This window comes from Heterodontus francisci, chromosome 36 (genome assembly GCF_036365525.1).
Source record: "Heterodontus francisci isolate sHetFra1 chromosome 36, sHetFra1.hap1, whole genome shotgun sequence".
In the NCBI taxonomy this organism is placed as follows: Eukaryota; Metazoa; Chordata; class Chondrichthyes; order Heterodontiformes; family Heterodontidae; genus Heterodontus; species Heterodontus francisci.
Genome location: NC_090406.1, coordinates 44,177,733 through 44,321,911, shown reverse-complemented (window position 1 = coordinate 44,321,911; position 144,179 = coordinate 44,177,733). Strand labels below are relative to the sequence as shown.

The 144,179-nt window shown below is 45.5% G+C and overlaps 2 protein-coding genes across 2 annotated transcripts; both read right to left on the bottom strand.

Moving 5' to 3' along the window:
• Positions 1 to 13,419: 13,419 nt before the first annotated feature.
• On the bottom strand, positions 13,420 to 30,355 carry LOC137351411 (interleukin-27 subunit beta-like). The gene is made up of 6 exons (XM_068015859.1): positions 30,268 to 30,355; positions 26,276 to 26,512; positions 22,464 to 22,581; positions 20,653 to 20,822; positions 18,887 to 19,050; positions 13,420 to 13,569 (listed from the first exon to the last, which is right to left on the bottom strand). The coding sequence occupies exons 1-6, from the start codon at positions 30,353 to 30,355 to the stop codon at positions 13,420 to 13,422; spliced, it is 927 nt and encodes a 308-aa protein (XP_067871960.1).
• A 26,629-nt stretch (positions 30,356 to 56,984) lies between these two features.
• On the bottom strand, positions 56,985 to 137,713 carry ankrd24 (ankyrin repeat domain 24). The gene is made up of 22 exons (XM_068015909.1): positions 137,640 to 137,713; positions 137,318 to 137,495; positions 137,026 to 137,166; positions 134,208 to 134,338; positions 132,110 to 132,198; positions 124,976 to 125,040; positions 122,111 to 122,168; positions 110,564 to 110,634; positions 108,643 to 108,749; positions 106,275 to 106,462; positions 103,452 to 103,480; positions 100,595 to 100,669; positions 96,153 to 96,236; positions 94,871 to 94,978; positions 88,196 to 88,243; positions 87,039 to 87,137; positions 84,041 to 84,095; positions 78,129 to 78,250; positions 65,194 to 66,702; positions 62,320 to 62,487; positions 59,740 to 59,805; positions 56,985 to 57,062 (listed from the first exon to the last, which is right to left on the bottom strand). The coding sequence occupies exons 1-22, from the start codon at positions 137,711 to 137,713 to the stop codon at positions 56,985 to 56,987; spliced, it is 3,543 nt and encodes a 1,180-aa protein (XP_067872010.1).
• Between the last annotated feature and the right edge of the window lie 6,466 nt (positions 137,714 to 144,179).

The following is a 144,179-nucleotide window of genomic DNA, read 5'->3' as shown; positions in this document are numbered from 1 at the left end:
AAGCGTTGCGACCAGATCACAGCTCTCACATCAGGACGACAACGGGATAAGTAGAGATTGAAGGTGATTTCAATGCACTCCCAGTTTTGCCCCGAACCGGCAAAACATAAATCAACAGTAGTTTCGGCTGCAAAGATCAGTGCAGCATCGTCTTTTGGTGCAGGTTGCTTCCCGCCATTGCCGTACCTGCATGCTAATAGCTGACCCCGATGCCAGGGGTCATTCCCTCTTACAAGCTCACAACTCCGCACTGCGGCAACACAGCTCAGGGTGTGGCTCCTGCTCAGCTCTGCAGGCATCGCAGCTTGCCGCAATTTTTAAAGCAAGATTTTATCCTCAAGGGGAGAAAAGAGTAAAAGGCTTAGACAATGACAGCCAGATTTCCAGAGATGTTCTGGAAAGCACCTGATGTCCCAGGCAAATTCAAACTTTTTAAACAGAGGATTGAACTATGCTTCCCAGACCACAAGATTGTGGATGCGGAGAAGCTGATGATAAAAACAAGGATCGTCATAGGAAACGAAGGTCTGTACAGAATCAATACCTCTTGTTTATCTGATGCTTACCAAAAGGATCCATCAATAGTATGGGCAACATTGAAAAATCAGTTTAAGATCAATTTCAGAGTACACCAATGGAATTCTTGTGGTATAGACAGAAAGTAAACAACAGCTTGGATGACTTTGTTCACCGACGCATAGAGAAAGCATAAGAATGCGACTTCTCTGATGCTGAATTCTCGGAACAAATTATGGAGTTGGTTATCACCTCGAGTCCTATTGAGACATTCCAAAAAGACCTCCTGGAAAGGAGATGGCGTGGAGAGTATGTTACAGGGTGGACGCAGAGACGAGGCAATTATTGTAGGGAGACAGTGTTTGTGAGCCTCAGGATCAGAAATGCCTGTCGGTACAATATCCAAGGCACCCAAGCAGAACAAGGTGTGCAGTAACTGCGGGCTCTCCCACCAACCATGTAGATGCCCGGCATACACAGACACATGCAAGGCTTGCAGGCTTAGAGGGCACTGGGCCAAACTTTTCAGAAGGTCCAGCAGTAGGAATGCAGGGAGAAGCCAGAGTGGGCAGCACTCAAACCGCAGAAGGGAAGCAATACACTTCCAGGCATCAGCAAAGGCATTGACCAATCCACAAAATGGGGAAACCCCCAACCAAAATGGATGAGGTGGATCAAGATGAAGACCCTATAGGTGAACAGCTATGTCACATATGATCACCTTAGCAGAACAGATCCATTCCGTTAACAAAACAGAAGCTTTTGCAACACTGTAGATCATCTACCCTAATAAGGCTAGACAGCATTGACTGAGGGTAAAGATTGGTATAGGTGTCAACACTCTACCTTTCTGCATTCTCAGGGACAGGTACCACAAGGCATGGAAGTCTGTGGTCCAACCCACAAGCGTGAAGCTTATGGCATACAATGGCTCGACAATAAAGTGCCTAGGTTTCCTAGACTTGGAATGTAGGTACAAAGAGTCTATTCAGATATTCTACATAGTTGATGTGTCGGGACCAGCAGTAGCACGGCTGCCGATGTGCAACGAACTTAACATGAGCTGACCCAGTCAGAAGACCACAGCAGACAAAACAGGTGCACACCCATTTGTTTGGTACAGACCTTGTGATGAATGTGCTATGCTTAATGATATAATTCATTGGTTGGAAACCTAAATTAAACTTTCAAAAAGAAAGCTGAAAACCTAAATTCAACTTTTTTTACAAAGCAGCTAAGATGGCCACCGCAATTTGCATTGAAATACCTCACATTCCAAGATATTAAGGTGGAGATGTATGTCTGAATAGCCCTCATCCAGAACAATAGCTTGAGCAGTTTGAATGAGCTACCTGGTATCGCCTTCATTAGCAAGACACTCAAAGCCATCTTGGAACATTAACATTAGTGCAGACAAACCTCAAGGGGTAAACATTGAAACAATAAGACCCGAGAGAGATTGGAATTCTTAGATTTGGATCTCATTAAAGTGCAAAAGAGAATACACTGAGACAATCATGTGACAGTCTGTCCATCTGTGTGAAAACTTGGAGTTTTTTTGGATACATCAGATAAGCATCTGAGTTTTAACCGGTGCAGGACCCATGTGGACTCTCTCTCTCCAGCCAACACTGTAAGTTTCGAACCCTGCCTGCAGGCTACAAAATATCCAAGTCTATTATTGCTGCAGACAGAGACTCCAGGGAGAAAGTCACCTACATCACTGTCTCCAAGAAAACCCTGAATCAGGTGGCCGCTTCTACCAGCCAGAAGCTTCAAGACAACTGAATTACCAGACTCCACAGACTGGATATTATTTTATCTGTTCTGGCCTCTAACACAACCAATCTATCCTTCTTCACACTGTAAACTATTTGTCTGTGTGTGATTCTCGTGTATGTGTCTGTGTGTGTGTATGTGTGAAAGTTGGAGTGTAGTTCATTATTTTTACCTAGATTGGGTTTTGATTTTAAGTACAGTAAACTTATCACTTTCTTGTTTAAACTCAAGAAAACCTGTCCAATTTGATATTTTGTGATCATCGCACATTAAGGTTAAACACTGTTACGACCAGGTGAGAAAGGTGTCTAAGGGTCCCTCTGAGACTTCACCTGGTCTTACCATAACAGGGTTTAATTTTACCCATACTGTGTTTTTAGCTCCTCCTTGGTGAATCCTTTTTCGCCGCTTTCCAGTTATAAGGCAAAGAAACGAGCACAAACAGGCTTTCTTAGGTTTAAAGAAGAAAAGTTGAAATTTATTAAACTTAAACTTAAACTCTAATTCGGTTGATGCCTACGGATACACGACGTGTCCACATTAGTATGCATACGCAATATACACATGCAAATAAACAGAAAAGAGCAGAAGAAAAATAAAGTGGAAAAGTTTGAGGCAATATCTAAAGAGTTTTTGTTATGGTTCTTCGCACTCACTGTGGAGTTCTTGATTGTAGGTTGATCTTGCTTTTCATTGGGGCCTAGTATTCTTCTTAAACCTTGTTTGCTGTAGACTTTTCTCTCTCAGAGTTCATGTGTCTTCAGTGGATTCAAAGGCTTGTGAGAAAGAGATGGGAGCAGACAGGAGAATCCTTCTCAGTCCAGGAGCAAAAAGTCTTTCTGAGTTCAAACTGTTTGTACAATTCAGAAAAGCCAGGTTGCCAAGCAGGTTAGTCATGTGACCGAAGGTGGGCCGAAGGGCCTGTTTCAGTGCTGTATCTCTAATCTAATCTAATCTAATCTAACTGGTCTGACCACGTCTTGGGTTGTATCACCTCTGGAATGATCCTCTTACACACAATACCTGGTAATCAAGTTCCATTGTGGGTTGAATGTGTCAGGGAATTGTCCTTTGTCCTTCCAATCCCCATCTGTTAATATGCAAATGTCTTTTCCAGCCACGGCTGATCTGCTTCACTCCAGTAACAGTTTGAAATCAATGTACATGACAAAATTAATGTACCTCACTCTTGGCGGGTGGGGGCCTAGCATGACAACACTCACTGAATTGGTAAGCATACCCGCTGTTTAAAAGAAATAAACCCTGTTGTGGTCAAACAAGGAGACCCCTCCTCAGCTGATCGTAGCAACCTCCAGAGGTTTTACCTGGACCAGTTTCACAAGGTTGAGAATTTCCATGGGACTCAGTCCTACACCTTAAAGAAGGTGCAATACCATCAATTGACCTGCCACAAAAATGCAGCATGTACATTCGAAAAAAGTTGAAGATGGAACTGGATGGAATGGAAAAACAAGGCAACATTCAATGAGTGCAACATCGCCCGGACTGGTGCAGCTCCATCACTGCAGTAATCAAGAAGGACGGTTCCATTCGACTATGTTTAGACTCAAGGAGGCTAAACAAAGCCTTAAAGAGATGTCCTCATAACATACCAGCGCTAGAAGAGTTAAACTCAATGCTTGCTGGCACGAAACATATTTCCAAATTAGATGCAAAGAACAGGTATTGGTCCATACACTACTCAAGAGGGTCGAAAATGCTAACAACATTCAGAACTCCCTTTGACGGGTACTGTTTCCTCCACTTACCATTTGGGTTATTTGAACAGCATATGCACTGTATAACGGAACGAGTCCCGAGCTGTGTGCGTCTTATGAATGGCATCACTGTAATAGGACGTATGGAAGAAGAGCATGATAGAAACTTACGTTTGTTAATGGAGACCGCCAGACATGGAGGTTTGGTTTTCAACAGCAAATAGTGTTCCATTAGGGGTAATTACTTAAATTTTTTCTGTGCCGTTTACTCAAGTTCAGGTAACTGCCCGGATCCTGGGAAGATCGAAGGCATCCAGGCAATACTGACACTGCAGGACAAGAACAACCTCCAAAGGTGTCTAGATCTATTCAACTTGCGTGCTGCATACATACTGAGCTTCTCAGTGAAGAAATCTCCACTAAGAGAATTGCTGAAGAAAGACATGCCAATTCTTTGGAAGGATGATCACTGACATGCTCTCAATGCATTGAAACAAGCAGTGTAAACTGAGTCATGTCTTCAATACTCTGACCTATTAAACAATAATATTAGAAGTGGATACATCGCAGAAAGGTCTTGGTGCATGTCTTCTTCAAGCCAGAAAGCCTGTCACATTTGTTTCAAAATGTCTGTCGCCAGCACGAGCAAATTACTCCAATATCAAATGAGAAACTCTCGCTCTTGTCTTTGTGATCACCAGGTTTCACACATACTTATTCAGGAAAGAGTTCATGGCCGAGACAGATCATAAACCACTGGAGATGATCTAGAGAAAACCGCTCACGCATGCATTGCATCGATTCCGGAGGTTACTCATCAAGATTCAGTGCTACCCAGTAGTCAGCTGGCCCTATCAGACACCCTAAGTAGACTGCCCAACCCTGGAAAGGCACGGGACATACCACTCGACTTCCAGGTGGATGAAGTTTGTGCAAGCTCGGAGAATGTCCACAATGTAGATCTCGTGCTTCGGTCAAAACAAGAGAAAGGAACTCCAGAGGGAGACTTCTCAACACTCCAAACTCTGAGATCTATGGCAGAGCATTGTAGAGGGTTGGTCTGAGACCATTCAGGAGATCCCCACGGACCTAAGAACGTATTGACCTTACCGAGACGAAATTGGTATATCCAATAGAGTATTATTCAAAGGATGCCGAGTACTCATACCAGCGACACTTCAGTCTGACATAATTGGACAGCACCACCAAGGACACATGGGAATAGAGGGGACAAGATGACTAGCTAGCAAGTCAGCATTCTGGCCCAGCATCAGCAAGGACATTGACCAGATGGTGAGAGCTTGTGATACGTATCAGGAACACCAAGATAGTCAACAGAAAGAGCCTCTGCAACCGCATGACATGCCTCCAACACCATGGATCAAGATAGCAACAGATCTGTGCTCTGTGGGCAGAGAAGATTATCTGCTAGTGACTGTCTATCACTCCAAATTTTATATTGTGCAGAAGCTTCAAAACACGTTGAGTGCAGCAGTGGCCAACATTGTTAGTGCCATGTGACCCTCACATAAAGCGCAGTAATTGAAACTACAAGAACTCAACCTGAAGAGTTATAAAAATGGATCTTTCTTTTTAAAAAGTGAACAATGTGCTCCAAAATGGCAGCCAAATATTAAAAGACCTGGGTTTGTATATTCAAACTGTCTACTGACTGGTACAAACAAAAGAATACCTTCAAAGCTAAGAAGTGTCAATTGCACACATCCTAAACCCATCCTGAAACATTCCTGAATTGAATGGGTTCTTCTGAAACAAAGAAGGTATGAAGTGAAAACACCATAACCGGATTATTCTCATCCTGGGCCATTGCATGATCACGATGGGGGAGAGACCAAAGTGTCTCTTGCCAGAAGATGATGTGACAAACGTTTTACCTTAAAAAGGCAGGTCTCAGAGAGAAACTCCCAGAAAGAAGCATCATCAAACAGCTTATCCAGCTAAGGGCTGGGAGAAATTCCAGTAAGCCATAAGAGAGGTGCCCTGCTGAAAATTCCAAACTTATGCAGCAGTGAAATTGGACTTTCAACCAAGAGAGAAATCTACAAATACATCAGGCCTGCAACCAACGAGAACTTGACTTCTGAGAGAATTCAACAGGTTTACCGTGAAGTCCAAAACCCTACCTCACCTGAAAACCACTTACCTGTTTTCCTGTCTTGTGTGTGTGTGTGTGTGTGTATGTGTTGTGTGCAAGTGTGCTTGTGTGTGTGTTTGTGTGTGTTTGTGCATGTGTGTTTGTGTTTATGTGTGTGTGTATGGAATGAATGCGTTGTGACAATTTTGGGATAAGGCATATTGCTCAAATAAATAATTAATTTTCTGTTTTAGATCTACAAAAAACCTGTCGCTGTCTGTTTATTTGACAAATAAAGCAAAAAAGGGTTAAACCTAATAACAAAAAGATGCTTATTGCAGTCAGGTTGGAGTTGAACAGTGGGAACCATCCACACCCCTCACTATGTGGCCTTAATATCTATCTTTAGTCTTTTTGGTAGAAGTGGTATCCACAAACAGTCCACAATACACGGAAAACCGCTCCAGGATATGTGTGTGAACAATGGTCAATCAGCCATGCCACATCATCACCCTGATATCCTCGTTCAGATGGGTCAGGAAAGTCAAAATGCAAAATATCCAAGTTGCATTATTGCATCTTCGCCTGCTGAGATTATGTTTGGTTGACCGGTGAGAACCACACTACCAAACTATCATCTCATCAAGTCGTCCCTGATCACAGACCAGCTAGGTCAGAAACATGACAAGATGAAAGATGCACATGATGTGCATGCAGGTGCAGAATTACCTCCATTATACGTTGGCCAGAAGGTGAAGGTCCTTCACCCGCAAGAACAGACATGGATCCCAGCAGAGGTGTCCAAGTTGTGCAAAGAACCACGTTCGTATGAGGTGACAACACCAAATGGTGCGATACTGTGACAGAATCGATCTCACCACAGGCTAGCCATACCCAAGGTGACCGCCCAACATCGCCTATGCATATCCATGTTCGTTTTGACCATGAAGAGACAACAAGCAACACATTGACAACTGAGGACAATCCTCCCAAACACAATCATCAGGAGGAGAGGACGGACAGTTCAAGAACACACCCACATGTTGTTGTCACAAGATCTGGTTAAGTTAGCCAAAGACCAATACAGTTCCAACTGTAAGCAACACCTTGAAGAGGAGTGTTCCAAATGTTCTTGATACAGTTGAATGTTTTATAAGGGCTGCTTATTCAAATACATATTAATATTATACTATATAGGGTTGTCCTTTAGGCGAATGGGGGTGTTGTGATAGTATATTTGTTAGTATATTAAACATAATCTTTTAAATATATGTCTGTGCTAATATATAAGTCATCACAGGAAGTGATGCAATATCATGTGATTCAGTTCTCTTGCACAGTCAGTTAGCTGTAGAAACAAATCTCCATTAAAGCTCTGCGTTCAACCACTATGCCTGCCCTTTAGCTCCGTTTGTATTTATCTAGAAAGAGGTAATACAACAGTGATCGGAGATGGCCTTATCTGTAATTGATGGGACTAGCAAGACCACGTAATCTGGCAAGGTCGAGGGGGTGGCTGTGAATAGGGGTTGGGGAGTTTACATGCAAGGCGTGAGTTAGGGAGGATAAGAGGGCAGTGAACTCGGTGGAGGGAGAACATAATGAGTTGACATGGAGATTGAAACCACCAAAGATGAAAAGTCGTCCAGTGCAGAGGCTAACGGAGGAAAGCAGTGACAATATCTTGGTGATAAAATTTTTATTGTGCTTGAGGGGGCGGTGGAGAACGATGATTATGAAAGAGAGGTGAGAGATGTGTCAATCAGTCATTGGGAAAATGCTAGAGTCCATTATTAATGAAGAAATAGCAGGACATTTAGAAAAGCTTAACGCAATCAAACAGAGTCAACATGATTTTGTGAAAGGGAAATCATGTTTGACAAATTTGCTAGAGTTCTTCGAAGATATAACAAGCAGGTTGATAAAGGCGAACCGGTAAATGCAGTGTATTTGAATTTGCAGAAGGCATTTGACAAGGTGCCACACAAAAGATTATTACGCAAGATAGGAACTCACGGTATTGGGGGTAACGTATTAGCATGGATTGAGGATTGGTTAATATACAGAAGACAGAGAGTCTGGATTAATGGGTCTTTTTCAGGTTGGAATGAGGTAACTGGTGGAGTGCCACAACGATCAGTCCCAGGTCTTCAATTATTTACTATCTATATTAATGACTTGGAGGAGGGGGCAGAGTGTAATATATCCAAATTTGCTAATGACACAAAAATAGGTGGGAGGGCATGTTGTGATGAGGACATAAGGAATCTGCAAGGGGATATCGATAGGTTGAGTGAGTGGGCAAAAACTTGGCAGATGGAGTTTAATGTAGGAAAGTGTGAAGTCATGCACTTTGGTAGGAAAAATCAAAAGGCAGACTATTATTTAAATGGAGAGAGACTCCAAAAAAGTGCAGCACAGAGGGATCTGGGTGTTCTTGTGCATGAAACACAAAAAGTTAGCAAGCAGGTGCAGCAAGTTATTAAGTAGGCAAATGGAATTTTGGCCTTTATTGCTAGGGGGTTGGAATTTAAAAATAGGGAAGTCTTGTTACAACTGTACAGGATGTTGGTGAGGCCACACCTGGAGTACTGTGTACAGTTTTGGTCCCCGTATTTAAGAAAGGATATACTGGCATTGGAGACAGTTCAAAAAAGATTCACTAGGCTGATTCCTGGGATAAAGGGGTTGACTTATGAAGAATGGCTAAACAGGTTAGGCCTTTATTCATTAGAGTTTAGAAGAATGAGGTGTGATCTGATTGAAACGTACAAGATTCTGAGGGGGCTTGACTGAGAAGATGTTTCCACTAGTGGAGGAATCTCGAACTAGGGAACATAGTTACAGAATAAGAGGACACTCATTTAAAGCTGAGATGCGAAGGAATTTCTTCTCTCAGAGGGGAGTGAATGTCTGGAATTCTCTACCCAGAGAGTTGTGGAGGCTAGATCACTGAAAGTATTTAGAGAGGAGGTAGATAGATTTTTGAAACATCGGGGAGTTGAGGGCGATGAGGAGCTGGCACAAAAGAGGTGTTGAGGTCTGGGGCCGATCAGCCATGATCTTATTGAATGGCGGGGCAGGCTTGAGGAGCCAAATAGCCTACTCCTGCTCCTATTTCTTATGTTCTTATGTTTATGTTCTTAAGGTGAGACACTCAAAGACGGAGGAAGTGCTAGAGGAATAGGGAGTCAGGCCAAGTTATGATCTGGTGATAAACGTCATACCACCACCATGACGGTGGGGCAAGTGGTGGAATATGTAGCCAGGCAGGGTGGCTTCATTAAGTGGCAAGGTGTCATCACCCTCAGCTAGGTTTCCGTTAAGGCCACGATGTCGATGTAATCATTCACAATACGATCATGGATGGCAAGGGCCTTGTTCACAAGTAAACAGACATTCTGGAGGGAGATGAAACAGCAGAAGAGGGGTGTTAGGGACAGAAAGAGCAATGGAAAGCAGCAGATGACCACAGATAGACGTACATAGTGAGGAACTCCCGAGGGACCCGACTGCCCAGGAGCCGTCTTGAATATGTCTTGAATCTTGAATACCCAGTGCATTTTTACAGCCAACTCGCCTGGCTTTCGCTGTTGCATTCTGATTAAAAATCCTTATTTGTTGCGATAAATCCATTTTCAGCTTTATTAATCAAACTGCACCATTTTGCAACTGTTAAATAGATCAAAGAATTTTTTTTAATGCATAAAACTTTTTAAAAAACAATTACATTCTGAAACACTGCCCAATTGTGCTGGTTCCTGGCAGATTTTAAGTTTGCAGATATGCAAATGAGTTTCAGTGGAAACTTGAGTAAAATAGCATTTTGAAAGCTATGAGGAAAGATTGAATGGAATGGGCCTGTCCTCCCTAAAGTTAGAAGAATGAGAGGTTATATCATTGAAATGTATTTTAAAAATGTATTTAATTGCAAAAGGTTAGTATGCAGATACAGCGAGTAATTAGGAAAGCTAATAGAATGGTATCATTTATTGCGAGGGGAATTGAATACAAAAGTAGGGAGGATCTGCTTCAGTTATACAGGGCATTGGTGAGACCACATCTGAAGTACTGTGTATAGCACTGGTCTCCTTATTTAAGAAAGGAAATAAATGTGTTGGAAGCAGTTCAGAGAAGGTTTACTAGACTAATACCAGCCTGGAACACAGTAACTCCTGACAACGCAAAGCATGCGCAGAGTGATCGCAGACGTCATTAGTGCGTGCAAGCATTTGCCAGCTTGCCAGTATGATTGTGTGCATGCGCGCACTGACATCACCATGCAATGATGTCCACAATCCTCAATAGCCGCGATCGCCACCTTCAATCCCCCAAACAGTCCCCCACTCCCTCCCCACTGTCTATTTCTCGCCCCCACCCTTGCCGCTCCCCCTCCCTGGCTGCTCACCCCAGGCCTCGTCGCTTCCCCCCCTTGGCCGTGCGCTCCCAGCCTTTCCGCTTCCTCCCCTCAGCCACTCGCCCCCACCTTGTCGCTTCTGCCGCTCGCATCCTGCTTCCCCCACCCTGCCACGCCCTCTCGCTCCAGCCTTTCTGCTTACCCCCTCAGCCAATAGCCCTCTGCAGCGTCACCTGAAGAAGCGATGGGGGTTGCGTGGGGCGGGTAAAGAGCCACAAAAGCGGCGAGGAGGGGAGTGAGTGGCCGAGGGGGGAAAGCGGCGAGGCAGGGATGGTAGGCAGATGGGCGTGGAAAGGAGTGGCAAAGAGAAGTGCGATGGCAGGAGGGAACGGGGTACTGTTGAGGGTGAGATGGAGGTGGCAATTGCCGCCATTAAGGGGATTTGGGTTTAATTTGTTTTTGTGATAAATCAAGCAGCGCCATCTTTATTATTGGCAGCTGCCTAAGGTGTCGCAGACATTGACGTTTCAGTGGATGAGGCTGCATTTTCATGTGTCACAGTAATGCGCCATCTAGTGGTTGCGTTATCAGCAAACGGAGCCTACTTGGAATGGGTGGGTTGTCTTATGAAGAAAGATTGGACCGACTAGGCTTGTATCTGCTGGAGTTTAGAAGAGTAAGAGGCAATTTGTTTTAAACATATGAGGGGTCTTGACGGGGTGGATGTGGAAAGGATGTTTTCCCTGGTGGAGAATCTATAACTAGGGGTCACTATTTAAAATTAAGGGGTCGTCCATTTAAGACCAAGATGAGGAGAATTTCTTTTCCCTCAGGGTTGTGAGTCTTTGGAACTCTCTTCCTCCAAAGGCAGTGGAAGCAGAGTCTTTGAATATTTTTAAGGCAGAGGGTAGATAGATTCTTGATAAGCAAGGAGGTGAAAGGTTATCGGGGGCAGGTGGAAATGTGGAGTCGAGGTTACAGTCTGATCAGCCATGATCTTACTGAATGGCGGAGCAGGCTCGAGGGGCCGAGTGGTCTACTGCTCCTAATTTGTATGTTCGTATTGTGATGGAAACCCCACATGCCAAATGGAAAATATTAAGTTCCTCATATGGAACTTTGCCTGAGACTTTTTACTGAGACTGTTACAAATAACTTTAAAAAAAACAGAACAGAGCAGCTAAGATGGCCACGCACAATTTACATTTGAGAAGCCAAAGGCCGACTGGAGATAGAGGTGATTACCCAGTCTAGCCAGAACAATGGGGGTGCTCCCTGATTCAGTTAACTGAAATAGTTTCGTCAATGTTGATCATCAGAATTTTACGTTGGGCTGGAGGCCACGCCCAGGCCAAAAAGTTGGGGGCGAGCCTGCCTCCGCCGGGCCTGGAAGCCACACAACGGCTGGGATTTTACAGGGCTCCTGACATTGGGCTCCATGGTGAGGGTGGGGGGTGGTTGGGATGCGGAAGGTCACTTTGGCAGCTGCCCGACAGGGAGCACAACGTCGGGAGGTCTGGGACCGATCTTTCAGTGGCGGCGAGGCTCCGTGGTAACCCCATTTCCCCTCCCCCCCACCCCCCCCATGCTGCTGGGCAATGGGACCTGGATTAACATATATTTAGCATAGATATTAGCATACATTTAAATACACTTAACTGCGATCTAACAGTTGGTCCTCAATCTTCAAAGCGGCGACCGGCACTCCCACGCCTTCACTTTCCCATCTGGAGAAAGCAGGTGCCGTGGTGGTTGGGAAGGGGGGAGTGTGGGATTTTTAGTACAGGGGGTGGGGGTGTCAACATTTTGTCATTAATGTAGGGGATGGTGGGAACTGTGAACTTTGTTCAGTTTCGGGGAGAAGGAAGGTCATCCGAACATTTGAAAGGTAAGTGTTTTGGGGGGGGTGGAGGAAGGACAGATACTTAATTTTATTATTGTTGTGAGAGTGGGAAAGGGATGTTAGAATTTTAATTTGGAGAGTTGGTGGGTGGTTCCCTTTAAAATTTAAATTAGCTGGCAAGGCTGGCTGCCCTTTAAAAACGGCGCCAGCGCCTGCGCACATGCAGCTGACGCCACTGCCAACGTCGGAGAGCCCGCCCCCTCCATAGGATTGGGGGTCGAGGGGGGCGACCGGGATATTTAAGTGACCCGCCGCCTGGGAGATCACATCAGCATGGCGGCACGTGGCCCCTTTTCACCCGTGTCACTCCTGACGGCGGGCGCTTAAAACCCAGCCCAATGATTTCACGTGGCCCAAGCCCTTAACTGACCTCGGGCAGCAAGAGCTGCCAGCCAATCAATAGGCCGGCAGCTCAGTCCCAGCAGTAGCGCCACCTGGAGCAGTGGCCACTACTGGGACTGCACCCAGCCAGAAGAGCAAGAGGGTTGCCGGCCCCAGAATGAATGTAAGCGTGTGGGGCCTCGCTGGGGACAATTGGCCAGGCCCCGGAGAGACAAGCAGGGGTCGGTTTGGGGGTGGTGGTGCCTGATCAGGAGAGGTCCAGCCCCCCACCCCGCAAGGAGGCCGCCAGGTTTTGCTGAGCAGCCTCCTGAGTTCTTGAGCCGCCTGCCTGCTGCTGGTAATATACCAGTGACGGCGGGAGGAGGCGCTTAAATGGCAGTTAATTGGCCATTTAAGGGCCTTACTAGGCCTGGGGTGGGGCAGGCTGCTTCTCGCCGCCACTGCTTGTAAAATTGCAGCAGGGGTGGGAAGGCGATGGGAACGGTACCCCCCGCCTCCTGTTCAATTTTACAACCCAACCCCCCTCCGCCTCCAGCCCGCTCCTGCGGGAGGAATAAATTCCAGCCTATGTTTCAGGGAAATACTCCACCTCTGTGTTCCTGCTCTTTTGATGGAAGCCCATAAGAAGTACTGTGTTTGTGTCTATAAGTGCATTGTCATCAGAAGCAGTTTTAATCTCAGATAGGTCAGCGACGCACAGTTTAAACTCTCAGTTGGACCACAAGCGTGCAGAAACGGTCGGACTCCAATCACTGGACATACCATTGTCAAAAAAATCATTCGCTGCAACTTTTACAAAATATAAAGCTCTGGATCGTAGGCCTCTCAGGACATAGCTGGTTTGATCGCTGATCTCAATCTGTGGGGCATAAAAGAAAGAACAACTCAATTTATCTAAAGCTGAAAAGCAACATAACAACTGAGAATAAAGAGTAATGCGCAACTGAGAGTAATGTCAGATCACGTCACAGGCTCACTAACACAGATCAATCTATGAATTCTGATTAATCTATCATCCACATTTACAAGGAATTAATCTAAAATGATCAGAGGTCCAGGTCCAAAGCCATATCCTTAAGTATAGATTTAATAATTCCCATACTAGCTGCAGGTTTTTCGCTAGCCCTTGATGAGTTGGGTTGAGAATTCAGTAGGGAGATGTGTTTGCTTGAATTGGATACATAAACTTGGTGCAGTTCATTTACTTCATTCCACAAGCTTTGAGTTTCTTACAGCTCTGGTCCTGGTAAAATCACATACACCCAGCTAGTGGTGTGACTCTACTTGTTGGCTGCTGGAGATCACACGACAGGAGTCTGAGGAGGACTATCACCCAGGAATCTTGCTTGGAGAGCTTTTTTTCCCTGAATTTTGATGAAGATGTGACGGGAAAAAATGTAATTCAATTTTTAAAAATTCTTTATGGGATGTGGGCTTCGCTGGCAAGGCCAGCATTTGTTGCCCATCCCTAATTGCCCTCGACAACTGGGTGGCCTGCTAGGTCATTTCAGAGGGCAGTTAAGAGTCAACCGCATTGCTGTGGGTCTGGAGTCACATGTAGGCCAGACCAAGTAAGGATGGCAGATTTCCTTCCCTCAAGGACATTAGTGAACCAGATGAGCTTTTACAACAAATCGATGAAAGTAATGGTGCCATGAAACTGAGACTAGCTTTCAATTCCAGATTTTTATTAATTAATTGAATTGCAATAATATCCTTACAAACATGAGAATAACCATGAGTGCCATTGTGTTAGATTCCCTCCCATCCAGGAATAAAGAGAATAAATCTTTTTGATCGGTAAGAGACGTCTTTGCGATCTTTCAGTATCGCCTCTATTCCCTTTTGCACAGAGGGTCCATCTTTGGAAACATGACTCCTGGTAATATTCCCTTTCCTGGATAACTGAAAGACTCCTGTCTGCCTTATCCTGTGAGTGGAACTTGTTCTTGGTCAATATGCAGAGGAGATGAAATGGCAGGGGTAGAATCCATGATAGAGTAGATCATGCATAGACTGCATCAAGCTTCCTGGGCCAAATGACTCATTCCTCAAACTATCTTTTCTGAACTATGACAAAAGTTATTTGGTGGCAACGTTGTATGTTCATTCCTGGAGACTTCAGGCTGGATTTTCCCGCAGGCTTTGGGACCAAATGGGGCTCCCGAGCACACACTTGCTAACAGCGAGACTGGCGAAGCAATCTTCCAGGAGGCAGCCTCCTAATTGGCTGCCTCCGCGTTGGCTATCCGATTGGGCCTGCAGCATTGAGATGGCCAATCAGAGGGCAGGCATCTCTCGAGCCTCGGCAGCCCCACCTGGAGAGGTGAGCACTACTGAGGCAGGTCGGGGGCTGTGAGGGCACCTCAACATAGAGGCACCCTCGCTGGCCTGCACAGAATACAGAAAACAAAGATTCCCATAGCCGATAAAGCCATCGGGATGGAGGGGTAACCCCTCTGCAGGATCAGACATGGCCGTGATTGGGGCCTTTCATTCCCACAGTCCTGTCTTTGAGGCATGGAGCCTACAGCTCCGATGACCTACTGGCCTGGTACTGGAAGGCCACCTCAATTGAGCTGGCAACCTCCGCACCCGACGAGGGGGCTGCTCCTCCATTTGGATAGTTCTGGCGATGCTGCAAAATTGGTTCTAATTGTGGTCTTAACCACTCTAATTGGCTGCCTGCCCAACCCTGAGAAAGTTCCCTGGCAGCGGGAATGTGCCATAGAGCCATCCCAATGTGGGTCCCCCCATTTTCCTGACACCCCCACCCCCACCAGCCTCCAACCCCATCTCCACAGGTCCAGGAAAATCCAGCCCTTCATCTAGTATTTCTAACAATAACATAAATAATTCAATTTACAATACAGCTCCAGCAGTGACCAGGGGGATTCTTACATCACGACACCCTGGTCCACTCCCCCATTACTCCCGACACCTCGTTCCCTTCCCATGCAATTGCAGGAGGTGTAATACCTGCCTTTTTACCTCCTCTCTCCACACTATTTCAGGCCCCAAACACTCCTTTTAAGTGAAGCAGCGATTTACTTGTACTTCCTTCAATTTAGTATACTGTATTCGCTGCTCACAATGCGGTTGCCTCTACATTGGGGAGACCGAACACAAATTGGATGACCACTTTGTGGAGCACCTCCACTCAGTTCAAAAACCCTGAGCTTCCGGTCGCTTGCCATTTCAACACCCCCCCTGCTTCCATGCCCACATCTCTGTCCTGGGCTTGCTGCAGTGTTCCAGTGAACATCAACGCAAGCTCGAGGAACAGCATCTCATTTACCGATTAGGCACACTACAGCCTGCCGGACTGAACATTGAGTTCAATAATTTCAGAGTGTGAGAGGCCTTTTTTTATTTTTTACTTTTATTTTATTTTATTTTGTTTCATTATGTTTTTTACCATTTGCCTGCCCACTTTTTTTTCATGTTGGTGATTTCGGCTCGGGCTGTTTATTATTCTGTCATTTAACACCCTCTCTGCACTATGCTTTGCCTTTCAACACACCACTAGCACACTCTCTTTGACTTTGCTTTTGCCCCATGACTTCCTTGTCAGTTAATCTCTCCGGCCCTCTGTCCTATCAACACCTTTCCTTTTGTTCTTGTTTCCCCACCCCCGTTTTATCTGCTTAAAACCTATTACATTTCTAACCTTTGCCAGTTCTGATGAAAGGTCACTGACGTGAAACAGAATCACAGAATCACAGAATCGTTACAGTGCAGGAGGAGGCCATTCAGCCCATCGTGTCTGCACCGACCCTCCGAAAGAGCAATTCCCTCAGTTCCATTCCCCTACCTTCTCCCCGTACCCTGCACATTCTTCCTCTTCATATAACTGTCTAATTCCCTTTCGAATGCTTCAATTGAACCTGCCTCCACCATGTTCTCAGGCAGCACATTCCAAACCTTAACCACTCGCTGTGCGAAAAAGTTTTCCTCATGTCACTTTTGCTTCACTTACCAAAAACTTTAAATCTGTGCTCCATCCTTTCACGATTGGGAACTGTTTCCCTCTCTCTACTCTGTCCAGACCCCTCATGATTTTGAATACCTCTATCAAATCATCTCTCAGCCTTCTCTTCTCCAAGGAAAACAGTCCCAACTTCTCCAATCTATCTTCATTCCTTATCCCTGGAACCATTCTTGTGAATCTTTTCTGTACTCTCTCCAATGCCCTCATTTCTTTCCTCAAGTGCGGTGCCCAGAACTGGACACAATACTCCAGCTGAGGCCGAACTCATTTCTTACACAAGTTCAACATAATTTCCTTGCTCTTGTACTCTATGCCCCTATTAATAAAGCCCAGGATACTGTATGTTTTATTAACCATGCTTTCAATCTGTCCTGCCACCTTCAATGACTTATGCACATATGCACCCAGGTCCCTCTGCTCCTGCACCCCCTTTAGAATTGTACCCTTTATTCTGTATTGTCTCTCCATGTTCTTCCTACAAAAATGAATCAAAATGAAATGTTAACTCTGTTTCTCTCTCCACAGATGCTGCCAGACCTGCTGACTATTTCCAGCACTTTCTGTTTTTATTTCAGATTTCCAGCATCTGCAGTATTTTGCTTTCATTAAATGCCAGTGTTTGTTATGCGCCACACAAACCTTACTTCATCTCTCCCGATCAGCATATCCTTCTATTCCATTCTCCATCATGTACTTATCTAGAGTAGTCATTTATGGCATAGAAGGAGGCCATTCGGCCCATCGAGCCCATGCCAGCTCTCCGGGCAGCAATCCAGTCATCCCACTCCCCCATTCATCCCCAGCGCCCTGCAAGTTTAAGCTTTCCCTTAGCTGTTTCTATGCCATTTGCTTCAACTACTCCCTGTAGCTCCACATTCTAACCACTTCTAGGTAAAGAAGCTTCTCCGAAATTTTTACTGGATTTATTGGTGACTATCTTATATTTATGGCCTCTAGTTCTGAATTCCTCATAAATGCAAACATCTCTTTGTCTATCCTTTTATAATGTTAAACACCTCGATCAGTATTCTCTTCCGAGAGAAAAGAGCCCCAGCCTATTCATAAAAACAAAATACTGCAGATGCTGGAAATCTGAAATAAAAACAGAAAGTGCTGGAAATACTCAGCAGGTCAGGCAGCAACTGTGGAAAGCGAAGCAGAGTTAACAGGCTGGAATTTATGTTGCTGTGATCAGTGACGGCTGTAAACAATGGCGTCCCACACGCGCAGCCGAACTTCAGGCAGCTGCCATGATATTAGACACGGTGGCTCATTTAAATAGCCAGGGTGGACCCCCGCACCCCCCCCCAAACCCCGATGACATGCAAGGGGCGGGTGGTCCGACCCCGGCAACAGTGTCAGGTGCCACTGCACAGGTGCCATTTTTAAGGGGCTTCCAGCCCTTCCACTTCATTTAAATTTTAATAGAGAGATGTTTGAAATAATTTTGAAAACATTTAATTTGCCCCTTTTCCACCCTCTCAATAACCATGTAATTAACTACTTGTTCTTCCCCCCAAAACACTTGCCCTGCCCATGTGACCTTCCCCCCCACAAAGTTCATATACATTAATCTTTACCCCGTCCCACCGTCCTCTGAAACAATGACATCAGTTTTACTGCACTCCCTCCCCCTCCCACACTGAAAAACCTACCTACTCCGCCTCCCCAGCAGTGTCCCATTTTAGATCTCCGGACAGAGATCCAAAGGCACGGGCGAGCAGGCCACTGGCACAAATATCGCACCCGGACCAACGGCGGGAGTGGATAAGTATTTAATTCATTACCTTTCATAAATTTACATATTGAAATTTTGATCCCTGTGATTGGATTAAGGAAAAGGCAAAGCATTAGAAAACACTAATCTCTTTCACCACAAGCATTAACATACTCTTTGTCCATGAAAGCTTTGTTATTTAATCTCTCCTGCCCTCTGCCCTATCACACACCTTCCCTTTTGTTCTCTTCCCCATCAACACCCCCCACCACCCGCCTCTTGCTTAAACCCGAGTTCTTTTCTAACATTTGCCAGTTCTGATGAAAGGGCACACATCTGAAAGGTTAACTCTGCTTCTCTCTCCACAGATGCTGCCCAGCCTGTTCAGCCTTTCCATTCAGTTCCGGTATCGTCCCGACAACTCTATTTATTGATCCACCTAATAATGATGGGAAAAATTGTTCTTACCATACTTTGTCTGTTTGAACTCTCCCGCCAGTACTTTATTTTGTACTTCAACAAAAATAACTTGGGATCAGGCCACGTGACAGGTGGTTTCCACCTTAACAATAACTTCTTCGGTTGGTTGGGTATTGGAGAAAGATTGACATCAGTGGGTGGATCCGGCTTGACTAGAGGTGAAAGGCACAATTAGAATTCCCATCAAAAAACATATACTTCGATTTAGTGTGTAACAATATTAAAATTTAGATACGATGATGAGCTCTCACTGCTTTGGTTAGTTTTTAGCATTTGGTCAGTGGCAAAGTATACTGGTTTCTACACAACGGGCAATTCATTCATGTCTTGAAATTCTATGGGTAGAATGTCACAATAGGCTTAAAGGGCTGGGTCTATTTACTTTAATGCAATGTAGAATTAGGAGGGACCTGATAGAAATATATAAAATAATACATGGCTTGGTTTGCATGCCTATTGATCGATGATTTCAGTTTGACAACTATGGGACTTGCATTTGAAGCACATAAGAGTAGGAATAGATAGGATGTTGGGTGTTTTTTTTTACCCCAGAGAGTACTGAGCTTCAGGAATGTGTTGTCAGCTTGTGTGTTGTGTTCTGACTCTCTGTACTCCTCAAAAGGGAGCTGGACCAGCTCTTGGTTGGGGCAGTGATCACACCAGATAGAAGGTAAGTGGATTAACAGTTAATGTGAACATGGACAGGTAACATAAACTATCCTGGCCCAGTATCATGCCCAGCACTAAAAATAATACTGCTGCTGTGAATGTGATGAGTTGTGAGCCTATTAGAAGAGCTCAATGATGAAGGAACAGCAAGTCAGGATGACATTGGAGGGCAATGTCACAATGGTATAAAAGGTCTGATTTTTAGAGGACAGAGCAGAAGCAGGTTTACTCTGTAAATAGCAATGATGTATATGTGTTCAGCCTCATTTAGAATGCCATTGTCAATGTTACCATCCCTGACTTTGATGAGCACAATCAGTTACTAAGATAGTGTCAACCGAGGCTCAGTGGTAGCATTCTTGCCTGAGTCAGAAGGCGGTGAGTTCACAATCCCACTCCATGGGTCTGAGCACACAATCCTGAGGGATTGTCAATGGTACAGTCTTTCAGGTGAGATGTGAAATTAAGGCCCCATTTACTCCCTCAGGTGAACATAAAAATTCCCATGGCACTATTTGCAGAAGAGCTAAGGAGTTCTTCCGGTTTTCCAATACAACAGGTGGTGCACTGCTGATGTTTTAATAAGCATGTGTGCCCCACCTACCATATTGGCTGCTTAGTTGTTCGTTTTGTGCCCAACAAGTAGGTGCAGTGTGTTCTAATCCAGAAAGCCAGGTGGTAAAGGATGGAACTGGAACCAATCTTTACACACTTTTATAAGTATTTATTTACAGAGATACACATTACAAGCATGCACCTCCTCACCCATCACCCACAGTTTCAGTCTGCTCCTATTTATAGGAGCACAAGTGAATCCCCAGTCAATACCCACCACCGGCAGACAATTAAATACAATTAACAGAACACCAATACATTTCTGGGCCAGAAACTACAGAACTCCATTGTTTAAAGCTCACACTCTACCATTAAATGTTCATTTAAATGTGTGTAATACCAAGGCTGCATAGCCCATTTTGAGACATAGGTTGCGCGATAGATTACAGGTCAAGATATAAATGGAGACATAGATTGAGACATGCACACATTTCTGATTTACACTGGAATGGACAAATAATGCCACTTACTTATCTTCTCCACAATGAATTGTTTTATCGTAGATCTGAATCCCAGTGGGTTTGTTGCCTTTACCTTCACTGTGTAGGGAATCTTTGAAAAGAGTTGGATGTCCTCGATTGTGCAGTTGCCCTGAAGTGTCTCTTCATCTGAGCACTGTTCAGCAACTTCAATTCCATAGCTTTCAATAATACAGAAATATTATTGGCTGCATGAGAACTTCTCATAAAGACCTTGACAAACAGAAGCTGAATTATTGTTGCTGTTGTGGGTTTTGAATTCCACAATGACTTGAACTATATATTTTTCTTTCCTGGGCACTGTCACCTTGGCTCAGTCTCCATCTGAGCTAGAAGGACCTGGGTTCGGGCCTCATTCCAGGATATCCAGGATATATTTGAGCATATCAGGCCCAATGGCAGGCCCAGCCATGATCGAAACTCTGGTATCCCCTGGAAATGCTCAGAATAGCAGTGGCAGCTGTGAACTTCTGCTCAGCCTACCCACCAGACATAGCCCACCATAATAGAGGGATTTACACCAAAACATCAAGTCAGAAATACCACACACTGCTTATTAGCACCATAGGATTCCTGACTTTACTGCCTGGGAGCTGGGCCTGTGCCTGTAGTGAGTACAGGTTAATTGAAGGCAGATAAGTGAGAAAGAATGGGGTATCCCAGCCCTCCTGCCATGTTTTATTGGGAGAAGGTTTGCTAGATGATGCAGCGCAGGGGGATCTAGCACAAGATGATATAATGGGCTATTCCCCAACCCCCACCAATCAGAGGGTCAATGGGAGATCCTGATGGGAGGTCAACGAGACTAAGGTCAAGTAGAAGGCACCTCTCCAGGTATTTACATGAAATTAGGACTCTCTACCCAGTGATCTCAGATCTCACTAGTCCAATGGACATCCGCAGGCCTCTGAGCTCCAATTTCCTGCTCCTTCCAGCAGTGCTAGGCCCTACTAAGGGACTCGACCACACCAGGAAGAGGAACTGGGTCTTGTCAAGGATGTGAAAAGCACATTCAGCCCAGAGAATTAATTTCCCCTATACCCCAAATCTTTCACTGTAGCTTCCAGCCCTAATGGTGTTGCCTCCACTTCCTATCTTGACCATTATTCCAAACACTTATCAGTCTTTGAGTAAAGATATTCTTTTGGATAACTGTTTTAATTTACTTTTCAATCATTTAAATTATGTCCTCTGGTCGTATTATGATTAGCTTAATTTGAAGTAATATTCTCGATTCATTTCCCTGGACAATTTAATATTTTATACCATATTTAATATTTTATATATCCCTCCCCCCATTAATCACCTGTTTTCCAAACTTTAAAGCTTGACCTCTGCTAATCTTTCCTTGTAGCTTGTCCTCTTTGCACTTGTAATCAGTCTTATTGCCCCTCTGTACCCACTCCAGAGTTAGTATACGTTTTCATGGCGTGGTTAACAGAATTGAACACATTACTCCTGGTGTGTCCTGACCAGTTTATTGTGCAGCCCCTAGATTTCCGATGGGCTTTATCTTAACTCTAGACTAATTTAAAAAGAATCCTATGGCCTGCAGTCACCCCTCCCCTTCCCCCATATCCTCGATCATCTTTTTCTACTTGAGGTCTCCACCCCAACCTTTTCATAAAAGATGCACTGGTCTTCCTGTTGCCAAAGCATTCATGTTCCAATCATGCTCCGAGTAGGTAGGTTTCTCCTAATATCTCTCCTCTCTCTCATTGGCAATTCTAAATTGATGATCCCTCTCTATTGACTCTTTATCCAGAGGAAACAGTCTCCCCCTAGTTATTGGGTTACCTTACCTGAATGTGACATTGATCTTTGTGGGAAGGTAGGTTTGGTTTTGTAGTTTCCAGGAGCAGACCACATTCAGTGGATATCTCACTGACCAACAGGTGACCTGAGGTTTTCCTGGTGGATCTACCAGTAGGAAACAACAATGAATAATTGCAACATTTGAGACACAGATTTGGGGTGACCTCCTCCCACCCCCCCCCCCCCCCCCCCACCCCAACCAACCGCCCACGTCACACCTCACATCACCACCATCTCTCTGGCACCAATAAATCAGAAGCAGTAATGTGTGGGAGGGGTAGGATTCTGACCTAACTTGCCAGGCAGGAAACCCATGGGATCAGGTGTAACACCAGTTTTACAACCCGCCAATATCACTTTCAGCTGATTTCAATGAAGAGAAAAACTGGGCGCAGTGTAAAGCCAGTGTTGTTCCAATCCCGTCAGTTCCTCAACAGACAATTTAGGTTAAAATTGCCCCCTATAATGTGTATGTGTGTTCAATACCATAACTCCTTTTTTAAACCTCTGGTTATCAAGCTGAGAGATGTCAGCAAAGGTGCCCAGTGTCAGCGTCACATTCTCCCAGGCTATGTAAACCACAGTCAGATACAGAGTGAAGCTCTCTCTAGTTCTTTGCAAATATGTGTGACCCTAATGAACCAAAGTGAGTTTTTCCATTTCCCTGCACTTACTGAGATTGGAAGTCTACTGTCCATGTTCATTGAACCATGGGCAGTTAGTTACTATAGGCCTCAATTGTGGCATACTGCATTTCAAGTTTCCCAACTCCATTTACAACAGCAGTCAGAAGGAAGAGGCTTTCACCGCAGCAGGCTGTGGATTCAAGTCCAGGGCCTGCAGGTGAAAAGGCAGTAATGTAGCAATGCATTTTGGGCAGGGGAAGGCTGTGAGTCTATCCAATCAGCCCAGCTGGCGATCGCTGCTCATACTCGTGAGATACCCTCATATATTGAGTTTAATAACTTCAATTCTTGTTTCCTTTCTGAAACTCTTCCAACTTTCCCATCAGCCACCAGCACTCTTACTTGGCTGCACGTGTCCTTCGCTCCTTTGTTAGAGAAATCCTATTCTAATTATCCATTTTATTTTCCTTATTGTGAATCTAATCACCTGACTTTACAGAAAGACATATCCGTCCTGAGAAATCCGCAGGCCTGTGATCCCGGAAAGCCAGGATTATGGTCACTGGGAATGTCCACCAGAGTTAGTGATGTCCCTAATTTGCGTTCTAATGGCAGTCTCTTTGAATGCATCATGAGCACTGCCCCTAGAGATCTCACTGTGCCTCATCCCGGAGTGGGTGTCATCCCCTAGCAGAGACTGGGAAAGTGGATCCCCATGTCCCCCACCTTTTTACCAGGCTATTTTACAATTTGAAAAATAATTCCAAGCGTTAAATCTTCAACAGCAACAACAACAACTTTTATTTAAATAGTGCCTTTAATGTGATAAACCATCCCAAGGTGCTTCACCGGAGTCTATCCAACAAAATTGACACTCAGACTCATAAGGATATATAATGCTAGGTTACCCAAAAGCTTGGTCAAAGCGGCAGGGTTTAAGGATTGTCTTAAAGGAGAAGAGAGATGTCGAGAGGCAGAGAGGTGTAGGGAGGGAATTCCAAAGACTAGAGCCAAGGCAGCTGAAGGCACGGCCACCATTGGTGGAGCCAAGAAAATCAGGATGGACCAGGGACCAGAATTGGAGAAAAAAGTGTCTAGGAAAATGGCATAAATGGGCTTTTTAGAGCCCAGGTCAATAATGACAAAAAAGGGAATGAGGAGAATTTTCTTCTACACAGCAAGACATTATGATCATAGAATCTTACTGCAGAGAAGGGGGCCATTCATCCTGTTAGTTCCTGTGCTGGGTTGGAATGCACTGCCTGAAATGGTGCTAGAAGCAGATTCAGTATTAACTTTCTGGAGGGAATTGGATAGACTGGAGAAAATTGCATGGCCATGGGGAAACAGGAGAGTTGATGTATTGCATAGATCTTTCACAGAGTCGGTACAGTTGCGATTAGCCAAATGGCCTCTTTGTATTCAATATCATTCCGTGATTCTATGATTCTATGATTTGGGGATTCTATGATGGGTGCGTTAACTAATTGCACCAGAGTTGAACTAAAGCGTATTTTACTGTAGGCCCAGGTCGTAAAAAGGGCTCGGAAAGGGTGCATGGAAGCCTGGCAGGGGGGTGGCACACCTGGAAACAATGAAGATACCCATCAATTTTGTTGGACTCCCACCTGAACCTGGCCAGATCTACTGCCTGGCCTGTGGGTAAGTAAGAGTTCAGGGCAGGAGGTCAAAGGTGAAGGGAAGGAGGGTGAAGCCTGGGGAAAGGGAGGCCCAAGATTTCCTTTTGAGGCCCAGAGGAGCATCTCTGGCCCACAAAGAAACCTAAAAACTGTCTTTAAAAGACTTACCATGCCAGGCCTCTCCTGCCTCCCGAACCCCTCCCAGTAGGTCTGTCCTGGTGAGAGGGGGGAAGATGCCACTGCTCCCCCACTCAGGATTCCAACTAAAATTCCAATCAAGTCCCAACGACATCATCTCGGGCCCTAATCTTCTTATTTAAAACAGGATCCCACTTCCATCCTGAGGATGTCCTTCTTGTCTACCCAAAAGAGCGAGTTTGTTTTTTATTCGTTTGTGGGATATGTGCGTCGCTGACAAGGCCAGCATTTATTGCCCATCCCTAACTGCCCTGGAGACGGTGGGTTACTATCGAGACACAGCAGAAAGATCAGTGGGGGCAAGTGATTGGCCACATTTTAACTGCCACCCTCACCCCTACCCCTCCCCCTCCCAGTTTCTGCCAGGTGCAGGGAGTTAAAATCAAGCCCAAAGTGTGTCGTCATAGAAACAGGAAGATATGCTTCTTAAACTTCATGGCTGCAAACCATTGAAACTGGAGGATTGTATACTTTTGGAAAGATCAGATGACCACCCACCAGGTGTACATTTCTTTGCAAAGTTGGATTTGGAAAATAAATACAATTAAGTAAAAGTACATGGGGTTTACTTGACCTGCACTATTTTGGTGTCAGTTGTGCACAGCAAAAATATATGGTGAAATAGCCCCAAAACAGTTGGGGTCACGGGGAGAACAAGTGATATGTAGATATGGAGGAGATGAAACCAGCAGATATATAACTTCATTCCTCCCAGGCACTCTCTCTCTCTGCAGATCCACAAAGTGTACAGTTTTCACATTTGCTATCGGGCAGTAACACGGCACCCAATTTACACCCGATTGACTTCATTACAAATGTAAAGCGGGCGATGTGCGAATCGGGTAGGGGGTTAAATCAGGCGGGTAGATATTGAGCAAGCATGAATTAGGCAGGTGTAAATCAGGTGATGTGTAAGTTGGGCGGGTGTGAATTGGGTGGTGTGCAAGTTGGGTAGGTGTGTGAATCAGGATGGTGTGTAAATCAGGCGAGTGTGTAAATCGGATGGGTGTGTGAATCAGGCAGGTGAATTGGGCAGGTGTAAATTGTGAGGCAATAAATTGGGTGGGGTGTAAATCGCAAGAGTGTATATCAGGTGGGTGTAAATTGTGAGGGTGTAAATCACGAGAGGGCAAATCAGGCGGTGTGTAAATCGGGCAGCATGTAGACCGTGAGGTTGTAAGTCAAGCAGCCAATCCTTCAGAACATGTTGCCTGGAGAATGGTAAAAGTGAACGATCATCCTTGGTGTGTGCAGACGTCCCGAGACTTTCACTGTCTGCCAACTAATGACATTGAATAACAATGTGGATCACCATTGAATTAGCTTTAAACCTACATCCTAAGATCAACGAGACTGTGCTGTAAGCTTTGCCGGACTCCTGTTCATGGCAGCTGTACTGCCCTTCCTGGGATGACTTGACGCTGAAAAGGGTGAGATTTGTCTCTGTTAGTTCCATGTCTCTGGCCCCGATGATTTTCGAGTCATTCAGCCTCCATTCAGCCACTTCATTTTCTGTGTTTTTACAGACGAGTGTGATATTGTTCCCAATCTGACCATACTGTGTGATAACACCTGAAATACAAGCAGAAAACACACCAGGTTTGGTGTAACTCCGCAATTTCTTTTTCTGGTGGAAACACTTATCCCAAGCTCTCCTTCTGGCTGAGTCATTAAACACATTGCAGGGTATGATTACTGGGCTATGCAGTCATTGGGCAGAACTGATTTAGTTGAGGCCATTTTGGGGACACTTCAATTCTCCTAAATATCCCCATGCGAGGGGTAGAACAGATCAATCAGTCAGCGTTCCCACTTGGGATCACTATCCTCCACGAGATAGCAAGTGTGGTGATGTCAGATAAAAGCAGGTTAAGGACAGGCTGTGATGCAACCTACAGTCAAATAGCCTACATATATTCAGCATCTAAACTTAGGCATGGAAAATTCATGTGAAACTGACGCACAGTAACTGCCAGTGCCCTTGGGGACAGGAGAGGAAAAAATTGAAACTTAACGTTTTAGTTTGCTCCATGTTTCTTACTGTGTTTTAAACTACTGCCATTAATAAGTGGCAGAATTCCTGTTCCAGATGGCTATAATGTCTGTCTCTGTCTCTTCCCCATGCCTATAATGGAGACATAACATAAGTTACACAGATCCTGCATGTTGGATGCTTCCTCTGCACACTAGAGGGTTGAATTTAGTCATGCCAGCAACGCTCCCTGCATTGGGCCGAAAAGGTGAGGGAACCCAGCCTTGGCCTTTCGGAGCACCCCCCACCCCCATCACCACTGCATGATTCTACAGTGTTCAGGTACTGAAGTGCCCGGCACTGGGATCTCTGTTTAAGGACAGTATCCCACCTTCAAGAGCTGCTGGCCAATCAGAGAGCTGACTGCTCAGTAGTATCGACAGCGCCACCAGGAGCAGTGGCCACTGCTGCTACTACAGGAGGCCTGTGACTAGGCCCAGCGCTGGAGTCCAGGATGAGAGGTAAGTGAGGCAGGGTGGCCAGGGCCAGTACGGCAGGCCCTGCGATGAGGGAGGGGAGGGTGAGCAATGAGGTCCGCAGGAGGGGGGGATAGTTAGCGGAGGGCAGCCACAGATTGCCCACAGAGGAAGCTCCTCCCCCAAGTCCAGTCCACAGGGAGGTCGCCTCATTTTATTGGGCGACAACCTCACGTGGCAGAGGCCCCCACCACCCTCCACTTGACCACCACTGCTTTAATTCCAGCTGCAATGGGAAGAGGCCCTTGTGGCTAGTCTTTGGCCACTTAAGGGCCTCAATTGGCCTCTGGGTAGGAAGGCTAGCTTCGGCCTTTCCCGCCCCGCCACCATCCATATTCTGCCACAATTCTATGGGCTCCCCTGCCTCCTAACCCATCTCCGGGGGGGCCCATTAAATTCACCCCTCTATAATCGGCTCTTCTCAATTACCTCTTATAAACAAAGCCTGTGGATAACGATAAAACTAATGGATTGTAGGCAACAACCCCAGATCATTCTTAAAATAACATGAGTGAAATATTGGCTTTTACAACCTGACATAGAAAACAGTAGAAGTGTTAAAGTGGTCGCATTATTTACTGTGAAACCCCTGTTACTGCTAATTAAGTGATTTAAACAATATATAATTTCATCAAAATCACAAATATGCTTCATACAAAAAGCCTCCCAGAAAACATTCTAATAGATAATATTTCGGGTGTGAGTCGATTCCACTGGAAGGAGGGTGATTAATTAGAAGACACAGAATTAAAGTAATTAGCCAAAAATAAGGTAAGGTGTGGCAATTCTTTTTACGCACTAAGCTGTTCAGATCTGAAGATCAGAAAGGGTGGGGGAAGGATATAAAAAAGGAAAAAATTGCAGGGCTATGGGCAAGAGCAAGGGGCGTGGGACTATTGGCTCGGCTTTTGAAAGAACTGGCACAGGCATGATGGGCTGAATGTCCTCTTTCTGTACTGTAAGGTTCTATTGAGTCCTGGTCAGGAGTCACAAGTAAATAGCAAGTGGAATGGTCACTACCTGGAACTATTCAGAACTGTACAACCTCAATGTGGGACTGGATAAACAAGGACTTTCCATCCCAGGCTTCCTTATCTGGTGTTTCACACCATCTCCCTAAACTGTTGGACGGAATCAGTGACCAAAGCAAGGAGGTGCCTGACCTTGACCACCAGAGTTGTCTGTGATGGCAAAGCTTAGTTGCAGCCTGGAACGATCAGGTGAGGAGGGCTCGAAGGGTGCTCCTCTTTTCACTCTCCTTGTTTGACCACAACAGATTTATTTATTTTTTAAAGTGGATATATTTGCCAGTTCAGTGAGTGTTTACATCATGTATATAAAAAGAGCCAATCGGACAGCTTTTCTTGAGTTTAACCAAGAAAGAGGTTAACTTTAAGGTACTTAAACCGATCTAAGAAAAAAATAATAAAATACACTCCAAATTTCTTTCAGATTCACAAATAGGTTACAGAGGGGGGAGGATAGTTTAATCCAATTAGGATCTAGAGAAATAAAAGAGGTATATAGTTGTGGAGGTTGGTGACTTGGCTGGCTTCGGGCTGAATTCGGTCGTCATGCTGCTTACCTATGGTGGTCCTGAGGCTTCCAGTTTGAAGTTGTGGACGCTGACTTACTGGTTCTCCAGGAGACAGCAAATGCAGCTGATTTCCTTTGAGAGGAGGGTTTCTGTCTGTTCTTTCCAGAAAGTTCTCTACCCACTCAATAGCTCCCCTATCAGGCCTAAGTCATTAAGCACAGTGATCATCAATGGGTGAACAGAATAACACAATCAAACACTACAATGTGCAGCAGGGAATATGCCTCAGTGCTCACGGTCAGCAGACAGAGTTTGAAGCTTGCAAGGTTTTGAGTGCTTCGTCTCCACCAGTTTAATATTCAGGTTTCAGGTTTCGTGATACAGCCTGCGGCCCAATTGGCTACTCGTCAGTTCAAGTGTCAGAGAGCCTGTTGCTGGGGAGAACTGTGGCGATGGAGAACTTGACCCCATCACATACATGTCCACCTGCCCTCCATGACAGGTTGCAAGAGCCTGGTGGGGAACAGCCTGGTCTCTGGCCCATAGTGCACATGGTTTGGTGGTTTATCCCCTCCCAGATCTCTCCCAAGGCTTCCATTTTAAATGTTATTGGAGATGACAGAAGGACTAGGCAATGCATGACGTTTGTAGGGCAATCACAGACTTGCCAGGGCCTCACTACGATTGCATCACATGTTTGTAAATGAAGATTTGGTTAAAAGAAAATTCACAAAGATGGTGGCCCTTTAAATATTAAGCATGTAAATGGTTCACAGAAATAAACATCAATTACTTGTGTTTATATAGCTGTTTTACCGTAGTGAAATATCCCAAGGCGATTCATAGGCGCATTACCAAACAAAGATTGAGATCGAACGAAAGACCGAGACATTATAACAGATGACCCAAACTTGGGCAAAGGAGTAGATCTCAAACAGCATCTGAACAGGATCAGCCACACTGGATAAGAAAGGCAACCAATTCAAAACACAGTGCATGAAGCTTTTAACCGTGACGAGTGTAAAGCGGATGATATTGGATCGGACAGATGCCTGTTATATACCCTGCTTCAATGGACAGGAAAAGTCACAGTGGAAAACTCAGGCCTGGTGTATAACAGGCAGCTGATCTACTACCGCCCATTCTACAGCCCCGTTTACATTGAAAGTTACGCCCAGTTTCTATAACGTAGCAAGACTGGAAACGGTATGAAATGTTTGACATTTTTGTCTATGCCTAAGTTTGGTTAGAGATTTTGAGCAGGGATCAATCTACAACTCACCATCCACACTGGTTTGCCCCACTGCCGTGCCAATGTTAGTTAGCTGCACCATCATGACACCAAGGATCACGGTCAGCTTCATGCACATCTTGGACACCTGTGAACTGAAATGCAGTTATCAGACTGAAAGTTGGACATAGATTTATATCAAAGAGCTGGGTAGGAACACACTCCAAGGCGAACATCTAATTAAAGCGTTGAGGCAATATCATAAACAGAAATAAAGGACTGTGGTGGAATCTGTGGAGGCACTGGCCATAATCTTGCAATTCTCTTTCGACACAGGGGTGGTGCCAGAGGACTGGAGAATTGCAAATGTTACACCCTTGTTCAAAAAAGGGTGTAAGGATAAGACGAGCAACTACAGACCAGTCAGTTTAACGTCGGTAGTGGGAAAGCTTTTAGAAACAACAGTTCAGGACAAAATTAACAGTGGATTAATTAAGGAAAGCCAGCATGGATTTGTTAAGGACAAATTGAGTTTAATTAATTTGATAGAGTCTTTTTGATGAGGTAACCAAGAGAGTTGATGAGGTTCATGCAGTTGATGTGGTGTACATGGACTTCCAAAAGGCATTGAGTTACTGCCACGGAACAAGCTTGTCAGCAAAGTTAGAGCTCATGGAATAACAGGCACAATGGCAACATGGATACCAAGTTGACGGAGTGACAGGAAACAGAGAGTAGTGGTGAACGATTGTTTCTCGGACTGGAGGAAGATATATACTGATTCCCCAGGAATCGGTTTCCTTGTTTTTTATTAATGATCTAGACTTGGGTGCATAGGGCACAATTTCAAATTTTTCAGGTGACACACACTAGGAAGTATTGTGGACTGTGACGAGGATAGTGATAAACTTCAAGACGACATAGACAGGCTGGAATAAAGGGTGGACGAGCGGCAGATGAAATTTACTGCAGAGGAATGTGAGGTGATTCATTTTGGTAGGAAGAATGAGGAAAGGCAATATAAAATAAAGGAAACAATTCTACAGGGGGTGCAGGAGCAGAGGGACCTGGGAGTATATGTGCACAAATCGCTGAAGGTGGCAGGGCAGGTTGAGAAAGTGGTTAATGGAATTTAACATGGATAAGTGTGAGGTTATCCAATTTGCTTTGGAAGAATAGAATGGCAAATTATTATCTAAATGGAGAGAAAATTCAGAGTGCTTCGGTGCAGAGGGATCTGGGTGTCCTTGTGCATGATTCGCTGAAAACTAGTATGCAGGAACAGCAGGTAATAAGGAAGGCAAATGGAATTTTGGCATTTATTGCTAAAGGAATAGAGTATAAAAGTAGGGAAGTGTTGCTGCAATTGTACAAGGCATTAGTGAGACCGCATCTGGAGTATTGCGTACAGTTTTGGTCCCCTTACTTGAGGAGGGATGTAGTTGCATTGGAGGCAGTTCAGAGGAGGTTTCACTTGATTGATTCCAGAGTTGAGGGGTTTGTCTTATGAAGAGAGATTGAGCAGTTTAGGCCTTTACTCTCTAGTGTTTAGAAGAATGAGAGGTATTTGAAGGTATATAAGATGATTAAGGGGATTGACAAAGTAGACGGAGAGAGGATGTTTCCTCTTGTGGGGCAATCCAGAACGAGAGGTCATAGTTTTAGGATAAGGGGGAGCAGATTTAAAACAGAGATGAGGAGAAATTACTTCTCTCAAAGGGTCGTGAGTCTGTGGAATTCGCTACCCCAGAGTGCGGTGGAGGAAGAATGTGAAGGCATTAGAAGGAGGGCGAAAAAGATTTACAGGAATGGTTCCAGAGATGAATGACTTCAGTTACATGGATAGATTGGAGAAGCTGTGTCTGTTCTCCTTAGAGAAGGTTGAGAGGTGATTTGATAGAAGTATTCAAAGTCATGAGGGGTCTGGACATAATAGGTAGAGAGAAACTGTTCCCATTGGCAGAAGGGTCAAGAACCAGAGGACACTGATTTAAGGTGATTGGAAAAGAACCAAAGGAAACATGATGAAAAAGTTTTTTTATGGAGTGAGGGGTTTGGATCTGGGCTGCACTGCATGAGAGCATAATGGAGGCAGATTTAATCAAGTCTTTCAAAAGGGATTTGAATAATTATTTCAAGAGAAAACATTTGCAGGGCTGCAAGGAAAAGGAGAGGGACCAGCCAAGCTGCTCCTCCAATGATCCAACATGGACACGATGAGCCAAATGGCCTCGTTCTGTGTCATAGCCATTCGAAGATTCTATATTCGCCATCGAAGCCCCAGGATTCAGGTATTGTGGAAGGACTGAGTGGCAGAGTGTGTCAGTGTGCTCGTGCAGAGGGACTGGGGGGCACAGTGTGGCACAATGCTCATGCAGAGGGACCGGGGGGCACAGTGTGGCACACTGCTCGTGCAGAGGGACCGGGGGGTACAGTGTGGCAGCATGCTCGTGCAGAGGGACTGGGGGGCACAGTGTGTCAGTGTACTCATGCAGAGGGACCGGGGGTGCACAGTGTGTCAGTGCGCTCGTACAGAGGGACCGGGGGGGCACAGTGTGGCACACTGCTCGTGCAGAGGGACTGGGGGGCACAGTGTGTCAGTGCGCTCGTGCAGAGGGACCGGGGGGCACAGTGTGGCACAATGCTCGTGCAGAGGGACCGGGGGGCACAGTGTGGCACTCTGCTCGTGCAGAGGGACCGGGGGGCACAGTGTGGCACAATGCTCGTGCAGAGGGACCGGGGGGCACAGTGTGGCACACTGCTCGTGCAGAGGGACCGGGGGGCACAGTGTGTCAGTGCGCTCGTACAGAGGGACGGGGGGGCACAGTGTGGCACACTGCTCGTGCAGAGGGACTGGGGGGCACAGTGTGTCAGTGCGCTTGTGCAGAGGGACCGGGGGGCACAGTGTGGCACAATGCTCGTGCAGAGGGACCGGGGGGCACAGTGTGGCACTCTGCTCGTGCAGAGGGACCGGGGGGCACAGTGTGGCACAATGCTCGTGCAGAGGGACCGGGGGGCACAGTGTGGCACAATGCTCATGCAGAGGGACCGGGGGGGCACAGTGTGGCACTCTGTTCATGCAGAGGGACCGGGGGGCACAGTGTGGCACAATGCTCGTGCAGAGGGACTGAGTGGCACAGTGTGGCACTCTGCTCGTGCAGAGGGACCGGGGGGCACAGTGTGGCACACTGCTCGTGCAGAGGGACCGGAGGGCACAGTGTGTCAGTGCGCTCGTGCAGAGGGACTGGGGGGGGGCACAGTGTGGCACACTGCTCGTGCAGAGGGACTGGGGGGCACAGTGTGTCAGTGCGCTCGTGCAGAGGGACCGGGGGGCACAGTGTGGCACAATGCTCGTGCAGAGGGACCGGGGGGCACAGTGTGGCACTCTGCTCGTGCAGAGGGACCGGGGGGCACAGTGTGGCACAATGCTCGTGCAGAGGGACCGGGGGGCACAGTGTGGCACACTGCTCGTGCAGAGGGACTGGGGGGCACAGTGTGTCAGTGCGCTCGTGCAGAGGGACCGGGGGTGCACAGTGTGTCAGTGCGCTCGTGCAGAGGGACCGGGGGTGCACAGTGTGTCAGTGCGCCCGTGCAGAGGGACCGGGGGGGCACAGTGTGGCACTCTGCTCGTGCAGAGGGACCGGGGGAGCACAGTGTGGCACAATGCTCGTGCAGAGGGACCGGGGGGCACAGTGTGGCACAATGCTCGTGCAGAGGGACTGTGGCACAGTGTGGCACTCTGCTCGTGCAGAGGGACTGAGTGGCACAGTGTGGCACTCTGCTCGTGCAGAGGGACCGGGGGGCACAGTGTGGCACAATGCTCGTGCAGAGGGACCGGGGGGCACAGTGTGGCACTCTGCTCGTGCAGAGGGACCGGGGGGCACAGTGTGTCAGTGCACTCGTGCAGAGGGACCGGGGGTGCACAGTGTGTCAGTGCGCTCGTGCAGAGGGACCGGGGGAGCACAGTGTGGCACAATGCCCATGCAGAGGGACCGGGGGGGCACAGTGTGGCACTCTGCTCGTGCAGAGGGACCGGGGGGCACAGTGTGGCACAATGCTCGTGCAGAGGGACCGGGGGGCACAGTGTGGCACAATGCTCGTGCAGAGGGACCGGGGGGCACAGTGTGTCAGTGCACTCGTGCAGAGGGACCGGGGGGGCACAGTGTGGCACAATGCTCGTGCAGAGGGACCGGGGGGCACAGTGTGGCACAATGCTCGTGCAGAGGGACCGGGGGGCACAGTGTGGCACAATGCTTGTGCAGAGGGACCGGGGGGCACAGTGTGTCAGTGCACTCGTGCAGAGGGACCGGGGGGGCACAGTGTGTCAGGCGCTCATGCAGAGGGACCAGGGGAGCACAGTGTGGCACAATGCTCGTGCAGAGGGACCAGGGGGCACAGTGTGGCTCTCTGCTCATGCAGAGGGACCGGGGGGGCACAGTGTGTCAGTGCGCTCGTGCAGAGGGACCGGGGGGGCACAGTGTGGCTCTCTACACGTGCAGAGGGACCGGGGGGCACAGTGTGGCACAATGCTCGTGCAGAGGGACCAGGGGGCACAGTGTGGCACAATGCTCGTGCAGAGGGACCGGGGGGCACAGTGTGGCACAATGCTCGTGCAAAGGGACCGGGTGGCACAGTGTCAGTGTGCTCGTGCAGAGGGACTGGGTGACTCAGTGTGGCACTCTGCTCTTGCAGAGGGACAGGTGGCACAGTGTGTCAGTGTGCACGTGCAAAGAGACAGGATGGCACAGTGTGTCAGTATGCTCATGCAGAAGGACTGGGCGGGACAGTCTGTCAGTGCACTAGTGCAGAGGGACAGGGTGGCACAGTGTGTCAGTGTACTTGTGCGGAAGGACTGGGTGGCACAGTGTGTCAGTGTGCCCGTGCAAAGGGACAGGGTGGCACAGTGTGTCAGTGTACCCATGCAAAGGGACTGTGTGGCACAGGGTGCCAGTGCACGCGTGCAGAGGGACTGTGTGGCACAGTATGTCAGTGTGCTCGTGAAAACAGATAGGGTGGCACAGTGTGTCAGTGTGCTTGTGCAAAGGGACAGGATGACACAGTGTGCCGGTGTGCTCGTGCGGAGAGACTGGGTAGCAGAGTGTGCCAGTGCACTCGTGCAGAGGAACTGGGTGGCACAGTGTGTCAGTGCACTCGTGCGGATGGACTGGATGGCTCAGTGTGTCTGTGTGCTTGTGCAAAGGGACAGGGTAGGAGAGTGTGTCAGTGCGCTCGTACAGAGGGACTGGGTGGCACATGTGCCAGTGCATTAGTGCAGAGAGACAGGTGGCTCATTATGCCAGTGCACTCGTCCGGAAGGTCTAAGTGGCACAGTGTGTCAGTGTGCTCATGCAAAGAGACAGGCTGGCACAGTGTTTCAGTATACTCGTGTGCAAAGACTGGGTAGCAGAGTGTGTCAGTGTGATTGTGCAAAGTGACATGGTGGCACTGTATGCCAGGGCACTAGAGCAGTGGGACTGGGTGTCACAGTGTGCCAGTGGGGCACTGGTGCAGAAGGACTGGGTGGCACAGTGTGTCAGTATACCCATGCGGAAGGAGTGGGTGACACAGTTTTTCAGTGTGCTCGTGCGGAGGGTCTGGGTGGCACAGTGTGTCAGTGCACTAGTGCAGAAGGACTGGGTGGCACAGTGTGTAAGTGTTCTCGTGCAAAGGGACAGGGTGGCACTGGGTCAGTGTCCTTGTGCAGAAGGACTGGGTGGCACCGTGTGTCTGTGTGCTTGAGCGGAAGGACTGGGTGGAACAGTGTGTCAGTGCACTAGTGCAGAGGGACTGCATGGCAGAGGGTGCCAGTGTGTTTGTGCAGAGAGACTGGGTCGCACAGTGTGTCATTTTAGTAGTGCGCTGGAGTTGAGTGGCACAGTGTTTCAGTGCATTCGTTCATAGGGACTGGATGGCACAGTGTGTCAGTGCACTACTGCAGAGGGACTGGGTAGCAGAGAGTGTCAGTGTGCAAGTGCAGAGGGACTGGGTGGCACAGTGTGCCAGTGCACTACTGCAGAGGAACTGGGTGGCACTCTGTGCCAGTGCACCCGTGCAGAGGGACTGGGTGCACAGTATGTCCGTGCACAAATGCAGAAGGACTGGGTGGCACAGTTTGCCATTGCACTAGTGCAGAGGGACTGGGTGGCACAGTGTGTTAGTATGCCCATGCGGAAGAACTGGATGCCACAGCATTTCAGTGTGCTCGTGCGGAGGGACTGGGTGGCACAGAGTGTCAGTGTCCTCGTGCAAAGGGACAGAGTGGCACAGTGTGTCAGTATACCCATGCGGAAGGGGTGGGTGGCACAGCTTTTCAGTGTGCTCATGCGGACGGTCTGGGTGGCACAGTGTGTCAGTGTACTAGTGCAGAAGGACTGGGTGGCACAGTGAGTCAGTGCACTAGTGCAGAGGGACTGCATGGCAGAGGGTGCCAGTATGCTCGTGCAGTGGGACTGGGTGGCACAGTGTGTCAGTTTAGTAGTGCGAAGGAGTTGAGTGGCACAGTGTTTCAGTGCACTCGTTCGGAAGGAATGGATGGCACAGTGTGTCAGTGTGCTTGCGCAAAGGGACTGGGTAGCAGAGAGTGCCAGTGCACCAGAGGGACTGGGTAACAGAATGTGCCAGTCCACTAGTGCAGAGGGACTGGGTGGCACAGTGTGTCAGTCTTGTAGTGCAGAGGGACAGTGTGGCACAGTGTGCCAGTGCACTAATGAAAAGGGACTGGGTGGCACAGTGTGCCAGTGCACTACTGCAGGGGGATGGGTGGCACATCGTGTAGGTGCACTAGTGCAGAGGGACTGAGTGGCACAGTATGTCAGTGTGCTAGTAACGAGGGACTAGGTGGCACATGTGCCAGTGCATTAGTGCAGAGAGACTGGTGGCTCATTATGCCAGTGCACTCGTCCGGAAGGTCTAAGTGGCACAGTGTGTCAGTGTGCTTGTGCAAAGGGACATGGTGGCACTGTATGCCAGTGCACTAGTGCAGTGGGACTGGGTGTCACAGTGTGCCAATGGGGCACTAGTGCAGAAGGACTGGGTGGCACTGTGTATCAGTGTTGTATTGCAGAGGGACTGGGTGGCACAGTGTGTTCGTGCGCTAGTGCAGAGAGACTGGGTGGCACAGTGTGCCAGTGTGCTTGTGCAAAGGGACAGGGTAACACAGTGTGTTAGTATGCCCATGCGGAAGGACTGGGTGCCACAGCTTTTCAGTGTGCTTGTGCGGAGGGACTGGGTGGCACAGAGTGTCAGTGTCCTCGTGCAGAGGGACTGGATGGCACAGTGTGTCAGTGTGCTTGTGCAGAGAGACTGGGTAGCAGAGAGTGCCAGTGCACTAGTGCAGAGGGACTGTGTGGCACAGTGTGCCAGTGCACTAGAGCAGTGGGACTGAGTGGCACAGTATGTCAGCACGCTAGTACAGAGGGACGGGGTGGCACAGTGTACCAGTGCACTCGTGCAGAGGGATGGGTGACACTTTGTGTAAGTGCACTAGTGCAGAGGGACTGAGTGGCACAGTATGTCAGTGCGCTAGAACAGTGGGTCTGGGTGGCACAGCGTGCTAATGTGCTCGTGCAAAGGGATGGGTGGCACAGTGTGTCAGTGTGCTTGTGCAGAGAGACTGGGTGGCAGAGTGTGCCAGTGCACTAATGCAGAGGGACTGGGTGGCACAGTGTGTCAGTGAAGTAGTGCAGAGGGACTGAGTGGCACAGTGTGCCAGTGCGCTAGTGCAGAGGGACTGGGTGGCACAGTGTGTCAATGTACTTGTGCAGAAGGATTGCGTGGCACATTGTGTCTATGAACTTGTGCAGAGGGACTGGGTGGCACAGTGTGTCAATGTACTTGTGCGGAAGGACTGCATGGAAAATTGTGTCAATGAACTTGTGCAGAGGGACTGGGTGGCACAGGTTTTCAGTGCGCTAGTGCGGAGGGACTGGGTGGTACATTGTGCCAGTGTACTCATGCGGAAGGACTGGGTGCACAGAGTTTCAGTGTGATCGTGTGAAGGGACAGAGTGGCACAGTGTGTCAGTACACTAGTGCAGAGGACTGGGTGGCACAGTGTATCAGTGTAGTATTGCAGAGGGACTGGGTGGCACAGTGTGCCAACACACTAGTGCAGAGGGACTGGGTGGCACAGTGTGTCAGTGTACCAGTGTGGAGAGAGTGAGTGGCACAGTGTGTCAGTGCACTAGTGAAAAGGGATAGGATGGCATAGTGATTCAGTATACTCGTGCAGAAGGACTGGGTAGCAGAGTATCGGTGTGCTTGTGCAAAGGGACATGGTGGCACTGTATGCCAGTGCACTAGTGCAGAAGGACTGGGTGGCACAGTGTATCAGTGCTGTATTGCAGAGGGACTGAGTGGCACAGTGTGTCAATGTACTTGTGCAGAAGGACTGGGTGGCACATTGGGTCAATGCACTCGTGCGGAAGGGCTGGTGGCACAGTGTGTCAGTGTGCTTGTGCAAAGCAGCAGGGTGGCACAGTGTGTCGGTATATTCATGTGGAAGGACTGTGTGGCACAGTGTGTCAGTGTGTTCGTGCAAAGGTACAGGGTGACAGAGTGTTTCAGTGCACTAGTGCAGAGGGACTGGATGGTACAGTGCGTCAGTGTAGTAGTGCCGAGGGACTGAGTGGCACAGTACGTCAGTGCGCTAGTGCAGAGGGACCGGGTGGCACAGTGTGCCAATGCACTAGTGTAGAGAAACTGGGTGGCACAGTGTGTCAGTGTACTAGTGCGGAGGGACTGAGTGGCACAGTGCGTCAGTGTACTAGTGCAGAGGGACTGAGCGGCACAGTGTGCCAGTGCACTAGTGTAGAGAAACTGGGTGGCACAGTGTGTCAGTGTACTAGTGCAGAGGGACAGAGTGGCACAGTGTGTCAGTGCACTAGTGCAGAGGACTGAGTGGCACAGGGTATCAGTGTAGTATTGCAGAGGGACTGGGTGGCACAGTGTGTCAGTGTACCAGTGCGGAGAGAGTGAGTGGCACAGTGTGTCAGTGCACTAGTGAAAAGGGACAGGATGGCGTAGTGATTCAGTATACTCGTGCGGAAGGACTGGGTAGCAGAGTGTCAGTGTGCTTGTGCAAAGGGACATGGTGGCACTGTATGCCAGTGCACTAGTGCAGAAGGACTGGGTGGCACAGTGTATCAGTGCTGTATTGCAGAGGGACTGAGTGGCACAGTGTGTCAATGTACTTGAGCAGAAGGACTGGGTGGCACAGTGTGTCAGTGTTCTCATGCAAAGGGACAGGGTTGCACTGTGTCTGTGTGCTTGTGCGGAAGGACTGGGTGGAACAGTGTGTCAGTACACTAGTACAGAGGGACTGCATGGCAGAGGGTGCCAGTGTGCTCATGCAGAGGGACTGTGTGGCACAGTGTGTGCGTGCGGAGGGACAGGATGGCACTGTGTCAGTTCAGTAGTGCGGAGGAGTTGAGTGGCACAGTGTTTCAGTGCACTCGTTCGGAGGGACTGGATGGCACAGTGTGCCAGTGCACTAATGCAGAGGGACTGGGTGGCACAGTATGTCAGTGTGCTTGTGCAAAGGGACAGGATGGGACAGTGTGTCAGTGTGCTAGTGCAGAGAGACTGGGTAGCAGAGAGTGCCAGTGCACCAGAGGGACTGGGTAGCAGAATGTGCCAGCCCACTAGTGCAGAGGGACTGAGTGGCACAGTGTGACAGTCTTGTAGTGCAGAGGGACTGAGTGGCACAGTGTGTCAGTGTGCAAGTGCAGAGGGACTGGGTGGCACAGTGTGCTATTGCACTAGAGCAGAGGGTCTGAGTGGCACAGTGTGCCTCTGCACTAGTGCAGATTGACTGGGTGGCAAAGTTTCGGTGCACTCGTGCAGAGGGACTGGGTGGCACAGTGTGCCAGTGCACTAGAGCAGTGGGACTGAGTGGCACAGTATGTCAGCGCGCTAGTACAGAGGGACGGGGTGGCACAGTGTACCAGTGCACCCGTGCAGAGGGATGGGTGACACATTGTGTAAGTGCACTAGTGCAGAGGGACTGAGTGGCACAGTATGTCAGTGCACTAGAACAGTGGGTCTGGGTGGCACAGTGTTTCGGTGCACTCGTGCAGAGGGACTGGGTGACACAGTGTGCCAGTGCACTAGAGTAGTGGGACTGAGTGGCACAGTATGTCAGCACGCTAGTACAGAGGGACGGGGTGGCACAGTGTACCAGTGCACTCGTGCAGAGGGATGGGTGACACTTTGTGTAAGTGCACTAGTGCAGAGGGACTGAGTGGCACAGTATGTCAGTGCGCTAGAACAGTGGGTCTGGGTGGCACAGTGTGCCAGTGTGCTCGTGCAAAGGGCCGGGTGGCACAGTGTGTCAGTGTGCTCGTGCAGAAGGATTTGGTGGGACAGTGTGCCAGTGCGCTAGTATGGAGGGACAGGGTGGCACAGTGTGTCAGTGTGCTTGTGCAGAGAGACTGGGTGGCAGAGTGTGCCAGTGCACTAATGCAGAGGGACTGGGTGGCACAGTGTGTCAGTGAAGTAGTGCAGAGGGACTGAGTGGCACAGTGTGCCAGTGCGCTAGTGCAGAGGGACTGGGTGGCACAGTGTGTCAATGTACTTGTGCGGAAGGACTGCGTGGCACATTGTGTCTATGAACTTGTGCAGAGGGACTGGGTGGCACAGTGTGTCAATGTACTTGTGCGGAAGGACTGCATGGAAAATTGTGTCAATGAACTTGTGCAGAGGGACTGGTTGGCACAGTGTTTCAGTGCGCTAGTGCGGAGGGACTGGGTGGTACATTGTGCCAGTGTACTCATGCGGAAGGACTGGGTGCACAGAATTTCAGTGTGATCGTGTGAAGGGACAGAGTGGCACAGTGTGTCAGTACACTAGTGCAGAGGACTGGGTGGCACAGTGTATCAGTGTAGTATTGCAGAGGGACTGGGTGGCACAGTGTGCCAACACACTAGTGCAGAGGGACTGGGTGGCACAGTGTGTCAGTGTACCAGTGCGGAGAGAGTGAGTGGCACAGTGTGTCAGTGCACTAGTGAAAAGGGATAGGATGGCATAGTGATTCAGTATACTCGTGCAGAAGGACTGGGTAGCAGAGTATCAGTGTGCTTGTGCAAAGGGACATGGTGGCACTGTATGCCAGTGCACTAGTGCAGAAGGACTGGGTGGCACAGTGTATCAGTGCTGTATTGCAGAGGGACTGAGTGGCACAGTGTGTCAATGTACTTGTGCAGAAGGATTGGGTGGCACATTGGGTCAATGCACTCGTGCGGAAGGACTGGTGGCACAGTGTGTCAGTGTGCTTGTGCAAAGGTACAGGGTGACAGAGTGTTTCAGTGCACTAGTGCAGAGGGACTGGATGGTACAGTGCGTCAGTGTAGTAGTGCCGAGGGACTGAGTGGCACAGTACGTCAGTGCGCTAGTGCAGAGGGACCGGGTGGCACAGTGTGCCAATGCACTAGTGTAGAGAAACTGGGTGGCACAGTGTGTCAGTGTACTAGTGCGGAGGGACTGAGTGGCACAGTGCGTCAGTGTACTAGTGCAGAGGGACTGAGCGGCACAGTGTGCCAGTGCACTAGTGTAGAGAAACTGGGTGGCACAGTGTGTCAGTGTACTAGTGCAGAGGGACTGAGTGGCACAGTGTGCCAGTGCACTAGAGCAGAGGGACTAGGTGGCACATTGTGTCAGTGCACTAGTGCGGAGGGACTGAGTGGCACAGTGTGCCAGTGCACTAGTGTAGAGAAACTGGGTGGCACAGTGTGTCAGTGTACTAGTGAAGAGGGACTGAGTGGCACAGTGTGCCAGTGCACTAGAGCAGAGGGACTAGGTGGCACATTGTGTCAGTGCACTAGTGCGGAGGGATTGGGTGGCACATTGTGTCAGGCCGCTAGTGCGGTGGGACCGGGTGGCACAGTGTGTTAGTGTACTTGTGTGGAGGGACTAGTTGTAAAGATGCTCTGGTTACTGACGAGAATGATCTCAATCAGGTTCTGTTACACTTTCAAATCATAGCACTGTAATAAATGCATAGAATCCAATAGACATCCATATCATACTGTAACAATTTCATATACAGCACCAAAACAGGCCATTCAGCCCAACCATTCTATGCTGGTGTTTGTAATTCTGAGGAGTCTACATTCTGTGTAGAGAATCTATTACATATTCACATCAAAGCATTGAAGCGGATTGGTAAAAAGTTCATTACGGATGCAAAGCTCAATTCCAACTGACCTATACGTTGTAAGAGGAGACTACCATTCACATTACCAGGAGATAGAAATAAACCCTTCAAGTATGCATGTTGACTATATAACAGAATTATATCTAACTGTTTTTAAGAAAATAACTGTTGTGGTTACACTATTGAATTACACTGTACATTAGCATGCACAGTATCTAGTAGATCAGAGGCTAGGAATCCTACGGCGAGTAACCCATCTCATGACTGCCCAAAGCCTGTCCACCATCTGCAAGGCACAAGTCAGGTGTGTGATGGAATATCCTACTGTCTGGATGAGTATGGCTCCAACAACGCTTGACACCATCCAGGTCAAATCAGCCCGCTTGATCAGCACCCAATACACAACCTTAAACATTCACTCCCTACAGCACCGACACACAGTGGTAGCAGTGTGTACTATATACAAGATGCGCTACAGCAACTCACCACACTTCCTTCGACAGCACCTTCCAAACCTGCGACCTCTACCACCTCGAAGGTCAAGAGCAGTAGATACATGGAAACACCACCACCTGCAAGATCACCTCCAAGCCACAAATCATCCTGAAGTGGAATGATATCGCCGTTCCTTTACTGTTGCTGGGTCAAAATCCTGGAACTCCTTTCCCAACAATACTGTGGGAGTACCTCTCCCACATGGACTGCAGCGCTTCAAGAAGGCAGCTCACCACCACCTTCTCAAGGGCAATTAAGGATGGGCAGCAAATGCTGGCATCACCAGCGATGCCCACATCCCGTGAAACGAAGAAAAAAAATCTCCTCAACTCTTGATCAGATCTAACTACGTTATCGCTCTTTAAAATTACACAACAAATTCATTGCAAAAAAACAACTGTCAGAAACAGAATACCTACCCTTCAGGAAAGGTACTGGGAAAGGAAAGGTTTGCCCTGATACTCTGTGCAGAGGTATCGACTGTAAACTGTAGAATACACTATTCAGAGACTATGCTCAATTAAACCAATATTCAGCAAATACTGACAAATTTCTGAATGTGAACAACAAATTTATTTTTGTTATTTATGTTGTGACTCGCCAAGCACACGCGATTTGCCTTTGCATGGAAGTTAATGGTGGCTTGCACGAGATTAATCTCTAATTTTATATAAACAGCCACAAATTACTTCCTTGTGAATTGGAGCCCTGTTTGTGTTTTGTAAAGAGGGAATGCTGTCAACAACAAGCCCAGTTTGGTAGTTTGATTGGGCGTCTTAAAGAAGCCTTTACATTTGGAGATGAGCTTTTCGACTCACCAAGTCACTTGATCTTGCTGAATGTCACACAGACGTTGAAATCAAGCATCAAGTATCGATCAACTGGATAAACATCAAGTGCCGACCACATCTTGTCAAGGCCAAGTCACCATTGAGACGAGTTAACTCCAATCACATGTGTTATTATTGCAATGGCAATTAATCATGTAATTGTCTTATGTAAAGTAATGGTACTCAAGCAAGCTCATCTGAAGCCTGTTACTTACTTAGATTGATATCAATAGATTCATTTAAATGGAACAATCTTAAAAGGGGTGCTAGAACAGAGAGAACTAGGGGTTTACATACACAGATGTTTGAAAGTGGTAGGACAAGTTGATAAGGCTGTTAAAAAAAGCATATGGAATCTTTGACTTTATAAATAGAGGAAGAGAGTACAAAAGCAAGGAAGTTATGATAAACCTTCATAAATCACTGATTAGGCCTTAACTGGAATATTGTGTCCAATTCTGGGAACCACAATTCAGCAAGGATGTCAAAACCTGGGAGAGGGTGCAGAGGGGATTTGCCGAGATAATATCAGGGACTTCAGTTATATCGAGAGACTGGAGAAATCATAAAACCCTTATGGCACGGAAGGAGGCCATTCGGCCCATCGTGTTCGTGCTGGTCAGCGAAGAGTTACTCAGCCCAATCCCACCTTCCTGCACTAGGTCTGTTATCTGCAGATCACGGCTCTTCAAGTAGACATCCGAGTGCTTTTTAAATGTGGTGAGAATTTCTGCCTCTACCACCCTTTCAGGCAGAGACTTCCAAGTCCTTACCTCCCCTCTAATCCTTCTACCAGTTATTGTAAATCTATGCCCCATGCTTTTTGACCCCTGGGATTTTTCTCTTTGGAGCAGAGAAGTTTAATTGGAGATTTGATAGATGTGTTCAAAATCATGGGGGATTTTGATAGAGTAGATAGAGAGAAACTGTTTCCATTGGCAGATGGTTGGTAACCAGTGAACACAGCTTAAAGATGATAGGCAAAAAAAATCTAGGGACAAATGAGGAGAAATTGCCTGGATTGAAACACTGATGGAAATAGATACAATAATAATTTCAAAAAGACATTTGGATATATACCTGATTCTGTGGTTCCTATATATATGGCAGTCTCCACTGCTTTCAAGGCTGGCCCCATTTCTCATGTGTTACTTACCTGCAAACTGGACATCTTGCAAGTATGAATCCAGTTCTCCAGATACTTGACTCCTCATTCACAGCAAGAGCAATGGCCTCCCATGTTTGTTTAGTCCTCTGTTACCTTGGATTTTTCTTCTGCACCATACAGAGTACCACACCTTGCTCTTCCAACATCAATTAAGTCCTTCAGTTCTTTGTCTGTAAGTTGAGATTTGCACTGTTTGTGTTACCCCTCTACTTTTAACAGAAGCTTTTCCCCCTAGAGCTGGACAGGTCCACAGTGTACTGTTTAGACACCTTCTTTCAGGGTTGAAAATAAATAGGAACCTAGGAACAGGAGTAAGCCATTCAGCCCCTCAAGCCTGTTCCACTATTCAATTAGTTCATGTCTGATCTGTATCTTAACTTCATCTACCTGCCTTTGATCTGTAACCCTTAATACCCTACCTCACAAAAATCTCAGTTTCGAAATTTGCAATTGACCCCCAGCCTCAACAGCTTTTTGGGAGCGAGAGTTCCAGATTTCCACTACTCTTCGTATGAAGAAGTGCTTCCTGACATCATCTCTGAGTGGCCTTGCTCTAATTTTACTGCAATGCACACTTGTCCTGGACTCCCCCACCAGAGGAAATAGGTTCTCTCTATCTATCCCATTGAATCCTTTAATCAACTTGAACACCTCAATTAGTGTAGGCTATGCAACCTGTCCTCAAAAGTTAATCCTTTTATTTAGAAATACAGTACTGAAACAGGCCCTTCGGCCCACCGAGTCTGTGCCGACCAACAACCAGCCATTTATACTAATCCTACATTCCTACCACATCCCCACCTTCCCCTGCCTACACTAGGAGCAATTTACAATGGCCAATTTACCTATCAACCTGCAAGTCTTTGGGAGGAAACTGGAGCACCCAACGAAAACCCACGCGGTCCACAGGGAGAACTTGCAAACTCTGCACAGGCAATACCCAGAATTGAACCCGGGTCGCTGGAGCTATGAGGCTGCAGTGCTAACCACTGCGCCACTGTGCCGCCCCCAGATTTAGCCCAGGTTTCATCCTGGTGGATCTGCGCTCCATTCCCTGGAAGGTCAACATATCTTTCTTGAGGTACAGTACCCAGAACTGAATGGTGTACACCAAATGGGGTCTAACTGAAGCTTGATCTAACTGTAATATAACTTCAACCCTTTGTCTTCCAGCCCTCTTGAGATAAAGTCCAACATTCCATTAGCCTTTAATTATTTTTGAACTTGTCCACCAGCTTTTAGTGGTTTCCGTACTTGGACACTCAGAACGTTCTGCTCCTTCACAGCCCCTAGTTTCTCATCATTTAGAAAATACTCTGATCTACCTTTCTTGGGTTGAAAGTGGTTGATCTTTCACTTTCCCTCATTGAATTCCATCTGCCACAGTTTTGCCCACTCACTTAATCTATCAACGTCCCTTTGCAACTTTCTGATTCTATCTACATTATTTAGCATGTCACCCACGTTTTTCCCAATCTTTCTTCATAACTCCCTCTTTCTTTAAGATGCTTCTTGAAACCTACCTCTTTATCCAAGCTTTTGGTCAACTCTCCTAATATCTTCTTAGGTGGGTTGGTGTCAAATTTTGTTTGGTAATGCTCCTGTGAAGCATTTTGGACCATTTCACCATGTTAAAGGCACTATCTAAATGCAAGTTGCTGCTGCTTTCCACCCTGCCCAATTTTGATGTCCAGTGAGAGCCATTGGAGAGCAACATTGGGTGGAGTGTAAATCCAGTGTATCACCCGATCCCATGGATCTCCTGCTCAGCAAGTTAGGTTAAAATTACTCCCGGAATTTCAGTTTGATGACCTGTCATTAAAACTGGAAGATGAGCAGCTTTTAAACAAGTACAGAGCCAGGGAGAAGGGGACAGCAAAAGAACAAAAGGGTTGGTTTGTGATGCATGGGGAGCAGGAGTGATTTAATGAGAAAAGGGATGATGGTGCAAGGCAAAATGAGGTGATAATGGGACAAGCATTGAAACAAAAGCTGTGTCCAGAGGAAGTGTAACATTTTCCTTTACATTTGCTTTACAATGATCTATGATTTGAATCTCGCAAGCCAGCATGAATCATGTTTATTTCAAACCGTGATTGTTTACTTATTGAAACTGTGTACAGTTCATCACAAGAAAGGAATGTACACAAAGTAATCAACAGAAAGTTCCAGCATTTGCCTTTGTTGATATAACTAATTCCTGTTTTTCAGGGGAAATTGGGGAACAAGCTTCTAAGGTTCGATAATAGTTTCAGTGCCTAATAAAGCATTTCAAACTGGACATCTTTGTCATTTGTACATTGTTTAATTGTGTTTATGCAAAAATTGCGACTTTAGTCCAGCCTGTTGTTCTTAAAGCGACACCAGCCTCATAAGGAAAGTGCTTTAAAACCTTTTTTTAATGTTTGGAATGGAAATAAGTGCAATAATTCATGCATTCTGTTTTTTTGTTTGTATTTGGAATATATGCAGCACTGGCATGGCAGAATTTATTACCCATCTCTAGTTGGGGAGGGCAATAAGAGTTAACCATATGGGTGTAGACTGGAGTCAGGCTGGGTACGGATGACAGATCCCCTTCCCTGAAGGCCATTAATGAACCAGTTGTGTTTTTATGACATTCCAACAGCTTTTCATGGTATTTTTATTCTGGGGTCAGCCTCCAACATGGCCAAAACATTGCCTGTAATGGCTTCTCCTTACAGCCCTGCAAAGTCACGCCATGATGGTCCAAGATTCTATTCTATGCCCTCCTCCTAATCCTTGTGCACATAATGGCCTCTGCAAGATCATGCGCTGATATGTGGCCAACATTTATTTAACTCTGATGACACTCAGTTCTACCTCTCTGCACCACTCTTACCGCCATGACCATGTCTGTCTTCTTGACTAATGCCTGGATGAATCAGAACTTCTTCAATCACAGCATTGGCAAATCTGAAAACCCCTTGTTTGACTTGCACTAAAATTTTGTAACTGAGAATCAACTCACATCTTCCACCAGGCCACTGTCTCAATGCAAGCCTGCTGTCCTATTAGACCCTGAGCTGAGTTTCAAAACCCATTCACTTAATCAGCTAGACTGCCTATTTTCATCTCCACAACATTGTACATCATCTCTAATTAAAGCCTATCCACAGTGAAGCTCCCATGCATGCTTCTATCATCTCCAGTGCTCTCCTCATTGGTTTCCACCCTGCATAAACTTCAACTTAACCTAAACACTGCCATCTGCATCTTATTTCATACCTCTCCTCCTGTTACACCTGCCCTCACCAACGTTCCTTGGCTGTTTATCCCAACATCTCAATTTAAAATCCTTGTTGTCATCCACAAGATGCTCCTTGGTCTCAGCTCCGCTCTGCAATCTCCTTTAGCTCTATGTTCAAGTACCTCCGTTCATTCGACTCTGGCCTCCATAGTCCCCTTCCCCCACTCCACTTTTAGCCTTTTTTGGCTCTGCAGGGCCTGGAGTAAGTAGATGCAATCCCAACCCCAATGGGAATAGGAACGGTTGTCTGATCCCAGATGAGGTCCAATCCTGGACCCCGAGGGGTCTTTGTATGTTTGTATTGTGATGGGGGTGGGAGTGGGGCCGGATGTCTGATTTGGAGGAGCTTTGGAAGCCAGGGGAAAGCACTCCTGTTCCTCTAGGCCCACAGCCAGTGTTGTAAAGCCACTTAACTTCTCCCGAAAGCTGTCCTCACCTCCTATCAGCTGCTGGGTTTCCCAAGGCACTGTTAATTTTGCAAAACAGGTTAAAGCAGAGGATGCCAGCCTCATTAAAATGTTTAAATTGCCAACCCACTGCCTGGGAGCAGGTTGGCTGCTCGTCCCTTGTCCTGCCTCCATTAAACACGGACAGTGGGCGGGTTGGGCTCAGGTTTGAGGCTTTTAAAATTTTAACAGCTGACCCGACCCTAACCCACCAATTTGATGGAGTTAAAATTCACTCCCTTGGTCATTGTCCTTGTCCAGCATCACAAGAATCAAAGACATGGGAACTGGTGATATTGGGAATTTTGTCAAATGTGTCTGTCACAAACTTTGGCAACGAGACGTGTACCCACGGATCATCAAAGATATACATTATTATCCAAAGCTGTCACTTCAGGAGACAAACTACATTTAAGGCATTATATAAATGCAATTTGTTGTTGTTGTGCTCACCTAACTGGCTAAAACTGAAGCTCCCTTCCCAGTGATTCCTGAAATATGGCAGAATAGCCATACCAAAGCCAGATTTTCCATCCATTCCCCTGCCCCAGTCAGTGATAAAAGGTAAATTCAAAGTAGGACTGATTCCCAAACCAAAAACAAAGGGGCGAATTTTAACGTGGTGATTTGTGTGGGTTTGTGAGTGGGTGGGGGTTCAAAACCAGGGAAATTGATAGTGAGCTAGGAAGCTGGCCACCACCCTCCAGGTTTCACTCCAACATATTATTCGGTTGCATGTGCACAACCCCGTCACGAGAGGCAGATTGCCAATTAACATAGTAATTGCTCAATTAGAGTGATATTTACACCGACCTTTGTCTTTAATGTCACGTCCACAGGTTTCCCGGGATTCCTGAAACTCACCAGTGAAAGCAAGGTGAGCACCCAGCAGTAATTGAGGTGGTCAATTAATCTCAGGGCAATACTGCAATAGATACTGAGTACTCACAGCTGCTTTAATATCTGCTCGTGGGAGAGGGTTTGTTTGGAGTTTGCTGAGTGTTGATTTCCTGTACTCTGGAGATATCTTCCAGCTGTTGAAGGTTCTTTTCCAGCACGGCAGTATGGGTGCTACTTATGTTGCCTTAGATTGGACCTCAGATAAGGAGCAACATGGCCAGCAGCAGCACCACAGCAGTCTGCTGGTCACAGACCTGTATCTGGATACCACAGAGGGCAGCACCTAAGAGGGGACCAGCAGAGAGGTGCAGCTCGCAAGAGGCACTACTCATGAAACTGAATCTGCTGGCAGAGGCTGACTTTCAGAACTGCAGTGTCGCAGGGGCACAGGCTTAGGACAAAGCACCCATTCACCACCTTAAATAGTCACTCCCTCCACCACCGCAGCACAGTAGCTGCAGTGCGTACCATATACAAGATGCACTGCAGAAACCTGCCAAGGCTGTTTCGACAGCACCTTCCAAACCCACGACCTCTACCACCTAGGTCAAGGGCAGCAGATGCATGGGAACACCATCACCTGCAAGTTCCCCTCCAAGCCACACACCATCCTGACTTGGAACCGTTCCATCATTGTCGCTGGGCCAAATTCCTGGATTTCCCTCCCTAACAGCACTCTGGGTGTACCCGCACCAGTTGGACTGCAGTGGTTCAAGAATGAAGCTCACCACCACCTTCTCAAGGCCAATAAATGCTGTCCTTGCCAGTAATGCTCACATCCTATGAATGAATGAATGAAAAGAAAGGTTGCTATGTCAGACGGTGGCAGACATCTACAGACCTACTTCCTGTTCGACCGTACAGCCACATGTTACCAGCAGCTGTCAAAGTCACCACCACTCCCAATTTTTTGCCTCTGGATTGTTCCCAGGCTCTGCTGGAGCTGCCTGCAGGATCTCCCAGTTGGTGACCTACAAATGCATTAGAATGATGGCTGATGTCTTGTTTGCCAGGGCCAGCAATTATGTCAACTTTGCCTGCTCAGCTTTGCAGCTCTGGCAGGCTTCCCTCAGGTGCAGAACACCAGTGATTGCACACATATGGCAATCCGGGCATCCCCAGAACAACCAATAGTATTCTTGAACTGCAAGGGCTTCCACTCCATCCGTGTGCAATAGGTGTGCAAGCACACAAAGATCTTCATGCATGTATGCACAAGATTCCCGAGGAACTGCCATGATGCTTTCGTCCTGCTGCAATCCAGGGTTCCTAATGCCTTCGGATCTGCAAGCAGACTTAAGGGGTGGCTGTTAGGGGACAAGCGATAACCATACCGGAACTAACATCCTGGCAGGGAGATTTGCTAGTGCTGTTGGGGAGGGTTTAAACCAGTTTGTCAGGGGGATGGGAACCTGGGGGGGTAGCTCAAATTGGAAGGAAGTAAAGCTGGTAACAGGAGGTAAAAAAGCAGCAAGTGACATTAAAAGGCAGGCAAAACAAAGGCGAGTATCAACTAGGCTTAGAATGCAGAATGTCAAGAAGACATGGTTACGGGCACTCTACCTGAATGCACGCAGCATTCGCAACAAGGTAGAGGATTTAAAGGCCCAAATAGAGGTAAATGGGTATGATCTAATTGCCATAATGGAAACATGGCTGCAGGGTGACCAAGACTGGGAACTGAATATTCAAGGATATTTGACATTTAGGAAGGACAGACAAAAAGGAAAAGGAGGTGGTGTTGCACTGACAGTAAGGGATGGGATCAGTACATTAGTAAGGGAGGATCTCAGATCAGAAGAACAAAATGTGGAATCTGTTTCGGTGGAGCTAAGAAACTGCAAGGGGCAGCAAACATTGGTAGGAGTTGTTTATAGGCTAAACAGTAGTGATAGTGTGGGGCATGGAATTAATCAGAAGATTAGTGAAGTATGTAGCATGTGTAATACAGTAATCATGGGTGACGTTAATAAGATCATAAGATCATAAGAACTAGGAGCAGGTGTAGGCTGTCCAGCCCCTCGAGCCTGCTCCACCATTCAATAAGATCATGGCTGATCTTTTCGTGGACTCAGATCCACTTACCCGCGCTCCCACCGTATCCCTTAATTCCTTTATTGTTCAAAAAGATATGTACCTTAGCTTTAAAGACGTTTACTGAAGAAGCGTCAACTACTTCACTGGGCAAGGAATTCCATAGATTAACAACCCTCTGGGTGAAGAAGTTCCTTCTTAATTCAGTCCTAAATCTGCTCCCTCTAATCTTGAGGCAATGCCCTCTTGTCCTAGCTTCACCTGCCAGTGGAAACATCCTCTCTACTTGTATCTTATCTATTCCCTTCATGATTTTATATTTCTATAAGATCCCCCCTCATTCTTCTGAATTCCAATGAATATAATCCCAATCTACTCAGTCTCTCCTCATAAGCCAACCCCCTCAACTCCGGAATCAACCTTGTGAACCTCCTCTGCACCCTCTCCAGTGCCAGTATATCCTTTCTCAAGTAAGACCAAAACTGCACACAGTACTCCAGGTGCGGCCTCACCAGTACCTTATACAGCTGCAACATAACCTCTCTGCTTTTAAACTCAATCCCTTTAGCAATGAAGGACAAAATTCCATTTGCCTTCCTAATTACTTGCTGTACCTGCAGACCAACCTTCTGCGATTCATGCACAAGGACACCTAGGTCCCTCTGCATAGCAGCATGCTGCAACTTTTTACCATTCAAGTAATAATCCTTTTTCCTGTTACTCCTACTGAAATGAATGACTTCACATTTATTAACATTGTATTCCATCTGCCAGACCTTTGCCCACTCACTCAATGTATCTATGTTCCTCTGCAAAGTTTCACAGTCATCTGCACACTTTGCTCTGCCACTCATCTTAGTGTCATCTGCAAACTTTGACACCCTACACGTGGTCCCCAACTCCAAATCATCTATATAAATTGTAAATAATTGCGGTCCCAACACCGATCCCTGAGGCACACCACTAGTGACTGCCAACCAGAATAGCACTCATTTATCCCCACTCTCTGCTTCCTGTTAGTCAACCAATCCTCTATCCATGCTAATACTTTACCCCTGACGCCATGCATCCTTACCTTATGCAGCAGCCTCTTGTGCGGCACCTTGTCGAAGGCCTTTTGGAAATCTAGGTACACCACATCCACTGGGTCCCCATTGTCCACCTTGCTCGTAATGTCATCATAGAATTCCAAAAGATTTGTCAAGCATGACCTGCCCTTCATGAACCCTTGCTGCATCTGCCCAACGGGACAATTTCTATCGAGATGCCCTGCTATTTCTTCCTTGATAATAGACTCAAACATCTTCCCCACTACAGAGGTTAAGCTAATCGGTCTATAATTCCCCATCTTTTGTCTACCTCCCTTTTTAAACAGTGGCGTCACATCTGCTGTTTTCCAATCAACTGGGACTACCCCAGAGTCCAGCGAGCTTTGGAAAATTACCGTCAGTGCACCTGCTATTTCTCCCGCCATCTCTTTTAGTACCCTGGGATGCATTCCATCAGGGCCAGGAGACTTATCAATCCTTAGCTCCATTAGCTTGCCCAACACTACCTCTTCCGTAATAATGATTGTTCCCAGGTCCTCACCTGCGTTCGTCTCTTTGTCAATTACTGGCATGTTATTAATGTCCTCCACTGTGAAGACCGATACAAAATACCTGTTCAATGCATATAATCTGTATATAGACTGGGTAAACCTAATGAGCAGGAATGCTGTGGAGGACGAGTTTCTGGAGTGTGTTAGGGATGGTTTTCTAGAGCAGTATGTTGAGGAACCGATCAGAAAACAGGCTATTTTAGATCTAGTATTATGTAATGAGAAAGGACTAATTAATAATCTTGTTGTGAAAGAACCTTTAAGGATGAGTGACCATAATATGATAGAATTTTGCATTATGTTTGAAAGTGAGGTAATTCAATCTGAGTCTGGGTGTTAAATTTGAACAAAGGAAATTATGAAGGTATGAGGAGTAAATTGGATGAGGTGGATTGGGAAAATACATTAAAAGATATGACAGTACATAGGCAATGGATGGTCTTTAAAGAAATATTACATAGTTTACAGCAACTATACATTCCTTCAAGGCAGAAAAACACCCAAAAGTAAAGGCAGTCAACTGTGACTAACAAAGGAAGTTAAGGATTGTATAGGATTAAAAGAAAAGGCCTATAAAGTTCTAGAAATAGTAGTAAATCTTAGGATTGGGAGGATTTTAGAATACAGCAAAGGAAGATGAAGAAACTGATAAAGGGAGAATAGAATAGAATGTAAGTAGGCAAAAAATATAAAAACGGACTGTAAAAGCTTCGATAGGTATGTAAAAAGGAAACTTTTGGCTAAGACAAATGTAGGTCCATTAGAAGCAGAGTCAGGAGAATTTATAATCGTGAATAGAGAAGTGGCAGAAAAGCTAAATGATTACTTTGTGTGTCTTCACTGAGGAAGATACAAGAAATCTTCCAGAATTAGAGATCCAAGAGATTAGGAGGAATGAGGAATTGAAGAAAATTAATTTTGGTAAGAAGGTTGCATTGGAGAAATTAATGGGATTGAAGGTTGATAAGTCCCCAAGACCTCATATTCTGCATCCCAGATGTTGAAAGAGGTAGTTATGGAGATAGTGGATGTATTGGTGATCTTCCAAAGTTCGATAGATTCTGGAGCGGTTCCTGCAGATTGGAAGGTCGCAAATGTCACCCCACTATTTAAGAAGGGAGGGAGAGAGAAAACAGAGAATTACAGACCTGTTAGCCTTACATCAGTCTTTGGGAAAATGCTAGAATCTATTCTAAAGGATGTGATAAATGGACACTTGGATAATAATGAACCGATTGGGCATAGTCAACATGGATTTATGGATGGGAAATCATGTTTGACGAACCTGTTGGAGTTTTTTGAGGATGTTACTAACAGAATTGATCAAGGGAAGTCAGTGGACATGGTATACTTGGATTTTCAGAAGGCTTTTGACAAAGTCCCACATAGGAGGTTAGTAAGCAAAATTAAAGCACATGGGATAGGAGGTAATGTACTGGCATGGATTAAGGATTGGTTAACAGGCAGAAAGCAGAGAGTAGGAATAAAGGGGTCATTCTCACATTGGCACTCGTGGGGTACCACAGGGATCAGTGCTTGGGCCCCAGCTGTGCACAATATATATCAATGATTTGGATGTGGGGACCAAATGTAGTATTTCCAAGTTCACAGATGACACTAAACTAGGTGTGTTGTGAGGAAGATGAAAAGTGGCTTCAAGGGGATTTGGACAGACTTATTGAGTGGGCAAGAATGTGGCAGATGGAATATATTGTGGAACAATGTGAGGTTATCCACTTTGGTAGGAGGAATAGAGGTGCAGAGTATTTCTTGAATGGTAAGAGATTAGAAAGTGTAGATGTACAAAGGGACCTGGGTTTCCTTGTCAATAAGTCACTGAAAGCTAACATGCAGGTGCAGAAAGCAATTAAGAAGTCTAATGGTATGTTAACCTTTATCACAAGAGGATTTGAGTACAGGAGTAGTGAAGTCTTGTTTCAATTATATAGAACCTTGGTTAGACCACACCTGGTGTACTGTGTGCAGTTTTGGTCCCCTTACCTTAGGAAGGATACTATTGCCATAGAGGGAGTGCAACGAAGGTTCACCAAACTTCTTCCCGGGATGGCGGGACTGTCTTATGAAGCGAGGTTGGGGAAACTGGGACTGTATTAGAGTCATAGAGTCGTACAGCATAGAAACAGGCCCTTTGGCCCACCGTGTCCATGCCGACAATAATGCCTATCTATACTAATCCCACCTGCCTGTATTAATTCCATATCCCTCTATGCCTTGCTCATTCAAGTACCTGTCCAGATACTTCTTAAATGTTGCTACTGTTCCTGCCTCCACCACCTCCTCAGGCAGCTCATTCCAGATACCCACTATTCTTTGTGTGAAAAATTTACCCCTTTAAATCTCCTCCCACTCATCTTAAATCTATGCCCTCTAGTTTAAGTCACCCCTACCATGAGAAACAGATTCTGGCTATCTACCCTATCTATCCCTCTCATAATTTTATATACCTCTATCATGTCCCCTCTCAGCCTCCTTCGCTCCAGGGAAAACAGACCCAGCCTCTCCAATCTCTCTTTATAACTCATTCTTCAGAGTTTCGAAGAATAAGAGGTGATCTCATTGAAACCTACAAAATACTTAAAGGGATAGACAGGGTAGATGTAGCTAAGATGTTTCCCCTGCTTGGGGAGTCTAGAACCAGGGAACACAATTTCAAAGTAAGAGGGAAGCCACTTAGAACAGAGATGAGGAGAAATTTCTTTACTCAGAGGGTTGTGAATCTTTTGAATTCTCTACTCCAGAGGACTGTGGAAGTTCAGTTATTGAGTATGTTTAAAGCAGAGATTGACAGATTTCTAAATACAAATGACATACGGGGATATGAGGATAGTGTGGGAAAAAGGCATTGAAGTAAAAGATCAGCCATGATCGTATTGAATGGTGGGGCAGGCTCGATGGGCTGACTTGCCTCCTACTCCTATGTTCCTATTCAAACTTGCCTGATGATATCTCTCAGAATCCCAACCACTGAAACCCAACAGCACCATAATGAATGCCATATGACTACCAGATATGTGATTGACAGGCCATTGGCATGTTCAAGATGCACGTCTGGTGTCTAGTCAAATCTGGAGGCATCCTTCAGTACGCACCAGCCAGGGCCTCCAGGATGGTCCTGGTGTGCTGTGCTCTGCGCAACATTGTGCAGCAGTGAGGTCTGGATCTGTAGGAAGAACAGCCAAGAGCTCATGTCCTGGATGATTTGGAGGGAGAGGAGGAAGAAAAGGAAGAGGATGATGAGGGCAGTGCAACCCCAGCTGCTCACATTGCTACTCAGGATGGCAGGGATGGCCTTATTAAGGTTCACTTACGGTTGCTCCAGTGGACCCATGTCACAAGGAAATACAACGGCCACACTTTCTGTTCTCCTTCCCAATGGCATTGACACAAAGCAGTCAGCAACCAAACAACCAACCACCCCTGGCATATTTCCCCATTGGTCCCCATCAATTCATGTCCTCCCATTCATCATCAAACAACTTCCAAGGCGACTTACCATCCAGCACCCAAGAATGGTCAAGACAGAAAAGTGGATGCAGAAGCTTCAAGTGTTAATAAAAGAGCAACATAAAATTGAAGTATTTCCACTTTATTGGTTCAGAGTCCACACCAGTACACTCAGTGTAGGCCTGCAACTAGAACTGCCTCTTTCTTCAGACTGCTTTCATCTTCACACCTTGACCATTCGATAAAATAAGTGCAACACCACAGAGCCTATTTCTCTGTTTCTCTTAACAGCTCTTGAAAAAAGGAAAAAGGAAAAAGAAAAAAAGTATTAAATAGTTTGAAACTTGACGTCAGGGGTGAGAACTAGCTCATTATCATTAAAATACCATTGTTGCCATCTTAAAAAGTGTCACATGGCCTTCTCGTGATGTTTGTGCATTTTTAAGATCTGAAGTAAGACATTTTGGACATCTTCATCCATCTGACCCTGCAACAAGGAACACAACAAATCAGGTAATTTTACCAGTGATAAGTCTCACCTCAGTTTCCTTTTTATACCAAGTTTCAGAGTTTTGAGTTACATTATAAGCAGAGTGATTAGTAATGGAATAAAAACAGAAAGTGCTGAAATTACTCAGCAGGTCAGGCAGCATCTGTGGAGAGTGAAACAGAGTTAACGTTTCAGGTCTGTGACCTTTCAGGCCTGTTCCGATTAAAGGTCACAGACCTGAAACGTTAATTCTGTTTTTTTTATTCATTCATGGGATGTGGGCGTCTCTGGATAGGCCAGCATTTATTGCCCATCCCTAATTGCCCTTGAGAAGGTGGTGGTGAGCTGCCTTCTTGAACCGCTGCAGTCCATGTGAGGTAGGTACATCCACAGTGCTGTTAGGAAGGGAGTTCCAGGATTTTGACCCAGCAACAGTGAAGGAACGGCGACATAGTTCCAAGTCAGGATGGTGTGCGACTTGGAGGGCAACTTGCAGGTGGTGGTATTCCCATGCATTTGCTGCCCTTGTCCTTCTAGTTGGTCGAAGTCGCGGGTTTGGAAGGTGCTGTCTAAGGAGCCTTGGTGCATTGCTGCAGTGCATCTTGTAGATGGTACACACTGCTGCCACTGTGCATCGGTACCATCTCTCTCCACAGATGCTGCCTGACCTGCTGAGTAATTCCAGCACTTTCTGTTTTTATTTCAGATTTCCAGCATTTGCAGTATTTTGCTTTTATTTTGATGAGTAATGGAGTTCTCTGTCTCTTAGCCCCAGGATTTCCTCTTACCCATGCATGCACAACTTTAAAACTAAAGGAGTTTACATAGAAATACAAAAGGTTTGGCTCACTCCCAGTAACTTCAGTGCATTATCAAGTCTATACTTGCATACCATAGCTCAATGGGTTGTACTCTTTCCTCTGACTCAAAAGATTCTAGGTTTAAATCCCACTTCAGAGACTTGAGCTCATAATATTGGCTAACAATCCAGTGAAGCAGTGTGGGAGTGCTACACGGTAGGAGATGCTGTTGCTTGGATGAGATATTAAATCAAGGCCTTGTCTACTCTCTCAGGTGGAAGCAAAAGATCTCACAGGGCTATTTTGTAGAAAAGCAGTGAAGGTCTCCCCAGTCTCCTAGCCAATATTTATCACTCAGCCAACATTAATAAATCTGATTGTCTGGTCATTATCTCATTGCTGTTTGTGGGAGCTTGCTGTGTGTAAATTGGCTTTGCGTTTCCTACATTACAACAGACTGCACTTCAAAAAGTACTTAATTGGCTGTAAAGCCCTTTGGAACATTCTGAGGTCATGAAAGGTGCTGTGCGAATGAAAGTTATTTCTTTTGTTCTGCTCTGATGAAGGGTCACACAGACCTGAAACATTAACTCTGTTTTTCTCGCCACAGATGCTGCCGAACCTGCTGAGTATTTCCAGCACTTTCTGTTTTGATTTAAGTTATTCCTTTATTGCTTTTCTTCTTTTACCAGTGACAGTGTAAGTGGCTGAGATAACGTCATCTGCTGTTCCCAACTCAGTGCAGGCAAAGCCAGGCAGACCAGTAGTAAGATTGGTCTCCAGCACGTTGGAGAGTTCTCCCTGTCCAGCATTGAGGGTTGCCCATCCATTGCTGGATTATGACAGGGGCAGCACCACAAGAGTTGCTAGTGCTTATGCCAGACCTCCATTCTATGTCAATAACAAAAGAGCTGCTGCAGATACTTTGATGTTTTGTGTCGTACAACACTCATAATATTAACGCAAGTACTGTACATTCTATCTTCCTTCTCTGAGGAACTCCCAGCCACTTGGAAATCATCCTTGCTTTGATTTGCCAACCCTCCAGGAGTCCCAAGAAATTAAAGCTTAATTTCCTGGAGACTGCTGCACGCAACAACTGGGAGAAACATCATAGAGGCATTGAAAAACAAATTGTGTATTCTTCTCACTTTCTTTGAACTTTCATTTATTCATTATAAGAGTAGTAGAGATGGAAAAGGAGGCAATTTGATTGGGTGGGACAGTTGGTGGGGGGAGGTCATGTAATGAAATCTCCAGGAATATGCCAACACTACCCTTGCCAACAACAGTTCAAATATCCAAAATGTTAACCTACGTTTTGTTTCCAGATGTTGACAGACCTGCATTTTTTTTAGCATTTTCCTTTAGTAAAATCCCAGAACTGCTGCATTCTCAGTTTTGTTTTTACTTTCGGAAGCAGCATTGATGGAGCATTCATTAAGCTGTAAGATATCTGTCAGCTCTTGGGTACAATTTCTTCAATTTACAAACCCATAGTCGGAGAGGAAAGAAAATAGGATTGGGAATCTCCACCAGGCCATTGTCACTCGCCTCCTGACAATGGACAGGCTTCATTGGTGGTAGGCCAGGAGCAGGCCATCACCTGACTTCCCAGAAAGTCAAAGCCTAAGGGAATGGAGATGATGTCAGGGAGCGGGAACCATAAGCCAACAAAATACGTGGAAATGTGCAAAAATGAAAGTGTGTACCAGGGTGTTTGTCCTCAGTGGAGAGTATACATCACAAACAGAAGCCACTGAAGCCACCATAAATCTCTTTAGTGCTCATTCTCAATCAACTCATGCTCCAGATCCAACTGGTCTCTGGCGAGTAAACTGTCAGAAATGTGATCTTGACATTGAGCTTCTTACCTGAACCGCATAAAGGAGATGTGATCGATAAATAGTCACAATGGCTCTATGGTCGCTCTCTGCTTGCTGTCAAGAACAACAGACCCATTTTTACTGGAGCATTTCCAAACAATGACATTTTGTGACAAATTGGCCGAGAATTTCCTCAAAATGGATTAAGCCACTGCTGCCCTTTTTAAAAAAAAGCGCCCACCAGTGGCCAGTAGACAAAGTTGCACACAAGTTTTTGGGTTTGCTCATTTGCATTCCTATTAGTGCAGTCAATTGGTGTAAAATGGGTGTAAGAAACTCCTGTGCAGCCTTTAATAGCACAGTACAGCCTACAATATTCAGCAGGGGGAGAGGGTGCATCCAGGTAAAAGAGGATTAGTATTTGGCTCTTTCACTTCACTTCCAAATAACTTCACTGCAATATTTTTATTATATTGGTCAGGGCACCAAACCAGAGAAGAAAGCAGAATTTCACTAACTTGGAATCTCCAAACCTTCCTCAAGGAATTCGAAGAAAAGAGGCAGAGTCTTCTGGTTGTGAGAGGGAGCCACCAACCCACCCAGAAATGTAGCTCGTGTGCCAGCTAAAAGAGAAGGTACTGGCACTGAGTGCCAACTCCTTCATCACATGATAGTAAAACAGGACCAGGAAAAGTTCAATGCCCTCAGCAGACCTGGTAAGGTAACAGACGAGACACTGTTATGCCCACCCTTGGTACCAGCATACTCATCACCCACTTAAAACAACACTTGCACAACTAAGCCTTCATGCTGCACTCTGGTCAAAGAGGGTTCTAACTTGCTATTTGACTATCCAGTTCCCTAACAGCACTTACCTACATCTACAACCTTTCTTCTGCCTGAACGCCACCACCATCTCTTCCCTCCACCATGCCCTTATATCTCTTACTTCACCTCTCCCATGCCACTTGGCACAAACCACAATTGGCAGGCTTATGTCTAATTCTGGGCACACCTCAGGAAGGATTTCAAGGCCATGGGGAGGGTGCAGAGGAGATTTACTAGAATGGTGCCAGGGATGAGGAACTTCATTTCTATGGAGAGAATGGGGAAGCTGGGATTTAATCCATTCATCCTGTTAGTCACTGGCATCAGGGTAATTAGTTTAGAGTGAGTGAATAAATCAGATATAATGTTTATCACAGAAGATTCAGAGGGCTGGATTTTATTCTGGTGATGGGGGTCCTAGCAGCAGCGGGGAGACCCCACCTTGGCCCTCTGTCGAACCCCCACAGCTATTTAATGGTGGGCAGCCAATTAACTGCCTGCTGTCGGGGAAACCATCCCTTTCGGAGACGAGCTCCTGCCTCCAAGACCTGCCAGCCAATCAGAGGGCCTGCAGCTCTGCAGTACTGGCAACAAATATAGGAGGAGAGCTCGGGAGGAAAATGGGGTCGGGGTTGCCAGGGGCATTCAGGCAGGTCCCCGTGACGGGTTGGGGGAGGGGTGGTGCTGGTAAGGTTGAGGGGAGGTCTTCACATGACACTCGCTGCTGAGGGGGCCCTCCTGAGGCCCTGGAATGCCCCCAAAAGGAGGGACTCCTCTGACCCTGCTAGGAGGCCTCTAGGCTTTACCTGGCATGTCTCGTGGTGGCGAGCCCCTCCATCTTCAATTAAATTGAAGTGGAGGTGAGAAGAGGCCCTTAGGTTTCCGTTAATTATTTAAAGCCTCAATTAGCCTGTGACAGGTAGGCCATCCTCTGCCTTCCCCACCCCAACAAAACATCAGGGGGCCGGGCAACATTGGGAACGCCAACCCCTGCCATTTTGTTTGTGTCCCCCCCCACAAACGCCCACCCCCACCCCTCCTCCCCCCTCTGTGCCTGCCTCTAAGGGCAGAACAAAATTCAGCTCAGAACTTTTACCATTTTATTGGAAATTGCATTCCACAATTTTGTCCAGAAAACCATAGGCCCTAGTATTTAGTTCAGTGAACGAGTGGTTAATCTATAGAACAGGCTCACTGGGGAGACAGTGGAAGCAGATAGAGTTCATTCATTCAAATGCAATTTAGATAGATTTCTTTCAGAAAATAACGTTTTGGGATAAAATGTTTAAGTAATTTGAGACATGACATGGTCAGTGCAACATACTTGGGAGGACCGGGTGACTTTGGGCTTCTGCTTCCCAAAGCTCTCCACCAATGGTAAGTTTTGCTCACCTCATGTCTGGGTCTATTGCAGAATAATTGGTAGAGATTGATTGCTATGATTTGTCAACAAAATTTCAGGTCAGGCTATTCAGGAGTGAAATAAGGAAGCATTTTTTCACACAAAGACTGAGAGCGATAGATTTTTGTGGGGGTGCCTATCAAAGAGTTTAGAACAAGGGCGATTAAAGGGAGCTAAGGGACAGATCAAGCATGACCTAACTGAATAGTGGAACAGCCTCATGAAGCTGAATGGTCTTCTTCCGTTCCTATGTTAACAACTCCATTCTCGTTGTATCATGTGACTACTAGGATGGTAGAAGACCAACTCATTAACCCTTGGTTCTTCTCCATCTGGCAATTCTTGTACCTGTGTTATTCTCCTACCCATCCCCCACTGCAGCAGAATGCCCTACTTACTGCTAGCTGCTGCTGTAGTAATCTGATCTGCTGCCTCTGCATGGTTTCTGCATGCTGTTGGTGGGTTTGGGAAGTTGGTTTGGGAAGTAGCACTGTAGTGTTGGACTGCTCCGACAGACTGTTCAAAGCCTCCTTCAGTTTAAACACCTCTTTGGAGAGCTCGGTTATCTACAAAAAAGAATTACAACAGGAAACCAGCAGCAAGGAACATTCCAGAGATAATAATAAGATACAAAAACAAGAAATGCTGGAAATACTCAGCAGGTCCAGCAGCATCTGTAGAGAGAGAAGCGAGTTAACGTTTTCGGTCAGTTACCTTTCAACAGATTGACCTGACCTGAAACATTAACTCTGTTTCTCTCTCCACAGATGCTGCCGGACCTGCTGAGTATTTCCAACATTTCTTGTTTTTGTTTCAGATTTCCAACATCTGCAGTATTTTGCTTTTATTATAATAATAAGATATCCTGACTTCCCCATTCTCATGGGGGGGGGGGGGGGTGGGGGTGAAAGGGCATTTGACATACACACTTGAATGTAACTATCTGGAAAGAAACATTTCCCAATGCATTAATTCATTAACTGATAGCTTTGTAGAAGGTAATCAAGAGCAATTTGCTCAACACTAATTGTCTTGCAATTAAATTGTACTAAGAAATTAAATCTGTCTTGACTCCTTCTCTCTCAATTCGCCATAACAGAACAATGCAAATAAACAAGCACTGAAATGTGCACAGTAAGTTTTAGGGCTGGATCCTATTGGCCCCCATGAGGCGAGGTAGGAGGTGGGGGCAGCCCATAGAATCACGATGGGTGGCAAGGGGCAGAGGGCCCATCACCACCCGATTGTCAAGCGATCTTGCAGGGGCCGGAATAGGCCGACAACGGCCTTCCTGCCCAAAGGCCAATTGAAGCCCTTAAGTGGCCTATTAACAGCCTGTTAAGGGCCTCTTCCTGCTACCGCTGATATCTAACCAGCAGCTGGGGGGGGCCTCCGCCATGTGGGGAGGGCACCTTTTAAAATGAGGCAGGTTTGAGCAGCGTGGGCGGGGGTCCCTCCTCTGTTGGCAATTTGTGGCCCACGGAAGGCCCCGACCATGAAACAATGCACGTCCCAGGACCGCCCCTCCCCTCCCCCTGGACTTTACAACTGTGTCCCAAATCCCCCTCCCTGGGGCCTTCCGGACTGGTCCTAGCGACCCTGCCTCAGTTACCGAATGTCCGGGGTTCCAGTGCTGGGCCTGGGTCCAAGGCCTCTGCAATGCCAGCAGTGGCCACTGCTCCCAGGATCTTGGCGCAGGACACTTAGACCGAAAAACAGCGGGAGATAGCTCCAGGGGGTGCACGAACAGGCCAAGGCGGGGGCCCCCCTGTCATTTTGGCCGGGCACCAGGAGCCCCGCCTCCTCCACAAATTCCAGCCCTTAGTATTTCCTGTGGATTCTGTTATTCAATTAAAGGAGCAATTGCAATGAACTAAATTTAAAGTTACAATTCTGGGATGGGTGTGTGGTTAAGACTTAAGGCAAGGTTTTCCCCAATTAGCTACAACACTGGCATCTACCCGACAATGTGGTAAATTTCCCAGGTATGTCTACAAAAAACAAGACAAATCCAATCAAATCTGGCTAATCTGGCAAATTTCACTCCCATCAGTCTACTCTCAATCATCAGCAAAGTGATGAAAGGTGTCATCAATAGTGCTATCAAGCAGCACTTACACAGCAATAACCTGCTCACCGATGCTCAGCTTGGGGTTAGTTGCTAGAGTCTCCACCCAGATGTAAGACAGTACGTTGGTATGGATTCCAGAAATATTAGTTTAGATTAAACTGTGGGAGTAGGACAAGGGCACATCATTTCAAACTAGTAAAGGGTAACTTAGGATATCAGGAGAAGGTCGTTCTTCATACAGAGATTGATCAACACTTAGAATGGACTCCTGAGCAGAGTGATGGAGCAAAAATGCTGGAATCATTTAAGGGACTATTAGATATAGCAATGGTGCATGTGAGATAGTTTACAGTTATTCTGGGTGCAAGCATTAAGGTGGGATGAATGGCCATTCTCATTCCTAATTATTTTGTGATCTTCTTGCTTGAAACACTAGGAAAACTCTCCCACTATTCTTCAAATCGGACTGTGGGATCTTTAACATCCACTTGAACAAACAGAAGAGACTTCAGTTTAACATCTCATCTAAAAGACAACATGTCTGACAGTATAGTCTTGATCATGGGCTCAAGTCAGGAATAAGGCTAGAAGCCTTTGGACTTAGAGGTAAAAGTGCTACCACTGCAATAACCTGGCACTTGTATTAGCCAAACTTACAATTATTATAAATACGTCGACTAAAACAACAATTTACAATCAGCGGTTTCATTTTGGAGATGATCTCAGAGAAGGTCACAATAGAGGGAATCGGGTACTACACAGAAGATGGGAAACATTAACGGAAGAAGGGAAGCACAGTCAAAAAGATAGGCTTTTAGGAGGCTCTTGAAGGAAAGGAGAGAGTGAGTGAGGTAAAGTCATTTTGGAAAAGGGTCTCAAAAAGCAGGTTGTAGTGTAGTTCCCAATGACAGAGCAGGGAAACTCGGCAAAGCCTTGAGATTTACTGGAATCATTATGCAGGAGATTAAATCAATGCAGTTGGTCCATCACTGGATAGATTGCACATGGTTGGTAGAAGGAGTAATTTTTATTAACTAAGAGGCCTGCATCATTCCATGCATCCATCAAGAGACGATACTAAAAATAACTGGTAATTAAATCTCAGAATGCACAGCAAAAACATCTAAGAGCGGTCAGATACATGAGATAATATTGATTCTACATTGCTGAAGACTTGAAGGATTGTGAAATCTTTCAATACCTTCTTATCCTTTTCCTTAACAAGACCAGCGGAGTCCTCGATGTGTTTATGCAGTTCCATGATTTTCTCTGACTCAGATTTGAAGTCGTTGAGCTGTTTCTGCACTGCAATCACCTGTTCCTCTGCAGCATTCTTTTCACTCTTCATAAAGAGTGCCTCCCTCTGTACCTGAAACACCTCAGTGCAGGTCTTCTCATGTTTCTTGGTCAGATCGTTTAATTTAATTATCAAAGAATTTACCTCAGCCTTCAGTGAGGTCGCAATCTTTTCATGCTCTTCTTTTTGAATAGTTTGTCCTTTCATTATCTCCAGTTCCTCCTGTCTCTGTGAAATCTCTTTTTCTTTCATGGCCAATTGATCCTTCATTTTAGTTACCATCCCTTTTGCATCCTGCAGGGATTTTTCAAGTGATTCCTTCATTTTCACATGCTCATTCTGAGATATGTAACTCGTCCTTTGATGTTCCACCTCATCTTGAATCCTTGTGATTTCTTGCTGGATTGCATTGTTTTTTACTTTTAAATCAGAAAGCTGTTTGTTGGCTTCACTGAGGGACTTACTTAACTTATCCTTCACCTCTTCATGCTCCTCTTTTGGGACATACAAAGATTGTACTGTCCTGAGTTCTTCAACTTTTGTTTCATATTGTATTTGAAGCTCTCTGCATTTATCCTGCAATTCATTGTGGGCTTTGCTCAGCTCTTCTAACTGTTCTTTGATTTCTCTGGATGCTTCATTGGACTCTCCAAAATGGCTTCTCTTCAGTTCTTTGAGCTCATCTTCTGCCTTGTTGTATTTTTCTATTAGCAGGGAATTCTCTTTAGAAATTTCTTCAAGTGAATTATTTAATGACATTCTCATTTCATTGTACTCTTCCAAAGGGACACTGTGAGTCAAAGTCTTCTCCATTTCATTCACTTTCTCCTCCAACGCTTTCACCTTTTCCTCTTCTACTTTGACTTTACCTGCTCGCAGCAGTTCCATCTTATCACTCTCTAACTCATGTTCAGTGATCATTTTTATTGTCTCTGTGTTTCTTGTAGTTTCATTTACTTCTACTGAAAGAATTCCCAGTTGAATCTGCTCTTCTAGTTGTTGAACCTCAGTCGTTGCTGCCTCATATCTGTCTTGGGTTTCCTTCAATTTTTTAATGAGTTCTTGAATATCTTGGCTCTCGTGTTCTGCCATGTCTTTCTCTTCTGATTTCACATCTGCGGATGGAACTTCTACCTTCGAGTCTGTCTTGGCCTTGAGCTCATCCAGAGCTTCTTGCAGCTTTTGAACTTCTTGCTCATGTTGCACCTTTAGTTGCTCGTATGTTTCCATTGAGACCAGCTTTTCAGAGGTTGCTGAGTTAACCTCCTCTACGACTGTAGCTTGGATCTGTTCATACTGTTCCTTCAGCTTCTCAAACTCCGCTTGTAAGGAATCATAGAGAAGAACTGGGATAAAATCCAGGCTTCCTGATGATTCCCCTTCATTTGCTTCTTTCTGCAAATATTCCAACTCCTGAAAAAAAATTGCAAGAGTGATAAAGTTGAAGCTTATATACTGATTAGTAACTCACTTTGTAATTGACCATGCATTGTCTGTGTTAGTTATCTTTGCTTAGAATCATTTGTAGGATCCAGGTATAGTTGGCAACGTTTGTTTAATGCCCCAATGTAACTTTGCAAGTCTGTTTTGCATGGCCCAAACCCTATCCCAATCCCACTAAGCTGCTGTTTTGCACACTTTGGATAGTCCTTCCTGCATGTTCCTATCTTCTCTCTGTCATTCCAATCTTCTTATTTTTCAAGTCAGGCCAACCCAACAAGTTAGTAAACAGCTGACAAGTCAGAAGGGCAGCCTCAATATAGCACTTATGACACATGAATTTGGATTTTCCAATCAGCATCACTTAACTGGCAGTGCTAACCTGTTTAAAATAAATGAGTTCATGAGTTTTGTAAAATGCACTCTTGGGTTGTAAGCATCACTGGCATTTATTACCCATCCCTAGCAGTTCAATACAACCAAGTAGCTTGCTAGGTCACATCACAGGGCAGTTAACAGACTACCACATTAGTGTGGGATTGGAGACGTATGAATGCCACACTGGCTAAGGCCAGCGGGTTTCTTTCCCTAAAGGACATTAGATTTATATCATTCATTCTTGGGATGTCTGCCAAGGCTGATATTTATTGCCCAGCTCCAATTGCCCTGAGAAGGTGCTGATGCTACTGAGTAGCTTCTGAGGTCATTTCAGAGGAATATGTTTTAAACTGAATTCAAATTCTCAAACTGTCATGGTGGGATTTGAACTCACATTCTCTGGATTAGTAGCCCAGCCCTCTAAATTACTCATATAGTAACATAACCTCTATACTATTATACCAGAATGCCAGCTTTGCAGAAGAGATGGTTGGCCTATGGAGACAAAAACTGAATTTTAATCCCCATGGTGGGTAGGAGAGGGTTAACATTTCAAAATTTGAGACCTGACCCCAAGCCATCTCGTATACACGCATTTCCGGTTTTAACGGAGGCCAGCTAGAGGGGCAGCTGATTAACTTATCTCTCCACAGGTGATTTATTTATTTAAATATGTTAATATCTGCTTCAAACATCAGTAGTCACTTAGATTTAAAAGCTGTGGGCTGGGTTTTCCAGGAGCTGGGAAACCCAGTAGCTGGAGGGAGATGAGAAAAGCTTGATCCTGGGTAAATGCTTATCCAGCACTGCTTGTGGGCCAAGGGGAAAAGGATTTTTTTTTTATTCATTCATGGGATGTGGGCATCGCTGGCCAGGCCAGAATTTATTGCCCATCCCTAATTGCCCTTGAGAAGGTGGTGGTGAGCTGCCTTCTTGAACCGCTGCAGTCGATGTGGGGGAGGTACACCCACAGTGCTAGCGGTTAGATACAACTGAGTGGCTTGCTAGGCCATTTCAGAGGGCATGTAAGAGTCAACCACATTGCTGTGGGTCTGGAGTCACATGTAGGCCAGACCAGGTAAGGACAGCAGATTTCCTTCCCTAAAGGACATTAGTGAATCAGATGGGTTTTTACAACAATCGACAATGGTTTCATGGCCATCATTAGACTAGCTTTTTAAGTCCAGACTTATTAATTGAATTCAAATTCCACCTTTTGCTGTGGTGGGATTTGAACCCATGTCTCCAGAGCAATACCCTGGGTCTATGGGTTACTAGTTTAGTGACAATAGCACTATGCCACCACCTCCCAATGGTTCCAACAGTCCCCCAAGATAAATGCTTCTCTTCCCATGATCAGCATCCCTCCCTGCAATGTCCCTGACCCTCCCCACAATATCTTTAAACCTCCCCCCACCCTCATTGGATACAGGACTGTTTTGAGTCACAGAAATGTCATGAATTCTGACTGTCCAGAAAACCCAGGCTGTAAGTTAACCACAATCTACAGACCTTTGTCGACGGCCCAAAAAAGCAACCGAAAACAGAAAAGGTAAAGGATTTTGGGCCTTGCAACAAAAACATGGATGATAGTTTATGGGAGTCAGCAACAAGAAGACTACACCTCACAAACACTATAAACAGCAGAGGCAATCATCAAGCATGCACACCAAAGAAAAAGGAAAAAGAAAAAAATCATAAATATGGGGCAAACGAATGTCACTCCTTGCTATGCGACATGGGCCTGTCATAACATAAGCTGCAGGCTGAAGAAGGATGTGAGCAGTCAAGAAATAAGAGTAATGTTTTATCTCTCCACAAGAAGGAAAGTGATTATCCTGGTCATGTTGGGCCGGTGTCCATTCCAGCTACAGGTCCAGTTATGTGACATGGAGGAAGCCCAGGGACAGAGCAGTGTAATGGGGGCAAGGGCCCGCATCGATTTCCTCCTCACTGCTCCTAGGAACTGAGCTTTCCCAAGGCACAATGAAATGGAAAATTTCCCCTGACTATTTCTTCTCTAGCAGGGTCCAGGACTCATCCTCCTCCACAGGAGATGCAACCTTGGTTGCTATGGGAAGCTTGGGTGAAGATAGAATAAACTCTGGCCACAATCTTTCAATCCTCATTGGATATTGGAGTGGTGCCAGAGGACTGGAAGATTACAAACGTTACACCCCTGTTCAAAAAAGGGGAGGAGAAACTTGGCAACTAAAGGCCAATCAGTTTAATGTCAGTGGTGGGAAATCTCCATGTCAAGGAAAAAACTAATTCTTACTTGCAGCAGCACAGGTTAATAAAGGACAGCCGGCACATATTTTTAAAGGCAAACCGTGTCTGATTAACCTGATTAAGTTTTTCAATGAAGTAACAGAGAGTACAGTAGTCTTTCAAAATGTATTTATGAAGTACCAGTATAAGAAACTTATTCAGAAAATAGTCGCACATGGGACAGTGGTAAGTTGGATACGTAAATTGGTTAGGAGATAGAAGGCAGAGAATTGTGTAGACTGAATGTTTTTTGGACTGAAGGGAAGTATTCAATGGGGTTGCCCAGGGGTCGGTATTCAGACCATTGCTTTTCTTGTTATATATGACTGACCCAGACTTGGGTATTGTGCGTACTAATTTCAAAGTCTGCAGACAATACAAAACTTGGCAATGTCGTAAATACGAGCATGATGGTAGCAGACTTCAGGAGGATACAGATAGACCGGTGAAATGGGTAGACACATGCCAGTTGCAATATAATGCGGATAAGTGTGAAGGGGTGCAAGAACACAGGAACCTGGGTGCATATTCACAAATTCTTAACGGTGTCGGGACAAATTGATAAGCCCGTTAAGAAAGCCTTTGGTATGCTTGGCTTTGTAAATAGGAGCATTGAATATAAAAATCAGAAAATCATACTAAACCTTTATAAATCACTGGTTAGGCTTCAGGTGGAGTGTGGAGTGTGGAGTACAGTTCTGGGCACCACACTTTAGGAAGGATGTCAAGACCTTGGAGAGGGTACAGAGGCGACTTCACAGGATGATACCAGGGATGAAAGATATCAGCTATATGGAGAGTTTGGAGAAGCTGGGATTGTTCTCCTTGGGGCAGATAAGTTAAGGGGAGACAATGTTTGAGGTGTTGAAAATTATGAGGAGGTTTGAGAGAGCAAGTCAGGAGAAACACTTTCCCCTGGCACGTGGGTTGATAACCAGAGGTCATATATATAAAATTATTTGCAAAAGAATTAGAGGGGAATTTTTTTTCACACAGAGGGTTGTTAAGGTCAGGAATGGACTGCCTGAAAGGTGGATTTAATTTCCATAGGAACTTTCAAAAGACAATTGGACATGTATTTGAAAAGAACTAATTTGCTGGGTTATGGGGAAAACACTGGGGTATGGGACTAAATTGAACAATTCTTTCAAAGACCGACACAGCGATATTGAGTCAAAAGACCCCCTACTGTGTTGTAAGAGTCTATGGGCTGCACTATTGTTTTGGGGTCAGGACCCCGACATTGGGACCTTTTCTGGGTGCCAACCCCATTCCACATTGGCACATGACCGCTGACATAATTTTCAATGAGATGGTCAATTAGTGACCACATGACACATCCGACATCCAATTAGATTTGACGGACACGCTGAGGAAGCGGGAGCTGGACGAGGCAGGCCCGATCTGAAGGGCCAATGGTAGCCATTATTGTGTGGGCACAGGGTTATTGAAGAATGGAAGAGAGAGTATAGCAGCGAGCCAGCAGCCCAACAGGCTCCCAAGTAAGGGCAGCCTCACAATTTTCAGACATGTCCTTTGAGGTTCTTCTGGAGGCGGTGGTTGAACGACAGTGTTCTTTTCCCAGAGAGCGGCAGAAGGCCAGCAAGCCAGATGAAGCAGGCATGGCTGGAGGTAGCTCATGAAGTGAGCAGTCATAGTGTTGTTGCCAGGACGTGGGTACAGTGCTGCAAGCCCTTCAATGACCTTCTGAGGGCTGGCAAGGTGAGTGCATTGCAGCAGCCAGATGACACGACTGCATTTGTAGGGAGGATGAGCAAACTGACAACAGTACCGTGGTACAGTGAGCCATTCAAGTGGAGGGAAAAAAGCGAAATGCAGTCGTAATCGGGGATAGTATAGTTAGGGGCATCGAATCTGTTCTCTGTGGCCAGGATCGAGAGTCCCAAAGGCTCTGTTGACTACCTGGTGCCAAGGTTCAGGATATCTCATCTGGGCTGCAGAGGAACTTGGAGTGGAAAGATCCAGTTGTCATCGTCCACGTAGGTACCAACGATATAGGTATAACGAGGTTAGAGGTTCTGTTGAGGGAATATGAGCAGCTAGGGGCTAAATTAAAAAGCAGAACCAAAAAGGTAATAATCTCCAGATTACTACCTGAGCCACGAGCAAACTGGCAAAGGGTTAATAAGATTAAAGAGGTAAATGCATGGCTCAAAGATTGGTGTGGGAGAAATGGGTTTGAATTCATGGGACATTGGCACCAGTACTGGGGAAGGAGGGAGCTGTTCCGATGGGACGGGCTGCACCTGAATCATGCTGGGACCAGAGTCCTGGCGAATCGTATAACTAGGGCTGTAGACAGGGCTTTAAACTAAATAGTGGGGGGGGGGGGGGGTTCAGTTGCGTGGAAAAACAAGATGTTAAAGGAGAAGGTAGGAGTGCAGGTTAGTGGTCAGGCTGATTGTTACCAAACTGCAAGAAATATACTGGTTAAACCAGAAGAGAGAAATAATAAACAGGCGAATAAAGCATCAGTGCTGAGGGACAGGTTAGGGGGTATAGCCCAAATAAGAGTTCTACATACAAATGCACGGAGTATAAGGAATAAACTAGTTGATCTGCAGGCGCAAATTCAAATGGAAAATTATGATGTGGTGGCCATTGCAGAGATGTGGCTGCAGGATGGTCGGGATTGGGAACTAAATATACCTGGTTATAAAGTTTACAGGAGGGACAGGGAAAATAGCAGAGTGGGGGAGTAGCCTTACTGATTAGAAATAGTATCACCTCATTGGTGAGGGAGGATATAATGAGGGGAAAGCATCCAGTGGAGACCTTATGGGTGGAATTGAGGAACAGAAAAGGATCTAAAACTGTAATAGGTGTTGTGTATAGACCCCCTGGTAGCAGTTCTGAGGTGTTAGATTGTATAAGTCCACAAATTAGGCAAGTGTGTAACAAAGGCAGAGTAGTATTAATGGGGGATTTTAACTTACACATAGATTGGGAGAGGCAGACTAGCACCTGTCAGAAAGGTAGTGAATTTCTGGAATGTGTCTGGGATAGTTTCCTACAGCACTATGTCCTCGATGTAACAAGGGGACAGGCAATATTAGATGTAGTTCTAAGTAATGAGCCAAATTTAATTAATAGCCTAACTGCGTGAACATTTATCAAATAGTGATCACAATATGATCGAATTCAAGGTAGCGTTTGAAAGTGAAAAACACGAATCAGCTACTAGAATTTTAGACTTGGGTAAGGCTGACTTTACCGGGATGAGACAGAGACTGTCCACGGTAAACTGGGTAGATCTGTTAATGAGTCAAAGGACTGAAGAACAGTGGAGAATATTTAAAGAAACATTTAACGAAATACAGAGCGAGTATATACCCCTGAGAGGAAAAAGCTCTACTTCACAGAAAAAACAGCCATGGACAACTAAAGAGATTAGAGATAGCATAAAACAAAAAGAAATGGCTTGCAAAAATGCAAAACGCAGCACAGATCCGGCCGAATGGGATCGAAACAAAGACCAGCAAAGAGTCACAAAGCAGCTTATAAGAGCTACTAAAAGAGATTATGAAAGGAAACTTGAAAGGGACATCAAAATCAATAAGAAGAAATTTTATAGTTACATAAAGGGAAAACGGGTGGTCAAGAGCAATGCAGGCCCACTAAAAACTGAAACTGGAGATATTATCATTGATAATGGGGAAATGTTGAACAATTACTTTGCCTCAGTATTTACAATTGAAAAGGAGGATAACTTGCCAGAAGTCCCGAAAAAAATTAATAGCTGATAGGGGACAGGGACTGAATACAATTAACGTAAGTAAAACATCAGTAACAAGGAAATTAATGGAACTAAAGAGTGAGAAATCCCCAGGACCTGACGGTTTCCATCCGAGAGTGTTAAAGGAAGTAGGGGAGCACATTGTAGATGCCCTAACTATAGTCTTTCAGAGTTCCCTAGATTCAGGAGTGGTCCCTCTGGATTGGAAAGTTGTACATGTCACTCCACTTTTTAAGAAGGGTGAAAGGGGGAACCAAGGAAATTACAGACCAGTTAGCAAGTTGCTGGAGTCTATACTCAAGGATAGGGTGACAGTTAATCAGGGACAGCCAGCATGATTCATGACGGGAAGGTCATGCCTGACAAATCTCATTGAATTTTTTGGAGGTGACTAAGGTAGTGGACAGGGGAATGTCTATGGATGTTATTTATATGGACTTCCAGAAGGCATTTGATGAGGTCCCACATAAGAGACTGTTAACTAAGGTAGAAGCCCATGGAGTTGAGGGCAAATTATTGACATGGTTAGAAAGTTGGTTGAGTGGTAGGCAACAGAGAGTGGGGATAATGGGCAAGTACTCCGATTGGCATAATGTAACTAGTGGTGTCCCACAGGGATCTGTGATGGGGCCTCAATTATTCACATTATTCATTAACGACTTGGATGATGGCATAGTAAGTCATATATCCAAATTTGCTGATGATACAAAGTTAGGTGGCATTGTAGACAGTCTAGATGATAGCATAAAATTGCAAAGAGATATTGACAGACTAAGTGAGTGGGCAAAACTGTGGCAGATGGATTTCAATGCGGGCAAGTGTGAGATTATCCATTTTGAACCAAAAAAGGATAGAGTAGGGTACTTTCTAAATGGGAAGAGGTTAAGTACAGTGGATGTCCAAAGAGACTTGGGGGTTCAAGTGCATAGATCTTTAAAATGCCACGAGCAAGTGCAGAAAATAATCAAAAAGGCTAAAGGAATGCTAGTCTTTATATCTAGAGGATTGGAGTATAAAGACACAGAGGTTATGCTGCAGCTGCACAAAACCCTGGTTAGATCCCACTTGGAGTACTGTGAGCAGTTCTGGGCACCACACCTTAGGAAGGATATATTGGCCTTGGAGGGAGTGCAATGTAGGTTTACAAGAATGATACCTGGACTACAGGGGTTAAGTTACGAGGAGAAATTACACAAATTAGGCCTGTTTTCACTAGAATTTAGAAGGTTAAGGGGTGATATGATCGAAGTCTTCAAAATATTAACAGGAAAAGACAGGCTAGATAAAGATAAACTATTTCCACCAGTTGGAGATTCTAAAACTAGGGGGCATAGTCTAAAAATTAGGACCAGACCGTTCAGGAGAGATGTTAGGAAGCACTTCTTCACGCAAAGGGTAGTAGAGGTTTGGATCTCTCTCCCACAAACAGCAGTTGAAGCTAAAACAGTTGTTAATTTTAAATCTGAGATAGATTTTTGTTAAGCAAAGATATTAAGGGATATGGGCCAAAGGCAGGTATTTGGAGTTAGGCGCAGATCAGCCATGATCTCATTGAATGGCGGGACAGGCTCGAGGGGCTGAATGGCCTACTCCTGTTCCTATCTTCTTATGTTCCTATATTTGTGTTGTGACCAAATCACCCAGGAGCTGAGCAGCCTGAGGGCACATAGTGTCCCGGAACATTGAAAAGATGTGTGGCCCGGAGCACTAGTGAGCCGGTGGCAAATCTCACACCTCAATCACTTGTGGAGGAAGCAGCATTGAAATCACACATGTCTGACCCACTGGAAGTTATGAGGGAGGGCAACATGGTCTTTACTCTCTTGCTCTTGACCTTGTAGGAGAAATGAGCTCACAACTCCAGAGAATGGGCTTGGTCAGGTGGTATAGTGCCCCAACTTGCTGTTCAAAGATCAATGGAGAGGAGGCCCATGACATTGCCAAGGTGGTGGTCCATCAGGAAGTTGGGGATGGAGAGATAGGAGTCTGTCCAAGAGAGGGTGAAATGACCTTACCATCTCCAAGTGATAGGGATGGAGCTCCCTCCTCCTCAGTTTCCTCCATTCCTTTAAATAAGCTGGAATGGAATTCTGCATTTCTGCCCAGATGATGGAATAGACGAGTTGTCCTGACCAACTTCCTATGTCTCCCATAGGGCCAGATGTGGAGGGGGAGCCAAGGCAGCAGCAAGTGATGTCATTGTCTTCTTAAACGGAGGAAGAAGCAACCAAGCCAGCACCGTCACATCATTCACACGCACCCTTCACCAGCGCAGATACACTCACCTCAGTGGGGCCGCATGCACATTTAGAATGGGTGGCACAGGATGAGCAACACATCACAGAGGAGCTGAGGAAGGCAGAGACAGCTGTGGGCAGTGCCCCTCATAGGATGGAGGCTAGACACAGCCTTGCTCAGCTGGACAGAGTTGCAGAGCCTCTGGTGTCATACACAAGGAGCAGCAGTGGGAGATGTGTGCCCAAATGTCAGAGTTCACTGAGGTTGTGCGTAGTTATGGGCAGTTCTCTGAGCCTTCCCACTTTTATGCACCAATGTTAAATGGACCCGCCTCCATGACTGGCTTCTCAGTACAATGCTGCCTCCTACACAGGGACATGGTTGTGACCCTTCGTGGTTCCCATGCCTCCAAACCAAAATCGCTTTCTGCCCTTTAGCAACCTCTTAAGTGGTTAGTTTGCATGGTGAATTGATGAACCGCCACATGCGGGTGGGTTGCCAGTGTACAGGTCCCATGCCTCTTCCAAAATCACTGGGAGGCGGGACTGCAGAGGAAAGCTGGCACACCACTGAGTAATGCGAAACTGCGGCCTCTACGACCTCCGATCCCAGTTCCTCAGCCAAACAAAAATTCAGTCCCATGAATCTATGGCCAGAATTTTACACCACCACACCCACCCCCGGGAGCGGGCTGGGTAGTGGGGGGGCCGTATGATTGGGTGGAATGGTGGAAGATGCCATGCCTGTCACCTACCCACCCCACTGTTATCTTACCAGTGGTAGGGAGATGGTAGGCATCCTGCCCTTAGGCTAATTGAGGGCTTAAGTAGCCATTTAATGCCCACTTAAGGGTCTCTTCCCACCTTCTAGTAAAACTGGGCGGTGTCCTAGTGGGCTGGGGGCGGGGGAATTTCCTCCTGATTGAGCACCCGATGTCCCACAGAGGGTTCCCCCCCCGCCCCTCCCCCCCAGCAGCATGGGGTGCTTCCTCTGGAAGACCCTCTACTGCTCTCGTGATCGACACGCCTCCTCCTCGCCAGGGTCTGGCTGATTGGCCCTGGCAAGCTCTGACCCCACTTACCTTATTCTCCATCCTCCATCTGTCTGGTTCCGGGGCCTGCTGCAGTCCCAGCAGCAGCCGCTACTCCCGGTGTTGCTGCTGGGACTGAAGAGTTGCCAGCCCTCTGATCGGCCACCAGCTCTTGGAGGCAGGACATCCTGCCTCAGAGGGGTGGAAGCCACGACCTCAAGCAATTAATTGCCTAAAACATGCAAAATAGCAATGTAGCTTCCAGGGCCGGCAGAGGTGGGTGGGGCCACCACGTCCTCGTTAAATCCCAGCCTGATGGAGCTCCCAAGATGGTGTTTGGTTCTTCAGGATCTTGACCCAACGACAACTGCAATTCTGCCTTTCAATCCAAAAATATTTGAAACTGGAGATAAAGGAAGTTGTGGGGAACCTTCAGTAAAATAAGAAAAAGCTTGATTTTAAATAATGCCTTTTATGAGCACAGAACATCCCAAAAGTGCTTTACAGACAATGAATTAATTCCTGATGTATAATCACTGTTGTAATGCAGGAAACACGGCAGCCAAGTTATGCAGAGCAATGTCCCATAAACAGCTACAGAAAATAACCAGGTAATCTTGTTTTAGTAATGTTGAGGGATAAATATTGATTGGCTAAGACACCCGGGAGAACTCCCCTGCTCTTCCTTGAATAATGCCATGGGGATCTTTTCCCTCTACCTGAGACGGGGCCTCGGTTTAATGTCTCATTCAAAAGAAAGTACCTCCGACAGTGCAGCATTCCCTCAGTAGCGCAATGGAGTGTCAGCCTAGATTTTCTGTTCAAGGCTCTGGAGTGGGATCTGGACCCAGAACCTTCTGACTCAGAGGTGAGAGCTACCTTTCGTGTTTGAGTTCCTTTCAATTGGGAATCTAGCCCTTGCGATGTCCTGTTAATGACTGAACTGAACTCTTTAAGAATGACAACTGAAGACCTTGTCTAAAGGCTTTTAGAATCAAATATATCCAGTTACCTTTCCATTCTTCCAACACTAATGGCAGGACCTCATTATAATGTTATTCTTTCATTTCCCAGCCAGCAAAATTGACAGGCTGGCCTTTGGTCAGGCAGAAAAACCAGTGGCAGGAGACTGCAGCCTGGAACACTCGGGGACGGTGTCTGGCAAACAGAGATCAGGGCTTGTGGGGGTGGGAGAGAAACACTATCACTGGGGAGACCAGACATTGGTGCTTGGAGTAGGGAGGTCAGCTATGATTGTGGCAGGGAAAGGAATTCTACTATGGTGGGCCAGGGAGGGCTGCAATCATGGCAGGAGGGAGAGAGAGGCCACAATCAATAGGGGGAAGGGTAACGGCTTCCTTAAAGGCTGGGGGGAGCATTCCTATTCCTCCTGGACCGTAAGGAGTGCTGGAAAAGGCAATTACCTAATTAAGCTGGCAGCTCCCACCTTCCTTTCATTGCCAGGTTTCCTAAACCCTGGGAAACCCAAGTGGCAACTGTTAAATTCAAATCAGGCTCAATTACAATGCGAGACCCTGATTTAAATATGTTAATGAAATGTCCCGGCTCTCTACTGCATACTTGCAAGCCTCAAAACCTGCCAGTTGAAAATGGCTGCAGGTGTGTACACTGCAAGTTTCTTTCATTTTTAACCCCTCCCTTCAATCCTCTCCGATCCATCATGGGAGGATCAATAACATGGCCCACGTTTTCAGAGTTCATTACCTGCAACCTCCCTTGAAGCTTCTGGTTTTCCGTAGTGAGTGACTCCACTTGACTCTGCAGTGATACAAGCCATTCCTCAGTAGAATCATTCATGCTTTTTCTCAAAAATAGCTTCTCAACCCCTGAAACAACACAATGCAACAGTAATGTAATGCAGCAGTTTAATGTTCATTCAAATCGAAAATTGAAACAAAAAGAAAGCCAGCAAGAATCACTGCCACAGGAAATGTACCCTAGTGAGAGTCACTGCCACAGGAAATGTACCCCAGTGAGAATCACTGCCAGAGGAAATGCACCCCAGTGAGGGTCACTGCCAGTGGAACTGTATCCCAGTGAGGGTCACTGCCAAGGGAAACTATATCCCAGTGAGGGTCACTGCCAGCGGAACTGTATCCCAGTGAGAGTCACTGCCAGAGGATGTACCCCAGTGAGAATCACTGCCAGAGGAAATGCACCCCAGTGAGGGTCACTGCCAGTGGAACTGTACCCCAGTGAGGGTCACTGCCAAGGGAAACTATATCCCAGTGAGAGTCACTGCCAGCGGAACTGTATCCCAGTGAGGGTCACTGCCAGAGGAACTGGACCCCAGTGAGGGTCACTGCCAGAGGAACTGTATCCCAGTGAGGGTCACTGCCAGAGGAACTGTATCCCAGTGAGGGTCACTGCCAAGGGAAACTGTATTCCAGTGAGAGTCACTGCCAGAGGAACTGTACCCCAGTGAGGGTCACTGCCAGAGGAACTGTACCCCAGTGAGGGTCACTGCCAGAGGAACTCTACCCCAGTGAGGGTCACTGCCAAGGGAAACTGTATTCCAGTGAGAGTCACTGCCAGAGGAACTGTACCCCAGTGAGGGTCACTGCCAGAGGAACTCTACCCGAGTGAAAGTCACTGCCAGAGGAACTGTACCCCAGTGAAAGTCACTGCCAGAGGAACTGTACCCCAGTGAAAGTCACTGCCAAGGGAAACTATATCCCAGTGAGAGTCACTGCCATGAGAGCTGTACCCCAGTGAGGGTCACTGCCAAGGGAAACTGTATCCCAGCGAGAGTCACTGCCAGGGGAACTGTACCCCAGTGAGATTCACTGCTATATATCAGGCTGGATCCTAGTGAGTCTTCACTGTAGGTTATCTAAACTATCACTACCCTTCCTATAGTGTGGAACCATTATTGCACAGTTTTCAAACCAAGGTCTTACTAAGGTTTTTATATAAACTCATCCTTACCTCTCAGCTTTTATTATCTATACCTCATGTTAAAAACTGAATTCCATTTGCTGTTTTTACAGTTTTATCAATCTAAGCTCTTTAATGTCCTATGAACTTGTATCCTCAAATCCCACTGCTCCTCCACAGCTCTATTCAGATATAATTACTGTTATTGTTTTTTTACAAAATTGTGTCACCCCACATTTACAGTCCTACTGCTTACAACATGCTGTTTGTGCAAACAAAACTTGCCTGCATACACAGTTGCCAGTATAATGTGGTGGCGCTGTTACAGCACTCTATTATGTAACAGGAATGGTCCTTCTGTGTTGTTAGCTTTTGCCATGTTGTTTTCATTTCCACTCTGACCTGCAGCTTTGTTTAAACTGCACTTAGTGTAATCCAACACATTGCTCAGAGGGAATGACAGGGGTTTAAATAGTAACTAAACATTAACAAGAGGTTTTTTTTTTGTGTTCCTGGGATGTGGACTTCGTTGCAAGGACAGCATTTATTCCTCATGCCCTTGAGAATGTGGTAGTGAGCCATGCAGTCCATGTGGTGTAGGTACACCCACAATGCTAATAGAGAGTGAGTCCCAGGATTTTGACCCAGCGACAGTGAAGGAATGGCAAAAAAGTTTCAAGTCAGGATGGTGTGTGACTTGGAGGGGAACTTGCCGGTCGTGGTGTTCCCATGCATCTGCTGCCCTTGTCATTCCAGGTGGTAGAGGTCACGGATTTGGAAGGTGCTGCCTAAGGAGCCTTGGTGCTTTCCTGCAATGCATCTTGTAAATGACACACACTGCTGTCACTGTGAGTCGGTGGTGGAGGGAGTTTGTTGATGGGGTACCAATCAAGTTGGCTGCTTTGTCCTGGATGATGTCGAGCTTCTTGAGTGTTGTTGGAGCTGCACTCATCCAGGCAAGTGGAGAGTTTTCCATCACACTCCTGTCTTGTACCTTGTAGATGGTGGACAGGCTTTGGGGAGTCAGGAGGTAAGTTACTTGCCACAAGATTCTTAGCATTTGACCTGCTCTTGTAGCCATGGTATTTATATGGCTACTCCAGTTCAGTTTCTGGTCAATGGTAACCCCCAGGATGTTCATAGTGGGGTATTCAGCGATCATAATGCTATTGAATGTCAAGGGGAGATGGTCAGATTCTCTCTTGTTAGAGATGGTCATTGCCTGGCACTTGCATGGCACGAATGTTAGTTGCCACTTATCATCCCAAGCCTGGATATTGTCCAGGACTTGCTGCATTTCTACACAGACTGCTTCAGTATCTAAGGAGTCATGAATGGTGCTGAACATTGCACAATCATCAGTGAACATCCCCACTTCTGACCTTATGATTGAAGGAAGGTCATTGATGAAGCAGCTGAAGTTGGTTGGACGTAGGACACTACCCTGAGGAACTCCTCCAGTGGAGCTGAGATGATTGCTCTCCAACAACCACAACCATCTTCCTTTGCGCTAGGTACGACTCCAACCAGCAGAGAGTTTTCCCCCTGATTCCCATTGTCTTCCGTTTTGCTCGGGCTCTTTGATGCCCAACTCAGTCTAATGCCGCCTTGATGTCAAGGGCAGTCACTCTCACCTCACCTCTTGAGTTCAGCTCTTTATTCCATGTTTGAACCAAGGTTGTAATGAGGTCTGGAATAGAGTGGCCTTGGTGGAACCCAAACTGAGCATCAGTGAGCAGGTGCTAAGCAAGTGCCGCTTGATAGCACTGCCAACAACACGTTCCATCACTTTACTGATGATTGAGAGTAGACTGATAGGGCGGTAATTGGCCGAGTTGGACTTGTCCTGCTTTTGTGGACAGGACATACCTGGGCAATTTTCCACATTGCTGGGTAGATGCCAGTGTTGTAGCTGTACTGGAACAGCTTGGTTAGAGGCGTGGCAAGTTCTGGAGCACAGGTCTTCAGTACTATTGCCGGAATGGTGTCAGGGCCCATAGCCTTTGCAGTATCCAGTACCTTCAGTTGTTATTTGATATCATGCAGAGTGAACCGAATTGGCTGAAGACTGGCATCTGTAATGCTGGGGACTTCAGGAGGAGGCCGAGATGGATCATCCACTCGGCACTTCTGGCTGAAGATGGATGCAAATCTTCAGCCTCACCTTTCGCACTGATGTGCTGGGCTCCCCCATCATTGAGGATGGGGATATTTGTGGAGCCACCTCCTCCTCTTAGTTGTTTAATTGTCCACCACCATTCACAACTGGATGTGGCAGGACTGCAGAGCTTAGATTTGATCCGTTGGTTATGGGATCGCTTAGCTCTGTCTATCACATGCTGTTTACACTGTTTGGTATGCAAGTAGTCCTGGGTTGTAGCTTCACCAGGTTGACACCTCATTTTGAGGTATGCCTGGTGCCGCTCCTTGCAAGCCCCCTTGCACTGTTCATTGAACCAGGGTTGGTCCCCCGTCTTGATGGCAGGGGGAATATGCCAGGCCATGAGGTCACAGATTGTGGTTGAATACAATTCTGCTGCTGCTGATGGCCCACAGCGCCTCATGGATGCCCAGTTTTGCATTGCTAGATCTGTTCGAAATCTATGCCATTTAACATGGTGGCTGTGCCACACAACACGATGGAGGGTATCCTCAGTGAAGCCGGGTCTTTGTCTCCACAAGGACTGTGCGGTGGTCACTCCTACCAATACAGTCATGGACAGATGCATCTGCGGCAGGCAGATTGGTGAGGATGAGGTCAAGTATATTTTTCCCTCTTGTTGGTTCCCTCACCACCTGTCGCAGACCCAGTCTAGCAGCTATGTCCTTTAGGACTCGGCCAGCTCGGTCAGTAGTGGTGCTACCGAGTTACTGTTAGTGACGGACATTGAAGTCTGACGAAAGGTTAACTTTGATTCTCTCTCCACAGATGCTGCCAGACCTGAGTATTTCCAGCACTTTTTGTTTTTATTTCAGATTTCCAGCATCTGCAGTATTTTGCTTGTATTGAAGCCACCCCCCGGCACCACCCCCCACCCCACCCCCCACCCCGCACCCAGAGTACATTCTGTGCCCTTGCCACCCTCAGTGCTTCCTCCAAGTGGTGTACAACATGGAGGAGTACTGATTCACCAGCTGAGGGTGGAGGGGGTCAGTGATCAGCAGCAGCAGGTTTCCTTGCCCATATTTGACCTGATGCCATGAGACTTCATGGAGGACTCACAGGGCAACTCCCTCCCGACTGTATACCACTGTGCCGCCACCTCTGCTGGGTCTGTCCTGCCGGTGGGACAGGACATACCTGGGGATGGTGATGGAGGTGTCTGGGACATTGTCTGTAAGGTATGATTCCGTGAGTATGACTATGTCAGGCTATTGCTTGACTAGTCTGTGGGACAGCTCTCCCAACTTTGGCACAAGCCCCCAGATGTTAGTAAGGAGACTTTGCAGGGTCGACAGGGCTGGGTTTGCTATTGTCATTTCCGCTGCCTAGGTCGATGCCGGGTGGTCCATCTGGTTTCATTCCTTATTGGCTTGCTGCATGCAGACACTGACTGTTTCATTACCTGAGGAGTTGTGAATGGGGTTAAACACTGCAATCATCAGTGAACAGCCCACTTCTGACCTCATTATGGAGGGAAGATTATTGATGAAGCAGCTGATGATGTTTGGCCTAGGACACTGCCCTGAGGAACTCCTGCAGGGTGTCCAGGAGCTGAGATGATTGGCCTGCAACAACCGTAAACATCTTCCTTTGTGCTCGGTAGACTCCAGCAAGCGGAGCGTTTTCTCTGATTCCTACTGACTTCAGTTTTGTTAATTCTCCTTGTTGCCACACTCAGTCAAATGCTGCCTTGATGTCAAGGGCACTAATTCTCAGCTCATCTCTGGAATTTAGCTCTTTGGTCCATATTTAGACCAAGGCTGTAATGAGTTCTGGAGCTGACTGGTCCTGACGGCATCCAAACGGAGTATTGGTGAGCAGGTTATTGGTGACTAAGTGCCGCTTGAAAGCACCCGATTGAATACTAGAAGCAGAGACCTTAAATCTCTGCGTAATTCAATCTCTCAACTTTCTGAGATGGAAACAATGAGCACTGTGACTTAGAATGTGGACACAAAAGAGAAGAGAACAGGGACTCTGAAAGGTACGGCCCACACTGAGTCAGCATCTGTGGACAACCCTGACTGTTCAGCAGTGTGCACCCAGTAGGCACATAGACCAACGTCCATGGGTATTCACTCACTCATTAGTCATGTGCCAATTTCAGGTCAGTTTCCTAAACTTAGAGACCACCATAGCACAAACAATATTGATCCACTCTGTCAACATTCATAAAACAATATGTTCAACCTAAGCTTCAGAGGTAATAATCTTCCTTTTATGCATAGATTCCAGTGCTGCTTCATCCCATTCCCTGAAGAAACTTCAGTTCTTCCCATGATTAAGTACATTATGTGATGTCACCGAGGTCAATATTTTCTTTCTAAATCAACATTCAGGATTAGATTGGATTGTTAAATGATGGACAAGGGATTGATGAGATATGGGAACAGTGTGGGTAAGTATGATTAGAACTGTATGCTCACGTGGAGGTTAAACACCAATATGGACTGTTTGGTTCCAATGGCCTGTTTCCATGTTGGAACTTCTTTGCATTATCAAAACTCCTAAATTCACTTGATTACATTGTCACAATGAATGCAAAAATGTGATTGCATTCAAGAATACAGTGTACCTGGGAAACTGTCGAGCATCTCTTCTTCACTCTCATTGTCCTCCTGATGTTTGCCCTGCTAAGATTAGAAAGCAGTTCAATTAGAGAAGGGACTTCTAGATGTTCCTCACCTATCCCATGGTCTTAGCCAATATTGATCTCTCAACCAAAGTTACTGAAAACAGATTAACTGGTCATTTGTCTCACTGCTATTTTTGGAACCCTTTTGTGCACTAATTGGCTGCGGTGTTTGCCTATATAACAATGAATTCACTTCAAAAGTAATCCATGGGCTGTAAATTGCCTCGGGACATCCTGACGATAATGTGCAAGGTATCTGTATGGCTATGAAGAGGGAGCAGACAAGGTGGAATAATTGGATAGCTGTAATTGGATAGGTGATGGTGGGCCATCTTCTTGAAACACTGCAATGCTGCAACTGAGTGGCTTGCTAGGCCACGTCAAAGGGCACTTAAACGTTAAACACGTTAGTGTAGGGCTAGAGTCACATACAGGTTAGACTGAGTGAGGACAACATGTTTCTTTCCTCAGAGGACATTAATGAATTAGTTGGGTTTTTGCAGCAATCTGGCGGCTTTTCATGGTTACTTTTACTGGTACCAGCTTTTTATTTCCAGGTTTTAAAAGACATGAATTCACGTTCTCTGGGTTATTGGTTCAGGTTTTTACGTTTAATTATAAATTATAACATTAAAATAGGAAAATAAGCTGCAAAGTCTGAGAAGCCGAGCTATCCTAGTTTTAATAACCAACGCTAAGGGTAATTTGTCAGTCAAATGAGCTTTTCACAGCAGAGGTCAGTTTTGTGGGTCCTTGGTTGGGAAAGTGGGGAAATGAGTGTGATGTCAGAGTGTATTACCTTGGGGTATCTGAAGTGCAGTAGGAGGTTAGTTTTTTATTAATTCATTCTCGAGTTATGGACATCGCAAGCAATATCTAGTTGCCCTTGAAAAGATGGTGGTGACCCTTCTTCTTGAACCACTGTAGTTCATATGGTAAAAGTGCTCCCACAGTGCTGTTATGTAGGGAGGATTTTGACTCAGCAACAAAGATTGAACAGCGGTATATGTCCATGTTGAGATATTGTATAACTTGGAGGGGAACTTGGAGTGTTCTGTGTTCTTGTTTCTAGCACCAAGCTTTGTATCCAGCCAATCTGATCAGATCAAAGGTTCCTCTTTCTCTGATGGCTGTGATGGACAGGAAATGTGTTTGGGCCAATTTCAATCAAGCTCAAGCTTGGGACAGATCCACAGCATAGAACATCCACAACTCAGTACTAACCAACCATCCTCAGCTGCTTCATCAATGACCTTCCTTCCATCACAAGGTCAGAAATGGGGATGTTCGCTGATGATTACACAATGTTCAGCAACATTCGTGATTCCTCCGATACTGTAGCAGCCTGTATCCAGATGCAGCAAGACCTGGACAACATCCAGGCTTGGACTGATAACTGGCAAGTAACATTTGTGCTACACAAGTGCCAGGCAATGACCATCTCAACGAAGAGAGAACCTAACCATCTGCCCTTGATGTTCAATAGCATTATGATCACTGAATCCCCCACTATCAACATCCTGGGGGTTACCATTGACCAGAAACAGAACTGGACCAGCCACATAAATACTGTGGCTACAAGAGCAGGTCAGAGACTGGGAATTCTGTGGGGAGTAACTCAATTCCTATCTCCTTAATGCCTGCCCACCATTTACAAGGCACAAGTCAGGAGCGTGATGGAATACTTTCCACTTGCCTGGATGAGTGCAGGTCCAACAACATTCAAAAAGCTCAACACCATCCAGGACAAAGCAGTCCACTTGATTGGCACACCATTTACCACCTTCAACATTCACTCCCTTCACCACTGATGCACAGTGGTAGCAGTGTGTACCATCTACAAGATGCACTGCTTAAACTCACCAATGCTCCTGAGACAGCACCTTCCAAACCCACGACCTCTACCACCTAGAAGGACAAGGGCAGTAGATGCATGGGAACACCACCACCTGCAAGTTCCTCTTCAAGCCACACACCATCCTGACTTGGAACTATACTTGCCATTCCTTCACTGTCGCTGGGTCAAAATCCTGGGACTCGCCTTCTAACAGCACTGTTGGTGTACCTAAACCCCAGCGGTTCAAGAAGGCAACTCACCACCACGTCGTCAATAAATGCTGGCCTAGCCAGTGACACCCACATCCCATGAAAGAGTAAATAAAAAATAAATTGGTAAAGTCACTCAGAGACCACAAGATATGAAAATGTCCCACTAGTGCAGAAAGGGTGAGGTTGGGAGGTTCGAGCAACTCTTCTGGGATTGGGTTATGGCAACTTACATTCCAGTGGAAGGAACTAAATTTTGGGTCTAACTGTTTCACATCTGATCTGGCAGTGGTTGACAATGACACTGACGCCCAGTGTTCTGACCTAATTCGGACAATATGATGGAGTGGGTATCTAAATGTTAGTGCACTTTTCCTTGGATTGAATCTCATTGGCAAATGGTGGGTTCACCTCTTATTGAGAGTTTGGCAGGATACCCCACCATAGGACACCACTATTTCCCAGTTCAAAGAGGAAGCACAGGAATTTCCATGAATCATGTGAGCAGCAGGATGCCTAATATTCAGACAAGACAGTGGAGATGTTCCTGGAGTAGGTGCCCAGAGGAGGCAGGTCCTTTTTCACTTCAACTGATAGACAAATGGCTCAGGCTACATGGCAGGAGATAGCCACAAACATTAATACTTCAGAAACTGAAACCTACTGCCCCTGCCCGGTTTGGTCTTTATGTGACTCCAGCTCCACACCAAAGTGGTTGATTCTTAATTGTCTTCTTAACTGGCCTGGTAAGATATACACTTATATCGAACTCTCAGAGTAACATGGGATGGGCAGTAAATACCTCCCTTGTCAGTGACACCACATACCGAGAATGAGTAAAAGAAAGATATCCTCTGTTAATCTAATATATCTATTTAAATGGATCATTTACCTCATGCAAAGACAGTCTGCCTTGTAGGATTTCAACCTGCTTGATAACATCTTGATGTTCTTTCTCTTTCTCAGTTAGTTTGTTCGTGAGCTCCTGTATCTGTCAACATTACCAAACTTATTATCAAGACATAAAAGGTTTACATAGTGCTTAAGTTAGAAAAGGTTGTGTAGATTTTCTTCTTCAATCATCGGAGGCCATCGCAGAGGGAAATTGAGGTTCACATTTTTTGTCTAACAGAAATTCCATGGCAGGTATTGACCCTTCCACTAGATTCTGTCAATCTCGTGCCATAACAGTGTAGCCTTCTGACATTAATAGACCAAGTCTTTGCCTTCTGTTAGTGAAATCTCCAAAGTATCTTGAATGAATGGAATCGAATGTAACTACAATTGAGTTCTCCCTCACATAATACACCTCAGTGAAGTCTGTAGATAAATTAGTGAAGAATCCTGTTGTATGTTTGGTTTGTCCACTGCAACCTTAATACACTTAGTTAGTCTAGCTTAAAGAGGTTCCTGAGTCTTCAGCACTTTCAACATAAACTCTTTATTACATTCTAACTATGTACAGCTTCTCACCAGGCTTTGAAACTCCTCTGAAGCCATGCTGCATCTCCCTCCAGTCTCTCTCACGTGACTTCTTACATCATCATAGTGGGAGGTATTCCTTACACTTTTTCAACATTAACCCTTTCAGATCCCTATATTACAAATCTCAGCCCTGAAGTAGTCATTAATAGACTCACAGATGATCCAAAGGCATTCACAGATACATTGGTCATTGAAGTTTGATGTGTTGTAGCATTATGTAAATATCTTGATTCTGAAGTATGCCAGCATAATCAGAACGGAAAGTGCCGCTATTTTTTCAAATTAAATGTGAATTGCTGATAACCCTAAAATATGCACCCAGATCCCTGTTGATATTCAAAAGTACAGACTTCTCCTGTTAATTTTGCATTCAGGTGTTGGAATAAAACAGTTGAAGCTTTCTTAGTGTAAACAAATTTGTATCATCCATTAATTTGAATTAATACACTTCAAATTAACAGCAGTGGACTACTTCAACTAATATTATCCAAACTCATTACAATCCAACTCTGAAAGAATGGTGAGACAGTTTGACCGGCAGAAATTATTTAAAAATTGAAGTACCTGATTCTCCAGTTTCTGGATTCCACAATCTTTTGCGATCAGCACTTTCTGAAAACAAAAGGAATTTCAAAGATTTTATTGTTTCTTTCCCACGTCTCACATATGCCACAGCCAATGTGTAAAACTGGTCATGCAGTTAACTGAAAGCATGGCCTACCAATGCCGGAAACCAGCACTGACGATAAACCAACCAGTTCAGAGTTGGCATGTGCAGATGTGGGAAATGCCAACTCTTTAAAAAAAGATGCTTTTAGGAGCTCACAAATCAAATGGATGGACTTTCAGTAATGCAAAGGTGAATGGGTAAGTCCTACCTCCATTTAAAAATGAGCTCCATGCAAGTAACAGCTTATGTAAGGACAGTGTTACAAATGGGTGAGGAAGGGGTCTCAGGCTCCCCGCTGGCCCCTTTCCTGGTTTGGCCGTAACCGGATTTAATTTTTAAAAACACAGTGTTTTTAGCTTCACCTCAGTGAGTCCTTACTCACTGCTCTCTAATTGAAACTGTAAATGAACCAATCAGGCAGGCTTTCTTAGGTTTAAACAAGAAAGGTGTAAGTTTATTAACCTTATCTCTCTAACTCAGTTAAAATTATTAAAAATACACGAAGCAACCACGCTAGCATGAATATGAGATAAACACAAACACAAATAGATACAGAGGAGGAGAAAGAATTAAAGGGGGAAGGGTTTGGAGTAGTAAATGGAATGCAGTTACTGTCTTTAGTTTTGCTGTAAAGTCTTTGGTTGGAATTGCGGTCTTGTAGTTCTTGCTGGGGCCCAATGAACACTTTCAAACTTGCTTCTCTGGTACCAGAAGGCTGAAGAGGTCCTCTGTCTTGTTGCTTCCATGGGTCCCTGGGACTTTGCTTGAGACAGAGAGAGAGAGACAGGGAGATAGCTTCCTTCTCTTTTGTCTTCAAATTGCAGTCTGCCCTTTCTGTGTGGCACAATTCAAAAAGTCCCCAGGTTGGCCAGCAGATTAGTCATGTGACCAGCTCTTTGATTGAAACAGCATCGTCTGCGAGGATTGTTGATTTCAAAAGTTCTCCAGTCACACTCAGTGGGGCAGTGGAGGTTTGTCTCTTACAAAGTCAGTGGCTCTCAATGCCTTTTGATCACCATTATTGACAAAACCCATCTCGCTAATTAAATCAGTGAGCTCTCCCATTGTCTCTCAATGCAACTGTCTCTCGGAATGCAAATGTGCAGCCATGTTTTAGCTGTTCAGCTCTATGCTCCTATTAAACAAGTTGTGTTCAATGTCCAGTAAAAAGTTCAAGTTCCATATGACTAAATTAATGTTTCCATTTGGCAGGTGTGGTTTCCGTCACACCTCCACCTCTGACTGAATGAAATGCAATATGAGGAAAGCATTTCATTATAAATTGTAAGGAAGAGACAATACAGGAAAGCACACATGCATTTCTCTTATTCATTCCCATTCATTCAGAAATCTTAAAATTGTTACAGCCTGTCCTTTCTCTGTAGCAGTGCTGTTTTAAACTGCCCCTTTTCCTTTGAGGTGGGTCTTAGATAGTTATGTTTTGCCCAAGGGGTTTTAAAGATTCTTTACTATCAGCTTGCAATAAATTGGGACTAGGCATCGCAATAAACATGTAATCTTTGGGGACATTTGAGGTTTGCACATTTCCATGATTGTCTAGGGTGCCTTTGTTCCTGTTGGGGTCTGCAGGATTAGATTTAATTAGCCCTGGTTTGGAGCTCTGATCATGGGAGGCAGCAGTGGGTGGATCCACGGACTTCACTATCAGTGGTCCGGTGAGTCATGCAAGTGCTGTTCACTTCAGGGCATTCATTGTTGGTTCAATTTTCTTCTGACTGTGGGGGATTATTTTTTGCTAATCTTCCTTTGTTCTCTGGGACATTCTTGCTTGCAGGTATTTGTTCAGATTCTACTGCACTCCCCTGTGGCATTTCAACTAGGTGAGGCATCACCCTTACGGTTCAGAGTCAAACAGAGGTACAGCACCAAAACAAGCCCTTCGGCCCACCGAGTCTAAGCCGACCATTAGCACTAATCCTACATTACCCAATTTTCCCTCTCTCATATCCCCACCTTCCCTCAATTCTCCTACCACCTACCTACACTAGGGGCAATTTTTACAATGGCCAATTTACCTATCAACCTGCAAGTCTTCGGCATGTGGGAGGAAACCGGAGCACCCAGAGGGAACCCACATGGTTACAGGGAGAACTTGCAAACTCCACACAGGCAGCTGCCAGAACCGAACCAAACCCGGGTCGCTGGAGCTGTGAGGCTGCGGTGCTAACCACTGCGCCACTGTGCCACAGTTTCTCTGCCCTCTTGAGGACTTTCTTTGTCCCTGCAGGTTTCTGTAAATGCTGTTAGCAACCCTGGAAGGGTGTTTCGTTGTCTGTATTTACATAGGAGGATGTGGGTCTACTTTTTCCAACATTTCGGGTTTGGCTAACCAGACAGTAGGGGTTTTCATTTGGGAATCCTCTTGGATCTCCTTTAACCTGTCCTCGCTGTCCCCTTTCCCCCTTTCTTCTCAAACGTTTTGCCAGCCCTGTGCCTGTCTGTCCCCTTTTGCTCACAGCAGGTGTCCCTTACAATTCACCAGCCCTCTGCTGGAGGGACCTCCAAACGCCAGTACAGGACTTAGAAGTGCAGATTTCACTGTAGGTTCGGGTTTCCCCTCAACCTGGCACATGTGGCAACTCCTGCAGTACTCCACCACATCTTTGTGTTTGGTCATGGCCCAATTCACTACACATTCAGGGGAACTGTAGGGGACCATCTCCTGCCACTGCCCTGTCTCTCTGATCTGCTTCGGTTCTCTTTCACCACTGGGGAAGTTATCACCTTCGCCCCCATCAGTTCATTACCTAGGAGCAGATCAACCTCATCCACAGGCAAACTAGGGACAATCGCTATGATCACCAGTCCCGAAACTAGGTTGCACTCCAAGTGCACCTGGGGTAAAGGTACAGGTGTTCACTGCACTCTCTGGGGGAAAGGTCAGGCCTATTCCCAGCAGCCCCTGTCTTCCTGAGGATTACTATGGGCTTGCCTGCTCCACTCAAGGCACCCTTCAGACATAAAATCCTGATAACCTTCAGGGATCCTATTAAATTTTCCTGCACCCACAGCAGTCTGTTTATCAAATTCATAATTTGATAAACTCTCATCTGGCCAGAGGGAATAAACTTCATGGGCTTTTCCTGTTAGCTTACTTTGCAGCAGGAGAGTCCAGCTCTCAGCCAGACATTTGAACTGCCAAACAATTTCTCAAAAGATACAAAAAATGCTTCCACATCTCCCTCATTGAATTTTGGAAGCAATTGGGAAAATTTTAAAAATGTCAGCACAAAGTCCCAAATTACTATTCTCCATATTGACCATGCTAGCTAACTCAAGCCACCTCAGGTCTCTTTCCTCCTGTTCCTTCTGGAAATTTCTTTCTCTCTCTCTCTCCTGTCTCTTTTTTTCTCTTCTCTCTCTCTCTTTCCCTGTCTTCTAATTCAAGTTTCCTCTGTTCCAATTGTATCTTGCCAATATTATCCTGTCTGACTCGAATTCTAACCCTGCCTCTGATTCTTCAGATTTGAGGGAAAAGTGGTTGGCCACTAATCTTAGAAGTTCTGCTTGCCTAGCCTTGGCACAGAAAGTGATCCCACACTTGCTCAGCCATATTTCTGAACTCTTCCATAGACAGTGCCTTTAACTTATCCCAATTTACAGTTCTGATGAAGGGTCATTGACCTGAAATGTTAACTCTACTTCTCTCTCCACAGATGCTGCCAGACCTGCTGAGTATTTCCAGCACTTCTTGTTTTTATTCCCAATTTACTTCACCCTAGCTTGGGTAGTTACTGGCTTTGGTCACGGACGTGTTAGTATTCTAGCACACACAACCACAAGAAAACCTGTATTGAAATCATTTCCCTTTTTGATTGGGATCAATTTGATTTCCCACTTCCAATTTCTCATTTATCTGTGGGTCCAATCTTGACGCTAGCCCTGAAATTTCTGTTATGATCAGGTGAGGAAGGGGTCTCAGGTTCCCCGCTGGCCCCTTTCCTGGTTTGGCCATAATAGGGTTTAACTTTTAAAAACAGTGTTTTAGCTTCACCTCAGTCAGTTCTTGCTCACTGCTCTCTAATTGAAACTGTAAATGAACCAATCAGACAGGCTTTCTTAGAATTAAACAAGAAAGGTGTAAGTTTATTAACCTTATCACTCTAACTCAGTTAAAATTACTAAAAATATGCAAAGCAACCATGCTAGCGTGCATATGAGATAAACACACATGCAAATAGATACAAAGGAGGAGAAACAATTAAAGGGGGAGGGTTAGTATAGTAGATGGAATGCAGTGATTGTCTTTAGTTTTGCTGTAAAGTCTTTGGTTGGAATTGCGATCTTGTAGTTCTTGCTGGGCCCAATGCACACTTTCAAACTTGCTTCTTTGGTGCCAGAAGGCTGAAGAGGTCCTCTGTCTTGAGGCTTAAGTTGCTTCCATGGGTCCCTGGGACTTTGCTTGAGAGAGAGAGACAGGGAGATAGCTTCCTTCTCTTTTGTCTTCAAATTGCAGTCTGCCATTTCTATGTGGCACAATTGAAAAAGTCCCCAGGTTGGCCAGCAGGTTAGTCATGTGACCAGCTCTTTGTTTGAAACAGCATCGTCTACAAGGATTGTTGATTTCAAATGTTCTCCAGTCACACTCAATGGGGGGCGTGGGGGGGGGGGGGGGGTGGGGTGGTGCGTGGAGGTTTGTCTCTTACAAAGTCAGTGGCTCTCAATACCTTTTGATCACCACTATTGACAAAACCCATCTCGCGAACTGAATCAGTGAGCACTCCCATTGTCTCTCTGCAACTGTTCCTGGAATGCAAATGTGCAGCCATGTTTTAGTTGTTCAGTTATGTGGTCCTTTTAACCAAGTTATATTCAATGTCCAGTAAAAAGGTCAAGTAGTGTTCCATATGACTAAATTAATATGTTTCCATTTGGCAGGTGTGGTTTCCGTCACAACTGATACACCCAGAGTAGATGACTCAGGTTAAAGTCTGCAGTTTTAGGATTCTGGGCTGGGAGACAGCAAACGTAAACTGAATAGAGGTAACCTGGTATGGATTGGTGTTATGATAGTTTGGGTACATATACAGAGTTATGATGAAAGGTCATCGATCTGAAATTTTAGCATTATTTCTCTCTCCGCAGGTGCTGCCGATCTGTTGAATATTTCCAGCATTTTCTCTTTCAGATTTCCAGCATTCACAATATTTTGCTTTTGTACAGGATTTGTGTTTTCTAATTTGTTAATAATTGCCATTTGCAAACAAGAAATCCTTTACAGTATTTATAATGTTCTTAAATACTGACCTGGTTTAGACTCTCAAGGCTTTGATTGAATGGATACAACTTTTAAGAAGGTGCAAGATCAGAGAGACGTTGGGGGCACATGTACACAAATCTTTGAAAGTAGCAGGACATATTAATTAAGCTATTTAAAAAAGCATATGAGATCCTTGGATTTATTAATAAAGGCATGGAATAGGAAAGCAAGGAAGTTATGCTAAACCTTTATAAAACACTGGTTAGGTCTCAGCCGAGGAACTGTGTTCAAATCCTGGCACTGCAGTTCAGGAAGGAGGTCAAGAAATGTCTTCGAGGAGATTTACCAGAATGGTAGCAGGGACAAGGGATTGGTTATAGGGAGAGACTAGAGATCCTGGGATTGTTCTCCATAGCGCATAGAAAATAAAGAAGCACTTGCATTTATATAGTGCTTTTCACAACCACCAGACATCTCAAAGCGTTTTACAGCCAATGAAGTACCTTTGAAATGTAGTCACTGTTGTAAGGGGAGAGAGATTTAATACAGACATTCAAAATTATGAACCATTTTGATCGAGTCGATAGGATGAAACTGTTTCCACTGGTAGGAGGGTCATTAACCAGAGGACACAGATTTAAGGTAATTGGCAAAAGAACCAGAGAGACATTGAGGAGTTTTTTTCTACATAGCAGAGTGTAATGATCTGGAATGGACTGCCAGAAACGATGGTGGAAGCAGATTTAATGGTAACCCTCAAAAGAGAATTGGAAAAATACTTGAAAAGGAAAGGTTTACAGGGCTTTCGGCCAGTGGGATTATAAGAATAGCTCTTTTAAGGAGCCAGCACTGACACAATTAGACAATAGCCTCCTTCTATGCTTTATAGGGCAAGATTTTAACTCACTTAAAACCCATTCACTTACAGAGTTAAAATTGGGCCTATATTCTACAGAACTCAGCTGCACATTGTTATAGCAGTGCTTAATTAGCTTCCTACTTTGATTCAGTCGTGGTTTGGTGTTGTGTTATGAATATGAAATTGGAACCAATGAGGTGTTGGTATGGCAGAGGTTTGCATGTGTAAAAAGTTTGAGGGACAAATTGTGCACTAGATTTAAGACATTTATATAGATTATCATTTATTATATTACACATGGAGTATGAAGAAACCTGGGCAAGAAACTCACTAGTGTCAAAGTGATTAATAATTTTTTATAAGACTTGCTGATGCTTTCTAACAGGCAGCAGAGCTTTTTGACAGCAGGCCCAAGGCCTGCAGCTCGGCTAATGGTAAACCATGTGCTGTCTTCATTATGCTTGGGTAAAAGATGTTGTAAAGCATTACCTCCCGCTGGCACTTGTCCACCAGCTCCTCTAGGTTGCTAATCGTCTGCAGCAGGTGTTGTCGCTCCTGTTGAAGCAGGACTATCTCCTCACTCAGCCTCTGATCATCCTGTGAAACCAACAGAGGTAGTTAAAGGAGAGATGTAGGCATGGGTGAATGTGTATCGGGCTTACTTTACTTCCACCCTGCCGCACCCGCAGCCCACGCCCCCTCACCATCCCCAATCACCACCCCCCCCCGCCCCCCCACCCAACCCCTCACCTCCACCTTCTCACCAGTTGTCTCCCTTATTCTCCTGTAGGCACTGGCAGGACCTGCTGATGAATAGGTTTGCTGAGGTCATCTAGTACTGCCATTGGGCCAATGGGCATTCTCCAAGTGCGAGTCTAGACAGCGAGTATCAGTTGACTATTCTCCAATGTGAGGCAACGCTGCTGAGTTCTATGTTATCTTCACTTGATGCCCACACTCATGTACATTCCAGTGTGAATCAGTAGACAGCAACAATGAGCAGTTAAAACAGATTTTAAGGAACATATTAAATTGTAAATACTCCATTGCCTGTACTTCACCCCTCCCAAATTCTTTTTTTCCCATTCTCTTTCTGCCCTATTTATTGCTTGGATTTTAAATTTGTTTTGTTTTTGATATAGATTTTTAACAATTGATCCTTTAAAAATTCGAATTGATATTTAAATAGGACTTCTGGATGCCCATAAATGCTTTATAACCAACAATGTACTTTGTGAAGTATAGTAACTATTGTGAACAACTTTGTCCCACAAACAACAATCAGATAAATGACCAGATAATGTGAGTTTGGTGCTATTGGTTGAGGGATAAATGTGAGCGAGTATACCTCCCCTGCCTTTCTTCAAGTTGTACCATGGGCATTCTGGACAGCCTTGGCTTAACACCTCATCTGAAAGACAACACCTCCTTCAGTCCTGCACTGAGCATCAGTCTGCGTAAGGTACCTAACGTCTGGAGTAGGGCTTGAACCTACACTGTCAGAGGTGAGAGGGAAGTTGGTTGGTAGCTTTGTGATCTAGCATCTTAGCATCCATACTGCACAGAGCTGATTGGCAGATGTAAATGAATTTGATAGATTCATGTGGAACGGCTTTGATTAGTTGATGTGGAATGGATCTGATGGGCTAATGAGAGATGCGGTTGATTGGCCAATGAGGAGGGGTTTGATTGATTAATGTGGAAACGGTGTGATTGGATAAGTGGCTGTATTCCATATGTTCTGAAGGCTGAGTGAGTGGGTTGAACTCACCTTTGGTGTGAGCGTTTCTGTTGAAGAGTAGGATGGACTCGTCGATTCACCAGTGGAGAGAAACTCACAGGATTGAGAAAGGCTCTGGAACCGGCAGCACAGGGAATATATGTTTCAGTTTTAAAGCAATAATTGACAACTGTGACACAGAAACCAATAAATAACTATTTTTTCCCTTCTACCATCCTACCCTTACCATCCCCCAATACCCCTCATTCCCATCTGTTTGTTCGTTGGTGTCATCTTCTTCTCAGAATGTTGACTGTCATGGATCTCCGCTTATGTCTGTCCTGTGTCTGTCCTTACACTTTCTGCTAGGTCAACTGCATCCAGTCCATTATATCTGTCATCCATTTTCTTCTCTGCTTCCCTCTCCTACATTTTCCGTCGGTCTTTCCTTCCAATAATTGCCTCTGTCTATCTTCTGCTCTAATGATGTAACTGAAATATTGTATCTTCCTCTCTTTGATATTATACACTAATTTCCTCTTTTCTCCAGCCATTTCCAGCACTTCCTCACTAGTCTTTCTGTCTGTGTAGGATATGTAGAACATCCTCCAATATGTCCACATCTCGAATCCTACTTCCACTGGGAGTGACTGAATAACTATCAGGAGCAAGAATGCTGCCTGATTGTTTTTCACTTCCGTAAACTAAGTCAAATCACATATAATAAAAGCAAAATACTGCAGATGCTGGAAATCTGAAATAAAACCAAAAAGTGCTGGAAATACTCAGCAGGTCAGACAGCATCTGTGGAGAGGGAAGCAAAGTTAACGTTTCAGGTCAGTGACCTTTCATCAGAACTGGCAAAGGTTAGAAATGTAATAGGTTTTAAGCAAATAAAGTGGGGGTGGGGCAAAAGAGAACAAGGAAGGTGTTGATAGGACAGAGGGTCACAGGGAATAACTGACAAGGAGGTCATGGGGCAAAAGCAAAGACAAAAAGTGTGTTAATGATGTGGTGAAAGACAAAGAATTAGTGCAGAGAGGGTGTTAAATGACAGAATAATGAAAGCCCTAGCCAAAAGCACAAACATGAAAAAAAAGTGGGCAGGCACATGGTAAAAAAAAGTGTAATGACAAAAAAAACTAAAATAAAATGAAATAAAAATAAATAATACAAAGTCAAACTAAAAAAAGGGGGGCCCGTCATGCTCTGAAATTATTGAACTCAATGTTCAGTCCGGTAGGCTGTAGTGTGCCTTATTGGTAAATGAGGTGCTGTTCCTCGAGCTTGCGTTGATGTTCACTGGAACACTGCAGCAATCCCAGGATAGAGATGTGGGCATGAGAGCAGGGGAGTGTGTTGAAATGGCAAGCGACAGGAAGCTTGGTGTTATGTTTTCGCACTGAGCGGAGGTATTCCGCAAAGCGATCATCCAATCTGCATTTGGTCTCCCCAATGTAGAGGGGACCACATTGTGAGCAGCGAATACAGTATACTAAATTGTGAAAGAAGTACAATTATATCGCTGCTTCACCTGAAAGGAGTGTTTGGGGCTTTGGATAGTGAGGAGAGAGGAGGTAAAAGGGCAGATATTACACCTCCTGCGATTGCAGGGGAAGGTGCCATGGGAAGGGGACGAAGTGTTGGGGGTAATGGAGCAGTGGACCAGGGTGTCATGGAGGGAATGATCCCTTCGAAATGCTGACAGGGGAGGGGAAGGGAAGGTGCGTTTGGTAGTGGCATCACGCTGGACGTGGCGGAAATGGCGGAGGATGATCCTTTGGATGTAGAGGCTGGTGGAGTGGAAAGTGAGGACAAGGGGAACCCTGTCGTGGCACTGGGAGGGAGAGGAAGGGGTGAGAGCAGACTGTTCTCAATGAAAAGGTTCGGGAAATGAGTCGGACACGGTTGAAGGCCCTGTCAACCACAGTGGGGAGGAATCCTCGGTTGAGGGAAAAGGCAGACATATCAGAAGTGCTGTTGTGGAAGGTTGCATCATCAGAGCAGATGAGTCAGAGATGGAGAAACTGGGAGAATGGAATGCCTTACAGTAGGCAAGGTTTGAGGAAGTGTAGCCAAGGTAGCCGTGGGAGTCGGGCTTATAATGACTATTAGTAGACAGCCTATCCCCAGAGATGGAGACAGAGAGGTCGAGGAAGGGAAGAGAAGTGTCGTAGATGGACCATGTAAAGGTGAGAGAAGGGTGGAAATTGGAAGAAAAGTTGATAAAATTTTCCAGTTCAGGGCGGGAGCAGGAAACGGCACCGATACAGTCTTCAATATACCAGAAAAAGAGTTGGGGGAGGGGGCCTGAATAGGACTGGAACAAGGAATGTTCGACATATCCCACAAAAAGACAGGCATAACTAGGACCCATGCGGGTACCCATAGCAACAACTTTTACTTGAAGGAAGTGAGTGGAATTGAAGGAGAAGTTGTTCAATGTGAGAACAAGTTCAGCCAGGCAGAGGAGGGTGGTGGTGGATGGGGGCTGGTTGGGCCTCTGTTCAAGGAAGAAGCAGAGAGCCCTCAAACCGCCCTGTTGTGGGATGGAGGTGTAGAGAGATTGGACGTCCATAGTGAAGAGGAGGCGGTTAGGGCCAGGAAACTGGAAATTGTCAAAATGACGGTGTCAGAAGAGTCACGAATGTAGGTGGAAAGAGATTGGACCAGGGGAGAAAAGATAGTGTCAAGATAGGAAGAAATAAGCTCAGTGGGGCAGGAACAGGCTGAAACGATGGGTCTGCTGGGACAGTCCTGTTTGTGGATTTTAGGAAGGAGGTAGAAACGGGCTGTCCGGGGTTGTGTGACTATGAGGTTGGAAGCTGTAGAGGGAAGATCTCCGGAGGAGATGAGGTCAGTGACAGTCTGGTGGACTTGCTGTTCGGTGGTGAGGTTATGGTCCAGGGGGAGGCAGGAAGAAGTGTCTGAGACTTGGCGCTGAGCCTCTGCAAAGTAGAGGTCAATGCACCAGACAACAACAGCACAACCCTTGTCGGAAGGTTTGATCACAATGTCGCAGTTAGACCTGAGAGAACGGAGTGCAGCAAGTTCAGAGGGAGACAGGTTAGAGTGAGTGAGGGGACTGGAGAAATTGAGACGGCTGATGTGTCACCGACAGTTCTCAATGAAAAGATCAAGAGTGGGTAACTGGCAAGAGGGAGGGATCTGGATGTATGGAGAAAGCTGGAGGTGGGTGAATGGGTCTGTTGGTTGGGCAGAGGACTCCTGGTCAACAAAGTGAGCCCAGAGGCAGAGGCGACGGAAGAAGAGTTCAACGTCATGCCAAGCGAGAAATTCATTGAGGTGGGGGCATAAGGGGATAAAACTGAGACCTTTGCTGAGTACAGAACGTTCAGCATCAGAGAGGGGACGCTCAGAGGGTATTGTAAATACATGGCAAGGGGTCAGATTATAAGGGATGGGGTCAGAGGGAAGTGAAGGGGAAGAAGGATCTGGATGGGCATTAGTCCCCATCAGCTGCTGAAGCTTGTGTTCCTTAACATCTGAACGGAAGAAAAAAAGGTTTTTGTTAATGCATCAGATAAGACGAAGGATGAATTGAAACTGTGGAGTAGAACAGCTTTGAGATAAGGTGAGGCGGTGCTTCTGGAGATAGAGGTCAAGTGTGTACACGTGGTGGCGCATGGCACTGAGTGTGGATCTCAGGATGCGATGGGAACAGCAGTCCAAGGAACGTTGTACATCTCGGAGATCCTGTAATCCTGGGTGGATTCAAAACATGAAGGGTGGAACTTCAGTTGGAATCCACATGAAATAAGTCAGAGCTGGAGACAGTCACTGAGGAAGGAAATGTCGCTGTGAAAACGAGTTTTAGTCGACACTTCATCAAACACCAGGAGGGAAGTAGAAAGCAATGACGGTGAAGGTAAGTCAAATAACAGTTCATCCAATACTAAGAACAGGTAACTCAGCATAAACTGGTGTCATTGAATCATTGTACGTCTGGTTGGTCTTCCTCCCAGCAATTGAGCCTAGGACCTGCCGCTTTGAATGGCTGAATTTTGTGCACAGCTTTCATTTGTCAAATGAGCTATTAAGGGAGCCTTGTTCCAATATTTGAGCTCAACAACTTCTCTGGATTCATTCTTAAGAATTCTTAAACCTATTCACCTGGAATTTCCTCTGGGGTTATCGATGGAAGATTGGCAGAACACCCCTGGAGAAACAACATGGCTGTTTATGACGTCTCGTCAGGGTTTCCCATCCATCTTATGCCCAAAATTACACAACACAATTTAGAGAATGCCACAGAAATTTTCTCCTGTTATTTTAACCTCTATTATTGCAAGTTAACCAGTAACATATTTCAGAATTTAGGGCCTGAAATTTGACCTGTGACTTTTTCAATTGACGGCAAAGTTGGCCTTCAGACTGGCTAAAACAGTATCTGTGATTGTGCCCCAGATGCCACACTGAATGCAGCTGGACTGTTACTGTCTATTTGTATTATTAGAGTGGGTTCCTGTTACCTGGATAGAAGGGGTGCTGGGCGGTAAGGGAGCTTGCCTCTTTCGGGGACTTGTAGTTTTCTCCTTTGCCAAAACCTGTAGAATTTGAGCATAAATTGATGAAAGATGCCAGAAAATGGAATAAGAATTCAAACAAAGTTGGGAGGGAGGAGTTTAGGCACGGAAAAACTGGAAGTGTGGAATCTCAGAGATACAGATGTGGTAGGAGGGCTTTCTGAGGGAGGACACTAGGATAGCAGAGAGATGGCGAGGATCAGAGGCAACTTTGCAGTCATGAATAGGAAGGAAACTCTGAAGCACACCATCACCTGAGGCATGGACGGAGGGGAGAAGATTCCAGGAATGTGGAGGAAGAGAATATGAAAGATGTGTTCCATAAGGTCTACATTATTTTTTTAAATAGTGAAAAATCAGCGGGAGCTACATCGTGGGTCAGCCAAGTGGATTAATTCTAACTGTAGAGGTTCAGACACTAGAGATAAATCAACTTGTTGTTTGTACTTTCTGTCGATAGTAATAAGACCAAGTTATATATTTATATAGTTACCCATAGGCAAACCATTAGGGACTGTGCACTACTAACCAATCCAGCCAAGTTCTCAGCACAGAATACCAAAGAATTACAGAATGTGGACCAATTTATACCCCTTGATGGACAATGTCAGATGACTTGCTCTAAACCTATCAATTCTGAGATTGAGTATTGCTGAAAATAGAGACATGTTGTCGAAGCTTTTCGTCTTGCATTCATCAGGACAATCACAAGAATAACCAATATAAGGGAAAACAACAACTTATACTGAATGAGGAGAGAGTGCTGATCAGTTGGCAAGTGAACTCTGATTGGTAGAGTCGTTGCCATGGTGAATGCACCAGTTTACGGTGACTGACAGTTCAAAGAATACATTCTCTGGATATAAAGATATTATGACTGAATCTATATTATTAAGCTACTTTTCCTATTATACATTATCCTTCACTTAGCAATAGCTGATCACAGTTCAGGCCTCTACTAAAGGAGCTATTACTTTAGAGAGAATGGCCTGCATCAGAAAGATTACTTATAGATGGTACAATGTCATAGATGTCTCTGCTTCTCTATAAGTGAGGATCAGAGAGACAGTGTTTAGTGTGTGTACAAGAGAGAACAACTGGGAAAAAAGGTCAGAAGACCACAAAGAAAGAAGAGGGATAGAGAGAGAGGAATTCCTGAAGGAAGACAGAGAAATTGGAGGGAACAGGAAAAGAGGTAAAGAGGGAGATTCAGAGGTAGAGAGTTGATGGAAGGAAAGGGACAGAGAGAGAGGAACACATAGATAGAGTGAGTTTCAATTTTTGTTGATCGTTTCCTGCCTAAAAACCAGGCAGCCATCAGTTGATAATCAGCTGGAGAGGGGGTGGGGGAGTGTGGTCTCAGCTGCCCCCTTGATGCCCAAAACCTGCCTCTTGCAATTGTCAGGGGGAATGTAAACAAATGAGCAGATGTCTGCTTGTTTCTGGCAGGAGGCTACCTAAATATACAAACTGGGGTCATGTGTTAGTTGTAGGGCCCTGTTTTCAATTTTCAGGTACAAATGGGGGTCTGCATTCATTTTGCCCAATAATATTAGGCAGTGGCGGCCACGCCAGAAAAGGCTCAGAAATTCCATTTGGTGAATTTCTGTGGTGTCAGGAGGAGTAGGAGTGTTCCTCCTGTCTCTACAGAAATACTGTGGGCTGGTGCCGGCTCCATGAACAGATCTTTCTGCAATTGCTCACCACCTCCCGTAATCCAACCTTGGTGGCCGGTTAACATGGGAGTTGATGGTTCCCAGCCCTCACATTTCTGGCAGGCTAAATGGGGTGTGCATGATTCACCGAGGTTATTATTTATGAGGCCCAAATATAAAAATGATTGGGGCCTCCTGATACAGGCTTCCAGTAATCTACTAGGGGTTTTCCTCAGATCATCTCTGGGTCTGTTGTGGACCAACTGATACAAATTGTTCTCTATGATGAGTCAACAACTCCATTATCGTTGTATCATCTGACGACCAGGATAGTAGAAGTAGAATTAGATGGACTTCGGTGTTTTCTTTTGTCCCATGTTTGCCTAGAGAGAATGGTACTGCATCACAAAGATTATTTAATATGTGGAATAATATCATAGAAGTCTCTTTATCACTATAAGATAGGTACTGACAGATGGTGTTTCGTGTAAGTAAGTGAGAGAGAAAAACTAGGAGGAAAGAAAAGGGCAGAAGACCATAAGGAAAGAAGAGGGATAGAGAGAGAGGAGATTATTGAAGGATGACAGCAAAACCAGAGGGAAGGGGAAAAAACGGAAAGAGGGAGATTCAGGGGTAGCAATTAATTTCTATCAATTAGTCTACAACAGACCCAAAAATGAAGTGAGGAAAACCCCAGTGAACTATGTTGCTATGAAATCTTCAGAAGCATGTTTACAATCTTCAAAGGACTATTCAGAATATTGTTAGCCTTAATGATATGAAAGAGGGAGCACAGGAACAAGAGTAGGCCATTCAGCCCTACGAAACATACACCATTCAATATCATGGCTGATCTTTATCTTACTCCATCTACCTGTCTTGGTTCTGTGCCCCTTAATCCCTTTGTCTAACAAACCTCAGTTGTGAAATTTTCAATTGACCATTGTGAGCCCACAAATTCTTACTCCTTTATCTGTATTTTACTGCCAGCAATGTGGAGTAAGTTATTTTGTAAATGGGATTTTGAATTAAAGTTGTACCTCCCTGTTTTGATTTTGGACAAAGATGCATAATGCAATGGGAGTGCATCCAGTGTGGTTCTGATCAGGTTGTGGGGTCATTGACAATCTGAAGTCCAGTTCCTTTACCTGATGCTGTCTCCTTCTCAATTCTGGCTCTGCTGAGGAACAAATGAAACACAGAAATAAGGTTCATGAAACACGGAATATGTGCGTCCAGCAATCAAAATCACTCAGCGGCAGTATTGCGGCACAGTGCACCAGTGTTCCCGGGGCCAGTGTCACAGGTGGCAGGGCATCAGTTATGCCCAAGTATCATTTGTGCTTCCAATTCAGCCTCGCTATCATGCGGATTCAAACAGACTGGCAAGGAGGGAATATCAGGATGATTCCTTGTTTTCCTTTATAATGCAGCATTGGCTACCTCCAGCCAATCCTCTTAGATATGGACATCGGGACATGTGGAGCCAGAGTGCTTCCTGCCCCCAGGGAATCAGGGTAAGTCTGCTTGGTGCCACTAGAAGCAGTGCTACATGAACAAATTTCTTCCCCAAGCACTTTAACATTTGTATGTCAAGGAAGGAGACTGCCTCAGTAAGGGAGCAGAGGCATTACATCTAGGATTCAGTTGATACAGGATCATGCGTACTGCAGAGCAAAAACTCATTATACATCGATGAACATGCTTAAATGGGACAATTTCTAAGCTTTGAAAATCATAGGAACATAGGAGCATGAGTAGGCCATTCAGCCCATCGAGCCTGCCCCGCCATTCAATACGATCATGGCCAAACATCCACTTCAATGCCTTTTTCCCCACACTATCCCCATATCCCTATGTCATTGGTATTTAGAAATCTGTCAATCTCTGCTTTAAATATACTCAATGACTAAGCTTCCACAGCCTTCTGGGGTAGAGAATTCCAAAGATTCACAACCCTCTGAATAAAGAAATTTCTCCTGATCTCTGTCCTAGTTGGCTTTACCCTTATTTTGAAATTGTGTCCCCTGGTTTTCGACTCCCCAACCAGGGGGAACATCTTAGCTGCATCTATCCTGTCTATCCCTTTAAGTATTTTGTAGGTTTCAATGAGATCACCTCTCATTCTTCGAAACTGTAGAGATTACAGTCCCAGTTTCCCCATCTCTCTTCATAGAACAGTCCCGCTATCACAGGAAAAAGTCTGATGAACATTCGTTGCACTTCCTCTATGGTAATAATATCCTTCTCAAGGTAAAGGGACCAAAACTGCACACTGTACTCCAGGTACCATCTAATCCAGGTTCTATACAATTGAAGCAAGACTTCACTTCTCCTGCACTCAAATCCTCTTGAAATAAAGGCTAACATACGATTAACCTTCTTAATTGCTTGCTGCACCTGCATGTTAGCTTTCAGTGACTTATTGACAGAGACCCAGGTCCCTTTGTACAATTACACTTTATAATCTCTTAACACTTAAGAAATACTCTGCACCTCTATTCCTCCTACCAAAGTGGATAACCTCACTTTTTTCTACATTATATTCCATCTGCCATGTTCTTGCCCTCTCACTAAGTCTGTCCAAATCCCTTTGAAGCCACTTTGTATCTTCCTCACAACATTCATTTCCACATAGTTTTGTGTCATCTGCGAACTTGGAAATATTACATTTGTTCCCCAAATCCAAATCATTGATATATATTGTGAACAGCTGGGGCGCAAGCATTGATCCCTACGGTACCCCACTAGTCACAGCCTGCAAATGCGAGAATGACCCATTTATTCCTACTCTCTGCTTTATGCCTGTTAACCAATCCTTAATCCATGCCAGTATATTACTTCCTATCCCATGTGCTTTAATTTTGCTAACCAACCAACCAACCTCCTGTGGGGGATTTTATCAAAAGCCTTCTGAAAATCCAAGTATACCACGTCCACCAACTCCCCTTTATCAATTCTGTTAGTAACATCCTCAAAAAACTCCAACAGGTTCGTCAAACATGATTTCCCATTCATAAATCCATGTTGACTATGCCCAATCGGTTCATTATTATCCAAGTGTCCATTTATCACATCCTTGAGAATAGATTCTCGCACGTTCCCAACAACTGATGTAAGGCTAACAGGTCTGTAATTCTCTGTTTTCTCTCTCCCTCCCTTTTTAAATAGTGGGGTGACATTTACTACCTTCCAATCTGCAGGAACTGCTCCAGAATCTATAGAATTCTGGAAGATGATCACCAATGCATCCACTATCTCCATAGCTACCTCATTTCAAATGGAGGAAGGTGAAAGGCCTATCTCACCCCCTTAGAATAAATGTTCAGTTTCAAGTTTCAGCTCACCTTTCTCCTGTTGAATGCTGTTGGGAGGAAGATGATAACTCCTGTGCTAATGGGGCTTTGGCTAAATCATCTGGAATATGACTGGTCAGAGCTGTGGGTGTGGGGTGAATGGCATTTTGTTTGATACCTGTACAGTCATTTCAGGGAGCGTTATTGGGGAGCTTGTCCTTTGTTGGTTGTCAGCAATAGAGTCCATGATACTGCAATTGATACATGGTCTGTGGAGGGAGAAGAGCTGATAAACCAAATTACTCTTTTTTTGCCCTATGTCTTCTCATGTACAATCTGCATAAATGAACCATTAGTGAAGGAATTCTTACCACTGATCACAAAGAACTGGTGGAAAACTAGTGATGGCACAGATTAGCAGGGTTCATGGTTGCCTATGAAATTTCCATGAAGACAAACTGGCAGAAAAAAAATCACTCCTTGGCAGTTACAGTGCAGTACTGGTGGGGCCTTGAAGAAGCCCACCTCCCCTTGATCCCTGGTATGAGATATGGGCTATCAAGGTCGGAGTAATCTATTTTTGGTGGGGTCGAGAAGGAAAAGAAAGAGTTTCTTTGGCCAATGAATAATATAATGCTGTGCAAAGGATATTGGATCACAAAGAACACAACCTACCGTTGTTCCAGTAGCTTCTGTGCGGGACTGTGTGAAGCAGCTGCAGAATATCTGTATTTCCGGTCACCATACTGTAGTGTATAGCATCATGACCCAAAGCATCCACAAGGCTGACATTAGCTCCACTTCTGACAAGAACATCCACTGTCTCCACACTGTTATTTTCGCAGGCCAGCATCAAAGCTGTTCTGTGGTTAGGAAAGAAAGCAGAGAATGAGCCCTCTTGTTAACACTGAGAACACCCAACACTAAGGATCTTCCTACCTGGTACCTGAGCTGTCCCCATGGTTGAGGTGTTAACAGCCAAAGGTTTCAGTAGCCCTCTGCTTCACTACTATGTAGGAAATGTCATGGCAGCAGAGTGCACTAATAATCAGCCAACATTCGCTGTCAAAATTCTGACTTTAAGCAGGTCAGGAGGCTGTCAGCGTTTCTAGAACCAGAACTTAGTAATAGCCACTGAGGAGTAGGGAAGAAAGGAGGAGGAGAAAAATATAGTTGTTTAAAATGCACATTTTGTTGTATTGTTTTCCGAGGAGCATCACTTGCCATCACCTTCAACAGAACAGCACATACTGTAGCTGCCTGACTCATCCCTCCTGTCCATATCCGCTTAATTGTTAACCTGGCCACTCAGTGAAAATCATGAGTTCAAGACTTGTGGCACATATTGCAGGCTGACACTTCAGTGCAGTACTGAGGGAGCACCGCACTGTTGAAGGTGTCATCTTTTAAAATGGAATATTAAACTAAGCTCTGCTTAGCCTGTTCAATTGGGGTCTTGTGGCACTCCCCTGCTCTTCTTCGAAATAGTGCCATGGGACCTTTTACATCCACCAAGCAAGCAGATGGGACCACAGTTTAACATCTCATCCAAAAGACAGCACCTCTAACAGTGCAGCACTCCCTCAGTACTGCACTGGAGTGTCAACCTTGATTTTTTTGTGCTCAAGCTCTGGAGACGGACTTGAACCTTGTGGATTCATAGGCAAGAGTACCACCAACTGAGCCACAGCTGACACAAATATAGATTATCTGGTCATTATCCCATTGCTGTTTGTGGGCACTTGCTGTGCACCAATTGGCTGCTTCATTTACTGCTTTAAAAAAGTAAGTACACTTAAAAAAAGGTACTATATTGGTTGTAATGTGCTTCAGGTTATCCAGTGGTCATGAAAGGTATTATATAAGTGCTAATCTTTCTTTTTTTAATTTAAGAGGAGCAGTAAGATATACAGGCCATAATTCTCTAATTAACCATCACCACCAAAATGGATAATTGATCTTTGAGAGATCTTGCAGTGTATTATTTGGCTATTTGTGTTTATTGGCTATTGAGTGCCTCAATTTAAAAATCTTCATCTTCATATTCAAATCCATCCATGGCCTCGCCCCTCGCTATTAAAGGCCTGCTCAGGCTGGGAAAAAGAACCCAACCCGAACCCGACCGAACCACAGCGGACCCAAGCCCGACCCAGCCTGTGTCCCTCCGATTTTTCCCTGAGCCCGACCCGACCATCCCTTTACTTACCATCCGACTCGGAACCTCCACGAAGCTGCAGCGCGTGCGTGATGACATCATAGTGATGTCATTCACTGACTGCACAGACTCAGTCTCATCCCGGACTCCCAGCTCCAGTAAGTTTTTTAATTTCAATACTTACAGGCAGAGCACTTACCGTGTGTGTCCGGCCCGACCTGACCCGACCCAGCCCAACCTGGACTCGGCCCGGCCCGGCCCAACCTGGACTCAGCCCGGCCCGACCCAAGCCCGAAAGCTGGAACCAGATGAGGGGCCCAGCCCGACCCGAACCTGACACATGTCGTTGGGTCCCGTCGGGTTCGAGTCGGGTAGCAGGCTTTTACTCCCTATCTCTGTAACCTTCTCCAGCCCCACAACCCTCCAACAACTCTGCCTTCCTGCAACTCGAGCCTCTTGTGCATCCAGCAGTTTCTTTGCTCCACCATTGGCAGCTGTGCTTTCAGTTGCCTTAGCTCTAAGCTCTGGAATTCTCTTCCTAAATCTCTCTACATCTTTCTCCTGCTCCAAGATGTTTCTTAAAATCCATCTCTATGACCAAGCTTTTGGTCACCTGTCCTATCGTCTCCTAATGTGGCTCGGTGTCAGATTTTGTTGGATGTACTCTCTTCTGAAGCAGCTTAGGAAGTTTTATGACATTAAAGGCACTTTATAAATGCAAGTTCTGCGCAATACAATCATAGCCCATTGGTTGATGTTGAGTGCTTTAGGATGTCCTGATAATGTGATAAGGTGCTTTTAATGCAAATTTTTACTTACTTTCTGCACACCACACTTTACCTCCCTTCTTGTTGATTAGTATTTTCCCAGCCGACGGACACATCTCACCTTCCCTGTTTGTCCCTGCTGTTGACATCTCCTCCTCTTACAATCAGGCACCTGCACATCTCATAGTTGCTCATCTGTGCTGCCAGAATCAGTGGAGTGCAGCCATCCTGCAGCGAGAGAGGGAGAGAGAGGATACTTCACCAACCCAGCACCAAGTCAATTACCAGAACACTATGACTGTGGAGCCCTTTGTTAGACCCACTGGCCTCCCATTCAGTGGTGATAGGTCTTAATCCCAGAAGTCCCTGTCCCTCAGGCCAGCCAGACTCCAGTGGGCTGAGATCTTGCTTAGACAACCTTGTCTACAAAGCTGGGACATTACAATTAGAAGGATTTGAAGCAGAGGAATTCTAAATGTTGCATACTTTTGGCATTTTTCACTCACCTTTTGTAAGTTTATGTTTAGAACTGTAAGACCCAGTCTTGTACTGAGATTCTGTGAAAGATGTGGTCCTTCTGTCACAACAGGAATGGATTGCTCCTTCTTTGAGAGTCCTCCAACCACACAAAGAGTCAGTTATAAAGAGGAGCTGTTTAAATGTCGCCAACACAGGGAGCTTTCAGCCTTGGTTCTTGCAACATTGAGGGATAACTCCTATCAGAATCTTAACTTTGAGACACCAAATAAAGCCAAAAATCTGCTATTCCTGCAGTTCATTCCCAACATAAATATGAGAAGAGCACTCAATAATAGGCCAGAACTCTGTATTGCCAGGTCCCAGCTATCCCTTCAGTTTAGGCGGGCTCCAAACAAGGAGACCAGCATCAGGGTGGTCATAATCAAAATGGGAGCCTTCCGGCCCTGGAATTTCATCATTCCCAGTCTGGGTATCTACTGGCAGGCTGATAGACCCAGGAATGCAGCCAGCGCAGTCAGACCCATGAACATAGCATTGGATCACAGAAGACTTTGTAACTTTTGGAAGTATTTTCTGAGCCATCCCAAATGTTTTCAGGAGGGCTCACAGCTTCCCTCACAACCTAGAACAGATAACTTCCACTGGGAATCCCAGCTTTTCCTGACTGGCAGATGCCCAGGGTACTCCCTTAAACATGAGAAGCTCCCCACCAGAAATACGGACCCTTGACCACTGAACCTACATGCTTGCCAGGATGGGGCCTGGAAATTCCGGGTCCACTCAATCGTGCACTTACATTGGGATACGGGGACATTGGGACACCAATTTATCGAGTCACCAGGTCATCAGAACACCGGGTCACCAATACATTGGGTGGGTAGGTCATCAGGACACTGGTTATTGGGTCACAGGTCATCTGGGCACTGGGACAACAAGTTATCAGGTCATTGAGTCACCAAGCCATTAGGCCACTGGGACATCAGGTCACCAGGTCACCAGGTCATTGGGACACTAGGTCATTGGGTCATCAGGACAAAAGTCTCAAAGGTTATTAGAGCCTCAAGCACATACAAATATGGTCCTCAGATACACACCCATGGTTGTTAAAATAACCAGAACTAACTCTTGCATGATCAGTTATCAATGACATCATGGTATCATTGTTCATAAATCTGATAAATAAGACACCAATCTAAGATAATAACTCCCCTTAATGAGGGAACTTTAAATTCCCAGCTTTCAAATTTGAAAGTCTTTTCATACATTTGGAGACTGGAAATTTGAATTCCTCTCTGCATTATTTAATGCAGCTGTTAACCCAATACTAATAAACAGAAAGAACTAAACCTCATTAGTTCTTTCTGTTTATTAGTATTGGGTTAACAGCTGCATTAAATAATGCAGAGAGGAATTCAAATTTCCAGTCTCCAAATGTATGAAAAGACTTTCAAATTTGAAAGCTGGGAATTTAAAGTTCCCTCATTACAGGGAGTTATTATCTTAGATTCACTCATTCTGGCTTTCAATGAATCCATAGAGGATGGGTAAGAAACATCACTTACATCATCACGGACATTTAAAGGAGACTTGAAATTACACAGTATCTGAACACAGGAAAAACTCCCACTTGTAGCTGTAACAAGAGAGAGGAAAACAAAGAGGATCTTGTAAGCACATAATTACACTTAACATGCTCACAGTGTGAACCTGAACTGAACCACCTGCCCATTAACAATGTGTGTAGATGGCAAAAAGAACTTAACCTGTCTTTTATTACAGATGCTGGAATGAATAGGAAATGAATCTATCCTAATCCTGGTACAAGAGGATTGGTCCAAATCCTGATCCTGGTACAAGTGGACCAGTAGTGGTACAGTAGGATTCAAATCAGCAAAAGTAGTTTGGAGGACAAGTTCATGGATTGCGCTCACGACAGTTTCCTAGAATAATACATTGTGAAACTCACTAGGGAAGAGGTAATTTTAGACCTTTACCTTGTGTAATGAGACAGAGTTAATTGGTAATCTCATAGTAAAGGATGCTCTGGGGAAGAGTGATCATAATATGAAAACATTTCACATTGAGTTGAAAGTGACATACATAAGTTTGAAACTAGAATATTAAACATAAATAAAATCAAATACATAGTTATGAAGGTCAAGTTGGGTAAGGTAGATTAGGAAATTAGATTAAAAGGTATGATGATAGATAAGCAATGGGAAACATTTAAAGAAATATTTCATAATTCTCAATGAATGTACATTCCATTGAGAAATTAAAATTTTCACAGGAAATGGGATCCATCTGTGGCTAACTAAAATGTTTAAGATACTATTATATCAAAAGAAGAAGTTTACAATGTTGCTGAGAAAAAAGTAAGTGTAAGGATTGGGAGAGTTTTAGAAAACTGCAAAGGATAACCAAACAAAGATAGAGGGAGAAAACAGAATGAGAGTAAACGAGCAAGAAATATTAAAACAGATTGTAAGAGCTTCTACAAATATGTAAAAGAGAAGTACCAAGAGTAAACATGGATCCCTTAGAGGCTAAGAAAAGTGAAATTATAATTGGAAATATGGAAATGGCTGAGACATTAACAAATATTTTGTATCTGCCTTCACAGTAGAAGACTCAAATTGCATACCAGAAATAGATCTAATGAGAGTGAGGAACTTAATGTAATTAATATTAGTAACGGAAAGGTACTGGAGAAATTAATGAGACTAAAAGCTGACAACTTAGCTGTGTTAATGGCTAATTATGTTGTTTAAGGTAAACGGCTGAAGGCCATTGTTCAATTAAGGATTTAAAGTGAATATAAAGAGAGCATGCTAGACACGAGAGTTGTTGATGAACAGAAGGCAGAGATATGTAACACTGCATTCTGTGAATAAACTATCAAGAAAAGGATATGTGTCTAGCTTCATTCTTCACCATTTGGCTTGGATCCATTTATCATGATAGCAGAGGATAGTTGCCTAAATGTGAACACTGGAAACTAAAAGTTTCTTTTACAGACAGAAGGTTGTAATCAGAGTTATTTTTGAGAAGAATGGTTGAAACCAGGTGTAAAGTGTCAAGGTATGGTTTCCAGCTGATGTTCTCTGAATCTGAACCTAATGACCAATGGATAAATGAAGTGGATATGTGAACATGGGTTACGTCCTTACCACAGAGAAAACAAGGTATGGCCTTGGCAATGTCCCTTCCTAACAAAAGCAAGATCAGGTGCAAAATATTTTATGAGCTAAAGCCCTGTTAGTTGGACACTGAGAAAGGTTTAGTGCTTCTATTAAGCTTTCTAAGTAAGATGATCCATTAAATGCATACAAGGCATGGTCAGACTTTGATAAATTTAGAAAGTCGGATGGTTCTTCCATAGATGAATAAATCATGGAATTTAACGCACTGTGTAACAGATTGCAGAAATTCTATTTGGAAATTCCTTGTTCGTTGTTCACTTTCAAATTGTTGGATTGTACTAAAGTGTCGCACATGGATAGGCTCCTGGTCTTAACTGGAGTTAGATTCTCAGAGAAACACTCTTTTGGATCATATGTCTGATGCTTTTTTAAAACAAATTGCTGGGAAAGCAGTCATTTCCAGCAGCCTTCATGGCACAAATGGGACACTCGGCAGTGTCACAGAAGATGGAAGACTCGATGGTCATGGCATTTTGAGATATTTTAATATGGGGAGCAGATATCAATACAGCAGAAAATTCGCAGACAAAAGAAACGAGGATGGAGACATTTTTGGCAGATCTGGCAGACGACAGGAATAGAGGAACAATAAGAGATGAATGAACCCCAGGAATACCCGGGGAATTATTAATAGGTGTTGCACCATGTGATTCAAAATATCATTATGCAGTAAATTGTCCAAAATGGAACAACAGGGTTTTCCATCTGAAGGAATTATACTGATCACAAGAAGCTTCAGTCCGATAATGAGTGTGCTAGTTGTGGATTCATTTAATTGCGCTGTGTTGGACAGTGGTTGCACATCCACAGTATGTGGAACAGATTGGTTGAAATATTATTTAGATTCACTCAATAGTGAGGATTGAAGTAAGATCAGGGAATATGAAACTTCTACTTGCTTCAGGTTCAGGGATGACAACACATTAAAGTCACTGAAAAGGGTGGTGATTCCAAGCAGAATAGCTGGAGTAAGCCACTTTATTAGTAGAGATGTGATATCTACAGAGACACATTTGCAGCTGAACAAGCCTTCCATGAAAATGGCACAATTGAAATTGGGCATGGAATATGGAAGTCAGTAGATTTGCAATTTACCCAATCGGGACATTATTGCATCCCTTTAACAAAACCTAGCATCTCGAAGAATGTTAAAATGTTAATGGCATCAGGTGATAGGAATTTGAGAGGAAAAAAAGCAAATTGTCTAAAAGCTACACCAACAATTTGCTCATCCTCTTGTCACAGATTAAAAATGCTACTAAAGGATGCGGGAATGGGTTGAGTTCACAAAGTTTATTGAAGAGATTGGTGAAAAATGTGATATATGCAAAAAAGCTTTCTAACACCATTATGGCCTTTGGTAAGTCTCCCATTAGCATGAGACTTTAATCAAGTCGTAGTTATGGATTTAACGGTGTGGAACAAGGATGGAAACACTTTCACTTTACATTTCATAGATATGGCACGCAGATTCAGTCTTCCTACAGTAATACGTGGTAAAGACAAAAGAGTGATTGTAGATAAGATCATTGAAAAAAAAATGGATTGGCACTGGACTGGGGGCACCGGCTAAATTCCTGACTGCCAATGGGGGAAATTTGCCAATGACAAGTTTAGAGACATGTGCGAAAATATAAATGTAGTGATGAACACCGCAGCTGAAAGTCCTTTCAAAAATAGACTTTGTAAAAGAAATTACATAGTGATTGAGATGCTCCATAAGATCTTAGGTGCCCAACCAAATGGTGTGGGCAGGCCATGTGAAGAATTCACTTCAAATGGTTGAGGGCTCTAGTCTGTATGAGTTGGTCTTTGTGAGGAGTCCCAAAATACCTTCTGTGTGATCAAATTCCTGCCTTAGAAGGGACCACAGTTAATTCCACCATTTTGTTGTGCACCTGAATGCCCTACATGCAGGGAGAAGGGCATTCATCAAGACAGAAATCTCCGAAAATTTGGCGAGACTTACAATATTGCATAAGACTTTATGAACTTTAATCCTGGGGATTTAGTATACTATAAAAAAGAGGGTCAGAAAGAGTCCGGGTAAAGTGATAGGGTGTGATGGGAAGACAGTGATTCTCCAACATGGTATTGGGTCCATTCATCTAGGTTAATAGGGATTGATTATAAACTTGCAGATGCTCTACAATTAGAAGGTGATGAGGTACCCTGTACCTTGCATACTCTTTTGTTTGACAGCTATGAGGAACAGAATATGATAGATAGGGGGTTGGATGACAATAGACAAAGCGATACCAGTGCACAGGATAGGGCTATTTTACCAAAAGGACAACCACCTAAAGCCAGTACTAGGAGTAGCGTAAATACCAGAAGGATCCACTGATTGGAAAGATGCTACCATTGTAGGGAGAGCAGGGAAAGCCACCAGAAAATTCAAACATTGGCTAAACATCGAAGATGTTGGACAAAAGGTAAGATCTATGGACTGGCAAAATGAGGTGAAACGATGGAAAGCAAGAAAACAGTGTGAGTTCCTATAGTGGGTCTGGAAGTGACTCTGGCACCAGGAAACCATCATGTACTCATGACAGATCCTCTGATCATGGGAGGGAGAGGTCCTGCAGCAGTAGTCCAGAAAGAGATAAGAGGACAAGTAGAGGCTGTAGCTTGACTAGGCTATGCAATAGAACAAGGCTACAGAACAGTTTAGGGACAATACAAGAAGTAGAAGCCCTTATGATCAGGAAATAATGATGGCTGCAAACAAATTAGAAGAAAAATTAATGAGAGGCAAAACAGAGTTGGAAAGTTGGAAGGAATTTGGTGTCTATTCTGAAGTGCAAGATAGGGGACAGCCAGCCTTATCACACAGAGGGATATGTATGGAAGAAGTACTCCCTGATGGGATATATAAGGCGAAAGCAAGACTAGTGGATCGCGGTTTCGAAGAGAGACTTGGTGATCAAAATGTCAAGAGTGGACTCCCCTATGGCAGGAAAAGTGATCTTGAAAATGTTCTTAGCTCTTAGAACCACATACATGTGGAAATGTAGGTCAATTGATATAAAAGCCTCATTTTTGCAAGGTGAAAATTTTCAGGTGTTTTTGAAACCACCTAAAGAAGCGAGTGATGTAGAAGGGAAGCTGTGGAAATTAAACAAATGTGATTATGGATTGAAGTGTCGCGAGTATGGTATGTCTGAATTAGGTATGTCTTGCTGAAAGTAGGCTTTATTCAGCTGAAGGCAGATCCAGCAATGTTCTAATGGGCATCACAAAGAGAAACTCGTAGGCATCTTTACGATGCATGTCGATGATTTTCTATGGGGAGGCTCTGCGGAATTTGAGCTATTGGTTATAGATAAATTAAAGGGGGAGTTTAAGATCAGAAGTCGGGCTTCAGGGGCTTTTAAACATATGAGGTTAGAAATTGATCTGAATAGGTCGGGAATAACTTTGAATCAACAATCATATCTAGAATGTATTAATCGGAACCCCATAAATCAGACGAGGTCATCACAGAAAGATGATCTTGCGTCCAAAGAAGAAACAGAGCAGCTAAGAAGCCTGATGGACAATTAAGTTGGTTATGTACTCAAATAAGGCCTTGCCAGTTATGACGTATTGGAGCTTAGTACTATGAAACACACTACAACTGAAGTTCTGAGGGCAGATAAAACATTTAAAGACATGAAATTAGGAGAAATGCATACTCAAGTTTCCAGCATTGGGTGATCCAAAAGACATGAAATTAGTCATTTTTAGTGGCGCTTCTCAATCTTTGAGATGGATATTTGAGTACAGCTGGGTTTATATTTTTGGGAAAAAAATGGAAAGTGTTGACCTTTGCCTTAGGAAGCCAAAAAAAGAGAGTAGTGTCATGCTAGGCCCCCACCTGCCAGGAATGAGGCACATTAATTTTGTCATGAACATTAATTTTAAATTGTGACTGGAGTGAAGAAAGGACTTGTTAAACAGATCAACCATGGCTGGAAAAGATGTTTACATATTAACAGACCGTAACCCACAATGGACCTTGATCACCAAGGATTGTGTGTAAGAGGAGCATTCCAGAGACTGCTAAGGTGATACAATCCAAGACCTGGTCAGACCAGTTAGTCACACAACTAACATGCTTGGCAACCTGGGTTTTTTCTGAATTGTACCAACAGTTTGAACTGGGAGTGTCTGTTTGCTCTTCACCGAGAAGATCGCTCCTGTCTGCTCGCTCACAAGCCTCTGAATCCACTGAAGACACATGAACCCCAACAGCGAACAAGGTTTAAGAAGAATACTGGGCCCTAATGAAAAGCAAGACTAGCGTGAGCGCATCATGTATCCATAGGCATTAACCGAATTAGAGTTTAAGTTTAATCAATTTCAAACTTTTCTTCTTTAAACCTAAGAAAACCTGTTTGTGCTGGTTTCTTTGTCTTATAATTGGAAAGTGGTGAAGAAGGATTCACTAAGGGGGAGTTAAAAATACGATGTATTTAAAATTAAACCCTTTTATGGTAAGACCAGGTGAAGGCTGAGAGGTACCCCTAGACACCCTTGCTCACCTGGTCGTAACAGAAATGTGGGTGCTACTATCCTGGATTTTACCCACAAACAAACAAGAGAAATTGAAGTGAGAAGCCAAATTGTTCCCAATCAAAAAAACAGCAAGATTTCAATACAGGTTTTCTTGTGGTTGTGTGTGCTTGAATACTAACATGTCTACAACTGAAGCTAGTAGCTCCCCAAGCCAGGGTGAAGTAATTTGGGATAGTTAAAAGCACTGTCTATGGAGGAGTTGCAGAAAATGGCTGAGCAGTGTGGGATCACTGGATGTGGCAAGGCTAAGAAGTCTGAACTCCTAAGGCTAGTGGCCAACCATTTTTCTCTTGAATCTGAAGAAGCAGAAACAGGGTTAGAAGCCTATACCTGTACACCGGGTGCACTTGGAGTGCGACCCAGTTTCGGGACCAGCGATTGTAGGGATTGTCCCTAGTTTGCCTGTGGACGGGGTTGACCTGCTCCTTGGTAATGACCTGGCAGGGATGAAGGTGGTAGCCCCCCGAGTAGTGAAAGAAAGAGCGCAGGAGGTCAGAGAAACAGGGCCATGACAGGAGACAGCAGTTTCCCTGAATGTGTAGTGGATCAAGCCATGGTCAAACCAGCTCCCCCAGAGGATTCTGAATTAGCACTGCAGGCAGATGGCCAGGTCTGTCTATCTGAGACTTTCTTTGGATAGTTAGGAGACCGAGGGAATTAATTAAATGGATTTTACCAAGGTGAGGCTCAGCGAGCCGACCCAGTATTGTGAGAGTTAGCATGGGCTGCTCAGTCTGACAGTGAAGCAGAGGGAGTCCCTGATTGCTACTATTTAAAGAATGAGGTACTGATGAGGAAATGGAGTTCTCCTCACAGACCTGAGAGCAAGGAGTGGACAGTAGTTCACCAGTTAGTGGTGCTGCCGAGGTACCGAAGAGACATATTAAGAAGGACCCATGAGACTACAGTGGCTGTACATGCCGGCATACGAAGGACGAAAGCCCGCATAAGACAGCAGTTTGACTGGCCAAAATTCCATAAAGATGTGGTGGAGTACTGCAGGAGTTGCCACATGTGCCAGATTGAGGGGAAACACCAATCTACAGTGAAACCTGCACCCCTAAGTCCTGTACTGGTGTTAGGAGGACCCTCCAGCAGAGGACTGGTGAACTGTAAAGGACTCCCACCGAGAACAAAAGGGGACAGGCAGGCACAAGGCTGGAAAAAGTTTAGAAAGGGAAGGGGAAAAAGTAACCAAGAGGGCAGGTTAAAGGAAATCTGGGAGGAATCCCGTATGAAAACTCTTACTGTCCGGTCAGCCTACCCGAAAAATGTGAAAAATTAGACCCCACATCCTCCTATGTAAATATAGAGTCTAGAAGCACCCCACAGCATTTACAGGAACATGCAGAGACAAAGAATGACCTCTAAAGGCCACAGAAACTGTAAGGATGATGCCTCACTTAGTCAAAGTGCCACAGGGGCGTGCAGTAATGTCTGCACAAATACCTGCAGGCAGGAGTGTCCCAGTGGACAAAGGAGAGATTATCAAAGAATCCTCCCCTGCAGTCAGAAAAAGATAACCACCCATCCCTCTAAAGTCAAAAGCCTTTGCATGACTCAGCAAAGCACTGAAGGAGAGTTCAGGATAGACCCACCCACTACAGATTCTCCTGGGGAAAAAAAATTACTTCAGCAGGAACAAAGACCCTAGGAAGCCATGGAAATGGGCAACTGGAAGAGAAACTTCCCCAAAAAAGAGCCACATGTTTATTGAGATGCCAAAAAAGGGGAGATTTTAATAAGTTTTAGGATTTATGAATGAATGGGAATGAATGAGAGAAATGCATGGTTTTTTTCTTGGTATCTTATATTTTCTCTCAACCCTTTTAATGAAATGCGCCTTTTCTCAAATTGCATTTTATTCTGTTGGGTGTGGAGGTGTCATGCTAGGCCCCCACCTGCCAAAAATGAGGCACATTAATTTTGTCATGAACATTGATTTTTAAACTGTTACTGGAGTGAAGGAAAGACTTGTTAAACAGATTAACCATGGCTGGAAAAGATATTTGCATATTAACAGATGGTGATTGGAAGAACAAAAGACCATTCCCTGACACATTCAACCTACAATAGACCTTGATCACCAGGGATTGTGTGTAAGAGAAGCATTCCAGAGTCTGCTAAGGTGATACAATCCATGATCTGGTCAGACCAGTTAGTCACATGACTAACATGCCTGGCAACCAGGGATTTTTCTGAATTGTACTAACAATTAGAACAGAGAGTGTCTGTTTGCTCTTCACTGAGAAGATCTCTCCAGTCTGCTCCCATCTCTCTCTCTCCCAAGCCTCTGAATCCACTGAAGACACATGAACCCCAAGAGAGAAATGTCTCCGACAGCGAACAAGGTTTAAGAAGAATACTGGGCTCCAACGAAAAGTAAGATCTACCTACAATCAAGGACTCTACAGTGAGCTCGAAGAATCATAACAAAAACTCTTCAGATATTGCCTCAAACTTTTCCACTTTATTTCTTCTGCTCTGTTCTGTCTCTATCTGCATGTGTGTATCATGTGTGCATGTTAGCATGGGAGCATCGTGTATCCATAGGTGTTAACTGAATTAGAGTTTAAGTTTAATAAATGTCAAATTTTTCTTCTTTAAACCTAAGAAAACCTGTTTGTGCTGGTTTCTTTGCCTTATAATTAGAAAGTGGTGAACAAGGATTCACTTACGGTGAGCTAAAAACACGGTGTGTTTAAAATTAAACCCTGTTACGGTAAGACCAGGTGAAGGCTGAGAGGGACCCCTCGACACCTTTCTCACCTGGTCGTAACAGTAGTTAAAAGCACTTTAGCTGCAGAAACACTGGCATCAGTAGAAGTGACAGATATGGGATTTTACTTATCTAACATTTTGAAGAAATCCTATACAAGGAACATTCTGAGAAAAGTTTGCCTGTTGAATGTTATGTGGATAATTGTTCTCTATGGGATAATGTTCATTTAATAGAGTCACTGAGAAAAGATTAAGGATTGACCTTGCCAGTATAAAAGAAATGTTAGAGATTTATTTTCTAAAGATTAAATGATTGGTGTAAGAAATCAATTATTGGACTGTTTTGCTTAATTTCAAGTTCCAAGAAATCTTTGGAAGTCCTAGAAGAGGGACACCATGTAATGAGTTGTACGAAATATGGAAAATCATTTTCTTTTCTCTTTTTTGCTTTGTAATTGTTTTCCTTTTAAAGAAATGGGAATCTTTTAATGGTTAATTCTGTTAAAGCTAAACAGCTGAAGGGCATTGTTCAATTAAGGATTTGAAGTGAATATAAAGCGAGTCTGCTAGACACAAGGGTTGTTGTTGAACAGAAGGCAGAGATATGTAATGCTGCATTCTGTGAATAAACTGACTATCAAGAAAAGGAAATTAAAAAGTCCAGACCTGAAACATTAACTTTGCTTCTCTCTCCACAGATGCTGCCAGACCTGCTGAGTATTTCCAGCACTTTTTATTTCAGATTCCCAGCATCTGCAGTATTTTGCTTTTATCAAGAAAAGGATCTGTACCCAGCTTCATTCTTCACCATTTGGCTTGGATCCATTTATCACCCTGGACCTGATGGCTTAGACCCTAGGTTTTAAAAGTGGTGAATGCATTGTTTGTGGCTTTCCAAAATTCCCTAGATTTTAGAACAGTCCAAGTGGATTGGAAGTTGGTAAATATAGCATTGCTATTCAAGAAAGAAGGGAGAGAGAAAACCAGGTACTACAAGTCAGTTAGCTTGACATCAATTGTCAGGAAAATGCTGGAATCTATTAAGGAAGTGCTGATAGGGCACTTAGAAAACTATATGATGATTGAACAGAGTCAACATGGTTTTATGAAAGGGAAGCCGTGTTTGACAAATTGACTAGAGTTTTTTGAGTATATAACCAGCAGGGTAGATGAAGAGGAACACGTGGGTGTAGTATTCTTGGATTTTTCAAAAGACATTTGATAAAATGCCACACAAAAGGTTGCTACACAAACTTAGGGCTCATGGGATTGGGGGAAATATTTGCATAGATTGCCTGCTCATTCATTGACCATTTTCCTAGCCTGGCATTGCATCAATCCATTTGATTGCGCACGCCACTCCAGTTGACTGACACTATGCAAGCTGTGCGTGAAGTAGTTTGCGTAGTGCCACTAGAAGCAACCGAGAAGTCTTGCTGCAAATGTATAGGGCTTTGGTGAGACAACAACTGGAATACTGTGCACAGTTTTGGTCTCCCGACCTAAAGGAAGGATATAACTGCCTGAGAAGGTTTGCAGCAAAGATTCACTAAACTGATCCCTGGGATGAGAAGGTTGTCCTATGAGAGATTGAGTAGAATGGTCCTATATCCTCCAAAATTTAGAAGAATGAGAGATTCTGACAGAAACAAAAGCAAAATATTGCAGATGTTGGAAATCTGAAAGAAAAACAGAAAATGCTGGAAATACTTAGCAAATCAGGTAACATTAATGAAGAGAGAGTTATGTTTCAGGTCAATGCCTTTCATCTGAATCTAGAACTAGGGGTCATAGTCTCAGGATAAGGGGTTAGCCATTTAGGACTCAAATGAGGAGAAATTTCTTTACTCAGAGGGTTATGAATCTTTGGAATTCTCTACCCCTGGTGACTGTGGATGCTCAGTCATTGAGTATATTCAATAATGAGACTGAGATTTTTGGACAATAAGAGAATCTAGGAATATGGGGATCAGACAGGAAAGTGGAGTTGAGGGTTCAGGATCAGCCATGATCTTATGAATAGCACAGCAGGCTCGATGCAGCATATGGCCTACTCCTATTTCTTATGTTAATGGTCCTGATCCTGGTCGCCTCAATGTCCCACCCTCCCTACCCATCCACATTGCCTCGAACGACCAGCCAGCCTCTGAGGACTTACCTGGGAGCCGCTGTTGGTGAGACAAGCGGCCTGATATTCATCGTCTTCAAAGTATTAATGAGGCCTGAGGCCCAATTGCAGACTGGCCTCGGCCTCGGCCCTTCCAGTTGGGGCGAGCACTCCCTGCTGAGACCTGGGTCTCGGCCTGAAAACATGCTCAGGCAAATTTCCACTCTCTTTTCCCTTTGCATGGTCTCCAGCTAAGACAGTCGGCAGTACGGACTGCTCCCCTTGCCCGCTGATACCTGATCATTAGCAAGAGAGCAGGAATGGCCCTGGGTGATGAAGCCTCTCTGTCCTGTTCTTGGTTTTAGTCCAAGCTGAGAATGTCAGTCGTGAGGCATAGCTCTTTTATTACATTCTAGGGACTCCAGAGTCACTATTCTTAAACATGTCACTCCACAAGCTCACTGTCAACACATCTGAACAGGCAGAAGGAAAATATGGCTGCTCTGAAAGGCACTGACCTGCATGGTGTAATGCAATCCTCCCATAACTGTCAACTGCGTTCACTGGGCATTTTTCCTAAAGAAAGAAAGACTTGCATTTATATAGCGACTGTCACGTCAGGATGTCACAAAGTACTTCAGAGCCAATGAAGTACATTTGAGGTGTAGTCACTGTTGCAATGTAGGAAATACATTTGTACACAGAACACTCAAACAAACAGTAATGTGGTAGTGACCAGATAATCTGATTTAGCAATGTTGGTTGAGGGATAAATGTTCCCCAGGACACTGGGGAGAACTCTGATGATTCTCTTTTGGAATAGGTGTTCTCTTCCTCCAGTTCCATCCCCCTTAATGTTCTCCAATCTCCATTGTAGTACGACTGCCCCACCTGGCCACACAAAAATATCCCAATCTGCCCCCCACTCTCACACCTTCACCAACACACCAACACCCCCTCAAGCGCCACCAACATGATTGCTTCACCAACACCCCCTCCCTCCCCCTCACCTTAACATTGAAATTTCCAGCTGGTGTCCACAGTGAAGGCATTGAATATCCTTCCCCTCCCCTGACCATGGAAATGGCTCAAGCCGTCTCACCCAAGACATTACGCATGTGGCACCGTGCAGCCCCGGCACTCCCTCCACCCCCACTATGTACCCTCAAAGTCAAAATTGCCACCCAAATTGTGCCACCTTTGATTGCTCTCAAACATGAGCCCTGTTAATAGCCGTACAAGGCCTCCTTGAAAGTGCTGATCAGAGCCATTGCAACAAATAGGAAATTTCATTTTCAAATCATAAAGAAGCTTGTACATTTCTAATATCTATTTATGAGGAATGATGGGTCATTTTACATTTAGTTACTTTCATAGAATCATAGACTCTCAGAGTACAGAAGAAGGCAATTCACTGCACTGGCCCTTTGAAAAAGTTATCCAATTGGTCCCACTCCCCTGCTCTTTCCCCATAGACCTACATTTCTTTCCTTTTCAAGTATTTACATAATTGCTTTTGCAAAATTACTGTTAAATCTGTTTCCATCTCCCTTTCCGGTCATAATAAGTGGTCCTAAGCTGTTCCTATCATGAGTTTGATCCTACGTCCCTTTGTTTAATATCCTGGTCCATCTTGGAGTCGTGCTGTGGATTATGCCAATGAATGTCTTGTGTGTGATTGATATGTAGATGTTAATCCATTTAACAGTAACACAAGGCTCTTATGGTCTCTGCGATCCCTGTAAAGGTTGAGGACTGTAAGCATGGGACCCAGTGTTCTGTGCACTTTGTATATGGCTTGGAAACAGCACATCAATGCCATCACTTCCTGGGCACCAGCCAGGTTGGGCCTACTGTTAGTGCGATGCGGAAACAGATAAAGGGAGTCTTCCCTAGACTGTCTTCACACTGTACAAAGACCACATTTGTCCAGACCAGAGTGTGGTCTTCCAGAATGCTACACTCCAAGTCAGCCACAGATTAAGCAGCTACAACCAAACAGGAAGCGAGCAGCAAAATGTGACTCCCTCACTGAGGTACAGTGCTGGAGGTGGTTGCCCTCCTATATCTTCACCAAGTGTCACTATTCAGGAGTCTTCATTTGCTGGAAGGCTTGTGAAAGTGGAAGGAGCATCACAGCCAGGCTCTGGCCTGTCCTCGCCTGGTGCCCACACATGTAGGAGTCTCTATAGTAATCTGGGGTAATCTTCACCTTCGCTGCATTAAGTGGTGACCTGGGGGTGTAGATAGCCCATCATATAACTAAGCTTGATTTTTCATTCTTTTTGAAACATAAGAACAGGAATCTAATCATCTTAGACACTTAATCAATGGAAATCAAAACTCGAAGATGATCCACTCCCCCTGTTGAGCAGCAAATCGCCCTCTAAGCTTTATAATAGACCAATCCATATAAACCCCAAACGATGGAAGAAGTGACTCCTAAGCCTCCATTAGAGAAACCTGCACAACAACAACTTGTATTCATACAGCACCTTTAACACAGTAAAATGTCCCAACGTGCTTCGGACACTATCAGACAAAGATTTAACGCCGAGCTACATAGGGAGAGGATAGGACAGGTGATCAAAAGCTTGGTCAAAGTGGTAGGTTTTAAAGAATAACCTAAAGGAGGATAGAGAGGCGGAGAGGTTTAAGGAGGGAATTCCAAAGTGTAGGGCGGAGACAGCTGAATGCACAGCCACCAATGAGAGCGAAGGAAGTGGAGATGGACAAGTGACCAGAATTGGAGGAGCACAGAGATCTTGGAGGGTTGTAGGGCTGCAGGAGGTTACAGAGAAAGGGAGGGGTGAGGCCATGGAGGAATTTGAAAACAATTGTGAGAGTTTGAAAATCGAGGCGTTGCCAGACCAGGAGCCAATGTTGCTCAGCAGGCACGGGGCAATGGATGAACGGGACGTGATGCAAGTAAGCATACAGGCAGCAGGGTTTTAGATAAACTGAAACAAATAAAGGAAGAATAGAATCCATCCAATAGATTTGTAACACAACACTATGAGGATGTGCAATAGAGGCAGACCTCAGTATCAATTGTGAATCAAGGGTAAAGGTCAGTGGCACTAAAATCCGTACACATTGATTATTACCAATTCCAGAATATCTGATGGAAGAAAGGACCTGATTGGGGTAATAAACTCTGTGCAATCCTTATCAAATGCCCAGTGTTACTATTAGGGCCTAGTCTAAAGTGGGCTGCTACCTTCCATCCACAGCACTTCCCAAGCCCAAACTCATTCTCGAACAGAAGTTAGCTTGTGATTTTGGAATAGGAGTATCTCAGAATAACAACAGATTACAGATTTGCTGTGGTTTTCCCAGGGCCTCCTTTAATATGCACAAGCCTTATCTCAAAGTGCTCATACCTGAAGAAGTCTCTTCACACACTGATGGTGTCCATGTTTCGCTGCCAAATGTAACGCATTCAATCCTAGATTGCAACCAGATACACACGTCAGATAAATTAAATAGGGCAGGATTTTCCAATTGGGGTCAGGACCCCAACATCAGGATCAAATGCAGATCCCAATCCTGCACCATGTCCGGGATAGTCGTTCAACAGTGCTTTTTGTAGGATTGGCCAGTTAGTGACCAGAGCCTCATTGTCCAGTTAAGGACGGCGGGCAGACTCTCTAAGCTGGAGGGCCAATAGGAGGCCTTCCAGCACTGAAGGAGCTGCAGCCTGCCATTGCAGCTAAGGGACAGAGAGGGCTCTTCCATCTTACAGCACACTCTCAGTACTTTTTACCAAACTAAGGAAAGGAAATAGTCACAGCTGCTGAACCACCATTGTGGAGGTGGATCCCCCTCCATAGGGTGGCCTGTGGCCGCAGTTGTGGCCAAGTAGGTATGGCAGCTCAGTGGGGGGGAGCCTCAAAGTGGACCAGGAGCACTGCCCCATGGTCTGCCACCAGGAGGCCACCTCCAGGCATCTGCAGTGCTTTGGACGCCACAGGGGGCTCACAGGCTGACTGGAAAATCCCAGTTGGCCTCTGATCAGTGGCCTTAATTTGCCTTTTAATTGAGTTAACAAACTACCTGCCACTTGTGGGTGGGTAGCCATATGCGCCCCACCAGGCCTCCAGGAACATGGCAGGAGTCGGGGCCATGATGGGGAACCAGCACGCAGGTGACAGGAAATTGAGCACCTGCCCACCTCCATTCCAGCCTCCATATTGGCACCAAAATCCTATCCAAGGAGTTTGTTCTCCAATAATATCCTCAGAAAAATAAAATAACTGGCATTCTGTCCCCTCAGTGTGCTATTTTTAGTACACTATTTAAGTTGTTTGCATTAAGTTCCTTTGCACCATTTGAACACAGTCATTAATCTCTTTATTCAGCCATCTATAACATTATCCAAATGCAGGATAGGCAACCCCATTCAGCACTGAGCTGTGAAAACAAATTTCTCCTCATCTCCCCTCTGGTTCATATGCCAATTATCTTAAATCAATGTCCTCTTATTATTGGAGCCCGACCAGTGGGAACAGTTTCTCCCTACCTGCTTTAGAAAAACCCTCCATAATTTTGAACATTTCTATTAAATCCCCTCTAAACCCCTGCTCATCATATCAGAAAGATGGCTTGATTATTTGCCTCCTCCTTTTAGCTGAGGCCACCTGTAGTATCTGTGTCACAGACCCAGCTCATATTATCAAACTCAGACCATGGATCAAAGCTGGGAACTTGCTGGTCTGTACTTCAAAGAACAAAGAACAGTACAGCACAGGAACAGGCCATTCGGCCCTCCAAGCCTGCGCCGATCTTGATGCCTGCCTAAGTGCTTCTGCACTTCTGGGGACCGTATCCCTCTATTCCCATCCTATTCATGTATTTGTCAAGATGCCTCTTAAACGTTGCTATCGTAGCTGCTTCCACCACCTACCCCGGCAGCAACTTCAGTGCCACACCAGGCAGTGCAATGGGAAACTCAGATACTTAATGCTTAATTAAACTCCTGCTGAAGAATTGAGCGCATTACAGAACTTTGTATATGAATAACAACAACACTGAAGCAGATGTCAGAGTGAAGAAAGAATCAATCATGGCCTACTGTTATATTAAAGAAGCAGTTCAAAAAATGTTAGGTGACAGAGTGGCGTCTACAGCAGGGGGTTGGATTTCACTTGGGGTCTCCCTATCGCCCACCGTAACTTGGATGCATAATCCGCCGAGACTCATGAGAAATAGTAGGCTGGATTTTCAGCTCCCACTGGGGCTGGGTTTTGGAAGCGGGTGGGGCCGAAAATCTCCCCAGATGACCAGCATGCCAGTTCCCTGGCTATATCTTGCCTCCGGCCCATTATTGCAGAAGTGGTCTCGAGGCCAGAAGGGCTATCTAGCCACATGTAGCAGGTATGTAAGAATATAAGAAAAAAGAGGAGGAGCCGACCATACAGCCCATCGAGCCTGTTTTGCTTGGGCTTCAACTCCACTTTCCTACGCCCTCACCATACTCCTAGATTCCCTCAGAGACCAAAAATCTATCTATCCCAGCCCTAAATATATTCAACAATGGAGCATCCACAACCCTCTGGGGTAGAGAATTCCGAAGATTCACAACCCTTTGAGTAAAGAAATTTCTCCTCATCTCAGTCCTAAATGATCATCCCCTTATCCTGAGATCGTGCCCCCTGTGTTTTAGATTCCGCGACCAGAGAAAGCAATCTCTCAGTGTCTACCCTGTCAAGCCCCTTCAAAACCTCCTAAGTTTCAATGAGATCACTTCTCATTCTTCCAACCTCCAGAGAGTATAGGTCCAATTTACTCAACCTCTCATCATTGGACAACCCTCTCATCTCTCAACCCAATCTAGTGAGCCTTCACTGTACTGTGTCCAATATCCTTCCTTAAATATGGAGGCGAAAACTGCACACAGAGGGCTGAATTTAGTCGAGCCAGCGGGAATCCCAGCGCCAGGCCGAAAAGGCGAGGGAAACCCCGCCTCAGCCCTTCATTGTCCACCCTGGCGCAAATCAGTGGCGCTCGGGCAATTAACTGCTCGGCGCCAGGATCGCCTTCCCTTTGGTTTGGGGATACCACCTCCAAGAGCTGCTGGCCAATCAGGGAGCCAGCAGCTCAGTACTATCAGCATTGCCAACAGGCCTAGGACCAGGACCAGGCCTAGCACTGGAGTCCCGGACCCAAGGTATATGTGTGGTAGGGTCACCGGGGCTAGATCGGCAGGCCTTGGTGATTGGGGGGGGGGGTTGGTGGTGGGGAGGAGGATGGGCGTAAAGGGGGGGTCTTAAAGGAGGGATGGCCACAGATTGCCCACAAAAGAGGGGTAACCCCCAAACCCGCCAGGCCTGTTTCACTGGGCAATCGCCCTGCGTGGAGGAGACCCCCCACTGCTGGTTTAATTTCAGCGGTGGCGGGAAGAGGCCCTTAAGTGGCTGGTGATTGGTCACTTAAGAGCTTCAATTGACCTCCGGGCAGGAAGGCCCCCTTCAGCCTTTCCCGCCCCCGAATTTATTGCAGTAAGACAGGAAGGCAACGAGCCTTCCGCATCCCCCCTCCCCACCACCACCACCCCGCCACCCTCCCCGGCTCCAAGCCTGTCTCCTGGAATCTAATGAATTCCACCCAGTATTCCAGGCATGGTCTCACCAAAGCCTTGTACAATTGTAGCAAGGCTTCTTTGTTCCTGTACCCCAATCTCCTTGCTCTCAAGGCCAGCGTGCCATTTGCCTTCCTAATTGCTTGCTGTACCTGCATCCTCACTTTCTGTGTTCCTTGTACGAGCACACCCAAGTCTTCCTGAACACCAACAATTACAAGTTTTTCAGGTTGTTTAGTTTGTTTCCACTGTGCTTACCCACTGGTTTGTTTTTTTTAAGGGTTTTTTTTTATGTTTGTGCTTGGAGTGCTCTGTGCTTTACAGTCATTCGCACCCTCTCTGTACTAATGCCTTGTCTTTCACCACACCATTAACATACCGTTTGCCTTTGTTCCATGACCTTCTGGTCAGTTATTCTCTGTGACCCTGTCCTATCAGCACCTTCTCTTTTGTTATCTCTTGCCCCACCCCCGCTTTTCTTGCTTAAAACCTTTTACATTTCTTGCATCTGCCAATTCTGATGAAGGGTCACTGACCTGAAACGTTTACTCTGCTTCTCTCTCCACAGATGCTGCCAGACCTGCTGAGTATTTCCAGCATTTCTTGTTTTTATTTCAGATTTCCAGCATCTGCAGTATTTTGCTTTTATTTTAGTGTTTAATTCACTGCCACCTCTCTTCCAGGAATGCCTACCTTGAAGAAGTTCTGCTCTTCTCTCAGACGGGATTTTTGTTTGTCTCTTTTACCTTGTTCACCTTCATTGCTTTCTATTTCCCTCCTGGTGTTTGATAAAGTGTCTACCTAAACTTGTTTTCACAGCCACATCTCTTTCCTCAGCAACTGTCTCCGGCTCAGACTTATTCCACATGGATTCCAACTGAAGTTTCATCCTTCATGTTTTGAATCCACCCAGGATTACAGGGATCTCCGAGAAATACAACGTTCCTCGGACTGTTATTCTCGCCGCATCCTGAGATCCACACTCAATGCCATGCGTTACCACATGCACACACTGGACCCCTCTCTCCAGCAGCACCACCTCACCTCATCTCAAAGCTGTTAAACGCCGCAGTTTCATTTCATCCTTCGTTTTATCCGACGCATTAACAAAAATCTTTTTTTCTTCCTTTCAGGTGTTAAAGAACGCAATGTCCAGCAGCTGATGGGGAATAATGCCCCTCCAGATCCTTCTTCCCCTTCACTTCCCTCTGACCTTCTGATCTGACCCCTTGCCATGTATTCACAATACCCTCTGACCTTCCCCTCTCTGACGCTGAACGTTCTATACTCAGCAAAGGACTCAGTTTTATCCCCTTACGCCCCGACCTCAATGAATTCCGTGCTCAGCATGACATTGAGCTCTTCTTCTCACTTCTCTGACCAGGAGTCCTCCCCCCGACCAGTGGACCCATTCACGCACCTCCAGCATTCTCCCTCTACCTGGACCCCTCCCTCTGGCCTGTTACTCGCTCTTGATCTTTTCATTGAAAACTGTCCACGAGACATCGGCCATCTCAATTTCTCCAGTCCTTCACTCACTCTAACCTGCCCCCCTCTGAACTTGCAGCACTCTGTTCTCTCAGGTCTAACCCCAACATTGTCATCAAACCTGCAGATAAGGGTGATGCTGTTGTTGTCAGGCGTGCCGACCTCTACCTTGCAGAGGCTCAGCGCCAACTCTCAGACACTTCTTCCTACCTCCCCCGGACAATGACCCCACCACCGAACATCAAGCTACTGTCCACAGAACTGTCACAGATCTCATCTCCTCTGGAGATCTTCCCTCTACAGCTTCGAACCTCATAATCCCACAACCCCAGACAACCCGCTTCTACCTCCTTCCCAAAATTCACAAGCAGGACAGTCCCGGCAGACCCATTGTTTCAGCCTGTTCCTGCCCCACTGAGCGTATTTCTTGACTCTATCTTTTCTCCCCTGGTCCAGTCTCTTCCCACCTACATCTGTGACTCTTCTGATGCCCTACATCATTTTGACAGTATCCAGTTTCCTGGCCCTAACTGCCTCCTCTTCACTATCCAATCTCTCTACACCTCCATCCACCACCAAGACTGTTTGAGGGCTCTCCGCTTCATCCTTGAACAGAGGCCCAACCAGTCCCTATCCAACACCACCCTCCTCTGCCTGGCTGAACTTGTTCTCACATTTTGATTTTATTATTTATAAGTTTCACGCCTTTTAAAAAATATTCTGCTCTTCTGTTCTTATGACTAAAGTGAATAACTTCACACTTCCCCACATTATACTCCATCTGCCACCTTGTTGCCACTGACCTAAAGCTGTCTATATCTCTTTGCAGCCTCTCTGTAGCCACCTCACAGCTTGCATTTCCAACTGCCTTTGTATCGTCTGCAAACCTAGATATATTATTCTCTGTCTCTTCATTTAAGTCATTAATATAGATTGTAAACAGTTGAGGCCCCAGCAATGATACTTGCAGCACTCCACTACTCACAGCCTGTCAACCTGAAAATACCCCATTTATGCCTGCTGTTTGCTTCCTGTCTGTTAACCAATCCTCTATATGCCCTTATTTTGCCGATTAACCTTTTGTGTGACACCTTATGAAACACCTTTTGGAAATCCAGGTATACTACATCTACCGGTTCTCCTTTATCTACCCTACTAGTTACAACTTCAAAAAGCTATAATAAATTTGTCAAACATATTTTCCTCTTGTAAAATCAAGTTGACTTTGCCTGATCATGCTATGATTTTCTAAGTGACTTTGCCTGATGATACTATGATTGTCTAAGCGATTTGTTAAGTTTTCCTTATTAATAGATTCCAGCACTTTCCTGATGACTGATGTCTGGCTAACTGGCCTGCAGTTCCCTGTTTTCTCTCTCCCTCCTATCCTGAATATCGGTGTTACATTTGCTAACTTCCAATCTGCTGGGACTGTTCCAGAATCCAAGTAATTTTGGAAAATTATGGCCAGTGCACCCACTATCTCTGTAGCTACCTCTTTTAGAAACCTAGGATGTAGGCCTCAGGATTTTAGTCCCTTAAGTTTCTCCAATACCTTTTCTCCACTGACATTAATTACCTTAATTTCATCACTCTTTTTGGCCCCAAGTTACCCTCTATTTCTGGTATGCACCTTGTGTCTTCTATTGTGAAGACAGATATAAAATATTTGTTCAATGTCTGTCATTTCTTCATTCCTCATAATAATTTCTCCAGTCTCTGCTTCTAAGAGACCAATTCTTACTTTTACTACTCTGCTCCTTTTTATAAAATTTGTAAAAGTTCTTACAATCTGTTTTAATATTCCTGGCTAGTTTACTATTGTATTGTATTTTTTTCCTTGTTATCAACTTTTTGGTGGCCCTTTGCTGGTTTCTAAAACGCTCCCAATCCTCAGACTTGCCACTATTCTTTGCAATGTTATAAGCCTCTTCTTTTAATCTAATACTATCTTTAACTTCCTGAGTAAGCCACAGATGGATATTTGTTGCTGATCTTTTGTTTTTCAATGGAATGTATTTTTGTTGAACCTTTTGAATTGTTTCTTTAACTGTTTCTCACTGTTTATTTACCATCATACCTTTCTTTTACTTACTTTCTATAACATCCTGCTGCTGCTCTCAAGCTGGAAGGTCTCTGATTGGCCCCCGTTTTGAGAGCCTGCCTACTGCCCTTAAGTGGACAGAGAACCTGTCTCCATGCCAATTGAGGCGGTGCCCCCATGAAAATACCAATGAGTGTCTGTTCCCCAACACCACCCCCTCCCCCACCAACCTCAGGGGCAGGGTCGGGACCCGGAAACAGTCCAAGCCTCTGTTTCCCAGCCCGCCCAGTGTAAGCATTCTGTGACCCCACTCCCCTCCCCTCAGAAGTTAAACCTCCAGATCTTTCAGCTCCACTTCAGTGAAAGCTATCCTCCCATAAAACCCTTTCAGTGTGAAATGTTTACCTGAGCCGTCCAGTGCAGTGACATCCACCGCATGTATCAGGATGACCTCCAAACAGTCCACATGACCCCTCATTGCTGCCAGGTGGTACCTAACATAGAGACGGGCAGAGCTGCTGAATTAGGGGCAGAGACACAGAGTAGAAAAGCAAGGAAGTTATGCTAAACCTTTATAAAACACTGGTTAGGCCTTAGCTGGAGTATTGTATTCAGTTCTGGGTTCCACGCTTTAAGAAGGATGTCAAGGCCTTGGAGAGGGTGCAGAGGACATTTAACAGAATGGTACCAGAGATGAGACACTTCAGAGACAGGAGAAGCTGTGGTTTTTCTGCTTAGAGTGGCAAAGGTTATGGTGAAATCTAGCAGATGTGTTCAAAATTAGGAGGGGTTTTGATTGAGTAAATAAGAAGATACTGTGTTCCACTGGCATGAGGGCCAGGAACCAAACGACACAGATTTGAAAATAATTGGCAAAAGGACCGAGGGATATGAGGAGAAATGGTTTTAAGTGGTGAGTTGCTATGATCTGGAATACACTGCCTGAATGGGTTGCAAAAGAAGATTCAACAGCAACCTTCAAAAGGCAATTGGATATATGGGGAAAGAGCGGGGAGTAGGACTCATTGGATAGCTATTTAAAAGAGCTGACATAGAGATGATGGGCCAAGTGGCCTCCTTCTATGCTGTTTTGTTAGATGCTTCAAAGGTGATCTCACTGTTGTTACTGGGGTACAGTTGGCTGTGATTTGACTGTAGTTAGTTTTCAATAAAGGATAAGTGGTGATTTCTATCTGCTTAGGTCAAGGTACAGTACGAACGTAATGCTTAACAATACTCTTTAGTTGGCGTTAAAGGGGTATACATTCAAACTGTCGATCAAACTCACGTGGTTTTGAACTGACCGAGCTTGCTGCAATGGCTCAGTCACTCTTTTATCAAATATCCCCTTAACCTGCTTTTCTTTCAAGAAAGCAACCACAGCAGTCCTAATTTTGTGTAAAGGACAATTCCTGGTATAAATGTGATTAAATGTTGATGAATACAGGAGTGTAGCAAAATATAATTTTTTTTATTATTCATTCATGGGATGTGCTCCCACTGTGTCCATATAGTATTCCGATGTCACCTATTTCAATGGGTTTGGTGACATGCTTCTTCTGAGAGGTTTAAATGCCTTTGGTAAGAAAGCGGCCCACAGAATTTCATATACATATGTTACGGTACCTGTTATTAATGTCACATACAGTGGGGATGGATTCTGGCTTTGACACATAACAGAAAAAGGTGATAGTGGATTGACAGTCCCTCTTACAACTCTCCCACTGACTTCAATAGGGGAGGGATTTACAATGAGCTGCCAAGTCACCATCATTCATTTTACACTATCAGATCTACCCCACTGAGCCCAGCCATAACAAGAGAGGAAATCTCACACAGATCCTCATGGAGGTCACTTGGTGTGTCAGCTGCCAGCTCCTGACTGAGGCTCAGGAGCAAAATCTCCCATGAGGGAGTCTCCGCGCATCTCTACCAGGTTTTGCCAGAGTTACCGCAGGAAACTGGATGAACCCCAGAGGAATTTCAGGGCCATGGGGATCGGTCTGCCGAATGGGTGAGGTGGTACTGATATGGAGAACCTGACTGTGGATGAAAGCGTGGATTGTTAGAGATATTTCCAGTCACCGTCAGTAGATGGGCACTGGGCATGGTCCCAAAAGTGGTACATGTGCCCACCTGTCCCAGGGTAATGGAGCATCCTCACTCAGACTGACCCTGCCAACAGGGGGAGGTGATGGCTGAGCAGCTCCAGTGAGTGTGAACCCAGTGCACCTGCTACAAATTGTAACCCGCTAGATTTTCAACTGCCATGTTCTTGCTCTTATTAACTGCTTGTTCATAAAATTGTGGGAACGTGATGCTTCTTAAACATGAAAACTTGATTGGTGAGGCTGGAAATCCCTGAGAGAACCAAGTTTGTTCCACTTTTTGCTAAAACAGGATGTTCACCTTCCACATTTTAAAAATTCTGTTAACTACCCTTACAGGGCCCAATCATTTTTTAAAAAGTCATTTAGAACCTTAAAGAAAATTTCGGACTCACGCTGATCGGCCCTCAGTATCGAGCTTTGTCGTGAGCAGATTCCTTTTGTTGAGGAGTGAGGCCACTTTGTCAGGGGCGCTGTCATCCACAGCCTGTAACAGCTTCTCATCATATTTACTCCAATCCTGGCTCTGAAAAGATGCAGGGTCATTACAGAAAGACTTGCATTTATATAGCACCTTTCACAACCTTAAAACCTCCCAAAGCACTTCATAGCTGTTGAAATCTGGGAAACTTGGTGGAGGGGAATCCAAATTGATGACATTTTCGAAGCACTGGAATGGAAGGTGACATCGCCAGGACAGATGCCGTGGAGACGGAGGAACTGGTAGAATAGAATGGAATCCTTAAAGGAAACAGGGTGGGACGAAGTGTATTCAAGGTAACTTTAGGAGTTAGTGGGCTTATAGTGAATATTGGTAAATTGTCTATCCCCAGAAATGGAGACAGAGACATCAAGGAAGGGAAGGGAAGAATCGGAGATGGACCATGTGAAGGTGAGAGAAGGGTGGAAATTGGAAGCAAAGTTGATGAAATTTTCCAGTTCAGGCCGAGAGCAGGAAACAGCACCGATACAGTCATCAGTGTACCAGAAAAAAGAGGTGAGGGAGGGGACTGAGTAGGACTGGAACAAGGAATGTTCCAGATATCCCATAAAAAGGCAGGCATAGCTAGGATTCATGTGGGTTCCCATAGCAACATATTTCACTTAGAGAAAGTGAGTAGAAGTTGTTCAATAAGAGTTCAGCCAGGAGGAGGAGGGTGGATCAGGACCTCTGACACCCTCTGCCACTTTAACATTTTCCAGTTTGTTGTTCCTAACCATCTCCTTTTCACCATGAGCATCCAATCCCTCTACACTTCCATTCCTCTGAGGGTCCTCTGCTCCTTCGTTGAATAACCCAAGTGCACAGAAACTCTGATTGGACATACGCCATGGAGGCATCATCACATGACCTCCTGTCTCCAACCCCCACACAGGCCCCACACTCCCGCCATTGGTCGCTTAGCATGTCCATCCTCACAGCGCCACCTTCCCACACCAATTGTAAAGCAAACAGACTCTTCAGTGTCCGATTGGATCATTTTTGACTGACCGTGAAACAGCCTTTTGTCCCCAAGTCCAATATTTTTCTTATGAGTAAATAAAGGAGTTTAAAGAAAATGTTTTGAACAACACAGATTTTTTAAATGCACCTAGGATCTTTCTCCTGAGTTTCTTACAGCAGTCCTGGAGATTCTAGGCTCATCCTGCATGTTTTGCAACCATCTCCAGATTGGGCCTTAGGCCTCATTTCAATTATTGGCTTGGCTTGATTAAGTCTGGGGTTGGTGGTGGACGCCGGGAGGGACAATTAGTAGGGGGCTAATTGCAGATGGTCAACTGCTGTCAGGAGTGCTGTGAAATTGGTGAGAACTCCTGCTCCTCATCAATCTTTAAAACACAATTTTACTTGCTTCTATGTTGATGTCCATTGAAGAATCCGGAGTGGAGTGGGCCTGGCACAGTCCAATTTAGGAGACGGGATCCTCTCCTAATATGTAATGGCCCAATGCCTGTCTTAGGCGGCTATCAGAGGTACTTGAAAAATTGCCCATCCAAATTAGAGGTTGGACATATTTCAGGAGATAACACCATGAAATTGGTGCTTTTTGGTCCCATTTTACACTCCAATATCTCTTTTAACATAACGGTTGTATTTATTTGTACCTTTGCCCCTGATATCGTCAACAAAGGGAGTACAGTGTTTACAGTAATAAAGGGAAATGATTGCTGGTGATGTCAGACTTAGCACACTCTTAGCCAAGTTCTATCTCCACTATATTAATCAGAAACACTCTTGCCTGGTCAGACGGTTGTGGGTTCAAGTCTCACTCCAGAGATTTTAGCTCAAAAATCTAGGCTAACGTTCCAGTGTGGTGCTGAGGGGCTGCAGCACTGTTGGAGGTGCTGTCTTTTGGATGAGGCATTAAACCCGTTTGCCCTGTCAGGTAGATGTAAAAGATCCCATTGCACTATTTGAAAGAATGGCAATGGGAAGTTATACCTGATGTCCTGGCTAATATTTATCCCTCAATAAACAGCACCAAAAAAAAACAGATTGTCCAGCCATTATCACATTGCTGTTTGTGGGAGCTTGCTGTGCACAAATGGCTGCTGTGCTTCCTGCATTACTTCAAAAGTATTTCATTGGCTGCAAAGCGCTTTGGGACGTCCTGATGTCATGAAAGGCTCTAGAAACGCAAGTCTTTCATTTTTTCCTTTGGAGAGAGGGATTTGATCTGCATGGGTTAAACGTTTGAACATTAACATCGCGTCCAATGATACCTCCCCACCCTCTGATTCGAGGTACACAACTGCAACACTCCAAAGGGATCTGTCCAACCAGAGTTGGCAACCCATAGATGGTATCCATCAGTGGCTAAAACAGAAATACAGCAAAGAATTTATTTCTTAATGGGGCAAGTCACTTGTACATTTAATCTTTTAACTTATGTAAAATTAAAAGACCACAAGCCACAAAGGTCATTATTAATAACAGCTCTAATTGTTCCATTGTGAAATACAGAGTAAATTCAGAGATTCCCACTAACCACCCCCCTCCACCCCCCCCCCCCCCCCACCACCCCACCACCCACTCGCACCTACAGCTCCAGAATGAATTCTCCTTCATCAATGGCAAGTGAGGTTTTAAAGGCAGTGGTTTGGATTAGTGCATTGCAGCATTCGTGCTCTCTGCTCAAGCACAGCTGAATGCAGCAGGCAGAATGTGAGGAGGGTTAATTTCTAAAAGAGAGAGAAAGCAAACATACTGACACAGAGGCAGCACAGAGACAGATCCGTTTCATAACCGATCGCAGGTGTCTGATTGCCATGCAGTTCCGGTGGATAATATCCCCACAGCCTTTCCTCAGAGAATGTCCTGCTGCTGCTCCTCTTCCCAAACCAGGATCGGTCCTACTTCACAGCCAAGCCTTTCCTTCAGGAAAACCCATGGCTCCATCTCCCCAGCACAGCAATCACACTGCAGTTTGCTGCAGCATCTGCCTTCCAATCTATTCCCTCTCCAGGCTGGAAGATCACAGCCAGCTTTCTGAAAAGCACACACTGTCGCAGGACCAGGTATCCTCTGCTTTGCTCCCTTAAGTGACACAATCCAATACTCAGTGTCATCAATCAACCACTCTGCATTTAAATACAACAGCAGGAATTTATGCAGGGCTACAATCAGAAGCCGGTAGCTTGTTTGCTTGCTCACAGGACGACTGGCAGTGTAGTGCTTCTCTCTGAATTAATACCTCACAAGCATTAACTTTTCCAGAATGATAAACTATCATGTTTCAATCTGCAGCCTCATCACAACTTAATACTATTGCTGAGAGTTGCACTCATTGCTGCCTCATTGCTCAGGTTTCTAACAGATTTCTAACATTTTTGAATATTTCAGGTGTGTTTTGATAGCGATCCTTTTGTCTTCTCCAGGGAAGATGAAGCCAGTGTTCATGGTTTTGTTTCCCATGAATGGTCTACCTTTGTGATTGGTAGGAGCAAAGGTTAAAGGTTAGTAACAGATAAGGCTGCAACATCCCAGCTCCACGGACAATATTTGGATCAAGGGCAAAGGGGTTGGGCTGTACGATATTATTTGGTGAAAGTATAGTACAGTGCATTGGAATGTAAATTCTTTTGTTCCTTAACCTAACGAAGACTTGAGGCGGACATTTCTCCGTAATCCTGCCTGGCGAAGGTGGGGAAATGAGGCAGTGAAGCCTACTGTCACTTCCCAGCAGCCCTGACTTTCTGTTCCCTTGCCCCCACACCAGGACAGCCACTGTGTTCCCCCTCCTCACCTCCGACACATAAATGCCAGCAGGATGTGGGGGTGAAGTGGGGGAGGGGCGGGGGTGGTGAAAAGGGGAGCCCAGGTTTCCATCCCAATTTCCTCCCATCCATCCCAGTTACCTCCCCTCCCCACAACCCCATGGGACCACCTGGCGGAAGGTGGTGCGCATAAAACCCATGGCAGAGATTCCCTGTCAGGGCTCTTCTGCCCATTTGACAGTTGTTGCACCTCTCCAGGAGCTATAGCATTTCCCAATGCCCCTGGGTGGCAGTGGCAGGCTCCCTCTTGATGCTGGTAATGCCCACCATATATCAATAAAGACCCCCTACACCAACCCAGGGAAATGATGAGGGTTGGAGTGGAGTCAGACAGGAGAAAAGATGTCCTGCCCATCTGTCACTCCACCCCAAAGAGGAGAAAGAAGCCTCTAGTTTGTTGAAATAATGTACAGAGAAACATTATACAAACACTCGGTTATCGGTGACAATAATCAACTTGAAGAACTGGGTGGCAAGTCCACCTTGGTGCAAAAGTACTATCTTCTCCAAGTCCAAGTACTAACCTCTGTTCCCATCAGCACTGGAGTTGAGCAGTTTGTAGCCCAATGGAAATCTTATAAGGGTGAATCAAATGATACAGCACAGAAGGAGGCCATTTGGCCTACCATTCTTGTGTTGGCTCTTTAAAAGAGCATCCACTTAGTCTTACTCCCCTGCTCTTTTCTTATAGACCTGTAAATTTTTCCTTTCAAGTATTTATCCAAATCCCATGTGAAAGTTACTGTCGAATCACTTCCACCACCCTTCAGGCATTCCAGATCATAACAACTCACCGAGTGAAGAAAATTCTTCTCATCTCCCCCTCTAGTACTACTTTTATCTTTTACCAACCAGGGTTTTCCTCCTTAGAACAAAAGAGATTAAGGGGAGATTTAATAGAAGTGCACAAGATTATGACAGGCTTAGATAAGTTAGACAAGGAAAAACTGTTCCCATGAACTAATGGAACAAGGACGAGGGGACACAGATTGAAGGTTTTTGGTAATAGATGCAGGTCTTCAGCCAATTCAATTTACTTCACTTGATGAAGGCACTGGATACAGCAAAGGTTATGGGTCCTGACAACATCCCAGCTGTAGTGCTGAAGACTTGTGCTCCAGAACTGGCCACGCCCCCTAGCACTTACTCACCATTAACCTGCTCAGTTTGGGCTCCACCAGGGTCACTCGGCTCCAGACCTCATTACAGCCTTGGTCCAAACATGGACAAAAGGGCTGAATTCCAGAGGTGAGGTGAGAGTGACTGGCCTTGACATCAAGGCAGCATTTGACCGACTGTGACATCAAGGAGTGTGAGTAAAATTGAAGTCAATGGGAATCAGAGAGAAAACTCTCCACTGGTAGCACAAAGGAAGATGGTTGTGGTTGTTGGAGGTCAGTCATCTCAGTCCCAGGACATCAGTGCAGGAGTTCCTCAGGGTAGTGTCCTAGGCCCAACCATATTCAGCTGCTTCAACAATGACCTTCCTTCAATCATAAGGTCAGAAGCGGGGATGTTTGCTGATAATTGCACGATGTTCAGCACCATTCGCGACTCCTCAGATACTGAAGAAGTCCACATCCAAATGCAGCAAGACCTGGACAACATTCAGGCTTGTGCTGATAATCGCCAAGTAACATTCGCAAGTGCCAGGCAATGACCATCTCCAACAAGAGAGAATCTAACCTTCACCCCTGGACATTCAGCAACATTACCATCGCTGAAACCCCACCATCAACATCCTGGGGGTTACCATTGACCAGAGACTTAACTGTTCCAGCCATATAAATACCGTGGCTACAAGAGCAGGTGAGAGGCTGGGAATTCTGCGGCGAATAACTCACCTCCTGACTCCCCAAAGCCTGTTCACCATCTACAAGGCACAAGTCAGGACTGTGATAGAATACTCTCCACATGTCTTGATGGGTGCAGCTGCAACAACACTCAAGAAGCTTAACACCATCCAGGACAAATCAGCCTGCTTGACAGGCACCCCATCCACAGTTTTAAACATTCATTCCCTGGCAGCAGTGTGTACCATCTACAAGATGCACTGCAGCAACTTGCCAAGCCTCCTTTGACAGCACCTTCCAAACCCACAACCTCTACCACCAAGAAAGAGAAGGACAGCAGATGCATGGGGCTGAGTTTTGCTGGAAGGCCAGATGCTCCTCCACTGGGACTGGAAGCGGGTGCTGTTTCCAGGTGGGCGGTGAGCATCCCAGTGAATTGAGCCAGGTGGCAGACGGCCATTAATGGCCAGGAGGCAGAGGTGCTGTCCACTCAGGCGGCATGGTCACTCAGGCGGCACTGTACACCTGAGCAGCATTAGAGATATAAGCATTGTGGAACCACGATCCACGGTTCACTAATGTCTCCATGCAGGTTCTCCTCCAGCCTGCGTGGGCAAGGAGGGAGGTCCTCTTCCCCCACGACAGGAGGAAGAGACCAGCACGCCAAACCAAGTAATCCTGGATTGAACTCAGAGAGATCTCAACAGCCATGGGGTCATCCCCCCGAACCCTGACCGCAGTGCCGCAAAAGGGTCAATGACATCATGCGTTCTGCCGAGCTGAGTGCAATCAAATATACAGCCTTACATGTGCCTAGAGGTGAATGTGAGATCGATACAAAGGGCATCCCCACCCAGCAACTGGCAATGGCCTGGGAGCAGCATTGGATGTCACAGGCATGGCTGCATAAAAGTGAATGGCCCCAGTCCTGACTCCTGCACTGCCATTTCTGAGTGACTGCATGAAGGAGACATTCCAGTTGCACAATCATGGACAGGCAGGTGGCCAACAGTATAGGCAATGTGGGTGTCTCTGTTGGGTAACTAACAATGATCATCTATACAGGAAAAGACAGCCCACAATGTGTGGGAAAGGATGAAGACCAGCAGTGGCCCCCTGAACATTGTGATCCTGACCCCCATGGAGGAGAAAGCACTGGAACTGGGAGGGCAGCATGGGGACCGTTCCATCGCAGATGGTGAGGTGGGAGTGGAGACACGAGAGAGTAAGTGGCCTAATGGACGGGCACAAGAGAGCCTCTAGTGAACATGAGGCATAATGCTCACATGTCCACCACAGGTCATATGGAGCTCCACAGTAGGAGTGGTCTGAAGGTAATGATGGAATGCTCATTATCCTCTAATTACTCTTTTCTCTCACTCAGGTCAAAGGCAGGAGCAGACAGCTTAAGAGACTGGGAAACAGCCGTCCACCTCTGAGGAGGAGGAGGGAGCCTCAGAGGATGCACCATCACATCATTACCCACATCTTCCACCAGCACAGATACTCTCACACCGGTGGGTATCTGTTTACAAGTAAATCTGGGATCACTAACTGGTGAGCAGCTGATGGAGGCTGTGATAGCCGAGGCCACTAACACTTGGAGGACTGTGCTGAGCTTCAGGCTGATGACATGCCTCTGGAGTCATCACCAAGGTGGTAGATCCTGGAGCTAAAGTGTGAGGGAACATCTGGCAGAGCTTCCAGAGGCTATTTGCATCCTAGCACGGAAGATGGAGGGGTTCATCCAGATCATGAGTTGCCGCCATGTCTCTGACATGTGCATGTTTGGCTTCCTCCATCGAGAGACTGGTCACCCTCATGGAGAGCCATATCCAGCAAACTACCCAGTGGGAATAGACATGCAAACCATTGCCAACTCCATGAGCTTTGTACAGCAATGGCTGGGCGAGGCGGAGGTGCAGGGCACCTGGGCTCACTGCCAGTCTTTGCACTCCTCAGGTGAGCAGAGAGGTACAGGTGTGCCTTGAAAGTACAGAGGAGCCACTGACTGATGTATCTGGGTCGCCCTTGTTGTGGACAGTGGCTCCTCAGCCCCTCTGCTTTGACTCCAGCGCCTCACTCAGCTGTAACATCAGAGGAGGCTCCTGCACTTGTGCAGGACGGCCTCGATATGCTGGGGCCCACCAGGCCTCAGGCAGCAAGAGGACGATGGCCAAGGTCATCGCAAGCCATAGGTCAGCAGCCTGCCTCCACATCAGCTGAAAGTGCGGCAGAAGCACTACATAGGAGCACACAAAAGAGATTTAAGAAGAGCACCTAGCTGCAGTCGGGTTTCAAGGGTTACTTTTTTGGGAGTCATGGAGCGTTGCAATCTTTGCTACCATCATTAAATGATTGATGTGGCACGGCTTGAGGTCTCCTTGCATTTCTTGATGGTGGGAGAGTGAGGTTGATGCATTCTGTATGTCGCAGTGTAATGTCTAACTGAGTGCAGGTAAATGGCAGGCCGGAGGCAGAGTGCTGAAGCTTTATTGGATTGCATGTATCTGTTAGTAAGGATTGTGTCACCGGGCCTGTATTAGCCTGTATCGAACATCCCTTCTGTGTCTCTCATGCTGCCTTGCCTGTGGTCCCTGGGCCTCTTCAGCATCTTGTACCTGGTCATTATCTTCCTCCATCTCCTCATCGTTGGACGAGGTATCATGCTCAACGATATCCTCATTGTTCAATTCCTCTTCCCTCTGTAGTGCCAAGTTGTGGAGGGCACAGCAAAACACCACGATGCGCGAGACCCATGCTAGGTCATACTGAAGGGCGCCACCAGATCAGTCTAGGAATTGAATCCAAACCTGCAGATGCCCTATGGCCTACTCGATGGTCACTCAAGTTGTCCCGTGGCAGATGTTGTACATCTCCTCTGCAGCAGTGCTAGGCTTCCTCACAGACATCAGTAGCCACATCTTCAATGGGTAGCCCTTGTCACCCAGTATCCATCCTTGAACTCGCATCAGGAGCCATAAAATAGTCTGGCACCTAGGACTGCCTTAGCATGTAGGCGTCATGGCTGCTTCCTGGGAACTGTGCACACACATGCAGGAAGCATTTGCTGTGGCTGCAGACCAGCTGTATGTTGAGCGAATGGAAGCTGCTCCTGTTGATGAAGGCTGCAGGCTGATCTGTGGGAGCCTTGATGGCCACATGCACGCAGTCGATGACACCTTGCACCTGGGGTAATCCAGCGATGGCCCAAATCCTATAGCCCTCCCAGCCTGGTTGTCCAGATTAGTGCGAAAATACACACACTGGCTGTCCTGTTTGGACATGGCATTGGAGACCATTTTGATGCAGCAATGAGCTGCAGATTGAGAGATCCTACACATACCTCCGGTGGATTCCTGAAATGATCCTAAGACGTAGAAATTCAGCACCACGGTGACCTTCAGCACCACTGACACTGGGTGGCCACCCATTCCCATTGAGCTCCATCATGGCACACAGCTCCATGATGGGCTCCCTGGCGAGGCACAGTCTTTGGCAACACTGCTGCTCTGACATTTGAAAATAGCTGAGCCTCAGTCTGTGGACCCTCTCTGGTGGGCAACCTCTTCTTCACACAGGAGGCTGATTGTGTGCCCCTCTGTGACCTTCTCCTCGATCCCCCACCAAGGCTGGTGCTCCTGCTGCCCCTTTGGTTGCCGCTGTCCCGCTGCCTGTGGCTGCAGCTCTCTCCCTCTCTGCTGGAAGGTCTGAAACCTGAGTGAACAAGGACCATGGAATCCAGATTCACTTAGTCTCCAGGGACTATTTCCATGCCTGATTTACCCACACAAGTGCCAGCTATGGTATGCCACTCTGACAGTATACCCCATATCTCTGGCACCTTTGCCCCTTCTCTCCACTGACTATGCCAATGTCCACGTTGTTCCACTCTCCCTGTCAAGCCATGTTATGACTATACGATAGCTGCCCTATTGAGCCAGAACTGACCTCCTGCTAGCTCACCTCCTTATACCTGGCAAGGCACTGAAGCCCTTGTGGTAAAATCCAAAACCTTCATAAAATTGAAGTTAATTGCCCTTTAAATAGGCATGATTACCTGCCCGTCGCGTCCAAGCACCAGGTCCTCCTGCCATGTTGACCGCCCTTCACAATATCCACTTCCGATAAGAAAACGTCGGGCTTCCGTCCCGATGCCTTCCCACCAAATATTCCGACCCTTCCTGCTTCCTGACCTGCCTCCAATGGCCTGGAAAAGTTCAGCTCCATGGGAACACCACCAACTGCAAGTTTGCCTCCAAGTCACATACATTAGGGATGGGTAATAAATGCTGG

Excerpts from the sequence above, each read along its gene's own strand:
- ankrd24 (XM_068015909.1), bottom strand. The coding sequence starts at position 137,713 with ATGAACACTGGCTTCATCTTCCCTGGAGAAGACAAAAGGATCGCTATC. Across the intron at positions 122,169-124,975 it reads GTGTGAAGAGACTTCTTCAG|GAAAAATGCCCAGTGAACGC; the intron begins GTATGAGCACTT and ends TTCTTTCTTTAG. Across the intron at positions 108,750-110,563 it reads CTTTAAATGTCCGTGATGAT|GATGGCTGCACTCCACTGAT; the intron begins GTAAGTGATGTT and ends CTCTCGCTGCAG.
- LOC137351411 (XM_068015859.1), bottom strand. The coding sequence starts at position 30,355 with ATGTGCATGAAGCTGACCGTGATCCTTGGTGTCATGATGGTGCAGCTA. Across the intron at positions 26,513-30,267 it reads GGGGCAAACCAGTGTGGATG|GTGTTATCACACAGTATGGT; the intron begins GTGAGTTGTAGA and ends CTTGTATTTCAG. Across the intron at positions 22,582-26,275 it reads AGTCTCGTTGATCTTAGGAT|ATCCACCAGGAAAACCTCAG; the intron begins GTAGGTTTAAAG and ends TCCTACTGGTAG.